Source organism: Mobula hypostoma, chromosome 16 (assembly GCF_963921235.1).
Source record: "Mobula hypostoma chromosome 16, sMobHyp1.1, whole genome shotgun sequence".
NCBI classification, from domain to species: domain Eukaryota; kingdom Metazoa; phylum Chordata; class Chondrichthyes; order Myliobatiformes; family Myliobatidae; genus Mobula; species Mobula hypostoma.
The window spans coordinates 34,425,306-34,569,484 of record NC_086112.1 but is presented as its reverse complement, the minus strand read 5'-3'; the positions used below and the strand labels follow the sequence as shown (position 1 = coordinate 34,569,484).

General features: G+C 41.4%; 2 protein-coding genes across 6 annotated transcripts; both read left to right on the top strand.

The window, feature by feature from the left end:
- Positions 1–30,535: 30,535 nt before the first annotated feature.
- Positions 30,536–46,260, top strand: LOC134357324 (AN1-type zinc finger protein 5-like). 2 transcript variants are annotated; one of them, XM_063068738.1, is made up of 6 exons: positions 30,536–30,851; positions 35,619–35,778; positions 37,740–37,839; positions 40,336–40,433; positions 42,081–42,203; positions 44,662–46,260. In XM_063068738.1, exons 2-6 carry the CDS (start codon positions 35,628–35,630, stop codon positions 44,808–44,810), a joined length of 621 nt encoding a protein of 206 aa, XP_062924808.1. In that variant the 5' UTR covers positions 30,536–30,851; positions 35,619–35,627; the 3' UTR covers positions 44,811–46,260. The 2 variants fall into 2 exon arrangements, with proteins under 2 accessions (XP_062924808.1, XP_062924807.1); XM_063068737.1 differs by having other exon boundaries at positions 44,659–46,260.
- A 13,570-nt stretch (positions 46,261–59,830) lies between these two features.
- LOC134357546 (E3 ubiquitin-protein ligase MARCHF3-like) lies at positions 59,831–141,402 on the top strand. Of its 4 annotated transcripts, none has more exons than XM_063069172.1 (5): positions 59,831–60,045; positions 127,323–127,562; positions 131,455–131,659; positions 137,097–137,306; positions 138,132–141,402. In XM_063069172.1, exons 2-5 carry the CDS (start codon positions 127,375–127,377, stop codon positions 138,288–138,290), a joined length of 762 nt encoding a protein of 253 aa, XP_062925242.1. In that variant the 5' UTR covers positions 59,831–60,045; positions 127,323–127,374; the 3' UTR covers positions 138,291–141,402. The 4 variants fall into 4 exon arrangements, with proteins under 4 accessions (XP_062925242.1, XP_062925244.1, XP_062925243.1 ...); XM_063069174.1 differs by lacking the exon at positions 59,831–60,045 and adding an exon at positions 60,074–60,351; XM_063069173.1 differs by lacking the exon at positions 59,831–60,045 and adding an exon at positions 60,620–60,850.
- Positions 141,403–144,179: the final 2,777 nt, after the last annotated feature.

Below are 144,179 nucleotides of genomic sequence, written 5' to 3'. Positions count from 1 at the left end.
ATTAATATAATGAAAATATAATGAGTGCAGGGTAACAAAAGCAGCACAGCAGCAAAGGGAAAATACCCCAATCAGCTGTTGAACAACATCTAACAACGTCAGCCTCCACCTACGATGCCATGTTTTAATTAAAAGGTTACAATACACTGTATTTGCATTTTACTTTTTTTAGGTTTTATGTAAGGTACAAAAACAGAAGATTAAATTTAATTACAGATAACTGTAATGAAAACTGTGGAAGAAGTTAGTACGTGTTTTATTTTTAACGCAATAATAACGCTGGTCATGTTACACGCCCATGGGAGTGTAAGCAATCTCATTTACAAAACATGGGATTTTAGTTGGAGATGAAATTCAGACTTCATGCAAAACTAATATGTTTTGTAATTACCAAAAAAAGGTGATGATCGCTTCCAAAGGAAGATAAATAGAGCATCAAACACAACAACTGCATCAGGTCTGAAAAAGGTGAAGGAGAGGGTATATCATCATTGACATCATGGTGAGGAGGAACCTCAGAAGCTTTTGTGGGACCTGGAAGCAGGTGCTCTCCGGATGAGAAAACACTGTGCTAGATAACTGAGTAATGCACAAACACCTGGCTATGATGACTGCTGAAAACTAACTGGTGCCAACAAAGCCCTGCTTGGTACGTGAAATCACTTCTTAGGATTGTCTATAGTGTGCAAAGACCTGCCCATTGCTTGGGAACCTTGTGGAATTTCCCAATTGTGGCATCATGTCAGCACTCAAAAACATTTCAGTGTTCAGATGTTTCCGGATTTTGGATTTTCGGATAAGATGTGCTCAACCTGTAACACTACATTTTTCTATGTTAAATTCCTTCCACCACCTATTTGCCTCTTCTGGTAATCTGTTTTTGATTTTGATTATCATTCTATTCACACTACATTACACCTCTAAGTCCTGTCATCTATAAATATTAATTTAGAAAAAAAGCCATGCTGATTCCAGAAGAATTCAACTCTACACTTCCCTCCAGTCCAGAAATCAACAGTTCATTAAACTCTTTGTTTTCCATCCTGTAGCCAATTTTCTATCAATACTGATAGAGCCTCTTTATTCTATTGACCAACTTATATCCTATGTGTTTTGAACAGGAAAATAATATTTGCAATTCTCCGGTCCATAGTCATGTATTTACATATTTGGAAGATAATAATCAAGTTACTCCTATTTCCAGCTTTGGATGCATTCTATCTAATCCAGGTGATTTATTTATCTTAAACATAATTAGATTAAATAGTAATTTCTCTTCATTTTTACACCATCTAAAATTTCAGCCACATCTTCCTTTCCTGACATTCCAGCAGCAATGTGCAATTACAAAAGAAAAGAATAAGAATAGATAAATAATAAATTGAGAACTTGAGATGAAGACTCCTTGAAAGTGAGTCCATAAATTGTGGGAATAGTTCAGTGATGCGATAAGTACAGCTGAATGAAGTTCTCCCTTCTGGTTCAAGACCCTGAAAGACAAAACCAGGATTCATTCACTCATTTTTCTTCCTTTCTCCCTGTTAACAGGTTCAGATATGGCCCAAGTGCAGAGTGAGAGACACTGAAGCAGGTCGATAGTTCACAGGCTTTAATATGAACAGTGTTAAAGGGAAAATAAAACAATAAACGCAAGGCCAAACAGGACTGTTAACTAAAACTCTCAAAAGGAAAACAAAGCCTATACTGTGGCTGAAAAGAACATCTAAACATTAAACGAATACCACCAGTCTTCAGAGTCAGTTGACTTGAAAGTCCAATATCTCAGGGAAGGCCGAATGCAAAACATCAGCAAAGCGTTGCTATGCTCTGTCCAAGTCTCAACAAGCACTACGATGACAAGTATGGAGTTAAATACTATCACGATTAAATAATAATTAGCTGACATCTGCAAATTCACAAGCGCAATTGCCGTATCTACTGCACTGCCGAATCCGTGGTTGTGACATTCCCTCCCCCTCCTCCCCTTTTTTTTGTTTCAAGCTCCCAACAAATTATGTCTGCTCTAATTATAGAACTCTAGCAGTTCATAAGATGATAGAGAAGCTGCCATCCCTTGGTACATCACTTTGCAAAAACATTTTTGTTCATTAGCATGAGTGTCCTGAGCTTCCATTTGTGGTATTATTTTAATTCTCCATCCCAGTCCCAGTCCCACTCCCACTCTGATTTCTCTTACAATGTTCCAACCAAGCTCTAATGTAAGCTTGAAAAACAACATTTAAATTCCGATCAAAGGTTATCAATCTGTGTCATTAACTGTTTTTTTCTCCCCCCAGAAATCCTTTCTCACTTGTTGAACATTTTTAATAGATGTCCTACATCTGCGTTGTTTATATTTCGCTGCTCCGGCACTGTTATTTTTTCATACTCATTCATCTCTTCACAACTCCTCCAGACAGATTAGTTGTGGTTAACTGGTCTTTACCATCCACTCTCAGCTGGTATGTATGACAGTACATTGTGTTCTGACTGAAGGCTTAAAATGATAGATGTAAAAGTTCTTTCATCATCCTGACAAGCAGGCATTCTCTTGGAAATGCTAAGGTATTCTCAGTAGAATCTGACTAGATACTGATGTACTTTTGCACAAACACTCTATCAGTCTCCCCGGAGATAACCAATATTCTTGAGATGAGGATTAATAACAGTTATGATCACATTCAGCTGGTTCAATGAGTATAACTTATGTTCCTGTAATGACTAGAACTACAGAACATACAATGAGTCACCATAACAGTGAGTCATGCAAGCAATGAGTCATATCAATTGACTCAGGCTAAGTCTTTTCCAATTATTCTTCCAACATTTCTGACTTCCTGATCATATGCAAAAGTATCACTGCATTCGTCTTTACATTCCTATCTTTCCTCATCACCTTTTCTGTTTCTTAAAAGTCTATTTATCTCACTCCTACCTGTTCACAAATAGAGATCAGGTTAGGTGTACAGTATAATAACCATTTGATATTTTGATAGCTAGTGGAAATGTTATTCAGTTAGTGATGCTGGGGTCTGGAGTGAAAGAAGGGTAGCATACTTTCCCGTAGTGAAAACATAATCATTCCCCAAGAGAAAGAAGGGACAAACTAGTCTGTGTTTTTCACTCTATGTTCTCTAACAGAGCTGTGTGCACACCTGCTCACTGATGTCTTCATGAACATCTTCAACACTTTATTCATCCAGCCAGTTGTCCCCACATGCTTCTAATCAGCCACCATTATCCCTGCACAAAAGAATGCTACAGCTTCAGAACTAAATGACTACCATGGTGTCTCTGACACCAATCATCATAAAATGCTTTGAATAGCTGTTAATGGTACACATCAAGAACTATATTCCTGCCACACTGGACAATCATCAATATGCTTATTTTACAACAGATGCCATTGCCTCTGTCGTGTACCTGCCCCAACACACCTAGAAAACAAGGACACTTGCATCAGAATGCTGTTTCTGGATTTCAGTTCGGCAGCCAACACTATTGTCCCACAGACCTCAGTGAACAAACTCCTAATCCTTGGTCTAAATACGCCACAGCGCAACTGAGTGTTGGACTTCATAACGAAAAGACCTCAGGGTGCACAACTACCTCTCCCCCCTCAACAGGGATGCCCCTCGGGGCTGTGTGCTGAGCCCATGGCTACACACAACTGCATGACCAAACACCTCAGCAATCATACTGTCCAGTGATGACACAACAGTGGTCGGCTTCATCAGCAAGATTGATGTGCCAGCATACAGACTGCGGCTTGTGGACTGGTGTGAGCACAAAAGTTTGAGTATCAATGTGGACCAGACTAAAGGGATACTTGTGGACTTCTGGAAGCTGTAGGCTGACCTCTCCCATTTGAACATCAAAGACCCCTCCACGGACAGGGTCAGGAGCATCAAGTTTCTCTGAGTGCACACACATCTCGGATGATTTTTCCTGAACCCTTGGCACCACCTCTTTAGTCATAAAAGCACAGCGTTGTTCCATTTTCTGAGGAGATTGAGGTGAGTGAGGCTCCCGACCCCCATTCTAACCACATTCTACTGGAACACCATCGAGAGTGTTCTGACCGGATATATTGCCAGCTGGTATGGGAATTGCAAGGCATCTGACCATATGACCCTGGCAACAGATTGCAAAGACTGCTGAGAGAATCATTAGCGTCTCTCTCCCAACCCACACTCCACACCCCACCCCCCCCATCCAGGACAAATACCAGAAGCGCTGCATTCTCAGAGACTTCAGCATTGACGAGAACCCCTCCCATCTGTTCCACAAGCTCCTTGACCTTCCACCATCAGGCAGAAGGTACCACAGTATAAGAGCAAGGATTGTTAGGCTGGGTAACAGCTTCCTCCCCCGGGCTGTGAGACTTCTGAACACCCTGCTACCACCCATTGCATATTATTCATGACAGCGCCAGCAGCATTGTACTGTTGTATATTTAATTATAGGTTGTATATGCACTTTATGTCAACTTGTACATCGAGAGAACTTTTTTATTATCTGTTAATGTTATTGTGTTAATATTGGGGTGCCACGGTAGTGTGGTGGTTAGTATGACACTGTTAACAGCTCGGGGCGTCTGAGGTTGGAGTTCAATTCCAGCATCATCTGTAAGGAGTTTGTACATTCTCCCAGTGATCGCATGGGTTTCCTCTGGGTCCTCCACTTTCCTCCCACTGTCATAGTCCAGACCGTGAAGTCCATGTTCCGGTTCACGGTCCGGTCCATGCTTCCTTGTTCCGGGGTTTCTGGTTTTCCCCAGTTTCTGTTGTGGGCACTTGTTTCTCGTTATGGGGCTAAGACATAAATACCTCGGCAAACCAGGGATTCCCTGTTGGACTGTTCTTTTCCGCTCCTTGTCTTTCCCCCCCGCCTCGCCTGACTCTCTGCCTGCTCACCTAGCCTGGATACCCTGCCTGTATACCCCGCCTGTACCACTGAAGTGTTACCGCCAGAGCAAGACCGGAGCCTTGCTAGGTCAAGATAAGGAACTGATTTTTGTTGTGTGGAATTGTCTCTCTGTGTCCATGCCTTCGCTAGTTGGGTCTGGCTGTTTGCCACCACCTAGTGTTGGGATCTGTCTTTGTGTCCACGCCTTCACTAGGTGGGTCCGGCCATTTGCCGCCACCTTGTGTTGGGATCTGTCTCTTCATGTTCACCGTTCTGTGTGTGAGTCCCGGCCCTACGTCCTGTTCCCAAGGAGGGGTCCCAGCTCTGTGTTCCGTGCTCCTGTCTCTTCTAGTCCAAGGCTCAGTGTTCCTGAAGGCCCTCGTCCAGCCCGTGCATAGTCCAGTCCTATCCGAGTCCTGTCTATGTGCCTTTACCTGTCCTTGTGTCTCGCCCTACCCGGGAGTTCCTCACCCAAGCCATGTCCAGTCCTGTAGCCTCGTCTTGTCCTCACCTAGTTCTGGAGTCCGAGCCCGAGTCAAGTCCCAGGTTCTGGGTCCTTGCCCAGTCTCTGGATCGGAATCCATACCCAAGCCTCAAAGTACCCTAGACCCAAGATCCCAGACCCCAGCCAGCAGCCAAGCTCAAGATCCCAAGCCAAGCTCCAAGAACCCAAGCCTCGAGGATCTTTCTGCTGACTGGGTGAGGCCTGACCTGCAGAGCAAAGGTTGGAGATTTGCTCAGATTCGGAGGAATTCATGGCTGCCATGAGTAAGGTGTCCTTCACCCCACTGGAACAAACTGAGCCGCGGACCATCTGATAAAGGTGCGTCAGCGTTATTGGTTGGCCGCCGACTACGCTATTGAGCTTCGGACTTTAGCTGAGGAGAGTGGCTGGAACGGGGAGGCTTGGCCACTCTGAGCCACTGCAGACTCCAAGATGAACTAAAGGATGCCCTTTCCTTGGCAGAGTGGGTAGAGGATTTGGAGGCTCTGATCGACCTGTCCATCCATCTTGATAATCGCCTGGAGGAGCGAGAGCGGGACTACCTCAAGAGGTCAAAGAGGGCTGCCCAAGCCTGACCTCAACACATTGCAGTTCGACTTCCCAACCTCGGACAATGACCAGCCCGTCTCCTGCTCAGGATACTATCGAGCCCATGCAAATCAAGGTCCTGGCGTCAGAGTCGAGGTTGCTGCTATTATTGCGGGTAGGCAGACTGCCTGCAGATTGAATGGGAGGACTGTTAAGACCGTACAGTGTTGGGAGGATTGTGATGGTAGCAACCACTATCCGGAACCACACGGATTCTGGTGTCACACTGAAGGTAGAGATCACCTGGAGTAAGGGCTGACGAGATGTGAATGCTCTTCTGGACTCTGTGGTAGCCTGCGATTTCCTGAAGTTGGGGGCTACCCAGCAACACAACTTACTGCTGCAGAAGCTGAGCCTGCCCTCGCCTGCAACAGCAGTGGACAGCCATCCGCTTGGGTCCGTGCAGATCCGGCCACAGACATTGGTTTTGTGGATGAGGAGAGAGGATCATGCAGAGGACATTAGCTTCTATATCATCAAGTCTCCTCACAAACCCCGGTTCCTCGGGCACCTTTGGCTGTCCCAGCATAACCCTTCCATGAACTGGAAGGAAGGAAGGATCATTGCATAGTCCAGTCATTGCAAGACGATATGTTTTTGGCTTGGTGTTCCGACCCCCCAGACTCTCCCAAGACTGTCTGCAGCCAACGAGGGAGAAGACTTTTATTTGGGATAACCTGGAACCTTCAGAAGATCTAGTCCTGCCTTCAAGGGCAGACAAGCCCGCTCCAGCCAATGGGACTATGCAAGTCCCGACCTTGTCCATTCCGGGAGCGCTAAATTAGAGCGGGAGAATCTCTAGTTCAGGAGCAAGCCAAGAAGGTGCCCAAGCAGTCTGGAACTCCAGCAGCTAAGCCTAAGGGATCCAGTCACCAGGTCGCGACTAAGGGAGAAGCTCCTAAACATAGACCTTTGGAGTGTAGTTCCAGGAGGACAAAGACTATTTGTAGCACCATGTTGCTGTTGTCTGAGGATATAAATGAGGATTTGGAGTCTCATTTGGCCTCTGTTTCAACTAACGACTCTAATGAACCTATGGAGGAGATTCTGAGGTCTGCAAAATCACTCCTGCTAACTCAGAAGCTACAGAAGTCATCCTGTGAGGGAGGTTTGGGGGTAGTTGCAACACCCAAACCGGTCAAAATCCCTTCCGTCTTCAAGGATTTGGAAGACGTCCTCAGCAAAGGAAAGGCCTCGACTCTTCCACCGTTCCAACCATATGAGTGTACTATAGATCTACTACCTGGTACTTGACCTCCGCAGGATCAATTGTACGCTCTCTCGGGGCGGGAGAGAAACACTATGGAAGAGTACATAAAGGAAGCTCTTTCCATGGGATTTATTCAGCCCTCCACTTCACCAGCCAATGCAGGCGCTTTTTCGTACAGAAAAAGTATGGGAGTTTGCAGCCATGCATTAATTATAATGGACTGAATTGCATAATGGCCAAAAATCATTACCTCCTTCCACTCATGAACGCTGCCTTAGAGATTCTCCAAGGGACAAGAGTACTCTCAAAGTTAGACCTGTGAAGTGCTTACAATCTGGTCCGCATACAGGAGGGTGACGAGTGGAAGACTGCATTCAACACACCAACAAGGCACTATGAGTACCAGGTCATGCCCTTCGGCCTCACAAATGTTCCAAGAGTTTTCCAGGCCTTCATAAACAACGTGCGCTGGGATGTTCTCCTTCAGTATGTCCTCGACTATTTGGATGATATCTTAATCTTCTTGAAGTCCATGTGAAGGCAAAATGTGAAGTTCACATCAGGGATAACCTAAAGATGCTTCTAGACCAATGACTTTATGATGAGCTGGAGAAGTCTGAATTTCACGTAACTACCATTTCATTTTTGGGTTTTATCACCTCCAATGCAATCTCAGGATGGACCCAACCAAGACCCAGGCAGTCAGAGATTGGCCACAATCATCCAATGTGAAACAAGTCCAACAATTTCTGGGATTTGCCAGCTTTTACAGAAAGTTCATCAGGAACTTCAGCTCAGTGACAGCTCTGCTGATAGTACTAAGAGATCCACAAGCCCCGTTGTTTGGTCTACTGAAGCGGAGGCTAATTTTGCAGAGCTCAGACGGTGGTTCACGACAGCTCCCGTTTTGGCTTCCTTTCATCGTGCAGGGGGAGGCCTTGGATGTCGGAGTGAGTGCAAGGTTCTCTCAACAGACACCTTCGGACAGTACTGCACTCGTATGCATTCTTCTCCAGGTGGCTATCCCCGACAGAGGTGAACTACAACATTGGAAATAGAGAGCTGCTTGCAGTCAAATTGACTCTGGAGGTATGGCATCAATGGCTTAAGTGGGCCAAGCATCCTTTTATCGTATGAACAGACCACAAAAACTTGGCTTATATTCAAGTGTACAAGAGACCTAATTCATCCAAACCTGTTGACCGGGGTCAAAAAAACAGAAACTAGATGCCTTGTCTCGTCAGTTCAGCGAACCCAAAAGAAAGGAGTAGCCTACCACCATTTTGTCCCAAGCCAAGGTAATAGCGCCAATTCGTTGCAGAATTGACGCACTTGTTTGCAAGGCCCAGGCACAAGAGGAGATTTCTAAGAATGGCCCTCCAGGTCATCTGTTCATCCCAAGTTTTGTCAGCTCTCAGGTACTTCAGTGGGGCCACACATTGAGAACACCACTCACCCAGGGATTGCCAGGACTTGTGAGTTCATCAAGAGAAGAAAGTGGTGGCCTGGAATGGTGAGATAGGTCTGGCAATATATGCAGGCATGTGAGATGTACGCCTGGAACAAGGAGCCCTGCAACCAACCTTAAAGGCTCCTTCACCCTCTGCCTGTTCCAGATAGACCATGGGCACACATCTCCGTGGATTTTGTCACGTGGCTTCCACCTTCCAAGGGGAACACTGTCGTCATGGTAATTGTAGATCATTTTCCCAAAGGGATGAAAATTCAGTGCCTTGGACAAGCTACTATATGTGGTGGAGACCACCAAAATTGTCCTGCACCAGGTCTTCAGGACCATGGACTTCTGGTGGACATTGTGTTGATGTTACGATGTGCACTCACCGTGCAACTTCCAGCATTTAGACGCTCTAACTCTCTGGAATATGGATAGCTGTCATGACCCCTTTAAGGATTCAGGATGGGCTTGCTAAATAGCAGTCATGTTTTGGCACTAGGATTCAATATTTAAGCAGTACCTGAACAGAGGTTCGGTGCTCAATCGTCAGCTTGACTTGGATTATATGCTAGTGTCTAATTTAGAACTCTGCTCTCATTTTAGTCTTGCATCGAGTCCTGATTTGAGTCTCAGACAATCCAGTACTTGGATCCAACCATCCTCGCCTAGGTGTCTCATCACAGTTGGATCACGGTCCTCAATTTGCACTGAACTGAATTGACTTTATTTCTTACATCCTTCACATATATGAGGAGTAAAAATCTTTATGTTACATCTCTGTCTGAATGTGCAATGTGCAAATTATACTAATTTGTAATAAATAGTATCTACAGTGAGATATACAACAAAACAGTCAATATAGCTTAGAAATACAATTGTGTCAGCTTGAATTAATCAGTCTGATGGCCTAGTGGAAGAAGCTGTCCCGGAGCCTGTTGGTCCTGGTCTTAATGCTGCGGTACTGTTTTCCCGATGGTGGTAGCTGGAACAGTTTGTGGTCGGGGTGACTCGGGTCCCTAATGATCCTTCAGGCCCTTTTTACGCACCTGTGCTCTGTAGATGTCCAGAATAGTGGGAAGTTCACATCCACAAATGCGCTGGGCTGTCCACATCACTCTCTGCAGAGTCCTGTGATTGAGGGAAGTACAGTTCCCATACCAGGCAGCAATGCAGCCAGTCAGGATGCTCTCAATTGTGCCCCTGTGGAAAGTCCTTAGGACTTCCTTCCTGTAGTCCACAACCAACTCCTTTGTTTTTGCAACATTGAGGGAGAGGTTGTTTCCTTGACACCACTGTGTCAGGGTGATGGCCTCTTCTCTGTAGGCTGCCTTGCCAGCAAATTTAATCAGCAGTTTGGGGCTGTGGTTGACGACACAGTAACGACATGGGTATGCAAAGAGTAAAAGAGGGCACTCCGGTCACAGCAGAGGTGAGGAAGCCCACTCTTACCACCGGCCAGCAATCTGACAGGAAGTCCAGGATCCAGCTGCATAAGGTAGGGTGAAGACCAGGGTCTCTGAGGTTCTTGTCGAGCCTGGAGGGAATGATACTGTTGAATGCTGAACTGTAGTCCAAGAACAGCATTCTCACATAAGCATCCCTCTTCTCCAGGTATGTAAGGACGGTGTGTAGAGCTGTAGCTATTGCATCATCTGTCAATCGGTTGTGTTGGTAGGCGAATTGTAGGGGGTCCAGTGTGGGTGGTAGCAAGCTGCAGATGTAGTCCTTGACCAGCATCTCAAAGCATTTGCTTATTATTGAGGTGAGTGCGACAGGATGCCAATCATTCAGACATGTTACCTTGGTCTTTTTAGGTACAGGGACAATGGTGAATGTTTTGAAGTAGGAGGGCACTCTACACTGGGAGAGGGAGAAATTAAAAATGTCCGCAAACACATCTGCAGTTGCGTTCCGCACATCCTGAGTACAGGCTATGGGATGCCGTCCGGTCCTGTAGCCTTGCGGCTGTCCACTTGTTGCACTATCATGTTTTTGGAGGCCGTTTTGTATGCTGCTTGGGGGCAACAGCTAGTTTTTCCTCGGGGTGTCACCCGCAGTCCAACGACTAGGTGGAGTGGGTGAACCAGGATATGGAATGAACCTTCAGATGCCCGGCCTCAGAAAAATCAGAGAAGTGGTGCGACCATTTGATGTGGGCAGATGTTGCCCACAAGACTTTACAGCATTCGGCGCACTATCCCCATTCAAATGCCAATTTTGGTATTCTCCGCCATTCTTCCCTGAGCAGGAGGCCAAGGTTGGTGTTCCTGTGGCCAAAGATCTTGTCCAACTCTGCAAGGAGAAATGGACTAGGGCAAGGTTGTTGTTTTTTCTTTGTTTTTTTTTGGCCTCTACCTGAAAAGCTGAAATCAAGGCTAATCACAGGAGAAGACAGGGACTGGCTTTGCAGCCTGGGCAACAGGTCTGGCTGTCTACTCAAGATTTGTCTCTCCGGGTGGAATCTAGGAAGTTGACGCCCAATTTCCTTGGAACCTTCAAGGTTCCCAAGGAAGTGAACCCGGAGGCTTACACCTTGCAGCGCCCCAAGACCCTCAAGATCAATCCCACTTTTCACATTTCCAAATTAAAACCTGTAAGCACCAGTTCCTTAGCCCCACCACCAGCAGCCCCAACTCCACGTAGGTTTGTCGATGGGGAACAGATCTTCACCTTAAAAAGAATTCTGGATTCACAAACTGTTCAGGATGTTCAGCGGTTCCTCATGGACTGGGAAGTATTTAGACCCAAGGAACAGTGCTGGGTTCTAGAAAGGGACATCTTGGATCCAGTTCTCATCCATGACTACCATTATCGTCTCTCCGAGCAGCTGGAGCTGGAGTCGGCTGTAGGGGAAGGGTTCCTATTATGTCATGTACCCGACCGTGCCAGCCTCCGGGGTATAGACATTCTAACTCCCCAGGATATGGAGAGCCCATGTGACCCTTTTAAAGGTTCAGGCCCGCCCTGCTAATTAGCAGCCACATTTCGTCACCAGGATTTCAATACCTAAGGAGCACCTGAACTGAGGTTCAGTGCTCAGTCGTCAGCTCCACTTTGGATTCTCATCTAATGCCCAGTTTAGAAATCCTGTCTTAGTTTCAGTCTCAATTCTAGTCTCAGATGCTCCAGCACTTGGGTCCTAACCATCCTTACCTAGGTCTCTCATCTCAGTACCAACTTGAAGGTGAATAGGTCACTGTAAATTGTCCTGTGATTAGGCTGTGTTAAATAGGTGGGTTGCTGGGCTGCACGGCTTGTTGGGCCAGAAGGGCTTGTTCTGTGCTGTATCTCTCAATTAATAAAACTAAAATTATTTTATGTGCTGTATGTGATATATGTACTGTGTCTTGCACCTTGGTCCCAGAGGAATATTGCTTCATTTAGCTATATACATGTGAACGGTTGAATGACAATGAAGTTGAACTTGAACTTTTCAAGTTCACTAATGACACGACAGTGGTGGGACTCATTGCCAACAATAATGAGTCAGCCTTCAGCGAGGAGGTGGAAGAACTCAAGGTCTGGTGCCAGGCAAATAACTCCTTCCTCAATGTCAACAAGACAAAGGAGATGGTTATCAACTTCCAGAAAAGCTAGACCACTCACTCCCCTTTTCATGTTGACACCACAGCAGTGGAAGCTGCGAGCAGTTTCGAACAATTTGGAGTGCTCATGTTGTACAACCTCTTCTGGAACCAGAACACATCCTCCACAATCAGTAAAGCTCACCAGCGCCTCTACTTTATGAACAAGCTGAAGAGAGTCGATCTGTGCACATCAATACTCATAACCTTCCACAGATACACCACTAAGAGCGAGTTAACTTCCTAAGAGTGCGATATGGAAACTGTACTGCAGCAGACAGGTGGGCTCTACAACAGGTAGTCAAATCTGCCCAATGTATCACCAGCAACAGTCTACCCACCATCAAGCACATATATACACAGAAGGGTGCCGGAAGAAGGCCAGTAATACCACGAAGGATTCCACCCCCACCCCCCAGCTCATGACTGTTTACCACACTCCCATCAGGCAAGAGGTTCAGCAGCATCCATACCAGGACCACCAGACTCAGAAATAGTTACATCCCCCAAGCTGTCAAACTGATTAACACCCCGCACTAACCCACCCCACCGCATCCCCAACCACCTCTATTATCTCCCATCAGATTGTCACCTTATGTACAGATGCTCCTGTACCTAGTGTTACTTTATGTATATACAATCAGTCTATGTATTTAAGCCAATCATTTATTGTATTCTTTAAGCTTATTGTGTTTTTTTCAATTCTCCATCAGATCCAAAGTAACAATCATTTCATTCTACTTTTACACTCGTGTACTAAAGAATGACAATAGACGATCATGTTACAAGATAATTGAACAATCTTGGATCTTGAATCTAAAGGTTCTTCTCTTTGATTCTGGTCCCCAGATTATACACTTATTTAGTTATCGATGTTGAACCATTACTAGACTTTGTCAGTGAAGCAAAGCTTTACTCTTTCATTACACCACTTCAGTCCTTTGCCGCCCCTAGATCAGAGTCTTGAGTTTAGTTTTAAGGCTTTCCCTCAATGTTTTAACCAGCAAAGCATTTAACCATGTCGATGGAATCCAGGACAAAGATTTCAGGGATATGGTTATTAGTGAATCATATACCAGCCCCAAATTACACCTTTCTAGTTCAACATTGGTGAAAACTCTTCAACCGTTCAGTAAATTATTAAGAATCTATTTGAAGTACTGATATCTCTCGCTGAATACACAGATTGTAATCTTACTAATGGTGACTGGCATGCATTCAACATTCTATCAAGACTGGTTGAACTAAGAGCCAAAACAGCAACATTTTCAATACCTTATTTATCTTGTTTAAGTGTTTAGAACAATCTCAGTATCTAATTGAGTAAATCAAGCTCAGGGCAAAAACAAATTGAATTCAAGAAAGGCCAGGTTATCCCATACCTATAGAAAATGAATCTCATACAGATCTAATGCATTATTCACAGACAATGTTCAGAAAATTCCATGTTTCATATATCATATCAACCCAGCTATCATACTGGAAGATCAGTGAATTTCCTCTGAGAACTATAGTTTTCCATAGAATAAGCAGCAGGTTTTCTGTACCCTGTTTAAGTGTGCAAGACATTTTTTTAAACAAGTCTTTCCATAAATCAGGTCTATTTTCAAATAGTGGATGAAGTTAATGTTCAAAATCCAATAGTATATTGTCCATTACTCGAGGGTAGTGAAATTGGACTCCCATGCTATCAAGAAAATTGAATCTTTCCCAAGTTCTGGAGAACTACCGCAGAAGTATTACGTCAAGAAAAGGAAGAAGGAGGAGACAAAATACAAGACAACCCTACTTCTAATTCTGGCAATTCTACATAGAACACGATGGCATTTAACTCTTCTTACCACCTGTTGAATAATTTACCAAAGGGACTTTAGACAGTGTGGCAGAGGAGTGTGTATGAATTACTTAGACAGCTCAAGTAACCATTAAATATTGGAATTGAAAGAATAGAAAATCATGTTACTGGTTGGATGGATAACTGACATTATCCTTTGGCTAAAATAGCTAGACAACAGATCTAGCTATTGGAATATACCAAATATCACACGCTTTCCCACTCCTACTGAAGTTTCCTTAGTCTAACGCCTATAATAAGGCATAGTTTAAAAGAGCCCCTGCATTGACTTAGAGATCAAGAGAAAAATACGTCAGAAAACACAGCCAGACATGTAACAAGACATTATCGACAGAAGCTGAGACATTTATTATCACCATTCTTAGATTTAGCAGCAGAATTGATGGCTCAAATTTAGGAGGAAAATCCATAATATTGTTATAGTTTTATCTCATACACCAGATTGTGTTATTATACATTTGTTTGTCCATAAACATTGTAATGCTACACTTAAGTTCTGGTTAAGATGGTGCTACCAAACTCGTGCTCAGTGGTAGTTAAAAAGGCAAGGAATTTGACTAAAAACACCTTTCCTGAGGTAAATTGTGTTAAATTACCACTGCAAACAGTGAGGGGGTGTGTGATAGTTAGGCAAGCTTAGGGGATGAGCCAGGATGGTGTGTTGCAGAATTGATGCAGAAGGAGTGAGCCATTCGGAGAGGAGAAGTCGGGTTGAGGAGTTCTGATGCCCCTTACAACTAGCCTGGGTGTGAGGCTGGATTGCTCTGGGCACCAAGAGGAGAAGTCAGGGCAGAGGAGATTCGATGCCCCTACAACTGGCCTAGGTGCGCGGTTGGATTGCTAAGCTGATTTGAAGAGCTTGAGAGTGACTTCAGGCTGAGCGGCGAAATCTGGGCCAGGAGCAAGTCACTGGGTGGTGTGGTCTAGGCCTGAGCCCTTCCCAGTATCCGGGTTCCAGTGCGAGGTACGATCTGCTGTTTAGGTCTCTTAAACATCGGTCCATATTGGAGGTGAGAGTCGATTTCGCTCATTCCTCTCTCCAGGATGTCAGAGCCTTTCAGTGTTCCATTGTTCGGTCAATCGAAATGCCAGCCCAATTCAGCTGAAAGGACAGGGTGTCAGTATCCAAGGTAAGAGCCAATTTCATTCACTCTCCACATTACTTACTCCTCTCTCCATGGCACTGAGGCTCCCCGGCTGCTGTGCTCCATGCCTGCTAATGTGATGAACTGATAACCAAGGGTTTGGGACTATTCTGGGCTGCTCCAGGGTTCGGATCTGAGAACTCAATTTGGTTCAGAATGTTGTTGTTTGATTCAATTACTTGCATGATTTCCATTTTGATTCTCTTTCTCTTGCGCATCAAGAGTTGGTATTTTATTTATTATTTTCTTTAATTGGGTTTTTTCAGATTTCTTACTTTGAGGCTACCTGTAAGCAAACCAATCTCAAAGTTGTATAATTTATACATTCTTTAATAATAAATGTATTTGAACAAAAATAGTTTGTATTCATTGCAAACACAAGGAAGTCTGCAGATGCTGGAAATTCAAGAAACGCACCCAAAAAATGCTGGTGAATGCAGCAGGCCAAGCAGCATCTATAGGAAGAGGTACAGTTGATGTTTCGGGCAGATACCCTTCGTCAGGACTAACTGAAAGAAGAGATATTAAGTGATTTGAAAGTGGGAGGGGGAGGAAGAGATCCGAAATGATAGGGGAAGACAGGAGGGGCAGGGATGGAGATACGAGCTGGAAAGTTGATTGGCAAAAGGGATACAAGGCTGGAGAAGGGAGAGGATCTTGGGACGGGAGGCCTAGGGAGAAAGAAAGGGAGAGGGGAGCCCAGAGGAAGGGCAAAGAGTTATAGTGAGAGGGACAGAGGACAAAAAAAGAGAGAAAATAATTAATTAATTAATTAATTAATTAATAAGGGATGGGGTACGAAGGGGAGGTGGAGCATTAACGGAAGTTAGAGAAGTCAATGTTCATGCCATCAGGTTGGAGGTTACCAGGACGGAATATAAGGTGTTGTTCCTCCAACCTGAGTGTGGCCTCATCTTGAAAGTAGAGGAGACCGTGGATAGATGTATCAGAATGGGAATGGGACATGGAATTAAAATGTGTGGCCATTGGGAGATCCTGCTTTCTCTGGTGGACAGAGCATAGGTGGTCAGCGAAATGGTCTCCCAGCCTGCATCGGGTCTCGCCAATATATAGAAGGCTGCATCGGGAGCACCGGATACAGTATATCACCCCAGCCATCTCACAGGTGAAGTGTCGCCTCACCTGGAAGGACTGTCTGGGGCCCTGAATGGTGGTGAGGGAGGAAGTGTAAGGGAATGTGTAGCACTTGTGCCGCTTACAAAAATAAGTGCCGGGATCGAGATCGGTGGGAAGGGATGGGGGGGACGAATGGACAAGGGAGTCGCGTAGGGAGCGATCCCTGCGGAAAGCATAAAGAATGGGGGAGCGAAAGATGTGCTTAGTGGTGGGATCCCGTTCCTTATAAGCGGCACAAGTGCTACACATTCCCTTACACTTCCTCCCTCACCACAATTCAGGGCCCCAGACAGTCCTTCCAGGTGAGATGGCACTTCACCTGTGAGTCAGCTGGGGTGATATACTGCGTCTGGTGCTCCCGATGCGACCTTCTATATATTGGTGAGACCCAATGCAGGCTGGGAGACCATTTCATTGAACACCTATGCTCTGTCCACCAGAGAAAGCAGGATCTCCCAGTGGCCACACATTTTAATTCCACGTCCCATTCCCATTCTGATATGTCTATCCACAGCCTCCTCTACTGTCAAGATGAAGCCACACTCAGGTTGGAGGAACAACACCTTGTATTCCGTCTGGGTAGCCTCCAACCTGATGGCATGAACATCGACTTCTCTAACTTCCGTTAATGCCCCACCTCCCCTTCGTACCCAATCCCTTATTTATTTATTTATTTATTTTTCTCCCTCTGTCCCTCTCACTACTTGCCCTTCCTCTGGGCTCCCCTCCCCCTTTCTTTCTCCCTAGGCCTCCCATCCTATGATCCTCTCCCTTCTCCAGCCTCGTATCCTTTTTGCCAATCAACTTTCCAGCTTTTGGCTCCATCCCTCCCCCTCCTGTTTTCTCCTACCATTTCGGATCTCCACCCCCACCCACCCACACTCGAATCTTTTACTATCTCTTCTTTCAGTTAGTCCTGACGAAGGGTGTCTGCCCGAAACGTCGACTGTACCTCTTCCTATAGATGCTGCCTGGCCTGCTGCGTTCACCAGCATCTTGTGTGTGTGTTGCTTGTATTCACTGCGCCAGTCTAAAAACACATCGTTGCCCTGAGGACAATTTCTCTGTTCTTTTTTGTAGCTATTGCTATTGATTCTGTCCATTTCATACTGTTTAGCCATGAATTTCTCAGCCATTTTAATTCTCTGTAGTAGTTATGGATATATTGTATATATTTATCCAGGAATATTTTTCTCTAGTTCTCACCTCTTTTTCATCCCCAAAGGTTATACTAACAGTACTGGCTGCTTCAAATGCCAAGGTCCAGAACTTAGAAGCTCCTTCCCTAAAAGTCTTTGACACTTAAATCTACCTTTTCTACTTTTAGACAGTTCTTAAAACTTACCTTTTTGATCAAGCATCTGATCATCTGCTTCAATATCTCTTAATGCAACTAAGCTTTTTTTTTGCACGATAAGGCTCTTGGGAAGCTTTCCCGACAGTGACTACACTCTACTGTTCGTTGTCTTGAAAAAACATTTCAGCGCCACCTTAACGTTAGTACTCAGTAATTACAGAGTGGCTCCAATTATCAGTCAATCACACTTCCTAGGATTCTAGGCTTTGAAAGCACATATCATTCAACACGGTACTGAAGACATAAAGTATAAATAGTGGTACCAGCATTCGAATAAAATTTTACTGTTGCTCCACAACCCTGAAACAAATGTTCGGATATATTTCTATGGTGATAGAGATCATAGAGGAAGTTTTCCAAGGACCCAATGATGAGTAGCATCTTTAATACACTCAGTGGCCACTTTATCAGAAGCTTCTAATAACCACATGTTGGGCACGTGGCCAAGTATTAAGGCATTCGTCTAGTGATCTGACGGTCGCTAGTTCGAGCTTCAGCTGTGGCAGCGTGTTTGTGTCCTTGAGCAAGACACTTAACCACACATTACTCTAGTGTCTGTGCGAGGAGTGGTGCCCCACACAGACTTCCAATCTGCGCCTTGTAAGGCATGAAAATGCACAACGCAGGCCTCTCATGGTCTGAGTTGACGTTCCCTCCCCTCTAATAACCAATACAGTGGCCACTGAGTGTACATTCATGGTCTTCTGCTGCTGTAGCCCATCCACTTCAAGTTCGACATGTTGTGCATCCAGAGATGCTATTCTGTACACACTGTTGTAATGCATGGTCATTCGAGTTACTGTTGCCTTCCTATCAACTTGCACCAGTCTGGCCATTCTCTTCTGACCTTTCTCATTAACAAGGAATTTTCACCCACAGAACTGCTGCACATTTGATATTTTCTTTTGTTTTTGCACCATTCTCTGGTGCATGAAAATCCCAGGAGATCAGCAGTTTCTGAGATACTTAAACAACATCACCTGGCACTAACAATCATTCCATTTGAGTTGGAATGCAACCAATCATTGAGTGGGAGTACGCAAAGAGGGCTAGCTTTTCAAACAGGTCCACACTCAAGATTAAAAAAGCATAACTTCGCCGCAGCACACACAAAATTCTGGAGGAACTCAGCAGGCCGGGCAGCAGGACTGATGAAGGGTCTTGGCCTGAAACATCGACTGTACTCTTTTCCATAGATGCTGTCGGGCCCACTGAGTTCCTCCAGCATTTCGTTTGTGTTGCTTTGGTTTTCCGGCATCTGCAGATTTTCTTTTGTTTGTAATAATAAAACTTTGCTGCAGTTTTTCAGAGTTGGACTGCTGCTAATCACCGAGCAGTATTCGTCAGAAAGGGCAAATAAAACTAATACAAGTACAAGTGGAGCGGCCACTTTTGTGAGTGGTCCAGTGTTTGGAGCGGCTTCGGGTCATCAGGCTTGGGCGAGTTAAAGCATCTGGTGGGTTTCATTTTTTGATCTTAATTCCTCAGTACTCATCTGTTTGGGCATAGAACGGCTCGAGGGGCCATGTTTTGTACTGTATGTGACATGTGGAAATTCTGGGAGAACTCCGGTTTCCCAGATACATACATCTGCACCAGGAGCACAGAGCTTCAGCTCCTCAGAATGCATTGAGGAGCTGGAGCTGCAACTCGATAACCTTCAGCTCATACAGGAGAATGAGGAGGTGATAGATAGGACCTACAGGGAGGAAGTCACCCCTGTGTTGCAGGAGACAGGTAACTGGGTAACCGTCAGGAGAAGGAAGGGAAATGCACAGCCAGTGCAGGGTACCCCTGTGGCCATGCCCTCAATAATAAATATACCACTTTAGATACTGTTGTGGAGGACAACCTACTGGGGGAGCCACAGTGATTGGGTCTCGGGCACTGAGTCTGGTGCTGTGGCTCTGAAGAGAGGTGAAGAGGACAGCAGTGGTGATAGGAGATTCCATTGTCAGAGGAACAGAGTCAAAATGCTGTAGGCACAATAGAGACACCCGGATGGTATGTTGTCTCCCGGGTTCCAAGGTCAGGGATGTCTCGGAGCAGGTCCATTGAATTCTAAAGGGGGTGGTGAGCAGCCAGAAGTCTTGGTACGTATTGGCACCAATGACATATGTAGAAAAGGTGAGGAGGTCCTGAAGAGAGATTTTAGGGATCTAGGTGGAAAGTTGAAAAACAGGACCTCCAGGGTAGTAATCTCTGGATTGTTGCCCATGTCATATGCCAATAAGGGTAAGAATAGGATGATCTGGCAGATGAACACGTAGCTATGGAACCAGTGCAGAGGGTTATGGTTGAGATTTATGGATCTTTGAGATCTCTTCTGTGGAAGGTATGACCTGTACAAAAGGGACAAGTAACATCTGAAACCGAAGGGGATCAATATCCTTGTGGGCAGGTTTGCTAGAGTTGTTCCAAAGGCTTTAAACTAATTTGGCAGAGCGATGGGAAACGAAATAATAGTGATGAGTGATGAGGGTTACAAACAGAGGCAGTAAATGAGACTGCTAGCAGAGAGAGGCTGTTGATAGAGCAAAGTTATGTCAACAGGAATGAGTGGCAATGTAAAAGGCGGACAAAATCAAAAAGGGTGAATACAGGACTGAAGGTGTTATATTTGAATGTGCACAGTATGTAGAATAAGGTAGATGAACCTGTAGCACCTTTACAGATCGGCACGTATAACATGGTAGGCTTCACTGAATTGTGGCTGAAAGAAGATTATAGCTGGGAGCTTAATGTTCAAGGATACACGTTGTATCGAAATGACAGGCAGGTAAACTGAGGGGGTGGTATGGTGTTGTTGGTAAAAAATGAAAATCAAATCATTAGTAATAGGTGACATCGGGTCAAAAGGTGTTGTATCATTGTGGGTAGACCTAAGGAACTATCAGGGTAAAAAGACTGATGGGAGTTATATACAGACCCCCAAACAGTAGTAAGGATCTGGTCTACAAATTACAAAGGGAGATAGAAAATGCATGCCAAAAGGGCAATGTTACAATAGTCATGGGGATTTCAATATGCAGGTAGATTGGGAAAATCACATTGATGCCGAATCCCAAGACAGGGGATTTCTAGAATGTCTACAAGATGGCTTTTTAGAGAGGTTCATGGTTGACTCCACTAGAACATCAGCTATTCTGGACTGGGTGTTGTGTAATGAACCAAAATTGATTGGAGAGCTTAAGGTAAAGGAGCCAGTGATCATAATACAATAAAATTCACCCTGCAATTTGAGAAGAAGAGGCTAAAGTCAGGTGTATCGCTATCACAGTGGAGTAAAGGGAATTACAGAGGCATCAGAGAGGAGCTGGCCAAAGAAGACTGAACTTTTCAAAAGAACTTGGAAAAGAACACTGGCTAGGATGATAGCAGAGCTGCAATGGCTGGAATTTCTGGAAGCAATTTGGAAGGCACAGGATATATGCATCCCAAGTATTCTAAAGGCAATATGACACAACAATAGCTAACAAGAAAAGTCAAAGGCAACATAAAAGCCAAAGAGAGGGCATATAATAGAGCAAAAATTAGTGGGAAGTTAGAGATTGGGAAGCTTTTAAAAACCAACAGAAGGAAACAAAAAAGTCATTAGGAAAACAAAGGTAAGCTAGCCAAAAATATTAAAGAGGATACCAAAAGCTTCTTCAGATACATAAGGTGTATAAGTGAGACAAGAATGGATATAGAACCACTGGAAAATGATACTGGAGGTAGTAATGGGTGACAAGGAAATGGCGGTCAAAGATTAGACTTCACTGTGTAAGACACAAGCAGTATGTCGAAAGTTCGAGAGTGTCAGCGGGCAGAAGTGTGTGAGGTTGCCATTACCAGGGATGGACATATCAGAATGGGAATGCATGAATGGACATATCAGAACGGGAATGCATCCTCTACTGTCAAGATGAAGCCACACTCAGGTTGGAGGAACATCACCTTATATTCCATCTGGGTAGCCTCCTACCTGATGGCATGAACATTGACTTCTCTGACTTCTGTTAATGCCCCTCCTCCCCTTCTTACCGCATCCTTATTTATGAGGGGAGACATAACAAACAATTCGCTGATCCACAATGTTAAAAGTCCATTACGTCACTTTTTTCTGAGCTCTGTGCCCAAAGAACTCAAATCTCTGGGCACACAGCCAGCAACTAGCTCACTGCTTTCGACCTTTTGTTTCCCACGACACACTGGATTCCTGAAGAGGCACCGACCTTCCAGTTTGTCCATCTCCAGAGCCACGAGATCCCGGAACTCCAAAGGCGAGCTAATCTCCTAGGCCACATATCAAGTAATGGCCAGTTGTGAAACCCCAAGTGTGGGTCCCATTCCTGCAAAGAATCGAAGTCAGTGATAGCTCCAGGTCAGGGTCTTCAAAAAACCCTGAAAGGGGAATATAGAGATATTAAAGATAGAAATAGAGCTGTTTCCAAAGATGCAAGGAAAGGAACCTGCCATTAGGTGCGATTGACTCTCCTAAGTTCCTCCTTTGTGGCAAAGTTAGCAGATGATACAAAGATAGTTAGATGTTACTTTTTGTTTCTAAAGGACTAGACTGTAAAAGCAAGGATGTAATGTTGAAGGGATACGGGGAGAAGGCAGGAGGTTGGGGCTGAGCAGCAAAATGGATCAGCCACGATGAAATGGCGGAGTAGACGCAATGAAACAAATGGCCTAGTTCTGCTCCTATATGTTATGGTCTTATTATTGTCTTTCAAAGTCACTTAGATCACATTTTTCCTATTCTGATGTTTGGTCTGAACAACAACCGTGTCTGTTTGCTGTAATGCATTTGGATTTCTGCCACATGATTGGCCATGTAGATATATTTTCATTAACAAGCAGGTGTACAGGTGTACCTAATAAAGTGGACACTGAGTCTAAGGCAAGTGATCAATCAACTCATTTGTGTTTGTAAGATCTTATTTTACAGCAAATAGTTCAGTTGTTTGCACGGATGGTAAATCTAGCTGCAGTCTGTATGCAAAGAACATCAGCACTAAATCATTTTTAAGCAGTTGGAAAATCTGATTTGTGTAATTGCACAACTGAATTTCTACATTCATCAGTGTCTTGTTCTAATACCAGTAAATATTTGTAATGTGTTATTAGAAAGGATCAAGTTAAGCCAGTAAATTTTGCTCTTACTGTGAGCAAAATGATTTTGCAGTCAGTTTGAAGTGGTAGCATTTAATTTGGAGAACGTTAGATATACATCCTCCATTCCTTTTATTTTTAATTGATGAACACTATCTTCACCCAGAGATCACCCAGAGATCACCCCTCCAGGTTAGCACAAATCAACAGCACATACTGTCCTGCCAGTGATCCTGTCATGGTCACTTGATACATCAGTAAGTCCCTATTGTGTGACATCATTTTGGCCTGTTTGCAATGCGGAGGCTAATTTAGTTGGGGGGCTGAGCTCAGTTAATTTCCACCTAATATTTAGGACAGCAGAACAGAGGTTTATTATTTGTTTTGTGAAAAAACAGAAACATAAATCAAATTCATGGGAAATATTTCTTTATATGCATGTGGCATAATGAAAATCAGGTTCATTTTCATTTATTTACTTCCCTGTTATATTTGTTTTCTTTCATTTATTCTGATGTAATGTGAGGGAAAGGTTTATTTTTTCAACAAAACAAAATTTTGTGCTGGGACTCAGCAATATAAATACAATTTCCAGGACAGAGGAAGTGAGAGCAGATGACTTAAAAGTAGCAGGGTAAGCATCACAATTTACTTCTTTGCTTGTACAATTTTGTGAAAATTAACTTTAAAGCACTCTGCAGTGGATCATGTACTCTCTCTGGAGTTCTGGTAGATCCTAAATACAATAACAGTTGCAGGACACAGGAACTTCAAACAAGGATGTTTCTTCTTAACTCTTTTAGCCAAGAACTAGCAACATGTAATGCTCACAAATTTACATGAGGTACTGACCATGTGATTTATTTATCCGACTATATACAAATACACCATACTTCTTTTCCTTTTGAAGAAAGTATATGTAAATATTTTTCACATTTATATATGCTAACATTACAAACTTACAAACTCAGTATGTTGGCTGCCCTTCTTAGCTAGTCTGATGTCTTCAATTGTATTAAAGTTAAAGTCTGTCCCGAGCCTTGTGACCCATCAGGCCTGTGCTTATGCCAGTTTCTGTGGTGTGAAGTGACTGAGAGTACGCAACTCCCCCCCCCCCCCGCCCCCGGATAGGACGCCAGTCTATCGCGAGGTTAACCCCCAGCATTTGCCGGTACCCATTTTCAGCTGTGTGGTTAAGTGCCTTGCTCAAAGACACAAAACGCTGCCTTGGCCGAGACTCGAACCCACGACCTTCAGATCCTGAGCCCAACATCCTAACCATCTGGCCATGTGCCACAATTGTATAATTGTGCAATGCATCTTCAATTGTATAATTGTGCCATGAGTCCTCAATTGTATACCTGTCTCTAAAACTATATTCACACTGATTCCTTGGAAATGAGGAAACAGTTACCCCTTGATGGCTCACTGTCATTCAATGACTCTTGGAACAGAAGTTAACTCTGCGTAAGCTTCAGGAATAGATTCAACATCATCTACTTCTTTGGCCTCAAGTATGTTTCACACCATGATCTGTTATCTACATAGATATTTCTGATAAGCATATTTCCACCAAGTACCTCTTCACATTGTAGATTTGGGCTCCTTCACCAAGATCCTAATCTAGCAAAACACAAAAAAAAGCCAATGACTCTTTGTGAAGCTGAAGTAACTTTGGAACACCTACATCTTCAAGGCTTCATTTAACACATGCACAGGTCTCTCCACTGCCGAATGGAAGGAACCGTGTAGATTTGGAGGAAATGGTAAGGCATTTGATACCGCACATAAGCTCTCAAATAAATGTGATGGGATTGGTGAACCATTGTCAGACACTAGTTCTGCCAGAGTTTCATGCGCAGCGAAGTTGCATCTCTACTCTTCAATGGTATTTTTGTTGTGATCACAAAAACCTCCATATCTGATTTCAGTTCATTTTAAGATTGCATCAATCTGCACAAGCTAATGACTGTTCCACTTTGTCAAAAACCACCATTAATCCATTGAACTTTCTGTAGTCATTGGGTTGACTTAGGGTAGTATTACTGTGCATTGCTGAGATACAGGCAAATCTTTCTTCGATTATGTCAATTTGCCTGATACACAAAACTCCTAGCAATGTCCTTCATAATGACAAGGCCATGTAACTCATCTCCAGTCCCTAAACTGAGAATACTTCTTAACTTCTAACTTTTAACTGGCTCCCATTTTAAATACTCTTTATTATGTTTATTTATGCTTTTCTTGAAAATGGTACCTATATGACGCAACTCATCATACATGATGATGTTCCTCATGCTGCTGCAAATAGGTTTTTCATTGTACCTGTGCATAGATGTTCTTGTACATACAACAATAAACTCAAGTTTGTCTTTTGACTTTGATCAGTCTAATTATATTTGTAGACCAGATTTAGTACTAAGTCCTCCTGAGCAACGTACTGGGGAATCTTTGTTGACAAGTAGCAATGTGGAAATTGAATCTCCTTTCGATAATCTGAACAGAGCATCTGCTGGAGCCCAGTCAGTTGCTGGCCTTGTTAACTCATCTTTGCCCATCATTGCTGGACATTAATCAAAGTCCATAACAACTACAAGCAAATAAGAGATTGTCTTTTAGCAGATACAGCTGGTGGGGGTGTAGTGTCATCAGCATTGGACTTCGAGGCGGATGGTCCTGAGTTTGAATCTGGACAGGTCCCAATCTGGGCAGCAGCAGTATTTGTGTGGAAGAACGACCTGACAATCTACTATCCATACTACATTATCCATAGGGTCGCCGTCAGTCAACTATGGCTTGATGGCACTCAACAACATGATGGACATAACAAAACATGCTATGAAGAAGATCTTATGATGATCTTGTTCCTTATTCTTAACAAAAAGTAAATATTTGACATTCATGTTTTATGTTTCCTTCTCCCTTCTGGAACAGTCATCCGGCGTGTTAACCTGGGAGCTACCAGCTTTCTGTCAATCAGGATTGCAACCTTGAAGACCACATGATCTCATCTTATAGCTGATTGGAACATAGGTTTTGTAGTGACCAAATTCATTGTCATGTTCTGCGGTTGTAATACTGTACAGATTCCCTTCTGAGAAAGTAGCTCTCTCTCTGTGCTCAGATATTGTACTTGAGACAATAGCCAGTGGTCAAGGTGCAATTTGTCCGTTTGTCTTTCAAAGAACAATTGCTTGGGAAATAACTGTTGTTAAATGTATAACGTGGCATTTATCACTTGCAATCACATGATGCTAATCTCATGATCTAAACCAAAGCTTTGGCAGTTGCCTTCTGATTGTAGACATCATTAACTTTGTGGCTATAAGGTAGTTTTATTCTACCTTGACACCTGCACGGTCATTGTAGTTCTAAACACTAAATCAAATGTAAGGTTTGTTTGTACACAAGACATTCCACTGGATTCTTTCAGAATTTCAAGGAAACAAACTGTGCACATACAAACAAACAAATACTGTAAATACATAGATAGGTAAATAATATTGTGAACATGAGTCTATAGGGGGAGTCCATTTGAAATCAGTTCAGCACCAAGGTAAGTGAAGTTACCTCCACTTCGTATTTGTTTGTACATTTCAACTTTTTCACTAATTGTAGACATATACCTCTCTCCCTCTCCCTTCCCTTTTTGTCTCCGTCTCCTTCCTCTTCTCCCCTCTCTCCTTCACCCCCACTCTCTCTCCCCCTTTATCTCCTTCTCCCCTTCCCCATTTCTCCCCCTCATACCCCCTCTCCCCCCTCACCCCCTCTCTCCTGCTCCCCCTCTCCCCCTCTCCAGACCCACAGTGATGAATTTACAGGCCCAGGTTGTGGAACTGCAACATCCCTAGCCCAGTTTCCTTGCTGTTTCCTGATGTTTCCGTGGAGCTCTCAAAGCCTCATAATGTGTTGTTCAGAGAAAAATTGTTCAAAAGTATGAGGAGGTTTTTTTCACGCAAACAACAGGAATTCTGCAGATGCTGGAAATTCAAGCAATACACATCAAAGTTGCTGGTGGACGCAGCAGGCCAAGCAGCATCTGTAGGAAGAGGTGCAGTCGACGTTTCAGGCCGAGACCCTTCGTCAGGACTAACTGAAGGAAGAGTGAGTAAGGGATTTGAAAGTTGGAGGGGGAGGGGGAGATCCAAAATGATAGGAGAAGACAGGAGGGGGAGGGATAGAGCCGAGAGCTGGACAGGTGATAGGCAAAAGGGGATACGAGAGGATCATGGGACAGGAGGTCCGGGAAGAAAGACAAGGGGGGGGGACCCAGAGGATGGGCAAGAGGTATATTCAGAGGGACAGAGGGAGAAAAAGGAGAGTGAGAGAAAGAATGTGTGCATAAAAATAAGTAACAGATGGGGTACGAGGGGGAGGTGGGGCCTTAGCGGAAGTTAGAGAAGTTGATGTTCATGCCATCAGGTTGGAGGCTACCCAGACGGAATATAAGGTGTTGTTCCTCCAACCTAAGTGTGGCTTCATCTTTACAGTAGAGGAAGCCGTGGATAGACATGTCAGAATGGGAATGGGATGTGGAATTAAAATGTGTGGCCACTGGGAGATTCTGCTTTCTCTGGCGGACAGAGTGTAGGTGTTCAGCAAAGCGGTTTCCCAGTCTGCATCGGGTCTCGCCAATATATAAAAGGCCACATCGGGAGCACCGGATGCAGTATATCACCCCAGCCGACTCACAGGTGAAGTGTTGCCTCACCTGGAAGGACTGTTTGGGGCCCTGAATGGTGGTAAGGGAGGAAGTGTAAGGGCATGTGTAGCACTTGTTCCGCTTACACGGATAAGTGCCAGGAGGGAGATCAGTGGGGAGGGATGGGGGGGACGAATGGACAAGGGAGTTGTGTAGGGAGCGATCCCTGCGGAATGCAGAGGGGGGGGAGGGAAAGATATGCTTAGTGGTGGGATCCCATTGGAGGTGGCGGAAGTTACGGAGAATAATATGTTGGACCCGGAGGCTGGTGGGGTGGTAGGTGAGGACCAGGGGAACCCTATTCCTAGTGGGGTGGCGGGAGGATGGAGGTTTTTTTCTTAACTTTTCCAATCTTCACTGGCAATTCTGATGTTTCCTAAAGCAGGCATTGGATACTGCTGAGCTCCAGCATGTTCCAGTTACAATACCAGTTGTATGTTTATTCTAATTCTAAAAGTGACACATCCATCATATATTTACAATATACTGGGGAATGAACTTGAAGAGAAGGAGTAGCAGCAGTTGTTGAGCAGCCTTAGACTTGGAGAGTGTGCAAGCCAGCAGCTGGAGAGTGGGAAAAATGCTGAGGAAAAGGAGTGAGTGAAAGGGAAAGGGGGCAGAAATGGAGGACAAGATAAGAGAGACACTGGCAGCGAGATAGGGAGGTGAACTGTTGCAGGAATGGGACCAGCATGGATGAGGTTCTGAGCAATTAGTGTGTATGTGTGTGTGTGTGTGTGAATGGGAGGTGAGGGTGGGAAATCAGAATACAACCTTGTGTGTGTATGTCCATGAACTTGGGGATGCTATGTCTGAGCTGCAGAGCCTGACTTTCTTGGATAGCCATATCATTAGGTCAAGATCTGGCTCAGTCAAGTCTGTGCTAGCTGGTGTGTAAGCCATAGGCATTCCTCAGACTTGGTGTTAAAGGACACGACCCACCCAGCCAACACACTTTTCATCCCTCTTCCCTCCGGGAGAAGGCTCAGGAGCTTGAAGATTCGTATGGCCAGATTTGGGAGCAGCTTCTTTCCAACTGTGATAAGAATGCTGAACGGATCCTGACCCAGATCTGGGCTGTACCCTCCAAATATCTGGACCTGCATCTCGGTTTTTTTGTACTACCTTACTTTCCATTTTTCTAATTTTTCTATTTATCATTTATAATTTAAATTTTTAATATTTACTATCGATTTGTAACCCAGGGAGTGGGAAGCACAGAATCAAATATCGCTATGATGATTGTACGTTCTAGTATCAATTGTTTGGTGACAATAAAGTATAAAGTATAAAATAATCCCAAGGGACTGTTTAATCATATTGTATAGAGATGGATTATCTGTGATAGGGTGGAGACCAAAAGAAATTAGGTGACGCAGATTGCTGTTGAGAGAAGAGTCTTGTCAAGTACAATTAATCTGTCTGGAGGGTGCGTAAAAAAAATGGCAACAGAAAGAGAAACAACACGAAGTGCTGGTGCTGTGAGATACAGAACACAACAATAGCATGACACCTAAAATAAAGGAGGCTACTTGCTGAATATTTCCAGCATTTTTAATTATTAATGGACAATTGACCTTCTCTTAAGAAAGCTAGAATAAAAGGGTTACTTCAGTTACAGAAGTCTCTGGACTGATACCATTTGTACCATTGTTCCTGCCACTGCTACAAAACAATTATATCTGTCTTGGGAGGAGCAGAATATCTTTACCAGAATGATACAGGAACATGTGGGGAACTTCCAAGAGTCCCCCCAGAATTTATGAAAATTACCAGGTGTTGGGGACTTCCTTGTAAATGCTGGTTAACCTAAACTCAGGCCTACACATTTTAGGCAACACACACAAAATGCTGGTGGAACTCAGCAAGTCAGGTGACATCTAAGAAGGGAAATAAAAGGTCGGCGTTTCGGGCCAAGACCCTTCAACAGGACTGGAAAGAAAAGGGGCAGAAGCCAGAATAAATTGGGTGGTGGTGGGGTGGGGGGGGGGGAGGAAGATGTGGTACAAGCTGGCAGGTGATAGGTGAGACTTTAGATGGGTGGGGTAGGGATGAAGTAACAAGCTGGGAGAGGATAAGGACAATAGCTAAAAGGCTGAAAAAGAAGGAACTCTATAGGAAAGGACAGTGGGCCACAGAAGAAAGGGGAGGAGGAGGAAAATCATGTGGAGGCATTGAGCAGGTAAGAAGGCAACCAGAATCAGGAGTAGAAAGGGGGGGATTACTAGAAGTTAAAGAATGTAAAAAAAAATTAGAGCAATGGGGTGTTCTTCCTTTGAAAACTGGTGAATCTAGGTCAATTGAATGTTTCAAAACTGATTGTATTTGTCTGGTAGACAAGGTATCAAAAGGCAACACTATTACTATAACCTGTGTGGAGAGCAGATATGTATTGATTAAGCTTATGTTAACTTATGTTTGTATTGAGCTATGCTACTGCTGCAAAAAGTGTTTTTAAAGTATTTATACTTTCTGTGTCAACGGTCATGGCAATGAACTTGAAATTGGTTTTCAACAAAGATTGGGAGAGGCGGCTGCCTGTGTCTCTGATAGATAAAATGAGTTAGTAATTCGAGTGGACAGAAAGGAGAAGTAGCTGGGTGTTTACTGTGGTATAAAGGTCGGAGAGAGCTGGCGTCTGTCAAGAGGGAGTATTGGATGTGTTGGCTGGGCAAGGTTTCGCGGACAAGTTGTGAGTGGTGGGCGCAGGTGGGGATGACAGGATGACTGTTATGTTGTGAAGTCTTCTGATTGTAAACTGAAACTGGCATCCCAGAAGAAAACAGCAGCGGAACCGGCGCCCCTGTTTACCAGCGCCGGCTCCGCCACACGTGCCCCTACCCTGGCAGCTAATCGCGGAGCACCTGCTCTTCCGGGAAAAGGGGCACGAGGGGCGGAGAGCGGAGGACGCGACGACCCTCGCGCTCAGCGGCCAATCGGAGCGCTGCCTGACGTCACCGGCTCGGTAAAAAGAAAGCGGCGAGCACTTCCGCCGGAGTAGTTTGCAGTTGAGTGGGTGAGCTGGTCGGTCGCGGAAGGGAGGAGTGAGGAAGCCAGGTACACAGCGAAGGGCTGCAGCCGGAGCCAGGAGGCCGAGGGGGCAGAAGCGAGGAGTGAGGAGGCCGGTACAGAACGAGGGCCAGAAGTGAAGAGTGAGGAGGCCGGGTACAGGACGAGGGGCAGCAGCCGGAGTGGGGAGGCCGGGCGGAGAACGAGGGAACGGGAAGACAGACGCAGCTCGACTTGCGGTGACGACGACTGAGCGGACAAATTGAGGGGGAGTTCGGGCTCCACGGCGGACGAGGTGAGTCGGGACTTGCGTGAGCGAACAAAGCGCGGCGGCTGGGCCTACTCCCTGTCCCCGCTGTATGCGGGTGGAGTGGAGTCCCTGCTCAGTCCGGCCGGCGCCAGGCACGGTATTCACGCAATGAGGCGCCGGGGTGGGCCGCCGTTTCGGCTGAAGCCCATTAACGGACGACGAATTCGCTGCCCCCCTCCCCCCCTAGCGGCACCCACCCATCCACCCCGTCTGTCCTTGATGAAGACTGGAAGATATTTTTAGGACGTTTTGCTCATCAGCCGATGTGATCGGGTGTTCCTTGTGGAGTAAGACTTGTGGAGTAAGAGTGTAATTTGTCGACTTCCTTTTGGGTGGGGGTTTAAAATCGTGAGCCTGACGTGTTTGTGTGAGAGGACGAAGCCTGTCGGTGATTTGCTGTCCTAGCTGATGTGGGGTGTTTTCCATTAGTTTCTATTTTAAGTAACCCTGTCGTGTGACGTGTTGCGCGAATAGGCTGCTTGTTTGATACCGGAAATAATTTAGTTCTGAGAAGTGTTATTTTGAAACAATTGCTCCTTGCCAGAGAATCGAGGAGGACATTTTCATGTTGATATAATGACGTGATGTGGTCGTTCCTTTGTCTCCTATAAAATAATGAAATGGGTCAATCTTTGCTTCAGCTTACTTTGCTATTTAATGATTGTGGCTCTTCCACCTCCATTTTTCTGCGTTTTCCTCCTTCCCAGTCTGTCTCTGGGCTCGATAGCTGTGGAGTGCTGTCAAGTCATTGGCTGTTTAAATACCTGACTCACTTGCTTTTACATAATGGGTATAATGCATACATGTAGGCAAGATTTTCTTGATTCTGCCAGACTTCTAATTTCAGTATACAGTACTTCCTCCAGCAAAGTTTAACATGCTGGTCTTGTGTGTATAGTTACTTGCATATACAGCTAGTATCATTAAAGGCATACACCCTGACCCCGTAGAGATATTTGGCATGAAGCTTTTTGGGGAATAGTGACACCTGAGTTGTTTAGTGAATGTTGAGCATTTAAAGTTTATTGACCATCTTAAAAACGTAAAGATGTTCTAACTTGGATTAGATGTGAATGGTATGTTCATTAAATCATTAACTTTGCAGCATGTCAGCAAACTTGGCAATTGCAGATCCTTCGTCTTGCATTAATTGATTGTCCTGTACTTTCTCAATCATGTTAATGCTTCTAAATCTGCCAGTTTGGTCTCTGGTTTTAAATAGATTGTCGCTCATCCTTGAACTGTTTGGATGTAGTTCCAGTCTCTTCATATGGCAATCCTTATCATCCCTGGAACCAGTCTTGTGTGCTCCCTCTAATGGCAATTCCTGGCTAAGGCAACCAGAACTGTACAAAGTAGTCAAGGTGTAGTCTTGGCAAGGCCCTACACACACGACCTGTCTTTGTGGTTCATTTTCAGTTAAATAAGTGGCTTCCAGAACTTTCTGGCAACCTCTTCTACCTGGTAAATGGGGTGCCTTAATTTGTCTGTCCCTGCATCACTTCGCCCTCACTGCCTGCCAAAAATCCTAGACTATGGCAGAGAACCCATCGATTCCCAGGCTCATCCAGCCTGGCACCACCTCTAATGCTGACCCCTTTCCAAATGAGCATTCACAATATTTTGGCTGCAAAAAAGACTGGGGTATTCCTTACCACCAGAGTATGGTAAGAATAAACATGTTAACCTAGATGAATGCCCTTGGCAGTCTGGCTGATTACCTTTTGAGAATGAAGGGACAATGCCAGCAGTTACTGTAATCCTGCCTCTTAACCGATGCTGAATCATCTTTTGGTAGGATGTTTAATAAATCCCAGTGTAGTCCTTTAAACAATAAGGAAATAATCCTGGCTAATATTTGTTCAATGTCATTGAGTTTCCTCTGCAACAATAACTACCTTTTTGTAAATACTGTTAAGTCTTGATGACTTAATGCTCTAAAAGTGTTGCTGTTGATTGTATGTTCCTTCTGAATGTTGTGAACTTTCAAGCATTTACTTTTCACATTTTGTTCTTGCTTCTGTTGGGTGTTGATCTGGCAGCAGTTGCCACTGAGGCAGGGGATTGCAAAACACTTGTTTTGCTTGTGTTTTCCATGACTGTTTTTAGTACAGGCTCCTGGTATTGTGCACTGAGTGACTGCTGCCACCACTATGTGGTGATGGGGGGGGGGGAGGGGTGGAAGAGAGATGAGGGAACATAGAAAATAGGTGGAGTAGGTCATTCAGCCCTTCGAGCCTGCACCGCCATTCAGTATGAGCACGGCTGATCATTCAACTCAGAGCCCTGTACCTGCCTTCTCTCCATACCCCCGATCCCTTTAGCCACAAGGGCCATATCTAACTCCCTCTTAAATATAGCCAATGAACTGGCCTCAGCTGTTTCCTGTGGCAGAGAATTCCACAGATTCACCACTCTCTGTGAAGAAGTTTTTCCTCATCTCGGTCCTAAAGGCTTCCCCTTTATCCTCAAACTGTGACCCCTCGTTCTGGACTTCCCCAACATCGGGAACAATCTTCCTATATCTAGCCTGTCCAATCCCTTTAGAATTTTATACGTTTCAATACTGGCCCCCCCCCCCCCAATTTTCTAAATTCCAGAGAGTATAAGCCTGGCTGACCCAGTCTTTCATCATATGAAAGTCCTTCCATCCCAGGAATCAATCTGGTGAACCTTCTTTGTACTCCCTCTATGGCAAGAATGCCTTTCCTCAGTACTGTCATTGCTCTGTACTGTGGTGAGATCCAAGTGTGTTGTATTTGTGATGTCACAGTGCATGAAACATTGACTTTTCCCGAGGAAAGTGAATGCAATAAACCAGCTTCTATTTACAGATTTATTTTGGAGTTAATGGTTGTGTTTTATATGCCTAACTCTGGGAGTTTTCCATATAATGTTTGCTTTAATAATAATTCCCATAATTAAATACAATTAAGGGCTTGTTCTTGGAGAGCTATGTTGAAGCCATGATTTACTATTAATTTTCCAAATAACTTTATTACATCCTTCAGCAAATTCACTTACCGGCCATAGAGGGAAGCTGAATTAGAAATCTAATGTAAAACTTGCTGCAGAAAAAATCATATCTGATTTAAACTGGCATGATTAATTTGTGGTCTGGTTTTTGAATACTCAGTTGTAGATAGTATAATTTGCACGGTTGGAAGTTGATTGTACATAAACATTCTAAGATAGTTGCATATCCATTGATCTGCAAGTAGTAGCAGTTGAAGGCAACAGCAAACTACATTGGTCACCTCATAGTGCTTTAACTTGTTTTTGTGTTATCCATTCAAATTACTATGAGCAACACATTTGGAATTTGCTCTTATGAAATGGAAAATTTAGTTTCAGTTCAGTGTTTGGAATTTTGTACAACCATCTTGTCAATTTAATGTTTTAGTTTGCTGTAGAGAACAATAAATGCCATGCTATTTTAATATTGTAATCCCAACAGTAGTAACAGTTATGGCTTGTGTTACAGCCAGAAGATAATTATAACATTTTTTAATGTTTTCACTTCAACACTGGCTTTTCTTGCTGTGACTACTGTGATCAAACAGCTCTGCACCTACCCTCTTCTTTCTTCTCTTCTCCCCCACTCTCAGCAAAACAGCTGAGATCCTTGCATGGATCTCCAATATCCTGGTGATAGATCTGGGTTACTAAGAGAATGTAGAGTGTATGTGGGTCATCTTATGCCATGTTGAAGGAAATGAAGATGCATGCTGATGCTGCACATAGCAAAACCTTAAGGAGAGGTTAATCTGTGATAAATTTTTTTGCATCTGATGAGGAATTTCTGAAGAGCATAAATACCAATATTTAATGAAAATCAAGATTGGTTTGCAGTCTCATATTTCAAGATGTGAATGCTTATTCTAAATTTGATTTAAATTCCCAAGTGAGGTGGGAAAATAATTATTTTTCAGTTGTACCTCATTTTTTGTAAGCTCGAGGATGAAGTGTGCTTTTGCTGATTTTAGTTGATCATGATAAATGGGTTTTGGAGAATCAAGTCTTGATAAAGATAAGTTAGCAAAAAATGCTACTTAGTCCTGCTTTTTAAAATTTTATTTTGAATTTTATTTTGCATCTCTGGTCTTGGTGACTTTCAAACTAGCAGCTTTCCTTGGATTTCAAATTTCACACTTTTTAAATTTCCTTTCCTCATTTTACCTTTGAATCACAAATATAATTAAGAAATACCTTGAAACATGTGATCTATATGCAAGACATGGAGTTGTATAGGTTCAAAATGGCTGTACCCCATAACATGTATAGATTTACAATTACTGAATTGAACAGATCCAAAACATGTGATTCAGTTGCTTCCTGACTGCACTGAGTTGGTAATATTGTCCTCTGTTGCTTGTACCTTGTGGATATTTGGGTCTCTGAAGCAATTTCTTTGCATGCAGTGAGATGTCTTTGGCATTCCTCATAATGGAGTTATGCAGAAGCTCTATCATTGTTCCAAACTGTCAGGTTTCTGGAAGTTAAGGGAATCTGACTATGGGGGTACTACAGTATTAAAAGCAGATTGGTTATAATCTTGATGAATGATAGAAATGGGTGGTCTACTTTTTGACCACTGAAGAACAAAGCCAAGCAGCAGGGTGCTTTGACTTGGACCTTTTCATACTGGACACGATGTAGATGTTGCAATTTAAAACCACTTTACATTACCAGATGCTTGAGAACCAGTTTTTACAATGTTATGACAAAGTCCATAATTTGCTTTGTTTATAGTATACAAGCATGGCTCAAGAAACTAATCAAACTCAAGTGCCCATGTTGTGCACTACTGGATGTGGCTTTTATGGGAATCCTAGGACAAATGGAATGTGTTCAGTTTGCTACAAGGAACACTTACAAAGGCAACAAAATGGTGGCCGAATGAGTCCTTTAGGTAAGCAAAAATTTTTTGGTGTTGTCAAATAATTTTCATGAGAATTGTTTACATTGTAGCTTGAAATTTAGTGTGGGCACGTGGCCAAGTGGTTAAGGCATTCGACTAGCGATCTGAAGGATGTGAGATCGAGCCCCAGCCGAGGCAGCGTGTTGTGTCCTTGAGTAAGGCACTTAATCACACATTGCTCTGCGACGACACTGGTGCCAAGCTGTATGGGTCCTAATGCCCTTCCCTTGGACAACATCAGTGGCGTGGAGAGGGGAGATTTGCAGCATGGGCAACTGCCAGATTTTCATACAGCCTTGCCCAGGCCTGCGCCCTGGAGACTGAAGACTTTCCAGGCGCAGATCCATAGTCTCACAAGACTAAAGGATGCCTTTAAGCTTGAAATTTGTTTCAAATATAGGACAAGTCGGAAGAAAAAGATTGCTGTGCTAAAGTGTCCTTTAGTTACACTTTCCGTATTTTAAATTCTTGAAGTACCCAATCTGGCGCATTCAGTTTATTTTTTAAAAAAAAACTAGACAATCCTTTAAGGAAAGACACTTCATAATGACTGATTTGTTTATAGCTCTTCCAGTTCAATTCCTAATTTGGTTTCTACAGAGAAATTGGTTGGGTGCCTTTATTAAGTGAATTAAGTTTAATCCCCCTCCCATGTCACAGATGAATTTCTAACTTGTCATTCAAGTTTGGAGGGTATGAAAGAAACATGTTTTAATTTTTGGGCAATATTGACTTAACAGAAGTAATTTTCCCTGAAGACCTTGGGTGCTGCTTTAAACCCAATAGATAGCTGCTGTGGGTGTGGAGGTGGTCATAAAATAAACTAATGTTTAATTCCATGTTTGTTTTCAATTTTGTGGATCAAAATCCCACTTGTGGGTTTAGTTAATTGAAATTGGTGATTATACACAAGTCAGGAGGCATGAGATTCAGAATTGGCTTGGCCACGGGAAGCAAGGGTGACAGTCAATGAAGCATATTCTGCCTGGAAGTTGGTTACCAATGTTGTTCCACAGAAATCTGTTCTGGGACCCTATGCATGATTTTTAAGTGACTTGGACAAGGAATTGGAAAGGTGGGTTGAGCAACGTAGAACTTTTCTCCTTGAAGCAAAGGTGGAAGTGGTGACTTGATAGATCTCTAAGTGATGATCAGTGGGATTGATAGTGGACAGCCAGAAAGTTTTCCCCAGGGTTGAAATTGCTAATATAAGGAATAACTTTTAGGTGATTGGAGGAAACTATGGGGTGGAATGTCAAAGTTAAGCTTTTTTGAGCATGTGTGGGTCAGGGGTAGTGGTTGAGGTAGATACATTAAGGACTTTTATGAAACTCCTAGATGGATGACAAAAGTGGGGGTTTATGCAGGATGGAAGGGTAAGATTGATCTTAAAGTAGGTTAAAAGTTCTTTACTATTTTCTAAACTTGGAATGGTGAATACAACTGAACCTTGATTATAGCCAGGTCAATGCAAGGATTTAATTTTCTGGTTTGTAATGTAAGGTGTTGCATGCTAAATTTTGGGGGGGGGGGGGGAGAAGAGACTAAACACTTTGATCTGCAGCATTTGAAGGTCCAGTGAGAAGACTAAAGGGTATTTAATGGTGCTTGGAGGAAATTGATCATGAACTAGGATATTACAGAATCGATTTCTTGGCATGCTGGAATTGGAAGACTTTGAAGAAAGGGAATGGGAATGAACTTGGTGAATGAGCACAGTGAAGACTATTGTGGTTCTTTATAGTGCAGGCATTTGAAGGCACTTTAGGGTCTTTTTGACTTTTAACAGGCAATGATGTCAAACCTTCAAATGCTGAAGCTATTTAGCTGAAGTAAATAGTGACTTGGGGTTGGGAATGGTTGAAGGGGAGGTGGGTTCTTGCCACTTCTGAATGGCAGCATTCTGGTTCTGAGTAAATATAGGTCACTAATCTTTATTCTTCATCTTTAAGGTGCATCAAGTACTTCTAGCAGCTCAGACTTCACTCAGGTGCAGAGATCAGAAAGCTTTAATTCAGAAGATGCTTCTATTAATACTACTGTCAAATCGAGGTAATTGCTGTATGAGAATAAATCATGGCCTAATTGGCAGTTATAAATTACAAAGAAATGAAATTCTCTCGGGGTAATTGCACTATTTTAATGGTCTGACATGAACACAATTCTTAATGTCAATTTGACTTTACCACTTTACCAAGTGAAATACAATCCAGTATTGCAAATTATCAAGTAATGATCACGTTCATTTTGTGACTTTCGAGTTCAACCTTAAGTATTCATTTGTAAGAATGAATCAGGTTAATTTTTTACATTTAAAATCTATTTATATTTGTCTCCTACTCTCCTGGTGTTCACAGGAAGCTACCTAGATAGCTTATTCTGTGAAGGACCCTGGTCAATCAGTTTTTTAAATGAAGAACAGTAAACTATAATCTGGATTTCTCTATTCTAATTTGGGTCATTGCAACTAAACTGATAACTGTTGTAATATTTGAACTAGATTTTGACCTGTTATGCTTAATTGACCTTTCAGCACCCAAATGGCCTGCAATGTGAAATGTGACTCGGGGTATTAGATCCGGAGACCCTTTGCTAATTTTCTCTTGAACTCTTTGAACTTCTCAATGTCTTTGATTAATATTTTAAAATTAAGTTGTTTTCTAGCATCAAGATTAAATTTGCACTTCTAATACGATTGCACTCCTTTAAAAGCATGACTGTTTTACTAATTACACATCCTAATAGCAGTAGTAAATCTGCCTGAGAAAAGATCAGTGTTTTTATGATAAATAACACTAAAACATAGTATTATTTTGCATCAATGACCAACAGTCCAAGATGTGCTAAGCTTCTGGTGCTGACACAGCATGCCCACAACTCGTATATCTTTGAAATGTGAGTGGAAATGGAACCACCGAGAGGAAACTCACGGTGTCATGGGAAAAACATACAAACTCCTTACAGACAGCGGTGGGAATTGAGCTCTGATCTTGCAGCTGGTGCTGTAAAGCATTACACTAACCACTATGCTACCTTGTAACGCTGGGATATTCTGAACCTGCCAGGATATTTGTTGTCCTCCAAGTCAGGTGTAGCCTGTCCCAATTGTTCAGGTCACCTTTGCCCCAGAAGATGCCAATGGCCCAAAAATATCAATCATTACCCCTTAACTTTACATCCATGATTCATTTTGTATTTCCACTTATATTTTTACCCCTACTCGTACATGGTACTGGAAGTAATCCAGATATTACTCCCCTGAAGTCCTTTTTTAACTTGCATCAATATGCTCACAACTTGGTGTATAGTTTTGATTTCCAGCATCTGCAAATTTTCTCTTGTTTGCACATGACTTCTGGCTCCTTGCCCTCCCCCTAATGTTCTACAATTGAGACAACCTTGACACTGGTACCAGGGAGACAACACCATTCTGTGGTTCCTTTTGTGACCACAATCTCCTGCTTGCCCACCTAACCATTGAATTCCCTATCACTATAGTCCACCTGGCCTTCACCCTTGCCTACCTAGCCTCCGAGCTGATCTTAGTACTATGGTCCTGGGTACTACTGCCTCCTATACAGTCAGCTTCCCAATAGTATTTCCCCTAATAGCCAAACAGTGGGAATAAAGGGTGCCTTTTCTGGTTGGTTGCTGGTGACTAGTGGTGCTTCACATGGGTTGTTGTTGGGTTCACTACTTTTCACGTTATAACTGTTAATTATCTGGCTAACCAAATTGATGGCTTTGTAGCCAAATTTGTGAATGATGCATAGAAGTAGAGGGGCAGGTACTGCTGAGAAGGCAGGGTGTCTGCATTAGAGCTTGGACAGATTAGGAGAATGGGCAAAGTGGCAGACAGAAAGGTGTACAGAAATGTATGGTTGCACACTTTGGAAGGAATAAAGGTATGCAATATTTTCTAAATGGGGGGCAAATTCAGAAATCGGAGGTACAAAGGAACTTGGGAGTCCAGTGCAGGATTTCCTAAAGATTAACTTGCAGTGTTAGCATTTACTTCCAAATGCCTAGAATATAAAGCATGGATGTAATGCTGAGGCTTTAAGGCATTGGTCAGACCATATCTGGATTGTTAGCAATTTTGGGTCTTGTACTCAAGGAAGGATATGCTGACATTGAAGAGGATCCAGAGGAAGATTGAGAATCTTCATAAGAATGAAAGGGTTAACATTTTGGGTGCATTTAAAGTGAAGGGTGGTAGGTTCTTGATTAGTGAAGGTATCAAAGGTTACAAGGTTAAGATGGCAAATCAACCATGATCAAATGGCAGAGTAAATGGCCCAATGGTCTAATTTCTGTTCATATATAGTCTTGGTGTCTTATTCTAACCAATATACTAGTTTTCAAGGGCATTCCAACATTCTGCCTACTCCATTTCCTAGTGGTTACCCAATTATCCTCTGCCTGTACCATAAGTGTGACACCTATCTAGATGCTTTTAACACCTCAACTACAAAGCGTGTTCAATTCCAGCTCTTCAAATTTTACCATTGTTTTCAGTGTCCTGATAAGGCTTTTTGCTCTTAACAGAAGTGTTTCTGGTTCAGCTTTGCCTGTGACGCAGCAAATGACTGAAATGAGTATTTCCCAAGAGAAGAAAGATGCAGAAATTGAGGTAACAGAGCCAGGTATGCAAGTTTTAAGCAATTCTGGGATAATAGATGCAACAAACTTCTTTTGCTATGACTTGGCTTGAACATTAATACTGATTTGTGAATGATTCCAGTGAGTTTTAGTTGACAGCAGTGTTTCCTCTGCTAACCTTTTAGTAATTGGTTTTTCAATATCTAGCTCACAAGATGTCTTATTTCACCAAATTGGAAGAACATTTCCATATGGAAAAGGAGATAATTGTACTCCAGTCCAACTATTGTCAAGGCTAAATTTTCAATGTCTTGTTTTAACTTGACCTTTAAACTTGCATATTAATTTGAGCATGTACTATGATACCCATTCTTGGAATACTAACAATGGTTAAGTACGTAACTAGATTTTTCCATATACTCTGCCCATTCAGGCTTGGCTCTGGGAGGGAAAAAAAACATAGCCCCTGGAGAATTGAGGAACTTTACCATCTAGCTTTCTATCAGCAAAATTAGAAGCATTCTCAGTCACTATCCAAATCATGATCTAGTTTATTAATAGCTAGGATTTCAACATCAAATGAGTTCAATCTGCTAATATAGGTACTTGTTAGTCCTGCTAACTTTGGAGTTTGGAATGTAAGGCAACTTGGTGTTATGTTCTAGTAGCAACCAAGTACTTTGTTAATGACCTTCCTCCCATATCCATGGCATCAAAATCTGAGGGTTAAAGGAAAAGCTCAAACCAATCATAAATGGTGTGCTAATAGGAGAGCTAATTAGTACTATTCTGTTCACCTTCAGGGCACAGTTTGTGTGATGGAATTCTCTCCACTTTTGTTAAATGAAGCTCCAAATAAAAGCTTGACACCAATAACAACAATCCATTTAATATCCCATTCATCATTTTAAACCACTGTTACTGCACATGGGTGCAGTAGGTGCCATCTTCAAAGTACCATGTAGATATTCATCTACTGATCCATGTTCACCTAAAAGGGCAAAAACTTCAGATTCATGGAGCAGTGTTTCCTTCAAGTAATACCATCCTGACCTGGAAGTTTCTACATTCTTGTCACCAGACCTTGTCAACAGTGTTACAGGTGTAGTTCCTTCAGAATTATTGTAGCAGTTCAAAGTCAATTAACTGCCATCATCTGGACAAGTTGGACTAGCCAGTAAATCTGATCCTGTTTGGAGGATGGGGTTCTCAAGAACACATCCTGTTGTTGGATGCTCTACAAATGCAGTTTTGCCATATACATTTAGTGAGTTTGAGCTTCTAGGAGCAATGACTTGTCTTAATTTACTCAGATGTAAAATATTTTGAATTGACATTTGTACACCCAGGAATTTTTTTTGTGTGAAACTGCAAATCAGTTAAATGAGTTAAATTTGATAACACCACTGACTAATTTGGAAGTGTGTGTCCGTGTTCCCGTCCCCATCTCTGTCCTTAACTCCTGGTGGAGTTGTTGGGGCGCCGTCATGACAAACTTTTTTTTCGGTATGCTCATCGTCTTGGGCATCTGAAACCTGGCGGAGCCCATCCCCCTCCAGGTTTTTTTTTACAAGGTCGAATTGTTAGCTCGACACTCAGCCCAGGCACGGGTGGAGAGTACATTCTGTGCCTGGGTTGGAATGTACATGATTTAAGCTGCAAATTCTGCATTAATGTACTTCTTTGTATAGTCGTAGCTGAAGCATCTCCATCTGTGCCTGAAACTATGTCAAGGGAAGAAGAAAAACCTGTGGATGTTCCTCGACCAAAGAAAAACAGGTGTTTTCAATGCAGGAAAAAAGTTGGTCTTGCAGGTGAGCCTGGTGGGTTAAAACTTAAGTGTATATATTGTCAAGTTGGGATTTTGCTACTTGTGGCCTGATTGATTGTTAGAATTAAATTATTTTTTTTTAAATAAATCTGAAAAGAACTTGCAAAAGGATTTTTGGTTGTATTGACTATTTTCTAACAATATTAGTATTCTTCTTGGTTAGCTTGTCTTCCATTCTGTAGGTGGTGATAACCCACTTTCATTTTAATTCTACAAATTATGTAAACCTGAAACCTAACCAGACATGGGTTAGCTTAGTTTTGTATGAATAGTCAGGAAAGAAATTTTAAAGAAATGTCCTCCCTTAATTTCTGAGGTGCAACTCACCCATGTCAACTTCTAGTTGCAAGTTTAAGATCTGCCAGTCTATCTGACTTGCACCTCTCAGAGAAACTGTGCTGTCGTACTCAAGATGTTGCCATTGTCTGAATATCTGTCACTGTCTCTCATTATCTAGAAAAATAAGCTTTTCTGGGCATCCAGTACAGTAAGTTGTTCAAAATCTTGCTCAAACATTTGATGCCTTTCTTTTGAACCATCAGATTCTTTCCTATAAATCTATTAGGACAAGAAGTGCACTGAACTTGTTGCTATTTCCATATTTGCCTACTTGAGCTTTAAAGATGGATATCACTTATGATAAGACAATTCTACAACTTTGTTTCAGCCTGATCAATTAGTTTTCTAACCATTTGTGCTGGAGCTCACTTCCCACTTTTCCTGGTTATAGCATGAAATGTTCCCATTTGTTCTAAAGCCAGATGGAAGTGGATCCAGGACAAAAGTGAAAACTGGCTCAATTCCCAAAAAAAGTGTAGCAGGTCACAAAGTAAAATTAAGCTGGTATTTTCATTTCTTGCTATTTAAATAGTTAAATAGCAACTTCAGTCTTTCTACCTTTGAAGCAACTTTACCATTTAGAACATAGAAATCTACAGCACATTACAGGCCCTTCAGCCCACAATGTCATGCCAACCATGTAAACCTCTCTAGAAACTGCCTAGAATTTCTCTAGGGCATAGCCCTTTTTTTTTCCTAAGCTCCATGTACCTATCTAAGAAGCTCTTAAAAGACCCTATTGTGTCTGCTTCCACTGCTGCTAGCAGTGCATTCCACACACCCAGCACTCTCAGTGTGGAAAAACTTAACCCTGTCATCCCCTCGGTACCCATTTCCAAGCACCTTAAAATTATGCCCTCGTGTGTTAACCATTTCAGCTCTGGGGGCGGGGGAAGTCTCTGGCCATCCACACAATCAGTGCCCCTCATCTTTTACACCTATCAGCTCACCCCTTGTCGTCCATTGCTCCAACAAGAAAGCCAAATTCACTCAACCTGTTCTCATAAAGTATGCCCTCCATTCCAGGTGACATCCTTGTAAATCTCCTCTATGCTCTCTCTAGTATCCACATCCTTCCTGCAGTGAGGTGACCAGAACTGAACGCAGTACTCCAAGTGGGGTCTGACCAAGGTTTTGTATAGTTGTAACATTGCCTCCCAGCTCTTGAAGTCAATTCCATGGTTGATGAATGCCAACACCATATGCCACCTTAGCAACATTGTCATCCTGCGCAACAGCTTTGAGTGTCTATTGACAACAGACCCAAAGATCTCTCAGATCCTCCACACTGCCAAGAGTCTTGCTATTAATATTATATTGTCTTCAAATTTGACCTACCAAAATGAACCATTTCACACTAGGTCAAAATCCATCTGCCACTTCTCAGCTGAGTTCTGCATCCACTGTAACCTCTTGACAACCCTCCAGACTATCCACAGCACCCAACCTTTGTCATCAGCAAATTTACTAACCCACCCCTTTTACTTCATCCAGGTCATTTATAAAAATCAGAGGGGTCCCAGAATAGATCCCTGCAGAACACCACTGGTCCCTGCCCTCCATGCAGAATACAAACCATCTACAACCACCCTTTGCCTTCTGTGGGCAAGCCAATTCTGGATCCATAAAGCAAGGTCTCCTTGGATCCCATGCTTCCTTCCTTTCTGAAGGAACCTTGCATGGGAACCTATCAAATGCCTTGCTGAAATCCATTTACACTACATCCACTGCTCTACCTTCAATGTGTTTTGTTAGTTCCTCAAAGAATTCAATTGGGCTTGTAAAGCACGACCTGCCCTTGACAAAACCATGCTGACTATCCCTAATCAGATTATGTCTCCAAATGCTCATAAATCCTTACCCTCAGAATTTTCAACTTGTCCACCACTGAAGTCAGGCTCACTGGTCTATAATTTCCTGGGTTATCGCTATTCCCTTTCTTTAACAAGGGAATAGCATTTGCAATCCTCCGGTACTTCTCCTGTCCCTATTGATAACACATTTTGTGTGATATTTAAAAGGTAGAGTGCCAAACTTTTGAATATTGGGATACAATGTCACTTACGTTCTGGTAAAGTTGCCATCTTTTTTTCCTATAGCAGGTTTTGACTGTCGATGTGGGAACTTGTTTTGTGGAATTCACCGATATTCAGATAAACACAATTGTCCTTATGACTACAAAGCAGAAGCAGCAATGAAGATCAGGAAAGAGAATCCTGTTATTGTAGCTGAGAAAATTCAGAGGATTTAAATGGCCAAATGAAGAGGCCAACAACATGCTATCAAAGACTGCATTATTTCTTTTTTTGGAATCTTTCATAGAGCAGGTGCATGGGCTAAATCCTTGTCTGTTCAAATTTACGCTTTAACCTTAGTTTCTCCTAATTAAGTGACCTGATTTGCTCACAGATACATTTGAGCACACAGCATTACATTAATCAAGGGAAACCCATTGGTCAACAGAATGGATATGCCTAACAGTAGTTTGTGCCAAGTGAACTTGATGACCTGCTGTAATGCTTTTAATTCAGTAAAGTGACCAACCAAAAGCCTGTCAACCTAATTCTAGTGCCTAAGCAGTTTTTTTTTGTCTTGGCTTTCTTGATGCTCTCAAATTAAATGGAGGATGTAAAGAAATCATAGAATATTAAATACTTAAGGTTGTGACTTTTTTTTCAAACAATTCTAGGAACATAGACCCAATTTTATAGGTTAATTTTGTCTCTTGCTGGGGATATTCAGGGAAAATTTGAGCAAACAGGGAAGGCTTTTTAGTTGAATATTACAAGTAACTTTTCCTTGCCTCTAAATTCAACCTGTATGTGTTTGGAAAGCTCAATTATGGTCGGAATGGTGTAGAGATCAGTCTGTTTGTATTTCAAAAGCAGTCTTGAGCCTAGCTTCATTTATGAAAGCTTTGTAATTCTAATGATGCAGGCTTTGTTTACAAAAGTTGTGAATGACTTACTAATGCCTGTTATAAGCAAGTCATTTTCAAGCTGTGTCCACGCAACTAATGTCCCAGTTATACTGCATGTTGGTGACTGTATCCTTCCACCACATGGATGCCAGAAATGCAATAAAGTGCTGGTATCAATAACCTGGTATTGAAGTGCCTGCATGACCATACTATTGCATGTGGCACCCAATTTGGTTTTCTAAACTATTTTTAAGTATTCAAGCAGACATGTTAACTCAAAGCCGAGTACTGTCTGCTGGTACGATAAATGTATCATTGATTCCACATACACAGTACCACAGTGCATTATAACTGGGTTGTATATTGTATCACAGTGAAAATGTAGCATTGGCTTATTGCATGGACTGCAGATCTTGGCAGTGTATACATGTTGAACAGTAGAAATCGCAATATACTTAAGCTGATGTATTTTTTAAATCTTATTGGGAGATGTGATGTACAAAGTATTTGTATTTTTTAAATCCAGTACTACTTACATGTGTAGTGTGATCAGAATCTTGACAATTTTATCCAAGCTGTGATCTCAATTACTGTCCAAATTTGCAATAACTCTTCACATTTAACCACAGTACACAGGAGCTTGTTTTTGACAAACTACAGTATTTATGCTTTTTTAATCTTGGGTATGTAATTTGTACAGAATTATATTTATGTAATGCATATTATCATGCTAGTTGGCATTTATGCAAAAGGATGTAAATAAAGTATAGGTTTATTGGCACTTGCTTACCTTTTGTCTGCCACCCCCGAATACTCAACTATAGTGGGGTTTACGGTCCAACATTGTTATCATGATGTTTATGGAATATGATGAACTGGTTGGAGCATATTCCTGGATATTCAGAAAACATCTAGACCTGCATTTCAAAGATGATGCAAATATGTTGGTCACAAGATATCCCTCAGTGTTTAGTGGTGTATAACTGCATTTTTGGAAGTATCTGTAAATCTTCCTCCCCTAATATGAAATAGGGTAACCCAAAGCTTAACCCTGCATTTTTAATAATGGATTCTAGTTAATTGGGGGCAAATCAGAACCAGTACGCTTTGGCCCTATTAAGTAGCTGTCCCAAATGTCCAAAGCTTCATAGAAATAGATAAAAGTATTAAAGGCATCCGTTAGTCTTGCGAGACCATGGATCTCCCCTCTCCACGACACCAATGTTGTCCAAGGGAAGGGCATTAAGACCCATACAGCTTGGCACCAGTGTTGTCGCAGAGCAATGTGTGATTCAGTGCCTTGCTCAGGGACATAGATACGTTCCCTCGGCTGGGGTTCGAACTCACGACCTTCAGGTAGCTAGTCCAATGCCTTAACCACTTGGCCATGTGTCCACAATGAAGTATTAAAATTCAAGCTATTTAATGAATTATGTACTTGAATAAAATGCAGAACAAATTACAATGCTCAATACTACAGTACTACAAACCCTGATACAAAACTAATTATCAATGGAGGAATTTGTTTTTTGACTGTAAGTGAACAAGATCAACACAGGCACTGTAGATAATAGACTGCCTTCACATGATCCTATTGATTGTGTACTCCAAATCTTTGTTTTCATAATATTCAAGATGATTGTTGATATCTTAATTCCTTGTAGTTCCTTACTTGAGTGAGCAAAACAGTTCTGAATTGTCTAACTATTGGTGGCAATCACTGCTTTTTGAATACAAGTGCACACAACAGACACTTTTTAAAAACTACACTGAGCATGTGATATCTAATGGTTGCACAAATGATGCTAGTTAGAAACTTTGGTAACAGTCTCCTCAAGTCAAGTCACTTTTTATTGTCATTTCAACCATAACTGCTGGTACAGAACATAGTAAAAATGAGACTGTTTTCCAGGACCATGCTGCTACATGAAATAATACAAAAACTACAGTGAACTATGGAAGAAAAAACATAAAAACTACACTAGACTACAGCCCTATCCAGGACTGCATATCATGTCCCTGTTAAGCAGCATAGTATCCCAAATAAATGAAAGAAATCCTGGCTATTTTCTCAATTAGGTTTTATTCTTTGAATTATCCTAAATAAGCAGCTGCCCTGAAACTGACAGCCAAATAACTGGAATTGCCTCTTTTTGTTTGCCTTATTTAGATATACAGAACAGGCCCTTCTGGCCCAGCAATCTACCTATTTAACCTTAGCCTAATCATGAGGATTTGTAATGACCAACTAACCTAACTAGTGTGTCTGGACAGGGAGGAAACTAGAGCACCTGGAGAAACACTCACAATTCACAGGGAGGATGTACAAATCCTTACAGATAGCACTGAAATTGGACTCTGACCACCTGAGCTGTAATAGTTGTGCTTATGTGTTTAATTTTTAGAACTTGGTTTGTCTTTAAATAATCTAATACTTGCTGTATATTCTGTAATTTCCAAGTAATAGAAAGAAATCAATCACCAAATGTACTTGCATTATCTGAAGTTTGCAATTTGTATGCTCATCCTGCAATATCAAAGGGGCATATCTGGTTTATTCAGAAAATGAATATCCATTATAACTGAGCAATATGCATTTCAGTAAGTTTTTCAAGATGGAGCATTATTTTAATAGAAATTTAATAATTGAAGCCATTTTGAAGTTCAAAGTAAATTTATCAAAGTTCATGTATATCATGTACAACCCTGAGATTAAGTATCCTTGCAGACTCAATAAATCCATAATAGAATAATAATCAATAAAGACTGCACCAACTTGGGCATTCAACCAGTGTACAAAAGACAACAAACTATGCAAATACTGAAAGAAATAATAAATAAACAAACATTGAGAACATAAGATGAAGGCTGTGGGAATATTTCAATAAAGGGGCAAATCAAGTTATTCCCTTTGGTTCAAGAGCACAATGATTGAAAGGTAAGCCTGGTGGCAAGGCCTGAGGCTCCTGATTCTCCTTCTAGATTGCAGCAGCAAGCAGAAAGTGTATCCTGGGTGGTAAGGGTCCCTGATGAGGGATGGATCCCATTTATGGGAAGACTTGATATTAACGTGTAGTTTTCAGTTGTGCATTCCCTTGTCTGTAAAATACATTTCAACTTGGAGAAATTATAAATCATTGTACGGAGAATTTCTAGAGTTTTCTGTGGTAGCTAATTCTCTAAATTGGTCTGCTATTCGTATTACTTTTAATTACCTAAGTACCAGTTACAAACTCCTAAAATTTGTAAGCTAATCAGCCTTTCCCGTTTATAACTTTTCCACCCATCCTCCTCTGCCAAATGTTAAGTCTGGAGTTTCCTGACAGTAGCAAGCCAGCTACTGTGGCTCCCCTGTCTGCAAACCAAATACTTGTTTAGCTTGATATTTGTACGTCTGAATAGTTAATTATAATAAAGCTTGCTTGACCCCTTAGCAGTTATTTTCAGAGCCCGCGCCTAAAGTAACTTCGCCCATTTTTTTAAAAAAACCTGTGTTGTTAAATGATGGTGTACAAGGAAAATTTGAAATGAAAAGCTCACATTATTTCAAGTTCAGAGAAGAACCAATGACTCCACAGTGCTTTCATCTCAAGAAATTAACTATAAAGTGCCACAAACTATATACATATAAATGTATATGTTTTGCTTCAAGATCATTTGGTGGGTTCTCTTTTGAACTAGGAGTTTGGCAGGTGTGTTCAGGAAGGTTTCCTGACACAATATATAGATATGCCTACGAGAGGAGAGGCTGTACTTGATCTGGTATGGGGAAATGAACCTGGTCAGGTGTCAGGTCTCTCAGTGGGAGAGCATTTTGGAGATAGTGATCACAATTCTATCTCCTTTACCATAGCATTGAAGAGGGATAGGAACAGACAAGTTAGGAAAGTGTTTAATCGGAGTAAGGGGAAATATGAAGCTGTCAGGCAGAAACTTGGAAGCATAAATTGGAAACAGATGTTCTCAGGGAAATGTATGGCAGAAATGTGGCAAATGTTTCAGGGAATATTTGCCTGGCGTTCTGCATAAGTACGTTTCTATGAGACAGGGAAAGGATGGTAGGGTACAGGAACCTTGGTGTACAACGGCTGTTAAAAATCTAGTCAAGAAGAAAACAAAAGTTTACGAAAGGTTCAAAAAACTAGGTAAAGATAGAGATCTAGAAAATGATAAGGCTATCAGGAAGGAGCTTAAGAAAGAAATTCTTAAATTAAGGAAGAGCCAGAAGGGGACACGAGAAGGCCTTGGTGAGCGGGATTAAGGAAAACCCCAAGGCATTCTACAAGTATGTGAAGAGCAAGGGGATAAAACGTGAGAGAACAGGACCAAACAAGTGTGACAGTGGAAAAATGTGTATGGAACTGGAGGAGATAACGGAGGTACTTAATGAATACTCTGCTTCAGTATTCACTACGGAAAAGGACCTTGGTGATTGTGGGGATGACGTACAGTGGACTAAAAAGCTTGAGCATATAGACATTAAGAAAGAGGATGTGCTGGAGCTTTTGGAAAGCATCAAGTTGGATAAGTCACCGGGACTGGACATGAGATACCCCACGCTATTGTGGGAGGCAAAGGAGGAGATTGCTCTGGCAATGATCTTTGCATCATCAATGGGAATGGGAGAGGTACCGGAGGACTGGTGGGTTGCAGATGTTGTTCCTTATTCAAGAAAGGGAATAGAGATAGCCCAGGAAATTATAGACCAGTGAGTCTTTCTTCAGTGGTTGGTAAGTTGATGGAGAAGATCCTGAGAGCCAGGATTTCTGAACATTTGGAAAGGCATAATATGATTAGGAATAGTCAGCATAGCTTTGTCAAAGGCAGGTCATGCCTTACAAGCCTGATTGAATGTATTGAGGATGTGACTAAACAGATTGATGAAGGTACAGCAGTAGATGTAGCGTATATGGATTTCAGCATTGATAAGGTACCCCATGCAAGACTTATTTAGAAAGTAAGGAGGCATGGGATCCAAGCGGACCTTGCTATGTGGATTCAGGATTGGCTTACCCACAGAAGCCAAAGAGTGGTTGTAGACGGGTCATGGAGGTTGGTGACCAGTCGTGTGCCTCGGGGATCTGTTCTGGGACCTCTTCTCTTCGTGATCTTTATAAATGACCTGGATGAGTAAGTGGAGGGATGGGTTAGTAAATTTGTTGATGACACTTGTTTGTTGGGGTTGTTGTGGATAGTGTGGAGGGTTGTCAGAGGGTACAGCAGGACATCGATAGGATGCAAAACTGGGCTGAGAAGTGGCAGATGGAGTTCAACCCAAATAAGTGTGAGGTGGTTCATTTTGGTAGGTCAAATATGATGGCAGAATATAGTATTAATGGTAAGACTCTTGGCAGTGTGGAGGATCAAAGGTATCTTGGGGTCTGAGTCCATAGGACACTCAAAGCTGCTATGCAGGTTGACTGTGTGGTTAAGAAGATGTATAGTGCATTGGCCTTCATCAACCATAGGATTGAGTTCAAGAGCCAAGAGGTAATGTTACAGCTGTATAGGACCCTAGTCAGGCCCCACTTGGAGTACTGTGCTCAGTTCTGGTCACCTCACTACAGGAAGGATGTGGAAACCATAGAAAGGGTGCAGAAGAAATTTACAAGGATGTTGCTTGGATTGGGGAGCATGCCTTATTAGAATAGGTTGAGTGAACTCGGCCTTTTCTCCTTTGAGTGAAGGAGGATGAGAGGTGATTTGATAGAGGTGTATAAGATGAGAGGCATTAATCGTGTGGATAGTCAGAGGCTTTTTCCCAGGGCTGAAATGGCTAACACAAGAGGGTACAGTTTTAAGGTGCTTGGAAATAGGTACAGAGGAGATGTCAGGAGTACATTTTTCACACAGAGAGTGGTGAATGTATGAAATGGGCTGCTGGTAATGGTGGTGGAGGCAGATACAATAGGGTCTTTTAAGAGACTCCTGGATAGATACATGGAGCTTAGAAAAACAGAGGGCTATAGGTAACCCTAGGTAATTTTTAAAGTACATGGTCGGCACAGCATTGTGGGCCGAAGGGCATGTATTGTGCTGCAGGTTTTCTATGTTTCTAACTAAGAATATCATGTAAAATTACCTTGGAACTACAAATGAATTACTAATTTGAACTACAGTAGGTTGATAATTTCTAATTAGTATAGTATCCTCAGACACATAAATATGTGGTGATGCTACCTTCCAATATTTGCGCTTTGTCTTGTTTTACTCGCACTGTTTCTATTTTGGCTGTTGTGTTTCCAAATTCAGCAACTTGTTATTTGCATTGAGGGAAGGAGAAAAATGTGCCATCGAATGCAGGAATTGTTATTTCTACCATGGGTATTACCAAACACAATGACTTTTCTAATATGCAAAATAGATGTGGAGCTTTGTGAATGTAGGATCATTTTTAATTGATCTAAATGATTTGGAGACTGTTCATTTATTTTAATACCAAACGTACACTCAAAGCAGGCTACAATAATCCTTCATAACTGCATTTAATGGGCTTAATGGTAAAATTAAAATTTTTGTGCACTACATGGGCAACAAAATAGAATTCTCCAGTTTATTTTCTGCTGCTGCTGACTCCGTGAATCTTCATATTAATGCCATAAGAGAACGCCACCAGCACATTACCTGCAGCAATGAATACTTCCAAGCACTTGTGCACAAATGGATTGGGAAATACATTCTTGGTCAAAAACTTATGTTTTTTCTATGAACTAACTGGAAGGAGTGAAGCCCTTGCTCAACTGTACGTGTGAGCCTAAGGCCACATTGTGGTATTCGACCATAAGACATAGAAGCAGAATTTGGCCATTCGGCCCGTGGAATCTGCTCTGCCATTCCATCATGGTAGATTTGTTAACCCTCTCAACCCCATTTTCCTGCTCTCTCCCTGTAATCTTTGATGCCATGATTAATCAACTTCCACTTTTAATATACCCAGTGACTTGGCCTGCACAGCCGTTCATGGCAAAGAATTCCACAGACTCACTACCCTCTGGCTAAAGAAATTTTTCCTCATCTCTGTTCTAAATGGATGCCCCTCAATTCTAGACTCTCCCACTATAGGAAACGCCCTCTCCAGAAGAATCAGGATCAGGTTTACTATCACCGGCATGTGTCGTGAAATTTATTAACTTAACAGCAGCAGTTCAATGCAATACATAATATAGAAGAAAAAAATAAGTAAATCAAATACAGTATATGTATATTGGACATTAAAATTCATGCAAAAACAGGAATAATATATATTGAAAAATTGAGGTAGTGCTCACTGGTTCAATGTTCATTTAGAAATCAGATGTCAGAGGGGAAGAAGCTGTTCCTAAATCGCTGAGTATGTGCCTTCAGGCTTCCGTACCTCCTTCCTGATGGTAACAATGAGAAAAGGGCATGCCCTGGGTGCTGGGGCCCTTAATAATAATTACAGCCACTCTATCTAGGCCTTTCAATATTCAATAGCTTGCAGTAAGATTCCCCCTCGTTCTTCCAAACTCCAGTGACTACAGGCCTGGAGTCATCAAACGCTGCTTATATGTTAACCCTTTCATACCTATGATAATTTTTGTGAACCTCCTCTGGAGCCTCTCCAAAACCAGCACATCTTTTCTTAGAAAAGTGGTCCAAAACTACTCACAATACTTCAAGTGTGGTCAGACCAATGCCATATAAAGCCTCAGCATTCCATCCCTGCATTTATATTCCAGTCCTCTCAAAATGAAAGCTAACATTTCATTTGCTTTCCTTACCATCAACTCAACCTGCAAGTTAACCTTTAGGTAATCATGCACAAGGACTCCCAAGTTCCTATGCACCTCTGAATTTTGAATTTTGAAAATATTCAATGCCTTTATTCCTTCTGCCAAAGTGCACGAACATGCACTTCCCTACACTATATTCCATCTGCCACCTCTTTGTCCATTCCCCCAATCTGCTTAAGTCCTGAAAATGCCCTGCTTCCTCAACACTACCTGCTCCTCCACCTATCTTCATATCATCTACAAACCTGACCACAAAGTCATCAAATCCTTCATCCAAATCATTGACAAATAATGTGAAAAGAAGCAGTCCCAACATCGACACCTGCAGCTCACCACTAGTCACAGTCAGACAACCAGGAACGGCCCCCTTTATTCACAGTCAGCCAATCTTCTGTCTCTGCTGATACCTTTCATGTAATACCTTGGGCTCTTGTGTGGCACCTTGTCAAAAGTATTCTGAAAATCCAAATAAACAACATCCACTGACAGTCCTTTGTCTATCCTGCCTGTTATTTCCTCAAAGAATCCCAACAGATTTGACAGGCAAGATTTCCCCTTTAGTAAACTATGCTGGCTTTGGCCTATTTTATCATGTGCCTCCAGGTACTCCAAAACCTCATCAATAATAATACACTTCAATATCTTGGCAAAGAGGCCAGATTAGGGGAGCAACACCTCATATTCTGTGTTGGTAGTCTCCAACTTGACAGCATAAACATTGTCTTCTCTAACTTCCAGTAAACACTCTCCTTTGTTCCTTACACCCTCTTTCTTTCCAGCATTCTAGTGGCCCTCTCACCCCTTCTCTCCTCCTCCCCAATAACCTGTCCTTTGCCTCCAGTTTCTCCACCTCCTTCCCTTTAGTTCACAGCAAGATTGTAATGCCAAGGCTTCATAAGGCATTGGTCAGACCTCACGGAGTATTGGGAGCAGTTTTGGGCGCCTTATCTAGGAAAGGATATACTGGCATTGGAAAGGGTCCAGATGAGGTTCAGAAGAATGATCCTGGGAATGAAAGGGTTGATGTATGAGGAGCATCTGATGGATGCGGCCATCTTCTCACTGGAGAATGAGGGAGGATCTCATTGCAACCTATTGAGTATTGAAAGGCCTGGATAGAGTGGACATAGGGATGATGCTTCCTATAAGGGGGGAGTCTAGGGCCAGAGGACACAGCCTCAGAATACAAGAACTTCCCTTTAGAATACAGATGAAGAGGAATTTCTTTAGCCAGAGGGTGGTGAATCCGTGGAGTTCACTGCCACAGGCTGCTGTGGAGGCCAAGTTATTGAATATATTTAAAGCAAGGGCTGGTATGTTCTTAACTAGTAAGGGTGTCAAAGGTTATGGGGAGAAGGCAGGAGAATAGTTTTGAGAAGGATAATAAATCAGCCGTGGTGCAGCAGACTCAATAGGCTGAAAGGCCTAATTCTGCTCTCATGTGATAATGTCTACTATCCGCTCCTACAAGATTCCTTCTTCAGTCCTTTACCTCTTCCACATCATCTCCTAGCTTCTCACATCATTCCCTTTCATCCCCCCTTCCCTCACCCACCTACCTTCTACCTCTCCTGGACTCATCAAAAACCTGCCAGTTTGTATTCCTCCTCTCCCAACCCCCCCCCCCCCACGAAAACTTAAAGACCACAAGTTCACACCCAGTTCTCAATATAGCAAATTATGAAACTCGGGGCATTTGGGAATCAAGGACTGCATTTTTCCAGTTGATTTCATGGTTAAGGTGGTACAGCAGCATAGTGATTAACACAATACTTTACAGTATAGAAGAATGAGGTCAATTCTCACCACTCCCTGTTTGTACGGAGAGTTTGTATGTTCTGCCCATGACCACGGGGGTTTCCTCTGGGTGCTCCAGTTTCCTCCCACAGTCCAAAGATGTACCAGTTGGTGAGTTAATTGGTCATTGTAAATTGTCCCATGATTAGGCTAGTATTAAATCAGGGCATTGCTGGGCCGCAAAGAGCCAGAAGTACCTATTCTGTCCTGTGTCTCAATTTAAGAAAAGGATACTTCTCTTTAACGTAGTTAGCATATGGTTTGGGAACAATTGGGATCTGACAACTGATTTTTGCCTTTCCTCCTTTGGAAGAGGAAGTTAAGGGTACTTATTGGAAATGGTAATGAGAGCAAGATAGTAAACAAACTGCAAACCAGAAATATGTTAAGAATCCTTTCTATGAAAGAGGGAGGAAAATCAGGAAATAGCAGTTACTTAACAAGTACAGTATGTACTGAATGGTTCCTTAAAGTTGTCATAGCCCATAGCTTGGAGGGGTGGGGTGGTGAGGAAAAGCTCCCACTACCTATTAATTGCTCCCAATAGCATGCATCTCAAATAACCTCTGACAACTAAGTCCAGCTCCTGGCCTTAATGTGCAGCTTAGCTATTAAGCCCAATGGAAACATTTATATTGACAGGAGAAGGGGCAAAAGCAGGTTAAGGATGCCTTAAAACCAGTTGCTTCGGGCAGATGGGACTCATGAGCTGCAGCTGACAGCTCATCTACGAGAACGAAAATCTGCTCTCAAACCTCTGCTACCTTGCAGCTATACCCACTCATGCAGAATGCTTCAGGAGTAAACACCAAGGAAAAAAAACACATCTAGGATCTCTAAGGCAGTCCTACGTTGAGTTTAATGTTGACTGGCAACCCTTTCGACACAGCTGGTACCAAATTGTATCAGTCTTGCTGCGTGGAGAGGGGGAGACTGCTGCATGGGCAACAGCTTGCTCACCATTTCATACTGCCCTGGCTTGCATATTGACTTTGGCACCAAGGACACAACATCCATGGTTGGCCCAACCAACACAAGCCATCAGGGTGGTGAATATCTTCCACTACTGGCTTACTACAATCTGCATACTTCATCTATAATAATTGTCGAACGAACAGATCAAAATAGATTAAATTCAAAGTTTGTTTTATGCAAATACGCAACAAAAACCTACCAGCAGCATTACAGGCACATATCAAGTCTTTTCATTACCGATGTGGTTAGGATAAACAAACCCCTCGGTCTGTTATGTTAGTTGACAAAGTATTGACAAATTGAATTACTGCAGCTTATATTAAATGACTTAGAATAAAATTTATTAACTCGCAATGTATGCATTAGAACACAGATCACAAGATCACAAGACAAAGGAGCAGAAGTAGGCCATTCGGCCCATCGAGTCTGCTCCACCACTCCACCATGAACTAAACTATTCTCCCATCTAGTTCCAATTTCTGGTGTTTTCCCCATATCCCTTGATACCCTGACTGATTAGATACCTATCAATCTCCTCCTTAAACACCCACAATGATCGGGCCTCCATGGCTGTATGTGGCAACGAATTTCATAAATCCACAATTATTAGTAAAGCATTCGTTTGGAGATCATGTCTAATTATATGCAACTCTGATGCTACTTAGAATGCTGGGTTTTGTTTATTGAGATTAAAGTGTGAAAAGTTGGAGATTGGCAGGTATGATGTTGTGGGCATCTCTGAGTCGTGACTGAAAGATAGTCATAGTTGGGAGTTTAACATCCAGGGATACACATTGTATTGAAAGGAGAGGCAGGTAGGCAGAGCAGTTGGTGTGGTTGTGTTGGTAAAAAATGAAATCAAATCCTTAGAAAAAGGTGACATAGGATAAGAAGATGTAGAATCCTTGTGGGTAGAGTTAAGAAACTCTAGGGGTAAAAATACCCTGATAGGCGTTATATACAGGACTCCGAACAGTCAACAGAATGTTGGCTACAAATTACAACGGGAGATAGAAAAGGCATGTAAAAAGGGCAATATTGCAATAATCATGGGGGATTCCAATATACAGGTAGATTGGGAAAATTGGGTTGGTGCTGGATCCCAAAAACAGGAATTTGTAGAATGGCTATGAGATGGTTTTTTAGGGCAGTTTGTGGTTGAGCCCACTAAGGGAGTGACAATTCTGGGTTGGGTCTTATGTAATGACTCAGGTTTTATGAGGGAGCTTATGGTAATGGAATCCTGAGGAGGCAGTGATCATAATATGATAGCCCATGTCATTTCAATGAGTTCAGATAACTAAAAGCTAAATGGATGTTTTAACTTAAATAGAGGACTAGGGCTTTATGGATGTACAAAACTAACAACTTGGCTGGTACCAAAAATTACAGGCAGATCTTGATCAGTCAGGTAAGTAATCATGGAATGGTAAATAGTGCTCAATTCCAGGGCTGCACTTTCATGGTGAACAGTGAGAGCGTGCACAGCGTCGTAGAACAGAGGGACCAAGGAGTACAAGTCTATTCCCTGAAACTTGTAAAACTGGTCGACAGAGTGGTGAAAAAGGTGTCTTATTCACAGGTCTTCATCAGTCGGGTCAATAAGTATGGGGGTTGGGAGGTTATGATGCAAACGTCAAGATATTGGTGAGGCTGAATCTGGGGTATTATGTACAGTTTTGGTTATCCTGTTATTAGAAAAATGCCACTGTTGGAAGGAGTGCAAAGAACATGAGAATGTTGCCAGGACTTGAGGGCCTCAGTTGGAGGCAAGAACTTTATTTGCTGGAGTACGGAAACTGAGTAGTGACCTTCTAGAAGGCCATAAGGGGCATAGCTAGAGTGAATACACACAGTCTTTTTTTCTAGGGAAAGTGAATCAGCAACAAGGTTGAGGTGAGAGAAAAAAAAACTTAAAAGGTACCTGAGGGACAACTTCATGGTGTGCATATGGAATAAGCTGCTAGATAAAAAGCTTGAAGCAGGTAAAATTAAAATAAAAACATTTGCATAGGTACATGGATGGAAAAGGTTCAGAGAAGGGGCTCCCAACCCTATTTTATTGCATGGACACCTACCACTTGCCAAGGGGTCCATGGGCCCCAGGTTGGGAGCACCTGGTTTAGAGGGATATGTGCTGAATGGAAACACATTGGCCTGGTTTCAATGGGCATCTTTGTGGGCATGGAAAAATTGGGCCAAAGGGCCTCAATTAACTCCCATCAAAGACAAGGTTGGAGAAACTTTGCAGTGAAGCTTCTGCAGACGCTGGAAATCTTGAGCAGTACACACAGGACGCTGGGTGTGTTTTGCCAAAGGGTCTACTTCTGTGCTGTATTACTCTGACTCTAAGTTGTTGAATTGGCTTATTACTGTCACGTGTTGAGGTACAGTAGGAAAATCTTGTCTTGTATACAGTACCATCTTCACCAACAGCACTAATTCCTCAGGAGGATAAAATAAGTTGGTATGTCCCCCATCGACCCGTACCAATTTTCATCATGCACCATTGAAAGCATCCGATCTGGATGCGGAACGGCTCGTCGCTTGACATGGTACAGCCCAGCACATCATGGAAAACAGCATCCCCTCTGTGGACTCTATTTCTCGCTGCCAACCAGCTAATGAAAGTCTCCACCCTCCCAGAACATTCTCTCTTCTCCCGGGCTTCCTCTGGTTCACTTCAAACTTACTCGGATATATCTAAAAACCTGTCCATTCTCAGTCGATTTCCTTTTTATCCCTATTTGTTTCACAGAGAGAATTCATTAAAATACACATTGAAAATACTGCGCATTTTTTGCCGCTTTAAGATCCACCCTAACTTGTTTATCGATCCCGTGCAGCTTATATCGCCAAGTTAATTCTAAATTTGTGTTTAATAAACGTTTTTCTCCATCGTGAATGTTGCACCCTCTAAAATCATGGGTAGAAAATGGCAAAAATAAAGAAATATTTTACAAGCTAGGACATCTTGGCACAATCAGCACGTTTCGATCGCAAAATTGAAATGTAACTCCAGATTTAAAACATCATGACGCAACTAAAGTGGAGAGAATAGGGTTTTAATCATTTTATTTTTAATGCCAAGTTTTGTTTAAGCTGTAATTTTAGATAGGAGACAATTACTAAGTGAAGTGAAAGTGTGAAGATCAATCGGTCAATCTAGAGTGAAAAATCAAACGATTTAAAACGTAGCAGTAAGGCATTAATATTGAAAATATGTAGTAGCACAAACACGAAAAAATCTGCAGATGCTGGAAATCCAAACAACGCACGAAAATCGCTGGCGGGATTTTGTGAGTGCGTTTTTAAAATATGTATGACAGACAACACTCGTAGTATAAATTCGATTAAATTCAAACCCTCTAATTCTAATAATCAGAAAGCTGTCGAGACACTATCATTGTCGTCTATTTATTACAATGCAAGCCAAGAGGCAGGAAATAGCGTTTGCATGAAATATAGTTAAGATGCGAGGTGCATTTTCCTTCTGTGTGCTTGCCAGTTTAAAGACAGCCAAAATTTGATACATTTAGCAAGAGATTTTCAGCAAGTCATATCACATCTACGCATGTTCATGTGACAGAAATATTAAGGTACCCCTAGGCTGGTAATAATTGTCCATAAAGCAATCATTACCTTTGCTCGCTTCTTTGGAACACTGACACTGGGAGGCGCGGTCTGCTTTGTGTCTGAGGTGTTTCAGTGCGAGGTTGCCTTCATAGGAACGTCGTTACAGCTCACCATCCCGCTGCTGCGAGTGGCTGAGCCGGCGGTCAATCACGCCGAGGGGCGGGGGTTTTGCGGACGTTTCAGCTGGAGTTTGAGGCTACCGGAGGGTTGGTTCAGGGAGCGGCGCTGGGCACGTTGGTTTCGCGGGCGGAACCGTTGGTTTTATTTCTTTCTGACCTCCGCCAATGCAAGCTATTTGTTATAAGCTCGTTATTACGAACGTTTCCTCTCTCAGCCTCACAACTGGAAACGACGGATAGAGAAATCCGCTGGTGCAACCGAAGTAAAAAAGTGCGAGTGTGTCGGTGAGTTCTCATTTTCTTGTGACGTTTGCGGTTTTGAGTGATTTACCCGAGTCCAGCTGCTGCATTTATTGAGGGCTGTGTGACAGGAACACTGGAAGTTGGGATTAGAAAATCCTGGTGGATGGAAACTTGGTTGTCATGGTTCAAAAATAGAATTCGGCGTGTGTCACGATGAAGGGGTAATGATGGTAGTGATCTTGAACTTCTTCCTGTGTGTGTCGGGCCGTGAACTTTACGAGCCGTGCGTTTACGAAGAGGGATGCTCCCCGTCCTTCAAAAGGACACAGTGAAAAGAACCCAAATCTCGTGTGTTGTCTCTTTTTCTCACACATTCTAGTGCAGTTTACATCTAACCGTGCTCCAGCCAGCTGCGTTAGGGTTAATCGCGAGTAATTCGGGCGGAATTTCTGCAGATGGCAACAGATTGGTGGATTTTTAAATATAATTTTACAAACAATTCCCAACAAATGTTTTAATTTACAATCTCGCTGGGGGGGGGGGTCGGTAAATGCACGCATACGGCATATTCATAATTGCTATATTGTGTCTCTTTACAAACATTCTTAACAAATGCTTTAATTTATCTAACTGGTTAAATGCACGCACACTACATGTTCTTAACAGTTTATGTTACTTTATAAACATTTTTTGACAAATATATTAATTTATAATCTCGAAGGTTTAATAGCACGCAAGCTGCATTTTGGCAATTGATGATAGGGACGAAAAATGCTGCTTTTAAAATCCTCGGTTGTACTGGCCAATAACTCGAGAGTTCAGAAACATTTTTCAGGATGAAACTATTGTGAGTATTCAATTTTTTAAAAATTGGATAAAACCAGAACGCTGTCTCAGCATGTCAGAGAGCATCTGTGAAGAGGGGTAGAGTTAACTTTTCCAGTCAATGACATTTCATCACAACACTAAGTAGAACATAGGCTAGTACAGTACTGGTCCTTCGGCCCACAATGTTGTGCCGACCCTTAAACCCTACCTCCCGTATAACCCCCCACCTTAAATTCCTCCATATACCTGTCTAGCAGCCTCTTAAATTTCACTAGTGTACCTGCCTCCACCACTGACTCAGGCAGTGCATTCCAAGTACCAACCACTCTCTGAGTAAAAAACCTTCCTCTAATATCCCCCTTGAACTTCCCACCCCTTACCTTAAAGCCATGTCCTCTTGTACTGAGCAGTGGTGCCCTGGGGAAGAGGTGCTGGCTGACCACTCTATCTGTTCCTCTTAATATCTTGTATACCTCTATCATGTCTCCTCTCATCCTCCTTCTCTCCAAAGAGTAAAGCCCTAGCTCCCTTAATCTCTGATCATAATGCATACTCTCTAAACCAGATGGCATCCTGGTAAATCGCCTCTGTACCCTTTCCAATGCTTCCACATCCTTCCTATAGTGAGGCGACCAGAACTGGACACAGTACTCCAAGTGTGGCCTAACCAGAGTTTTATAGAGCTGCATCATTACCTCGCGAGTCTTAAACTCTATCCCTCGACTTATGAAAGCTAACACCCCATAAGCTTTCTTAACTACCTTATCCACCTGTGAGGCAACTTTCAGGGATCTGTGGACATGTACCCCCAGATCCCTCTGCTCCTCCACACTACCAAGTATCCTGCCATTTACTTTGTACTCTGCCTTGGAGTTTGTCCTTCCAAAGTGTACCACCTCACACTTCTCCGGGTTGAACTCCCTCTGCCACTTCTCAACCCACTTTTGCAACCTATCAATGTCTCTCTGCAATCTTGGACAATCTTCTACACTATCCACAACACTACCAACCTTTGTGTCATCTGCAAGCTTGCCAACCCACCCTTCTACCCCCACATCCAGGTCGTTAATAAAAATCACAAAAAGTAGAGGTTCCAGAACAGATCCTTGTGGGACACCACTAGTCGCAACTCTCCAATCCGAATGTACTCCCTCCACCACAACCCTCCGCTTTCTGCAGGCAAGCCAATTCTGAATCCATTTGGCCAAGCTTCCCTGGATCCCATGCCTTCCGACTTTCTGAATAAGCCTACCATGTGGAACCTTGTCAAATGCCTTACTAAAATCCATGTAGATCACATCCACTGCACCACCCTCATCTACATGTCTGGTCACCTCCTCAAAGAACTCTATCAGGCTCGTTAGACGCGATCTGCCCTTCACGAATTCTGTTTCTTTTTCTACTCTTTCTCCCTACCAATGCTGCCTTACCTTCTGATTATTTTCTTTCTGTACCACCTGCAGTATTTTCCTCTTCAATGGGAACCTTGTTTGGAGTATTGAGAAGTAAGTTTAGGAAGACTGACATTTAACATGCAGAATTAACAGTGGGCGGAAAACTATAAATATTTTAGTACTGACATTTTGCAGAATTTATCAGTGCCATGATATTTTTTTCCATTTAGCAGTTTCATAGGTGGGGATTGGTTCTATCATGCTGACAACCTTCAACTACCTTGGTAGTGTATGCAGTCCTCTGTGCATCATTTTGACTGTTGATGTTATTGCAGCCTTCCTGATGCTATTTTCACCTAAACTCTATATTTCAACCCCTCCCCTCTTTCCCCCAATACTCATTCCAGCCTAAAAGTATTGAGAACCTGGCTGAGACAAGCTAACTCTTATAATGGTTTGTTAATGTTTTATTTGTTAAGCCATAATTATAACACAAGAGCAAATTTTGACTTTACAATAACTAAGGATCATATTCAACATTTGATTGATGTGGGACTTGGAAAGGAATTTGCAGGATGGGATTCTCTCAGCAGGCTTGACATTTGAGGTGGTAGCAGTTACATATTTCTGTAGAATGTCAGAAAGATGATGTGCATATGGTTTACTTTGTATATGGTACCCACTTAAACCATTATAATTGTTCAGAATAATGAATCGGATGCCTGTCAAGTGGCCGTCTTTGGCCTGGATAATGCAAAACTTCTACATAGCGGTTCTGCACTTTGCAGACAAATGAACAGTTTCTTGATGTGCTTCTGATCTGACTGTTGTAGAATGTGGAAAGGTTTTAACAAGTCAGAAAGTGAATATGCTTCTGACACCATGGTCAAGTTTCTGGTTGATGTTGGGGTCTCAATGATGTTAATACGGTTGACTATCAATGGGAAGTTGATAGGTTCTTGATTTGTAAGGATTACAGGGAGAAGGCAGGAGAATGTGGTTGAGAGAGAAAATAAATCGGTCATGGTCAAATGGCAGAGCAAAATGGATGGGCTGAATTGGCCTCATTCTGCTCCTATGCCTTATGGGAGGAGGTAAATTTCTGTTTGTTTTTTTAAAAGATGATCGTTTTCGTAATATTTTCGTTTTCGTGGCTGAGCTCTGCTGTTCGCATTAGTGCATATCTAGGTGTTATGAATGGCTTGCAGCGTGTAAACATGAACTCATTGTTTGTAGCCTGTCAGATAATCAGAGCTGAACACTTTCATCTATAATTAATCCTATTCAGATGTTATGATGAAGGGAAAGGCTTTTATGACGTGGCTAAGAATGTTTGCATCTGGGGCACTGCTTGAGCGATGTTTCTGTAATGAATGTCATTCAGTTTTGCTGTTGAAAATACTATTTTTGTTCTGCCCCCACAACTTTATTACATGTAAAAATATTTTCACATTTCAGATGTGATCCGAAAGTAACTCATCTATTATACTGAAATAGCTGTTATGCAGATTAATATTAATTAATTACTGAAAATCCAGTAATTTGAGCTATTTATCACACTGTATCATTTATTGCTTGCTTTTTTTAAAATTGCAGTTTAGAAGCTTGCCATTAACCATAAAATGAAGGAAATTGTGTTCATTGTTTATCAAGTGAAAATATTGCAGACCGTGGCTCAGTTTATAAAAATACCAAGAAATATGCAAACAGATTAAAAATAAAATACTTAATAGAAAAATAAAATAGATTACTTGAAAGATTCATGAACATTCATATTTTAAATGATCCTATTAGCACAGTAGCGTGGTGGTTAGCACAATGCTTTGCAGTACAGGTGACCAGATTCAATCCCTGCCTCTGCCTGCAGAGAGTTTGTACGTTCTCCCCATGACCACGTGGGTTTCCTCTGGGTGTTCCTGTTTCCTCCCATAGTCCAGAGACGTGCTAGTTAGATCAATTGGTCATTGTAAATTGTCCTGTGAATAGGATAGAATTAAATTTGGAGATTGCTGGGTGTCATGGCTTGAAGAGCTGGAAGGACCTATTCTGCATCGAATGTCCATAAATAAATAAGTTAGTGTATTGCATTTAGGATGTTAATGATAAAATAACTTAAGAAAGAACTTGGACTATATGCTACTTATGGAATATAGCTCAAAGTTTTAGGAATTTGCCCTTATCATTTTTCAAATGACTTGTCTTTCTGCCTTGACCAAATGATAAAATAGTATTAATATACTAAGCAAGAAGCAGTTGAATTTGTGATTATATTTTGCTACCAGTTCCAGGAATGAGATGTCTGTAATCTGCATCTGATTCAATGTGCTTAGATTAACTGGTGTATGTCGACGGGAAAAGCACATTGTACTGAAAGTTTTGGCACTGAGGGCCCAGGCTTCAAGCAGATACACCATTGTATATTGTTCTTCTTCATTCCCATAATTCACTGCCATTCAAGATCTGTAAGTGATTTGGTAGAGACTTAAAAAATATTTGTGTTGCACAATGAAATCATTGGGTAGAATTTTTAACATCACAACAATGAAGAAAGATTTTCTCTATATGTCCTGCAATATCTTTCATGTAAAAATAATTATTGAAATTAGTAATTGACATAAATGAGTTAACATGGAACCAAAAATGTGAATTTGTTCCTCCCTCAGGCTGTTTTTAAAAAAAAAACACAAATACTTTTCCCATGATTCAGCAGGCGAGAACATAGAGCTAATCTAATATCAGATATTAGATCCCGAGAAAATCTGTTTCTGGCGTTATCCATTGGAATTCAAGTTTCACAGCACCATGTTGGAGAGGAAAACATTACAGTTCCCCAGTCCTCTGAGTTACATTGTGTAAGTTACTTAGCTGGCCCTTCAAATAGCAAGACATTGATTTCTGCTCTTTCTTCCTGAAGAAAGCACAGGGAGAATGAAAACTATATGAAGTAATACATAAACACAAGACATTCGGCAGATGCTGAAAATCCAAACCAACACACACAAAATGTTGGAGGAACTCAACAGGTCAGGCAGCACTATGGAAAGGAATAAATAGTTGACATCTCAGACTGAGACACTTCAGGGCTGGAAAGGAAGGAGAAAGATGTCAGAATAAGAAGGTGGGGATGGAGGACTTACTAGAAGGTGATAGGTGAAACCTGGTGGGAGGGAGGGGTAATGGGTTGGAGAAGAAGGAATCTGATAGGAGAGGAGAGTGGACCATAGGAGAAAGGAAAGAAGAGGGGCACAGGGGGAGTTGATGGGCGGGGGAGGAGAAGAAATAAGAGGCCAGAGAGGGTAATAGAATAGTAGGGAAAGGGGAGAGAACCAAAAAATTACAGGAAGGTGAAATTGATGTTGATGCCATCAGGTTGAAGGCTACCTAGATAAATATGAGGTGTTGCTCCTCCACCCTGAGAACAGCCTCATTGTGGCATAAGGGAGGCCATGAGTTAACATGTTGGAATGGGGATAGGAATTTAAATGGTGGCCACTGGGAATTCCAGTTTGGGCGGATGGAGCAGAGATGCTCAACGAAGTAGTCCACCAACTTATGTCAGGTCTCACCAATTTAGAAAGAGGCCGCATTGAGAACACTGGATACAAAAGACGACACCGAGAGATTTTCAGGTGAAGTATTGCCTCACTTAAAAGGACTGTTTTGGGCCCTGAAAGGGAGGAGATGAGTGGACAGATGCAGCATGTTCATTGTTTGCAGGGATTAATGCCAGATGGGAGATTAATGGGGAGGGATGGATGGATGAGGGAATCACGGAGGGAGTGATCCTTGCAGAAAGCTGGGAATAGTGGGTGGTAAAGATGCGTTTGATGGTACAATCCCATTGAAGATGGCAGAAGTTTTGGAGAATGATATGATGGACGCAGAGGCTCGTGGGATGGTAGGTGTGGACAAGTAGAAGCCTATCCCTGTTTAGATGGCAGGAAGATGGGGTGAGAAGAAATTTCCAGGAAATAGAGGAAATGCAGGTGGTGGCAGTATCAACAGTGGAGGAAGGGAAACCCTGTTCTTTAAAGGAGCAGTACATCTCCGATGTCCTAGAAAGAAAAACCTCATCCTGGGAACAGATGCAGCAGAGACAAAGGAACTGGGAAAAGAGAATAGCATTTTTACAGGAGATGGGGTGGGAAGAGATATAGTCAAGATAGCCATGGGAATCAGTTGGTTTATAAAAGATGTAGGTAGACAGTTTATCTCCAGAAATGGTGACAGAGAGTTTGAGAAAGGGAAGAGAGGTGTCAGAAATGGACCAAGTGAATTTAAAGTCGGGGTGGAAGTAGAAGTCGAAGTTGATTAAATTGACAAGCTCAGCTTGGGTGCATGAAGCTGCACCAATGCAGACATCAATGAAGCACAGGAAGAGTTGGGGAGCATTACAAGGGAAGGGTTGGAACATGGACTGTTCTACATAGCCCATGAAAATGCCAGCATAGCTGTTTCCCATGCTGGTGCTCATTGCTATCCCTTGAATTTGGAGAAAGTGGGAGAAGCCGAAAGAGATATTATTGAGGGGTGAAAATCAATTCAGCCGGACAGAGAAGAGGTGGCGTTGGAGGTGCACAGATTGGATCTTTTGTTGAGAAAGAAGTGGAGAGCTCTTGATAAAGGGTTGAAGTAAATAGGCACTAACCATCCGTGGTGAAAATAAGACGGTCAGGTCCAGGGAATTGGAAGTTGCTGAGGAGATCGAGAGCATGTGAAGTGTCACAGATGTAGTTGGGAAGGGACTGAACTAAGTGGGATAGAATGGAGTTGAGGTGTGCAGACTCAAGTTTAGTGGGGGCAGCAGCAGGCAAAGACAATGAGGTTGGTGGCAGTTGCTGGTAGTTCTCCAGAGTTGATGAGATTAGTGTTTGTGTCGGAGACAATTTTCTGATGTTATTAAATGGTGTCCTTTTAAGACCATAAGATATTGGAGCAGAATTAGGCCATTTGGCCCATTGAGTCTGCTCTGCTATTTCATCATGGCTGATCCAATTTTCCTCTCAGCTCCAATCTCCTGTCTTCTCCCCGTATCCCTTCATGCTCTGACCAATCAAGAATCCATCAACCTCTACCTTAAATATACATAAAGACTTGGCCTCCAAAGCTGACTGTAGCAAAGAATTCCACAGATTCACCATGATCTGGCTAAAGAAATTCCTCCTCATCTCCATTCTAAAAGGAAGCCCCTCTATTCTGATGCTGATTCTAGGTTTTGACTTTCCATCATAGGAAACATCCTGTCCACATCCTCTAGCATGCCTCTCTATCAAGGCAATTCACCGTTCATTGGGTTTCAATGAGGTCATCCCTCACTTTTCTGAATTCTAGTAAGTACGGCTTAGAGCCATCAAAAATTCTTCATATAACAAGTCATTCAATCCTGGAATCATTTTCATGAACCTCCTTTGAACTCTCTCCAGTTTTAGCACATCCTTTCTAAGATAAGAGGCCCAAAACTGCTCAATACTCCAAGTGAAGCCTTAGTGGTGCTTTTTAAAGTCTCAACATTACATCCTTTTATATTCTAGTCCATTTGAAATGAATGTTAACATTGCATTTGCCTTCCACACCACAGACTCAACCTGCAAATTAACCTTCAGGAAATCCTGCACAAGGACACTCAAGTCCCTTTTGTAGCTCAGCTTTTTGTATTTTCTCTCCATTTAGATAATAGTCAACTCTTTTATTTCTTCTAGGAAAGTGCATGACCATACTCTTCTAGCCACTCTATTCCATCTGCCATTTCTTTACCAATTCTCTTAATCTGTCTAAGTCCTTTTGTGGCCTCTCTACTTCCTCAAAACTATCTGTCCCTCAATCTATCTTCACATTGTCTGCAAACTTTGTAACAAAATCATCAATTACATTATACAAGTCATCGAACTATAATGTAAAAAGAAATGGTCCCAACACAGACCCCTGTGGAACACCACTAGTCACCAACAGCCAACCAGAAAAGTCTCCCTTTATTCCCATTTTTTGCCTCCTGCCAATCAGCCATTGTGTTCTCCATGCTAGAATCTTTCCTTTAATATTATGAGCTTGTTTAGCAGCCTCATGTGTGGCACCTTGTCAAAGGCTTTCTGGCAATCCAAGTAAGCAACAAGAATCAATTTCTCCTTTGTCTATTCTGCTTGTTACTTCTTCAAAGAATTCTGTCAGGCAATATTTTCCTTGAGGAAACCCCGCTGACTATGACAATGTGCCTCCAAGTACTCTAAAACCTCATCCTTAATAATCAACTCCAACATCCTCCCACCACTGAAGTCAGACTGACTATGACTAGCCTATACTTTCCTTTCTTCTGCCTCTCTCCCTTCTTGAAGAGTGGAGTGACATTTGCAATTTTCCAGTCTTCTCGAAACATTTCAGAATTTAGTGATTCTTGAACGATCATTACAAATGCCCCCACAGTCTCTTTTAGAATTCCAGGGTGTACATAATCTGGTCCAGATAACTTGTATATCTTCAGGCCTTTCAGTTTCCCAAGAATCATCTCTCTAATAATGGTAACTTCACAGACTTCATGACCCCTGAAACTTGGAACTTCCACCATACTGCTCAATGAAGACTGATGCAGTGAAGACTAATTCAAAATAGTTACTCAGTTTGTCCGCCATTTCCTTGTTCCCACCACCCCTTCCCCTGCCATTATTACCTCTACAGCATTGTTTTCCAGCAGTCCAACATTCATTTACGCCTCTCTTTTACACTTGTATATTTGAAGTAACTTTTGGTATCCTCTTTTATATTACTGGCTAGCTTTGGTAAAGATGGAATACAATAATGACTTTTTAAGTTGTCTTCTGTTGGCCTTTAAATCTTACCAATCCTCTAACTTCCCACAAATCCTTGCTCTGTTATATGCCCTCTTTTTGGCTTTTATGTTGGTTTTGACTTCCCTTATTAGTAACAGTTGTGTCATATTTTCTTTAGAATACTTTTTTCTCTTTGGGATATAAACTGTGACTTCTGAATTACTTCCAGAGATTCCAGCCATTGCTACTCATCCCTGCCACTGTATTTTTTTCCCAATCAATTCTGGCCAGTTCCTCTCTGATGCCTCAGTAATTCTCCTTATTCCACTGTAATACTGATACATCTGACTTTAGCTTCTCAAATTTCGGGGTGAGTTCATCATATTATGATCTCTGGTCACTCAGGGTTCTTTTACCTTCAGCTCTCTAAATCAATTCTGGTTCAGTACACAACACCAAATCAAGAATAGCTGATACTCTAGTGGGCTCAACCACAAGCTGCTCCAAAAGACATCTCATGGGCACACTAGAAACTCCTCCTCCTGGAATCCAGCACCATCCTGATCTTCCGAATCTACCTGCATGTTGAAATCCCCCATGACTATTGTAATATTGCCCTTTTGTCATGCATTTCCTATCTCCCTTTGTAATTTGTAGACCATATCCTTCCTATTGTTTGAGGGCCTGTATACAACTCCCATCAGGATCTTTTTACCCTTGCAGTTCCTTTTTTCTCCCCCTTGCTTTTCAAGGTGTAAGCAGGAGGTGTCGTAAGAGTTGTAGCCTGGCCTCAGCAAGGTAGAGGTCACTCCACCACACTGCAACAACACCCCCTTTGCCTGCTGGTTTGATGGTAAGATGCCTAGTGTAGAAAGAGTAGTGCAATGGGCTTAGCCCGCATTCCTGATTGTCAGCAAAGAGACAGTGTTACTACTGATCTGCATTGACTGGTGTGACACCTTCACATTTCAACCTGGATGGACATAATCCTAGATGCGCTGTGATCTGTTACAATGATGTTGAGATCACTTAACCCTGAATATCACGGGTCCCCAACCTTTTTTGCACCGCAGAACGGTTTAATATTGACAGTATTCTTGCAGACTGGCCGGCCGGTGGTGGGGGGGGGGGGGCGGTGGGGGTGTTCAAGTATGGTTAAACTCACCTCAACATGTCTTTTACAGTTAGGGTTGCCAACTTTCTCACTCCCAAATAAGGGACAAAAGTAGCAGTCAAATACGGGACACTTGGGTTTACCCCGAGAAAGACTACCATGACCGTGAAGCCTTGCGCAGGCACCTCTGTGCGCATGCGAATATGTGACGTGCACATGCGCGTGCCTGCTGACCCCCCCCCCCCCCACAGATCGGTTTTGGCTTAATCTTCCCGACTACTGTACATACATTATTATTTGGTATGATTTGGTAGGTTATTTTTTGGGTCTGGGAACACTCAAAAATTTTTCCCATATAAATTAATGGTAATTTCTTCTTCGCTTTACACCATTTTGGCACAAAAGGTTTCATAGGAACGTGCTACCTTAGTGGGGGAAATACGGGACAAGGGCAGTCTCGTATGGAACAAACCAATTTAGCCCAATATACGGGATGTCCCAGCTAATACAGGACAATTGGCAACCCTATGTTCAAGTTCAACAGTGTGTGACAGGGAATGAGGAAAGGCGCGGCTGACTTGTATCGTTTTCTTGCAGCCCAGTAGGACATGCTTTGCGGCCCGGTGGTTGGGGACCGCTGCTGTATACAGCTTGTTCTATTTTAGGTTTAACATGTTGTTACTTGGTTCTTGGGTATGCTTGGTGCTCCAGCTGGCATACCCTTCCTCACTTATCATTTTACAAGGGATAAGCCACTGACTTGAACTTAATGGCTAAGTATGGGTCAGAAGGTTCCAGAATCTGACAGTGACAGTCTACATTTGTGTGGCTGGCCTCCTGTACTCATGGATGTTCAGATTTGAGCTGCCAAATCTGTCCTGAGTCTATCCAGTTAGCACAATTGTAGACCAGCACAGTAAAAGATGGGGTAATCTTGGTTTGAAGATGGTCTGCACAATGACTGTATAACTGTTGTGGACAGATGGTTCTGCCAGAGGTGGACTAGTGAGAACATCAAGTGGATTTATTCCTCCCGTTGGTTCACACAGGACTCAAGAACCTCAATCAGTGGCCGTGCCACCATATTAAAGACCAGTGTGCATTCTCTGACTTGCTGCTTTTAGTACACCATCATCCATGCATTAACATGAGGGAGAAAACACCAATTCATCAGCTGAGGGCTTGTACAGATGGTAAGAGGCTATTTCCCAGCCTAGGTCTGACATGTTTTCAAGAAACTTTATAGGATTTGGAATCAATGTTTAAGACTCCCCAGGCTGTATCCTTCTGGCTATTTATCACCGCAATAACTGTCCCAGTGGGTGTGTACAATGATAGAGATGAATGAGCCTAGCACTAGGGAATCATTAGGGCATGGTTCTGTAAGAATTGCTGTATCAGGCTTTTGCTGGAGAAATCTGCATTCTCTCAATTTAGACATTAGTTCCTAGATGCTCTTGAGGAGGATAAGTCAACCAAAGTATAATTCGATGTTTCAATTCAGTGACCAGTTAGATGCCAGGAGGTCTATATTACTTAATACTTTCATTATTTCAACATACACTCAGTGACCACTTTATTAGGTACACCTTGTTAATGCAAATATCTAATTAACCAGTCATGGGGCAGTCTCTGAATGCACAAAAGCATGCAGACATGGTCTAGAGGTTCAGTTGTTGTTAAGACCAAACGTCAAAGTGGGGAAGAAATGTGATCTAAGTGATTTTGACGATAGAATGAGTGCCAGATGGGGTGAATTAGGTGTCTCAGAGAAGGGATTTTCACACACAGCAGTCTCTAGCATTTACAGAGAATGGTGCAAAAAAAAAAAGCAAATCCAGTGAGCGGCAGTTCTGAGGGTGAAAATGCCTTGTTAGTGAGAGAGTTTAGAGGAGAATGGCCACATTGGTCAATGTGACAGGAAGGCAAAAGCAAATCAAATAACCACGCGTTACAATAGCAGTGTACAGAACATACGGTACATCAAACCTTGAAGTGGATGGGCTATAGCAGCAGAAGACCACAAACATACACTCAATGGTCACTTTAATAGGTACAGGAGATAACTAATAAAGTGGCCACTGAGTGTAGTTGTTATGGTAGAATTGAGCTTGTTGAGTCTATCCAGGGCACCTAATAATCAACCACAAATGAGACAGGAGAGTCATGCTAGAATGGCTGTCTAAGGATAGCAGAGTTCCTGCTCTCTAAAGGATATTAATAAACAAATGTGGTTTTCACTATGTTCCATGGCTTTGTGATCAACATTATTAATGGCCAGATTTCTGTTGTAACCTTTAGATTTTTACTGAGTTTAAATTCCACACTTAACTATGTCTCTGGACAGTAAGTCCAGAACTCTGGATCATTGGCTCAATACAGCCACTACACTACCACTTTATCCTGACGCATTATTTCTAAAAATCCTCCTATAAGGCTGCCAGCAAAGTAATTCATGAATGGAAGAACTAATTTTTTTTAAACAACAGAAGTTTCTGTATTGCAAGCGGCAGACTGTATTTGACACACTGATTAAGCCATAGTATTAGTCATGACAGATGGCAACAGTTTTATGAGATGCTATGACAAGGGAACAGCTAGCTGCCACTGGGATCTTTTCACTTGTGCTCTATAATACAAAAATAGCCCCCTTTATATTGCAGCTGGAAACTAATTTTGCAGACACAGCAATAACAACTGTACACATTTCGTCCAACATAGCTCTATTGTATTCTTTCTCCTGCCAACATGTTAGTTAGCTTTAAATTCTGAGGACAAGAAACTTGGAAATGCATGAAAAAAAAGGAACTAGTCATATTGACCATTTCATGGAAAAAAAAAGTAATTTGCAAATGTTAATTCTTTCCAATTGTGTGACAAGATGTATAAATTCAGAACTAGTCCTATTAAAAGGAAATAATGCAGGCATATGTGTTCCCTCAATCACACAATTAGTGGAATAAAACAGAGTACAATTTGAAACAGTTGGCAATCAATTCTGTAGTGTACAAATCTAAGAAAAATTACATCTAAAACAGATGGAGTTGACTTTGTGATTAATGCAACACATCCTGTAGAACAAATTTAAAATACTTTTTATTATTCCAAAAGCAGCTGTCTTTAAACTACTAAAGCAGCTTTCATTACACTCTGAACTGTTGAGAAAACACATACCATATCTGCGCTGACGAGTTGTGATTTGCTCACATTACTGAAGAACTATTCCAGCAATGTAACTGTCTCTGATAGCTTCACATCTTGTAAGTCTTTGACTCAATGGTATTTTATGTAGTCTTTCTTTCTAACAGCTGAAGAAAACAGCTTCATGATCATAAATCAATTCTGCAATGGGTCGTAAAGAACATCTATTGTTTAAAGTCACCCATTTTAATTGGCTGTACTCCATATTCCTGTTTAACTAAGAAATTTTATTTATTTCTGCAAAAATACAGAATAATTGAACACAAAAAAACAGACTCTATAAGAACTGAAGAATGGAAATCCATCAGGGATATAGAGCCCCACCAGAAAATACGATATCATGAATATTCTCCAAGTCTATAGTATGGTCAAGAAGTGCCTTGTTGAATGTGTGACTTAGTTCATGACATGCTTTAGCCGTTAGAATTAATAGTGAATCTACTACCGTATATGGAAGAAATGGCTGTTGAGTCATTCCTGAAGTTTGGTTGCCTTTCAGGAAATAATCTATAAAATCTTAACTCTGTTCTGAACCAATTAAATTAGTAATCAAGTTGCCAACTAAACTAATCCCCTCTGCCTACACGGTATCCATAACTTTCCATTGTCCTTACATTTATGTGCCTATCTAGACTTCCCTTAAAAGAGGAGAATGGCATTTGTAAGAGAGACTACTGTGTCACCAACAGTCGCTCTGCGTGAGCTGCAGAAGTCAGTGGCTGTAACTGGAAATGAAGTTCATGGCTCCACAATCTTTAAGGCCTTGCACAAAAAGGGTATTTATGGAAGAGTGGCAAGGAAGAAATAAATTGGACAGATACATGGATGGGAGGTGTATGGAGGGATATGGTCTGTGTGCAGGTCAGTGGGACTAGGCAGGAAATGGTTCGGCACAGCCAAGAAGGGCCAAAAGGCCTGTTTCTGTGCTGTAGTTTCTATGGTTTCTATGAAGAAGCCCTGGCTAAACAAAAGCATATTCTTGCCCATAAAGACTTTGCAAAAAGTGTCGCTTAGGGATACTGTAAAGATGTGGAAGAAGGTCTTGAGGTCAGATGAGACTAAAGTGGAACTTTTTGGCCTTAAAACTAAATGGTACATATGGCATATATCTAATACTTCACATCGGCCAGTTAACACCATCACTACTATAATGAGTGGTGGAGTTAGCATCATGTTGTGGAGGTGCTTTTCAGCAGCAGGAACTGGAAGTCTGGTCAGGATTGATAGGAAAATGAATGCTGCTAAACACAGTGAGATCCTGGATAAAAACCTGCTGGCCTCTGCTGGGAAACTTAAACTGGGGGGGGGGGGGACTTAAACTGGGGGAAGGACAGCAATCCAAAGTACCCTGCCAGAGTAACCATGGAGCGGCTTCAAATGAAGAAAATTGATGTCGTTGAGTGGCCCAGTCAGTCTTGACCTTAACTTGGTCGAACATCTCTGGCAAGACCTCAAGACTGCAGTCCAGCACTGCTCCCCAATCAACCTGGCATAACTTGAACAATTTTGCAAGGAGGAATAGGCAAATCTTACTCCATCACGTTGTGCAAAACCATTAGAAATTTACTGAAAGACTACCTCTGTAATAGCTGCGAGAGGTGGTTGCACTAAATACTGAGCAAAGCAGGGTGAATACTTTTGAACTGCTGACATTTCAGTTTTTGAGTTCATAGTTTGTCATGCTCCACAATTTCCTCTGTTTGTTCGGCTTTGCTGTGGGGGATGGGGGAGGAACATGAGATTCACAAATAAAAATTCTCAGTTAAACCCATCAGAACCCCTGGTTGCAATAGTCATTTATGAAAACAAAGAGCTAAGAGCTGAGTACTTTTATAAGGCACTGTAGCTCAGAAGTGAGAGAGTATGGAGAAGGGTATACAAGTGAATTATAGACCACAGGGACTACAAAAACACTATGATTTAAAACATTACAGATAGATTAAAACAAACTGAGGTTTAAGATATTGCAAAAAGAATTTACAGAATGCTAACCATGCCAGGAGCAAGAGTTTAAAAATATAATGGCAAGATTGTGTGATATAGCAGAATGGCCTCAAAGACAAAGAACAATGTTTTTATAACAAAGGCTAAATTATATTAATAATCTAACATCTGTTGTAAGCATAGGTGCAAAATTTAATTCACTTTACTATTCTCGCTGTTCGCCAGCCAGCATTTCAGTAGCTGCAGTATGTGGGTTAGTTCATTTCCATTTGCAGCATGGAAAAACAGATACTAGAAGCTGAATCCCAGCCTGGTGCTTGATTATGCATTGCCACAATGGATTAGTCTATGTGAGCTGAAGGTCCTGATACACATTCTACCTGAACTTCAATTTAATGCCAGCCATGCAGGGTCACATTTTTCAAGACCATTCATTAGAAAAAGATGGCCAATCTTGACTGAAAATGTAAGTGAACTTTAACCTTAATATTTAAAAATTATTTTCTATATCAATCCATTTCATGTAAGTGTTTTGAAATCATTTTAATGCCTTAAGTTTTAAAGTCAGTTGCAGTTTTAAAATGTCTGATCATTCAGGACAATCCAAAAGATGGAGCCTCCGAATCTGCTCATCGTACAGCCACACGGTGAGAGCTGGTGCTCAGCTGGACCTCTGAGGGTGCAAAAGAATAAATATTTCTGCGGTAACAGCACGAGTGGAGATTGCGAGGAGCAGGCCAAATCAAGCAGAATCCAACCCATTACGTTTTCCTTTCTATTTTTGGAACTACATTTGCCAACTAGAAGCATGCTCTGTATTTCACTTACTCTAATTGTCAGAAACTTTCTGGGAAACGCTTCAATTTTATGCATAAAAATAAGATTCTAAATCACAATGAGAAATATATAAGTGGATAATCCTTGTCAAATATAGCAGTTAATTTGAGGACACGAAATGTCAATCTTTTTGCTGGTGTTTGTTGAAGTGTGTTGCGTGAATGAAGTCACCGGAGAAAAGTACTGGTAGATATGAAGGAGTTTCTTTATTTGACAAAACAAGATACAGCAGGCATCATGTGGAGATGCTTTCAGTCAAAGGGTCTGGCTGACCTAAAGTGAGGCTTGATAGTTTGTGCTAAACATCAAAAGACAATTCCATATTTACAATGCATCTACAATACTTTCTTTGAAACTACACACAAACTTCACACCTCCTGATTTGCACCCACAACACAAACATCCAAATGAATTTTAATCAGCATTGTCTGGTCTGGGATTCGTGGCTTTTAGGAACCCATTGTTCAGAGCTGTACTCCAAATGAAATCCACACTGGTGGCCAAAGTCATCTGCTAAATGTATATGTGCTAAACTCAGATATCACCCTGGCAAGTGTAAATGTTGGTGAGAGTTCTCAGTTCTTTGTTGAATAGTCCCATCTGATTTTATTATCTAAAACACAATAATTTCACAATGGGATATTCATAACACTGCACTAAAGTGCCAAACTTAAACTGTGTCTTGGGTACGCACTCTGTTATTTGAATCTACATTTATTGACTGCACAAAGCAGTGAACTGAGCCAAGATAAGACGGTTGCATAACGCCCACATTTTCAAAAAAAGAGATTACCTTCTGTAAGAAATTGGTATCAACAGGATTGGTTGAATGAGCTTCCTTACAATAAATGTTTATGCTTATATTGACATAGCCATTAGGGTGAATTCCTACAGTTGAATTGCCAATGGCACACAGCTCCTTGGCCAAACTTCCTCCTTATGTGTTCCATATTATAATGATTTCTATCGCCCAAAGTGAAATACAAGATATTTAAAATTACAGATTTCACAATAACTGACCTCTGCTGCATTGGATCAGATCATCCAGTCTGCTTCAGTTTGCTAGCACTCTAATCTCCTATGTCTACTATTATACCTATTGGTTGTCCACTCAATCCAAGCTTAAACTTGCATGCATCTGCAACCGATGCATCTTTAATCTCTCATTGCAGCAGATGGAGGCTCCCACCTGCTTCTAAAGTGTGATAATCATACCAGTGTTCCAGAAGAACGGGGTGAGCTGTCGCAACAGCTATCGCACAGTGGCACTCTGATATACTGTGATGAAATGCTTCGAGAGTTTGGTCACGGCTAGAATCAATTCCTGCCTAAGCAATGATTTGGACCCACTTTAATTTGCCTACCTCCACAATAGATCTAGAGTGGGTGTAATCTCCCTGGCTCTCCACTCGGCATTGGATCACCCAGACAAAAGTAATACCTGTATCAGACTGCTGTTTATTGATTACAGCTCAGTGTTCAACACAATCGTACTCTCAGTTCTAATCAACAAGCTCCGAAACTCGGGCCTCTACAAGTGGATCCTGACTTCATCAGGAGACCAAAGTCTCTGCAAATTGGAAATAACATCTCCTCACCAACAAACACTGGCGCAGCTCAAGAACGTGTACTTAGCCCACTGCTGTATTCCCTTCACTCACAACTGTGTGGCTAAGGACAGCTGAAATGCCATCTATAAATTTGCTGATGACACAACTATTGTTGGCAAAATTTCATGGGAGGAGGCATACAGGAGTGAGATAGATCAGCTGGGTGAGTGGTGTTGCAACAATAACCTTGTACTCAGTGTTGGTAAGACCAAGGAATTGATGGCAGATTTCAGGAAGTGGAAGTCAAGAGAACGCATGCCAGGTCTCATCAAGAGATCAACAGTGGAAAGGGTGAGCAGTTTTACATTCCTGGGTGCCAACATCTCTGAAGGTCCCTCCATCAGATTTCTGACTGAACAATAAATTCATGAACACTATCTCACTTTGCCTCTTTTTGCAGTACTTATTTAAATTCTGTTTTTTACATTAACGGGGCTATATTACAGCCCACCCAACAGTCCTAGGGATTTAGAGGAACAAATTTGTAAAGAGATTGCAGACTGTTGCAAGAAACATAGGGTTGCTATAGTAGGTGATTTTAACTTTCCACATTGATGGGGTATCCCATACTGTAAAAGGACCAGATGGGATAGAGTTTGTCAAGTGTGTTCAGGAATGTTTCCTTCATCAGTACATAGAAGTCCCAGTGAGAGAGCCTGCAATACCATATCTGCTATTAGGGAATGAAACAAGCCAGGTGACAAAAGTTTGTGTAGTGAAACACTTTGCATCCAGTGACCATAATGCCATGAGTTTCAAAGTTAATATGCAAAAAGATAGGTCTGGTCTGTGGGTTGAGATTCTAAATTGGAGAAAGGCCAATTTTGATGGTATCAGAAATGACCTGGTGAGTGTAGATTGGGACAGTCTGTTTTCTGGCAAAGGTGTGCTTGGAAAGTGGGAGACCTTCAATAACAAAACCTTGAGAATACAAAGCCTATACATGCCTGTAAGAATAAAAGGTAAAGATAACAAGTGCAGGGAACCTTGGTCTTCAAGAGATATTGAGGCCCTGATTAAGAGGAAAAAGGAGGTGCATAGCAGGTATAGGCAAGTAGGAACAAATGAGGTGCTTGTGGATTGCTCCATAAGAAAGGCAAGAGAGTACTTCGGAAAGAAATCAAGAAGGCTTAAAAAAGGGATGAATTTGCCCTAGCAGACGAGGTGAAGGAGAATTCAAAGGGAATTCAAAGAGCAAAATTATTTCAAGGGATGCATGGGACAACATTGGTCCTCTAAAAGACCAGAATGGTAATCAATTTATGGGGCTAAAACAGATGGTTGAAGTCAAAGTACATTCTTTGCATCAGTACCTTCTCAGGACATGGATGCAGAGTCTATAGAAGTGAGGCAAAGTGGCATCAACTTCATGGACCCTGTACAGATTACAGAGGAGGAGGTGTTTGCTACCCTGAGGTAAATCAGGGTGGATAAATCCCCAGGGCCTGATAAGGAGTTCCCTCGGACCCTGCAGGAGGCAAGTGCAGCAATTGCTGGGGTCCTAGCAGAGATATTTAAACCATCCTTGGCAACAGGAGGGGTACCACCGGAATGGAGGATGGTCAAGAAGACTCAGTCGCTTGATGTTCAGGGCGAGATAGTAAATTGGATTAGACATTAGCCTTGTGGGAGAAGCCAGAGAGTGGTAGTAGAGGGTTGCCTCTCTGATTGGAGGCCTGTGACTAGTGGTATGCTGCAGGGATCAGTGCTGGGTCTCTTGTTGTTTGTCATCTATATCAATGATCTGGATGATAATGTGGTTAACTTGATCAGCAAATTTGCAGATGACACCAAGATTAGGAGCTGTCAGTACAAGTGGTGCACGTGAGCTCGGGGGTGGGGGGGGGGGGCGGGATGCAGGCTATGGTCCTGGTGCAGGTGGATGGGAGTAGGCAGTTTAAATCGTTTCGGCATGGACCAGATGAGTGAAGGGCCTGTTTCTGTGCTGTATTTATATGACTACATTACTTATTGAAATTTGGTTTTTCATTTTTATGTATTGCAATGCACTGCTGCTGCAAAACAGCAAATTTCATGGCATGTGCCAGCGATATTTAGCCTGATTCTGATTCGGACCCCATGAATCAAACCAGTCGCCATTCTCTCTGATCAGACAGGAGAACTACAATATGTACAGGAACTTGAGAAAACAGTCTTACCAAGCAAAACATTCTGGAAACATGATCTAATGGCAAAAATAGTTTTTTAAGTACAGAATGTTTATGTAACATAGCTGTGTTATCTCACTCCAAAACAATATACTGTACAAAGTGAATCTTGCAAAATTACTGCTGAAAGTAAATGTTACACTTTTTTCCCCAATTTTGCCTATCTTGTCCTCATTTTTTTTCAATATAGGTAGGTCCTACTAATTCAGTAGTGGATCCTCTCACCTGAAGATTATCTCTGACATTATATAGATACAGGTATGGATAGAGATATCTAATAACAAATGAAAAGTCAAATATTTTTCTCTGTAAGCTTTTAAGCAAAAAAACCGCGTTGAGCTGGTTCCAGGACTAAAAGAGTATGAACATATGTAAATTTTTGCACATTAATTCTTAGATTAATTGCCTATACATGCCTTATAAGTTATCATTATCAGCTTGTGGCTTAGTTTAATAAACATATTTTTGTGATGAATAGAAGGAAGTATGTTATAGTGAAGAGCTTCTCCAGCTGCCCTTCCAGAATTGTCCAGGGCCTCCCATTTATCAGGGGGTTAAGTTGTTGAATGAACTTTTCAGCTAATGGAAACTCTAGCTTCACAACACTACAATACTCTTTCCTTTCACAGAGACCCACTAAATGATCTACTTATTTCACAAGGGATCAATTAATGCTTAGCATGCAGAATATTACCAGGAAGCATGAATGGGAAATGGATTTATGACTTACTCTAGTTTACTTCACTGCCACCACATTAAACTAATCTATTTTCCAAAAAAAGCTGCATTGGCATCTTTAAAATAGCACTTATTACTCATTCTAATGCATACTTTCATGTAAAGCAGAATCGTAACTATTATGCAAATCCAGGCCATTTTAAAGTATGGTGTTTTTCCTGATAATATACCACAAGTGGTATGTTACACCACAAACTTAAGATACATTTTGTTTTACATAAATGTGAAGAGTTTCCAAAGTACAAAAAAATCGCTAGAAATTCTACCGTGCTTGAAAACACATGTGAAAAGAGTCAAGATTTTTAAATGTCATTTCCAGCACACATGTAAAGGAGAATGAAATAGTTACTACAGATCTAATGCAGCTCAAAAAAAACATAGTAAATTAAACAACACAATAATAAAAGTACAATAAAATAAATGCATAATATGGCTTGTATCCAAAGTGACGCTAAGTACAGGAGTGTTTGTACATAAGGTGACTGATAAGAAATGATAAACTCGTGGTGGCGTCTGGAGATGTTGATCAGCCTTGCTGCTTGGGGAAAGTAATGTTTTTCGAGGCTGGTGTTCCTGGCATGGGTGCTATGTAGAATCCTCCCTGATGGGAGTGTGATAAACAGTCCATGGGCAGGGTGTGAAGGTAGGGGCTGTCCCTGTAACATTCGAGCAGACACTATCAACACTCAGTCGGTCATCATGCAGAGCTGAAGAGAATTGTCCTTACGGGACCACAATACAATTTACCTCTGTGCACCCTGCAATCATAGAACAGCCCAATAGCTTTGGGAACTCAATTTCATAACTTCAAAGCACTGGATAGCACAAAAATCTTGTGTTTCACAATATAATTTCTAGGCCAAAATCTTTATAAGTGGATCAAACATGACCAAGTTCCCAGCTCAAAATGTATACCACGCAAGTACTTGGAACTTCCTACTACACAGGAATATTCACTAAGAGACTATATTTCAACTCTAAAGACATGCACGTGCATAAACAGAAAATACCGGAAACACAAACTCGACCCTACTGATTCAATTTAATGGAAGCAATATGATGTACAGACAAATGTAAAAGCAGAAAATCCCCACATCCAAGGTCAATGTGAATGCAAAATTGAGTTGTTTTTAAATTAACAATGTACTAAATTAATTTGAGTTGGAATTGAAATGTCAGTTTGAATTCAATTTGGACTTCATTGTGCACTGAAATCACCATAAATGTAATCTAAACAGATCACAATTTCCACATAATCACTTTTACAAATTACGTACATACATTATAATCTCCTCTGATCAGGTTATGTATTGTTAATTGATAAACCCACAAAATGAGTGCAGAGTAAATTTAGATTTAAAAACAATTCCCCCTTCAATTCCCCATTTTCATCAACTTCTGCAGAAAGCACTTTAGTTTGAACTGTAAATACACTTTGCCTTTGCATCTGTCTGTGCAGCAGCAAAATTTAGTCTCCCTTAATCACATGCTCCTCAACTGCTTATTATATATTCTGCTGTTTTCTACACGCTGGCGATTAGCTGTTTGGACAGTTCATTCTGTGTAGTCCTCTGCTTCTGTGGTTGAAAACTTCAATATGAACTATACACATTCCCTTTGCTGCCAGTCCAGTGGGAGGGCCTTGCTGAAATTGTTCTTAGTACTACTGCAGATTTCAGAGAAAGATCCCTAGCACAAAGTAACCCTGCTAAAATAGAAATTCCATCATGGGTGGGAAGGAAGTTCAGAGCATGCAAGACTAATTCTGGAGAGGCCCAGGAAGCACTACAAATTTGGCCCCATTCACAGCACGTATGTACTAGTACAGAAGCTGACATTGCTCTAAGGTTTCTCTGTCAAGTTAAATTGCAGCTTTTGCCCTGATGACTTCAATGTAGGCTAATCCAGAATTTTAAATAGGACCCCATTAGCTTGTGGTGAATATAGTTGCCAAATGGCTCTACTCAGTTAACACAGGGATAAACAGGAAGTTCCCTTGTGTAAAATAGGTAGGACAATGAATAAATGTAGAATTTGGGGTGGGGAGGGGCGGCGGAAGGATCATGGATACTTCAATTCTAGAACTTATGACATTTCAAGTAAATTACCAAGACTTAAAACTGAAGAAGATAGCTAAATTTTCTCCCTTACATATGTGACTCCATTGTTCTAGGCAAATCATTTCTCCTTCACTAAAATGCCCATCACAGCTAGTTATGGCAACAAATAGAGTAGCATATACCTTTGCAGAAATCATCACTATTGCATTATTCCAACCTCTCATTACCATCTGTGCTCTCACAATCCAGTAATATGTCAATTATCTGGTCTGCATATTTTACTACTATTAGATATTTTGCAGTTGATAGTAAATAGTAGAGCTACTAGGACTTGATGTTTCAATCCCTATGGTAAGTTGGCTCTCTCGATGTTGGCAGTGGGTTTGGAGTGGTGACAAGGAGGGAGGGTAGGTACGTCATCAGGGTCATCAGGTGGGCACCCTCCTTTGACGTTGAATAGCACTTATTTTTGTTTTATTGCCAATGATCTAATTTATATTCCTGTTTATTTCCCTTCTTTCAATCATCTTAAACCTCATCCAATATTGATGAACTGATCTTTGTATTTCATTTTAAGCTTTTTCATTGAAATAGTCACACCCCTTTTTATACGAGTTTAAATTCAGATTTAGAATACTGGTTCTATCGCTAGCTTCAAATGACTTGAACAGTATTTTGTAAGTCACAACGCCATGTCACATTAATAAAACTACCTTTGCAATTATTCTTTTAAAGTTAAATAAAGAAAGAAGCCTTCAAAACTTCAGAATGAATCCAAAGTATATTGTAGCCAATTAAATATATATTAATATGAGAGATGTGGCAGTCTTGGGGAAACACCCCTCTCCCGCAGAGTCACATCTGTCAGAAGTGCATACTGCTGGGCGATCTGGAAGACCGTGTAAGGAATCTGGAGCAGCACCTGGATGACCTTCGACTCATAAGGGAGAATGAGGCAGTCATAGATGAGAGCTACAGGGAGGTAGTCACACCTAGGCTGTCGGAAGCAGGTCGTTGGGTGACAGTCAGAGGAGGGAAAGCGAAGGTGAGCAGACAGGTAGTGCAGAGCACCCCTGAAGCCATTCCCCTGAATAATAAGTTTACCATCCTGGGTACTGTTGGCGGGGACGACCGACCAGGTGTGAGCCACGATGGCAGGGCCTCCGTCACTGAGTCTGACCCAGTGGTGCAGAAGCGTGGGCTGGAGAAGAGGAAAGCTGTCGTCATTGGACACTCTATAGTCAGGGGAGCAGACAGGAGATTTTGTGGATGTGAGAAGGACACCCGCATGGTTTGTTGCCTCCCGGGTGCCAAGGTCCGGGATGTCTCTGACCAGGTGCACGACATTCTGGTACGAGAAGGAAAGCAACCAGAAGTCGTGATACATGTTGGGACCAACAACATAGGCAGGAAGAGGGATGAGGTCCTGAAGTGTGAGTTTTGGGAACTAGGCAGAAGGCTGAAGAACAGGACCTCAAGGGTGGCGTTCTCAGGATTGCTGCCAGTGCTACGTGACAGTGGATGGTAAGAATTGGAGGAGATGGCAGTTGAATGCGTGGCTGAGGAGTTGGTGCAGGGAGCAGAGTTTTGGATTTTTGGATCATCGGGATCTCTTCTGGGGAAGGTGGGACCTGTACAGATTGGATGGATTGCACCTGAACTCGAGGGGGAGCAATATCCTTGCAGGTAGGTTTGCTAGCATGGATCGGGAGGGTTTAAACTAATTTGCAAGGGGGATGGGACCCAGAGTGATAGAGCAGTGAAAGAAGTGCATGGAGTAAAGCCAGATCTAACACATAGAGGGGCTTTGAGGAAAGAGAAGCAGAATAAACGGTGTAAGGACAGTAAGGTAGAAGGGCTGAAATGTGTGTATCTCAATGCAAGAAGCATCAGGAACAAAGGTGATGAACTGAGAGCTTGGATACATACATGGAATTATGACGTAGTGGCCATTACAGAGATTTCGCTAGCACCAGGGCAGGAATGGATTCTCAACATTCCTGGATTTCAGTGCTTTAAAAGGGATAGAGAGGGTGGAAAAAGGGGAGGAGGGGTGGCATTACTGGTCAGGGTACTATTGCAGCTACAGAAAGCGTGGGTAATGTAGCAGAATCCTCTTTTGAGTCAGTATAGGTGGAAGTCAGGAACAGGAAGGGAGCAGTTACTCTATTGGGGGTATTCTATAGGCCCCCTGGTAGCAGCAGAGATACAGAGGAGCAGATTGGGAAGCAGATTTTGGAAAGGTGCAAAAATAACAGGGTTGTTATCATGGGTGACTTTAACTTCCCTAATATTGATTAGCGCCTGATTAGTTCCAAGGGTTTAGATGGGGCAGAATTTGTTAAGTGTGTCCAGGACTGATTCCTGTTACAGTATGCAGACACGCCGACTAGGGGGAATGCCATAATAGATCTAGTACTAGGTAATGAACTGGGTCAGGTCACAGATCTCTCAGTGGGTGAGCATCTGGGGGACAGTGACCACCGCTCCCTGGCCTTTAGCATTATCATGGAAAAGGATAGAATCAGAGAGGACAGGAAAATTTTTAATTGGGGAAGGGCAAATTATGAGGCTACAAGGCTAGAACTTGCAGGTGTGAATTGGGATGATGTTTTTGCAGGGAAATGTACTATGGACATGTGGTCGATGTTTAGAGATCTCTTGCAGGATGTTAGGGATAAATTTGTCCCGATGAGGAAGATAAAGAATGGTAGGATGAAGGAACCATGGGTGACAAGTGAGGTGGAAAATCTAGGCAGGTGGAAGAAGGCAGCATACATGAGGTTTAGGAAGCAGGGATCAGATGGGTCTATTGAGGAATATAGGGAAGCAAGGAAGGAGCTTAAGAAGGGGCTGAGGAGAGCAAGAAGGAGGCGTGAGAAGGCCTTGGCGAGTAGGCTAAAGGAAAACCCCAGGGCATTCTTCAATTATGTGAAGAAAAAAGGATGACAGGAGTGAAGGTAGGACCAATTAGAGATAAAGGTGGGAAGATGTGCCTGGAGGCTGTGGAAGTGAGCGAGGTCCTCAATGAATACTTCTCTTCGGTATTCACCAATGAGAGGGAACTTGATGAGGACAATATGAGTGAGGTTGATGTTCTGGAGCATGTTGATATTAAGGGAGAGGAGGTGTTGAAGTTGTTAAAATACATTAGGACAGATAAGTCCCTGGGGCCTGAGGGAATATTCCCCGGGCTGCTCCACAAGGCGAGGGAAGAGATTGCTGAGCCTCTGGCTAGGATCTTTATGTCCTCGTTGTCCACTGGAATGGTACTGGAGGATTGGAGGGAGGCGAATGTTGTCCCCTTGTTCAAAAAAGGTAGTAGGGATAGTCTGGGTAATTATAGACCAGTGAGCCTTACATCTGTGGTGGGAAGCTGTTGGAAAAGATTCTTAGAGATAGGATCTCTGGGCATTTAGAGAATCATGGTCTGATCAGGGACAGGCAGCATGGCTTTGTGAAGGGCAGATCGTGTCTAACAAGCCTGATAGAGTTCTTTGAGGAGGTGACCAGGCATATAGATGAGGGTAGTGCAGTGGATGTGATCTATATGGATTTTAGTAAGGCATTTGACAAGGTTCCCCTCGGTAGGCTTATTCAAAAAGTCAGAAGGCATGGGATCCAGGGAAGTTTGGCCAGGTGGATTCAGAATTGGCTTGCCTGCAGAAGGCAGAGGGTTGTGGTGGAGGGAGTACATTCAGATTGGAGGATTGTGACTAGTGGTGTCCCACAAGGATCTGTTCTGGGACCGCAAACAACAGGAATTCTGCAGATGCTGGAAATTCAAGCAACACACATCAAAGTTGCTGGTGAACGCAGCAGGCCAGGCAGCATCTCTAGGAAGAGGTACAGTCGATGTTTCAGGCCGAGACCCTTCGTCAGGACTAACTGATGAAGTTCGTCAGGAAGTTAGTCCTGACGAAGGGTCTCGGCCTGAAACGTCGACTGTACCTCTTCCTAGAGATGCTGCCTGGCCTGCTGCGTTCACCAGCAACTTTGATGTGTGTTGTCTGTTCTGGGACCTCTACTTTTCGTGATTTTTATTAACAACCTGGATGTGGGGGTAGAAGGGTGGGTTGGCAAGTTTGCAGACGACACAAAGGTTGGTGGTGGTGTAGATAGTGTAGAGGATTGTCAAAGATTGCAGAGAGACATTGATAGGATGCAGAAGTGAGCTGAGAAGTGGCAGATGGAGTTCAACCCAGAGAAGTGTGAGGTGGTACACTTTGGAAGGACAAACTCCAAGGCAGAGTACAAAGTAAATGGCAGGATACTTGGTAGTGTGGAGGAGCAGAGGGATCTCGGGGTACATCTCCACAGATCCCTGAAAGTTGCCTCACAGGTGGATAGGATCGTTAAGAAAGCTTATAGGGTGTTAGCTTTCATAAGTCGAGGGATAGAGTTTAAGAGTCGCGAGGTAATGATGCAGCTCTATAAAACTCTGGTTAGGCCACACTTGGAGTACTGTGTCCAGTTCTGGTCGCCTCACTATAGGAAGGATGTGGAAGCATTGGAAAGGGTACAGAGGAGATTTACCAGGATGCTGCCTGGTTTAGAGAGTATGCATTATGATCAGAGATTAAGGGAGCTAGGGCTTTACTCTTTGGAGAGAAGGAGGATGAGAGGAGACATGATAGAGGTATACAAGATATTAAGAGGAATAGATAGAGTGGTCAGCCAGCACCTCTTCCCCAGGGCACCACTGCTCAGTACAAGAGGACATGGCTTTAAGGTAAGGGGTGGGAAGTTCAAGGGGGATATTAGAGGAAGGTTTTTTACTCAGAGAGTGGTTGGTACTTGGAATGCACTGCCTGAGTCAGTGGTGGAGGCAGATACACTAGTGAAGTTTAAGAGACTACTAGACAGGTATATGGGGGAATTTAAGGTGGGGGATTATATGGGAGGCAGGGTTTGAGGGTCGGCAGAACATTGTGGGCTGAAGGGCCTGTACTATTCTATTCTATTCTCTTCTATTCTATTCTGAAAATATAGCTATCAGTCTAATTGAGGGCACCGCCAGTTTTAAATCTACTTTATAAGCTTCCCTCTATCCTACTTATTGAAATCTAACACATCTAAAATATAAATAGATTTACAAAGTTCTTTTACCAAAAAATGGGAAATTATTTTTTTTAAACCGCAAGAGGCATTATTGATTGCTCATTGTAATGGTCTTGGGACATAATTAAAATGCCCATATAACTCAATTATAAGTATTAAAACTACAAATGTAAAAGCTCATCATTTAAATGAGAAAAATCTGACAAACTAAATACCCATCTCAACCTGTCACTGCCGACAACAGGTATGCAAATACAGTATAGACTTGTTCTCTGTAATATATAAAAGAAATTCCAAGAATACCCACTCATTGTGATATGCATTTTACAATAGCTGAAAATGTTTTTGCTTTGCAACAACAAATTAGGTTCAGAACCTTAAATCCAGGGAGATAATCTCATATAGTTTAGTGGGGAGGAGGAAATCATAATCTATGGAATACAACTTCATTGATATGCCAGCCCTTCAAAATAAATTTCCTGCACTTTTTAAAACTAAGCTGTAAAAACATTTAAAATTTTATGAGAGAGGTGAGCAATATGCATGCTTGTATGGAAGGGCAGACCTCCCTGCTGAATAGGACATTTCTAATTGGAGCCAAGCAATATAAATGAGGCATTGCCGGCTGGAAGCAATGCTATAGCTTCTGGCTTGAGACATAGGAAATGGCAAACAGACTCAATATTTGCAAATAATCTTCAAAGGTTTATAACTTTGTATGATTTACATTATTTTATTTAGGAAACTTCAGATCATTGTGGAAAAAATATGACATATAATGAATTAGATCATAAATAAAAACTTTCTTCAAACCCATTTATTTATATTGATGCTTTTTCGATCTACAAAATATAGTACTCTGGCCAAACGTCTAAACCTCTGCCTGGATCTACACCATTTATATCGGCCAGCTTAGCTAATTCCGTAGCAATCAGGTACGTTACTTCAGGAAAGCGATCCGCTGGTTGAGTGATGTTGCAGCAGCTTCACTCTCAACATCAGCGAGACCGAGGAATTGATTGTGGTCTTCAAGGAGGGGAAGTTAGGAGAATACAATCCAGCCCTCACTGAGGGGTGAGCAGTTTCAGAATCCAGGACCCAGCACATTGATACAATCATGAAGAAAGCATGCCAGTGGCTCTACTTCACTAAACTGGCAGAGATTAAGTTTGTCACCCATGACAAATGTCTACAGATTTAAGTTGAAAAGCAGTCTGACTGGTTGCATCGCAGTAGTGTGGAGCTTCAAATGCACAGGGGTACAAGAGGCTGCAGAGGGTTATAGACTCCCCCAGTTCTATCATGGGCACAACCCTCCCCGCTATAGAAGGCATCTCCAGGAGCAATACCTCAAGAAGGTGGTATCCGTCATTAAAGGCCGTCACCATCCGGGACATGCCCTTTTCTATTACTGCCATTGGGGAGGAGGTACAAGAGTCTGAAGACTCCCTCAACATTTTACAAACAGCTTCTTCACTTCTGCCGTCAGATTTCTTAATGGTCCATGAGCACTACCTTGTTATTCAAATCAAATCAAGTTTAATTATCATTCAAACTATGCATGGATACAGCTGAATGAGATCGTGTTCCTCTGGGGCCAAGGTGCAAAACATTTAAAATAGCAAGAAAACATTCAAAAATAGTAATATAATTCAAAACAGCAATCGGAGAAGCTTATTCACTAGGGGGGAGAAAACCATATGCATGGTCCAAGACCCTGAACGACATTGTCCTGCGACTGATGGTACAGTCTCCTAGCAACATACGGATACATGCAATCCACCCAGTCATTCCACTGCTGAAACACGGGAAGGCAGCACCAATGGGAGAGGCCATTCACCTTTTGCACTAATCATTTATTTGGTAACTTCATTTGTTTTTTTTTTGGTTTTACATTGTACTGCTGCTGCAAAACAACGAAGTCCATGACTTATGTCAGTGCTAATAAACCTGATTCTGATGGTGGGCAGTTAAGCAGCGAACAGGAAGGGGAAGTTTCTGAATCATCTCTGGCCTCCAAGTTGGTCACGGTCAGCTCATGAGTGCCAAAGGCAGACCTGAAGTATTTGCAATCATGTTAATCAAGAAGCAGAATAAGAAGAAGGGTGATCTACCTTGGCTTTTTCTTGAGAAATCTACTATCATGGAAGGTAGTCTTCAACCATTTTGATTCATTCCACATGATGTTACAAAATGGTTGAAAGTATTGGAGTATTCAAGTGACTAAGCAACAGATTGCCTGTAGAACTGAATGCTCCTGCTGATCCTCCAGCATAGTTCATGCACAACTTAAAGCACTGATGTCTACTAGCAAAGTGTAAAATTGCCTAGATATGGAATTGCCCTGCTTTCTGAGATCAGGGCAACCTGTCCAATTGCAACTAAATCAACCAACTCTCAATCTTCAGCAAGTTGATGGAATCTGTTGTCAGCATGGCTACCAAGTGGCAATTACTCTGCAATAAGCTGTGCATCTATGGCCAGTTTGACCTTGTCACAGTCTGGGTCCAAATAGAAACAAGCTGAATTTCAGAGCCAGGGTAAGATGGATAGCCTTTGATGTCAGAGTAGCATTTCCCCAAGTATAGAAGGATACAGAAGAAATTGCAGATGCTGAAACATTATCCAGTGCTGGAAGAGCTCAATGGGACAAGCAGCATTTGTGGAGGAGATGTTATTTCTCTTAACATTTTGAGTTGAGGTCCTGCATCCAGTGCAATTTAAATTTACTTGCTTAAGCCTATTCGCTCCTACTGGGGCAGAGGCTGCCAACAGTAGCTCGCCAGAGTCCTCTGTCCTGGTCCAGTCTTTTACATTGTCTTCAGGTTTATCCCATCTTGGTTAATCCTCCCTTTCCCGAGGATGAGGTCTTTAGAGCTTCTGTAGCACTGAGATTTTACAGGGTGGGGTTGTTACCCTATGCCCCACCTTCCTCCTTTTTCAGTTGGGCTTGGAATCGTCCATGGCAGAATTAGTGCAACTGAGGAGCCCTGGCAAATTGAAAGGCCTGGAAAGAGTGGATGTGGAGAGCCTAGGACCAGAGGGTCCAGCCTCAGAATTGCAGGATATCCCTTTTAGAATGGAAATGAGGTGGAATTCCTCTAGCTGGAGGGTGGTGAATCTGGAATTCATTGTCAGGCTGGCAGCAGAGGCCAAGTCATTGGGTATATTGAGGGTGAGTGTCAAAGGTTATGCATTAGAGGAAGATAAATCACTCATGAACAGATGGTGGAGCAGATTTGATGGGCTGATTTGCCTAAGTCTACTCTTATGTTTTATGGTCCAAAACTTCAAGTTCTGACACTCCTATTCCAAACTTTATATTGAGGAATGCAAGTTGCCTGTGCTTTGTGGTGTGGCTATTGTACAGCAGTTACCACATGGACCTAGCACAGTTAATCCTTAATACAATGACAGCGAGGCGCAAAATGGCACCTTCCTGACTCTGCTGCATGAAACTTGTGCCTATTGAAAGCCATTCAGCCTGTGTCAAAGCACACATACATGCGCGCACACACAAGCATGTGATCAGGTAATTTGAGGATTATGGGGAAATGGCCCAGAGGTGAAGGTGATAGAAACATAGAAACATAGAAAATAGGTGCAGGAGTAGGCCATTCGGCCCTTCGAGCCTGCACCGCCATTTATTATGATCATGGCTGATCATCCAACTCAGAACCCTGCCCCAGCCTTCCCTCCATACCCCCTGATCCCCGTAGCCACAAGGGCCATATCTAACTCCCTCTTAAATATAGCCAATGAACTGGCCTCAACTGTTTCCTGTGGCAGAGAATTCCACAGATTCACCACTCTCTGTGTGAAGAAGTTTTTCCTAAGCTCGGTCCTAAAAGGCTTCCCCTTTATCCTCAAAATGTGACCCCTCGTTCTGGACTTCCCCAACATCGGGAACAATCTTCCTGCATCTAGCCTGTCCAATCCCTTTAGGATTTTATACGTTTCAATCAGATCCCCCCTCAATCTTCTAAATTCCAACGAGTACAAGCCCAGTTCATCCAGTCTTTCTTCATATGAAAGTCCTGCCATCCCAGGAATCAATCTGGTGAACCTTCTTTGTACTCCCTCTATGGCAAGGATGTCTTTCCTCAGATTAGGGGACCAAAACTGCACACAATACTCCAGGTGTGGTCTCACCAAGGCCTTGTACAACTGCAGTAGTACCTCCCTGCTCCTGTACTCGAATCCTCTTGCTGTGAATGCCAGCATACCATTCGCCTTTTTCACCGCCTGCCTGTACCTGCATGCCCACTTTCAATGACTGGTGTATAGTGACACCCAGGTCTCGCTGCACCTCCCCTTTTCCTACTTGGCCACCATTCAGATAATAATCTGTTTTCCTATTTTTGCCACCAAAGTGGATAACTTCACATTTATCCACATTAAATTGCATCTGCCATGAATTTGCCCACTCACCCAACCTATCCAAGTCACTCTGCATCCTCTTAGCATCCTCCTCACAGCTAACACTGCCACCCAGCTTCGTGTCATCCGCAAACTTGGAGATGCTGCATTTAATTCCCTCATCCAAGTCATTAATATATATTGTAAACAACTGGGGTCCCAGCACTGAGCCTTGCGGTACCCCACTAGTCACCGCCTGCCATTCTGAAAAGGTCCCGTTTATTCCCACTCTTTGCTTCCTGTCTGCTAACCAATTCTCTATCCACATCAATACCTTACCCCCAATACCATGTGCTTTAAGCTTGCACACTAATCTCCTGTGTGGGACCTTGTCAAAAGCCTTTTGAAAATCCAAATATACCACATCCACTGGTTCTCCCCTATCCACTCTACCAGTTACATCCTCAAAAAATTCTGTGAGATTCGTCGGACATGATTTTCCTTTCACAAATCCATGCTGACTTTGTCCGATGATTTCACCGCTTTCCAAGTGTGCTGTTATCACATCATTGATAACTGACCCCAGCAGTTTCCCCACCACCGAAGTTAGGCTAACCGGTCTATAATTCCCCGGTTTCTCTCTCCCTCCTTTTTTAAAAAGTGGGGTTACATTAGCCACCCTCCAATCCTCAGGAACTAGTCCAGAATCTAACGAGTTTTGAAAAATTATCACTAATGCATCCACTATTTCTTGGGCTACTTCCTTAAGCACTCTGGGATGCAGACCATCTGGCCCTGGGGATTTATCTGCCTTCAATCCCTTCAATTTACCTAACACCACTTCCCTACTAACATGTATTTCGCTCAGTTCCTCCATCTCACTGGACCCTCTGTCCCCTACTATTTCTGGAAGATTATTTATGTCCTCCTTAGTGAAGACAGAACCAAAGTAATTATTCAATTGGTCTGCCTTGTCCTTGCTCCCCATAATCAATTCACCTGTTTCTGTCTGTAGGGGACCTACATTTGTCTTTACCAGTCTTTTCCTTTTTATATATCTATAAAAGCTTTTACAGTCCGTTTTTATGTTCCCTGCCAGTTTTCTCTCATAATCTTTTTTCCCCTTCCTAATTAAGCCCATTGTCCTCCTCTGCTGAACTCTGAATTTCTCCCAGTCCTCAGGTGAGCCACTTTTTCTGGCTAATTTGTATGCTTCTTCTTTGGAATTGATACTATCCCTAATTTCTCTTGTCAGCCACGGGTGTACTACTTTCCTTGATTTATTCTTTTGCCAAACTGGGATGAACAATTGTTGTAGTTCATCCATGCAACCTTTAAATGCTTGCCATTGCATATCCACCGTCAATCCTTTAAGTGTCATTTGCCAGTCTATCTTAGCTAATTCACGTCTCATACCTTCAAAGTTACCCCTCTTTAAGTTCAGAACCTTTGTTTCTGAATTAACTATGTCACTCTCCATCTTAATGAAGAATTCCACCATATTATGGTCACTCTTACCCAAGGGGCCTCTCACGACAAGATTGCTAATTAACCCTTCCTCATTGCTCAAAACCCAGTCCAGAATAGCCTGCTCTCTAGTTGGTTCCTCGACACGTTGGTTCAAAAAACCATCCCGCATACATTCCAAGAAATCCTCTTCCTCAGCACCTTTACCAAATTGGTTCACCCAATTTACATGTAGATTGAAGTCACCCATTATAACTGCTGTTCCTTTATTGCACACATTTCTAATTTCCTGTTTAATACCATCTCCGACCTCACTACTACTGTTAGGTGGCCTGTACACAACTCCCACCAGCGTTTCTGCCCCTTAGTGATGCCTGGTGTAGGGTAGCCTTGATCAAATACAGACATCCCACCTCTCGCGGAAGTTCCGGGAGTCTCCCGCATATGAATGGTGGCTCCCTAATGCCCGCAAATTATATACAATATCATGGAAATCAATTTTTTTGAGAGCGAGCGAGAGAAAGCAAGAGAGAGAGCGAAAGCGTGAGAGAGCAAGAGCGCGAGAGAGAAAGCAAGCAAGAGTGCGTGCGAGTGAGAGAGCGCGCGCGCGCTATGGCAGAGTGTTCCAAAAAAATATATAAAGCGTACGTCACTCCAGACTACACTACAATGTACCCCTGCCTAATACGGTCAAAAATAACGACAGTGTTGCTCACTGCGCTGTTTGCAACAGTGACTTTTCTATTGCCCATGGTGGGTTAAGACAGTAAAAGACATGTTGAGGTGAGTTTAACAGGTGTCATTCATTCATCAGCATAGCTAACGTTATTTAAACTAGCTGGCTGGCTGCTAAGGAGCTACTCGATTGCAGACATCCCACCTCTCCCGGAAGTTCCGGGAGTCTCCCGCAAATTGATGGTGCTACCTTCCTGAAATGAGTTTTTGCAGGGTGGGGTGTCTGCAAATAAATGATTAGGACAGGCTTGAGGGGCCATCTGACCTAATACTGCTCCTGCTTTCTTGTGTTTACTGTACTTTTTATTATTCACTAAACAGACTATCATAAATGCATATTAAGAAATGCGAGTGGTCTAAACACATTCATTTTTCATCCATGGGAAATAACAAAAACTTCAGATGTATGTGTAGTTTGTCACCAAATCAGTTGTTCCTTTATAACTTGCTCAGATTTGTTTTATTTTTTGAATTACTGATGTTTGATTTCTCCATTAGCTTGAATTGTAACGATAGTGAGAACAAATGACAATTTCACTCTACTATGAATCTGGCACCCAACTTCTGGACTATATGAATATGCAATTGAACATGGAAGTACAAAAGCTGTTGTCAGCAATTCTTCGCTTTTCCAAAGGGTGCACTGATTACACCTGCCTCTTTCTAATTTTAATAGATGCAAGCTACACAATACTGAGAACATAACAATTTTTGAAAGTGGCATTATTCTAAATGGCATGCTAAGTTATTATTGGTAATAAATCTTTTGTAATGGTCGTTATGTGTGTGAGTCGTAACTACATAGTGAACAATGCTCGTCGTAGCTACAAGTATATACTGCTCCCTCACAATCCAGCCTTTCATTTGAATTTTCATGCATTAAATACAAAGTGGAATCAAAGTGTCAGAGGGATGCAGATAAATGTGTTACAGAACTAAGCAAATCTGTCAAGCAGTTTTCCCTATGTAACTAAAAGGTAATTTGTCATTCCTTTAAATAAAAGGTTATGATTTCAGTTTGTGCATTAGAATTTAGTTAGAAGTAAAATGCATTTAGTTATTTTTGGTATTCGCAAACCCATTGACTTGTCTGTTTTTAGAGAAATGTGTAAGTAAGAATATATTTTACAATGGACCAAATATTCCAATTTTTCAGAATTCATATTTAAAATGATTTGATTTAATTAGCAGTGTAAAACAGAATGGTTCAACAGTTGAACATGCCAGGACAGTATAAACCACTCCCAAACACGGGCACGTTCTTGATAATTCGCAACTTTAGGCCTGGTTGATTATGACTCCAAAATTTTAAACTAGAAGCAGTATGTAGTTTATGATTTCTTGCATCAGTATATTTGGCCTGACGTGCGCATGAAGGGCTGGACAGGGACGAAGAGTGGGAGACCGTTCCTGCCCCAGGAGTGAAAGCCATGTGCTAGTTTTCAGTCACAGTGAAGGCAAGGGCAAGGGCAGAATTGAGTGGTAGACCATACAGGTTGACTGTGTGGTTAAGAAGGCATACGGTGCATTGGCCTTCATCAACTGCGGGATTGAGATTAAGGGCTGAGAGGTAATGCTACAGCTGTATAGGACCCTGGTCAGGCCCCACTTGGAGAACTGTGCTCAGTTCTGGTCATCTCACTACAGGAAAGATGTGGAAACTATAGAAAGGGTGCAGAGGAGATTTACAAGGATGTTGCCTGGACTGGGGAGCATGCCTTATGAGAATAGGTTGAGTGAATTAGGCCTTTTCTCCTTGGAGCAACAGAGGCTGAGAGGTGATCTGATAGAGGTGTATAAGATGATGAGAGGCATTGATCGTGTGGATAGTCAGAGGCTTTTTCCCAGGGCTGAAATGGCTAACACGAGAGGGCGCAGTTTTAAGGTACTTGGAAGTAGGTACAGAGGAGATGTCGGGTAAGTTTTTTAAACACGGTGCTGAGTGCGTAGAATGAGCTGCTGGCGATGGAGGTGGAATCGATGGGGTCTTTTAAGAGACTCCTGGATAGGTGCATGGAGCTATGAATATGGGTAACCCTAGGTAATTTCTAAAGTACATGTTCGGCACAGCATTGTGGGCTGAAGGGCCTGTTTTGTGCTGCAGGTTTTCTATGTTCTGTTATAAGACCATAACATATAGGAGCAGAATTAGGCCATTTGGCCCTTGACTCTGCTCCACCATTACATTGCTGATCCATTTTCTCTCACAGCCCAAATCCCCTGCCTTCTCCCCATATCCCTTCATGCCCTGACTAATCAAGTATCTACCAACCTTTGTCGATTATACATCACAAGTAAACTTGGGCTACTATGAACCGGGAAATCTGTACTACATCCTTCACAAAATGACAGTCTACATTGACTAGTTTTTCAGTGCAGCAATGTAAATATCATTTGCACTCGGTGGCTACTTTATTAAGTGCCTCCTGTACCTAATAAAGTGGCCACTGAGTATATTTATGATCTTCTGTTGCTGTAGCCCATCCACTTTAAGATACGGCATGTTATGTGTTCAGAGATGCTCTTTTGCACACCACTGTTGTAACGCCTCTCATCTTCTCTGTAAACTCTAGAGATTCTTGTGTGTTAGAAATTTCAGGAGATCAGTTTCTGAGATACTCAAACCATCCTATCTGCATCAACAATCAGTCCATGGTCAAAGTCACTTAGCTCACATTTCCGGTATTTGGTCTGAACAACAGCTTAACCTCTTGACCATGTCTATATGCTTTTATTCATTGAGTTGCTGCCACATGATTGGCAGATTAGATATTTGCATTAATGAGAAAGTGTGCAAAATAAATTGACCATGTAGTATACATTGCAGAGAGTTCAAATTTAATACTCCTGGTAAATTGTTGCCTTTCTCCATCATTTGTCTGAAGAAACTGATGGAGGGTTTTGACTCTAAATGTTGACAATTCCTTTCCCGCACGCAGATGCTGCTCAATCTGTTGAGTCCCTCCAGCAGATTGTTTATTGCTCTAGAATTCCAGCAGCTGCAGTCTCTTTTGTGTGTGTGTGTGACCAATCTGCTTTCCGTCATTCTTTCAGCTACATTTTTAGGCCTGTAAATTCTCTGTTAATGTGTATGACTCAAAGGAATTTAACCAGAAAACAGATTGTGGGACTTGCTTCATCAGTCTTGAAGTTTACAGTTCTGCTTCCACGTCTTTATTTATTTTATTTGGAGATACAGTGCAGAACAGGCCCCTCTGGCCCAACGAGCCACCCCACCCAACAAGCCATCTAGTTAACCCCGGCCTGGTCACAGGACAGTTTGCAGTGACCAATTAACTGGTACATATTTGGAATGTGGGAGGAAGCTGCAGCAACCAGAGGAAATCCACACATTCATGGGAGGGCGTATTCAGGCTGTGTAAAGCTGCCAGTCCTTGCACAGTGGTAGGCAGTTTATTTGTGTGCAGCATTTTGTGTGATTCACTCACAGAAGTTTGACCATTGGGAAAACTCCAGCAGAAACAGGCCTTCACAACAAGTGCAATATTTATTTCACCAACATGCAAAGGAAGTCAGAGCAAATAAGTTCCTTACTCTGCAGTTCAAGCTGGGTACAGTGCACAGGCAAATGCCTTTAAGTTTTAATCTTGCGCAATGCCAGTGATTTTCTGCTTCTGTTCCCCTACCATTATCACATCATCGATACTGATACAGTGTCTCTTTCTCCTTTCCGCTCAACAGTTCATCATGATCCCAGTCTTCCCCCAGTGTCAATCCAGTCCTCTTCAGAAACTATTATAATTCCAGCATAATGTCTCGCTTCTACAGAAGCTGACCCACTAGCCCGAAACTTCTTCCTTCCTGGCCTGGTCCTGGGAAGACCCAATTTTCTAAGTTCTTTTTCTCCCTGTGTACATATCGCCTTTGTTCTCCCTAGCTCCGTCTTTCCATTCCCCGGCATTTTCTCTATTCCATGGCATTCTCTTAGTACCATATCCTAATTGCAGTGCAGATAGAGGAAAGGCCCCTGGGCATAATAATCATGTCTATTGCAATGGAACTCTTGCAGAAAGCATGTTGACTCTCTTTGCACGATTTCATTTGCTTTGGCTGACACCAAAGAATTTCTCAGGTCATGTCTTTAGAAAAGTATAAGAGCTAGAAAACTAACATAAAGACAGAACGTGCTGAAAAAACAGCAAGCTGTATCTGAGTGGACACAAACAGAGTTAGCATTTCAAGTCATTGCTTTATCAACAAAGGGAAAAAAAGTGTGTGTAATTTTTTTTTTCTTGAGAGTACTGAACCTGTAAAAGAAAGGATGGAAGGAAAGAAGTCCATAAAAAGGCTCAAATAATTGATGGAAGCATTCTGCATAATCTGAAATAAGAGAATTTGGTGCAAGGCCAGAAAGCTGTAAAGAAATTAATTGAATGGAGTAGGCAGGCAAATAAGAAAGGCAAGTAGGTGACTTGACACTTTGATTCATATACTGGTAAACTGAATACGATCAGCTAATTGAATCCACATCCATAGTTGGCAAAGGTTTTCAGTTGGATGTTGGTACCCTTGAGAGTGACAACAATTTTCTTAATATTGATTGCCCTGCTGAGCAAGTTGCATACATCCACAGATCTTTTTCACTTGATTTGTTATTTATCTGGGGAACTAGGTAAATGTAATGCCATTTGTAAAGTGGCAGACTTGTGTAACACAGCAGAAATTTCATCAGTGGTTTCATCCCCACTGTGCTGTTTTGCACAAGATTTAAATCAAAAGGAAGTTCAGTTATTATCGTGTGGTTTGGTGTCAAAAGATATGCAGGAAACCTTGTGTGGTGTTTACATTGCAAATCGTAGTTTTTATGTTTGGCAAATATGTCGATGAAATTCTAACATATGGATAAAAACATTGGATGGGCTGTAATCATCACAAGAGGTCATTCGTTGGTGAAGCTGCACGATGTTTATAGAGAGCTCAGGACCTTTCAGAACTCTGCAGCAAGCTGCAATCATCGCAAACTTTTGAGCACTTGGCAGGAGCCGATGAAAAGAAGTGAACTGTAAGCAAGGCGGCCTGGTTTAGGCAAGAAAAGGCGCAGGCTAGAATTTAAGCTCAAGAGGTTAGAGGTATAACAAGTGCAGACACAGTGGTAGTTCAGGCAGTGGAATGCTCCACCTGTGAGATACGGGATTTCAGGGCACCTAATGGTCTGTCTCCCTGATGACTACGTCTACAGGACGTGCACCCAACTTCAGATCCTGACTGACAAGGGCAAGGAGCTGGGTACACTCAAGACCAGACTGGTGGCTGAAAACCTCATGGATGAGACGTTTACTGGGGTGCTAACAGCCAGAGTGCAGGTGTCAGATAGTTGATGGGTTACCACCAGGAGAAGTGAGAGGAGTGAACAGTCACCCCTCAGCAGCAAGTATACAGTATCCCTTTGCATACTGCTGGGAGAGATTAGCTATCAGAGCTCAGCAGCAGCAGCCAGGCCGAGACACTGTAGGCTCAGTCAGACAGAGCGATAGTGATCGGACACTCGGTAGTCAGTGGGACTGACAGCAGATTCTGTGGCTGCAAAAGAGAAGCCAGGATGGTGTGTTGCCTCCAAGGTGCAAGGGTCCAGGATGTCTCAGAGCAGCTGCAGAAGATTCTGGAGAGGGAGGATGAGCAGCCAGAAGTCATGGTGCACATTTTGCACCAATGACAAGGGTAGCGAGGGGAAGAGGAACGCTGCAGTGTGGGTAGGGAGTTGGGGAAGAGGGTGAAGAGCAGAAATCAGGTGGTAGTCTCTGGTTACTCTCAGTACCACATGCCAGTCAGGGCAGGAATAGGATGATAATACAGATGAATGAGTGGCAGAGGAAGTGGTGCAGGAGGGCAGCGTCTCAGATTTCTGGATCATTGGCATCTCTTCTGGGATGACCTTATGACCTGCACAAAATGGACAAGTTACACCTGAACACAAGGGGGAACCAATATCCTTGTGGGCAGGTTTGCTTAGAGTTGTTGGGGAGGGTTTGAACTAAATCTTCCCCAACCACTCTGGCAAGGGGAATGGGAATTAAAGTGCTTGGACGAAGGATGGGGCAATTGGTATGTAAGTTGATGGATTGTGTAGCGAGACTGTGAGGAAGGACAGGTAGATGAAAGGGCAAAGCTGCAATCAGTGGATGAGTTGAAGTGTATCGCATGAGCAAAATTGAAAAAGGTGGTGAACAGAGGACTAAAAGTGTTAATAGAACGCATAGGGTATGCGGAACAAGGCAGATGATCTTGTAACGCATCTAGAAATTAGCAGGTGTGACATTGTGGGCATCACTGGGTTGTGGCTGAAAGAAGATCATAATTGGGAGCTTAACACCCAAGGATACACATTGTATCGGAAGGACAGACAGGTGGGCTGAGGGGGTGGGGTGGCTGTTTTGGTTAAAAAAAATGCATTCAAATCATTAGAAAGAGGTGGCATAGGTTCAGAAGGTGTAGAATCCTTGTGGGTAGAGTTAAAAAACTGAAAGGGTAAAAAGACACTGATGGGAGTCATATGCAGGCATCTAAACAGTAGCCAGGATGTGGGATATAAATTACAACTGTAGATAGAAAAGGCATGTAAAAAAGGCAATGTTATGATGGTCGTGGGGGATTTCAATATGGCAGGTAGTTTGAGGAAAATCAGTTTGGTGCTGGATCCCAAGAGCAGGAATTTGTAGAATGCCTATGAGATGGCTTTTTAGAGCAGCTTGTGGTTGAGCCCACTTGGGGAAAGGCAATTTTGAATTGGGTGTTGTGTAATGAACCAGATTTGATGAAGAAGCTGAAAGTAAAATAACCCTTAGGAGACGGTGATTATAATATGATAGAATTCACCCTGCAGTTTGAGAGGGAGAAGATAAAGTCAGATATATCAGGATTACAGTGGAGTAAAGGTAATTACAGAGGCATGAGGTGGAGCTGGCCAAAGTTGATTTTGGACTGGGAAACTAGAGGGGTTGACGGCAGAACAGTAATGGCTGGAGTTTCTGAGGGGAATATGGAAGGCACGTAGAATCATACCAAAGAGGAAGAAGTATTCTAATGGAAAGATGAGGCAATCATGGCAAACAAGGGAAGTCAAAAACAGCATAGAAGCAAAAGCAAGGGCATATAATATGACAGAAATTAGTGGGAAGTTAGAGGATTGGAAAGCTTTTAAAAAGCAACAGAAGACAACTAAAAAAGCCAGAAGGAGGCAAGATGAAATATGAAGGTAAGCTTGCCAATAATGTAAGAGGATACTAAAAGTGTTTTTCCAGATATACAAAGAGGGAACGAGAAGCAAAAGTGAATATTGAACTGCAGGAAAATTAATGGGGAACAAAGAAATGGTAGACGAACTTAAGTATTTTGTGTCGATCTTCACTGTGGAAGACACTAGCAGTATCAGTATGCCAGAAATTCAGGAATGTCAGAGGGAAGAAGTGAGTGTAGTGGCTATTACTAAGGGGAAAGTGCTTAGGATGATGAAAGATCTGAAGGTAGATAAGTCACCTGGACCAGATGGACTACACCCCAGGGTTCTGAAAGAGATAGCTGAAGAGATTGTGGAAGCATCTTTCAAGAATCACTAGATTCTGGAATGGTTCCAGAGGACTAGAAAATTGCAAATGAAGGGAGATAGGCAGAAGAAAGGAAGTTGCAAGTCAGGCTAGCTGGCCTAAGTAGCTGGGAAAATGTTGGAGTCCATTATTAAGGATGAGGTTTGGGGTACAGTATGTGGAGGGGCATGATAAAATAAGCCAAAGTCATCATGGTTTCCTTAAGGGAAAATCTTGCCTGACAAGCCCGTTGTAATTCTTTGAGAAGATAACAGGCTGGAGAGATGCAGATGTTGTTTACTTGGATTTTCCGAAGGTCTATGACAAGATGTCACAAGTGCGGCTGCTTACAAGATGAGAACCCATTAGTATTACAGGAAAGACATTGGCATGGATAGAGGATTTGCTGGCTGCAGGAGACAAAGAGTAGGAATAAAGGAGGCTTATTCTGTTTGGCTGTAGGTGGCTAGTGGTATTCTGCAGGGGTTAGTATTGGGACTGCTTTTCACGTCATATGTCAACAATTTAGATGAGGGAATTGATGATTTTGTGGCCAAGTTTGCTGACGGATGGATGGACAGGTAGTGCTGAGGAAGCAGGGAGTCTGCAGAAAGACTTAGATGGTTCGGGTAAATGGCAAAAAAGTGGCAGATGGAATATAGTGTGAGAAAATGTATGGTCATGCACTTTTGTAGTAGGAATAAAGGTGCAGATTATTTTCTAAATGGGGAGAAAATTCAAAAATCAGACATATAAAGTGACTTGGGAGTCCTTGCACAAATTCTCTAAAGGTTAACTTGCAGGTTGAGTCAGTGGCAAATGTGATATTAGCATTCATTTCAAGAGGACTAGAATATAAGAGTAAGGATGTAATGCTGAGGCTTTAGACAGCATTGATCATACTGTACTTGGAATATTGTGAGCAGTTTTGGGCCCCTTATCTAAGAGATGTGCTGGCATTAGAGAGGGTCCAGAGGTGGTTCATGAGAACGATTTCAGCGATGAAAGGGTTAATGTATGAGGAGCAATTGATGGCTCTGGGCCTGTACTCACTGGAGTTTAGAAGAATGAGGAAGGATCTCATCGAAACCTATCGAATATTGAAAGGCTTAGATGGAGTGGATGTTTCCTTTAGTGGGTGAGACCAGGATCGGGTGCATAGCCTCTGAATAGTGTGACGTCCATTCAGAACACAGCAAAGGATGAATTTCTTTAGCCAGAGCATAGTGAATCTTTGAAACTCATTGACACAGACAGCTGTAGAGGCTAAATCATTTATATTCAAAAATCAGACATATGCATCTTTAAAATATGTATATTTAAAGTGGAGGTTGATAGGTTCCTGATTGATCAAGTCACCAAAGGTTATGGGAGAAAGCAGGAGGAAGCAGAGAGGGATAATGAAGGAATGGTGGAGCAAACTCCATGGGCTGAATGGACTAATTCTGCTTCTATGTCTTACAGTCTAAATGGTTGGAGCAGGCACAATGATATTGTCACTGCAATTGTGCAAAGCTCCAATTGCATATGATCTTACCCTTTCCAAAAATTTAAAATTTGATATGCATTAAAAAATTTAATTTCAGTACATTTGGGTGATAGAACAACATTCTAGTAATTCAGTGCACTGAAGGAAACTTGTGTTTCTTTGCATAGGTTTGTATGACAAGGACATTAAGTTGAGGTTACATACATGCACTTGCAAGATGCCTGGAACCTTGCAGTCATGTCTACTGCAAATGCTCAGTTTTGTTTCTTGATTAAAAGTTATTGATTGTTAAAATTTACATGTAGCATAGTATTTTTTTAAAGAAATATATTTTCATTGCATTTGCCATGGCCTCCATATCTGCTGCAGATTTTTACAGTTAAAGCATACCTAAAATATGATCACTCATATAAAATTGCAAAGCACCAAACAAATTGAACACAACAAAGGTGTGACAAATAGTGAATTAAATTATACAGCATAAACACGAGAAATTCTGAAGATGCTGGAAATCCAAAGCCACATACAAAATGCTGAACAATCTCAGCAGGTCAGGCTGCCTTACCTTTACCTCTCTACCCACCTGGCTTCACCTATCATGAACTATCATTTCCCTCTCCTCAACATTTTTATTTGGTATCTTTCCTCCCCTCCGCCCCCCCCAACTATTTCCAGGCCTGAAGAAGGTTCTCGGCCTGAAACAACTGTTTATTCATTTTCATAGATGCTGCCTGACTATCTGAGTTCATCCAGCATTTTGCATGTGTTGCTGAATGATATGGCATCTGCTTTAAGAGTGTGCTGAGCGATACATTTTGTCCATGTGTTTGAAATGCCTCTTTAACCATCTTTTGAATGGGGCCTTGGGAGTTATGTACATCTAGGTGGAGAACCTGGCATCTCTTGCAAGCAACTTCAGCGGTACGTCCTTTCCTCAGTACTGCACTAAAATTCCAGTAAGTGCCACAACTGCCTTGACTATGTTTTCAGGTCTCTGTGGAGGTATGCTTCTACCAGACTCCAAAGGGATGAGTACTACCACTGAGCTAGGGTCAGCAAGAGACTCCCTCTGCTATAGTTGCTCTGTTTCTATTCAAAAATCTTTTGAGTGCAAGCTTATTAACTTCGGCATACTAAATCTTTGGAGAGGAGTCATTTCAACAGGGGTTGCAGGTTGCATTGATCTGGAGGAGAAGGATTAGGAGAGGGAATTGGAGTTCAGTGCCTGCAGAGCTAAGAAGTCAGCAGTCCTCGTTAGTGCAATTAATATTAAAGAGTCTCAGCAAACCAGAATTATGGAATGGCAGAGAGAGTTACTGTATTGAGGTTGCAGAAATGAAAGTGTTTCAAAATAAGGAAGAACTGTTGCCCAACTAGGATACATCGTATTGTATTGCACAGCACTGCTGCCGCAGAGAAAAAACAAAATTCATGACATGTGAGTGATGATGAACCTGATGCTGATATGGGTCTTTATTGTGGACTGAGAGTGGGAAGGGGGCAGGGAGAGGGGAATTATGGCTGGGAAAAGGGGAGGGAAGTGGGAAGCACCAGAGAGACAGTCTGTAATGATCAATAAACCAATTGTTTGGAATCAAAAAAAAACTTTGCCTGGTATCTCAGTGCCCCGTCCCAGCACTCCTTCTCTGCCACCCATCCCACAACCTCCCACAGCACTCCACCCTCGCCATTCCCAACGTCCTTTGTTCCCACCAGATTTACAAACTCACTCTACACACTGTGTTGACAAATATAATGTGTGTGTGTAAACTTTTGCACGGTACTGTATGTGTGACAAACAAGTGGAAGACAAAGATTGCTTGCTGGTAGAACATAAATTCAGATTCAGAAATGATAGTGATCCCAAGCTATCTCACTATACATTCCAAAATCTGAAACACTTCCCACCACAAGCATGTTGGATAAATAAAAAGTTGTTTTACAAATGTAAAAACAGGCACTTTTATTAAAGGCACAAATGCGAAAACACACTTTTCGATGGGGCACAGATACATCATCAAAAGCTTATCAACATGATATAAAATCTGTTAAGTACAATTAATTTCATTATTATTGATGTCGATTTGGCCAGTACAGACATAATATCTTCTCTGACATTGGTTACCAAGGACGTGTCAAAATGTAGAATTCTGCACTGACTTCAAAAGGCTTCTGTCAAAATTTTAAAACATGTACAGTTATAAGAAGAATGAAATTTTCTTTCAGCAGCACTCATTGCTGTTATACCATAATATGGTAAAAAAAAGACAATTTCATAAAACCATATGCCTACCCTGTAGAACTTGTCGCGCAAGAGTTTTTGAAGTATCCCTTTGCCATGAGATTTCTGAACTGTCCATGAACACTCATTACTCCTTTTGCTTTTGTACTACTTATTTTGTAATTTATAGTATTTTTATTTCTTTGCACTGTGCTGCAAAACACATTTCATTTCATAGAAGACAATGATAACCTGATCTTACATTCAGTCAAATTTCCAGTGCAATTTTATACTTCAGGACATGGGCCCTCTGATTGTCCTGGTGCATATAGTCAGTTTGAGAATTAATATTGGTGATTGTTTCTAACCTTTATAAGTATTTATTACTGCACAATGTAAATTTAAAGATGACTATTTAAATTGCATGCAGTAATTGATCCTTATTTTTCCAACACTTGTCACTTTTCCCCTTTCACCCTTTCACTCTCAGCACTTCCCTTTCTCCACAATTACCCCGACTAATGCCTAGACAAAGTTAATTATACAGGCACCCATTGACTGTCAGGCCTGAGTCGACATCACCATCATCACCCATTGGTTCATGGCCCCAAAAATGAAAGTAGGGAGCATAAGTTGGCTGTAGAAATGTATCTGCATTCGAAACCTCTTCTGCATTTGGAAGGGAGCTAACTGAAAGAAGAAGTGTAAGATAATGTATGATGTGCGGAAATAATACTATCCGAATATATAACTGACTAAATGGTGTCTTTCCCATGATGAAAGCAAAGCTATAGTATTCTAGCTTAGTCGTTGTTAATCATGCAGAATATTAAATTCGTCCCACATGCACCTGGTATCCTTTTGTGCACTTTGCTAGTTGAAAGAAGAAGGTAATTGGCATTTTCCTCGAAGTTACTTGCTATAATATTGAGATTCATTGATTGCTTTCTTTAATCAGCAGATTTTGTCCAACTAGAGAAATCTGTGTACAAAGTCTTGGCTGATCATCCAGTGCAGTACTGTGAGGATATTTATCTGAGATTCTTTTTTTTTTATTAGAAAGATAGACAAGTAGAGCCACAGAGACATAGAAAATTACAGCACAGAAATGGGCCCTTTGGCCCATCTAGTTCCTGCTAAGCTATTTAGACACCCTACTCCTATGGACCTGCACCAGGACCATAGCCCTCCATACCCCGACCATCCAGTGTACTTATCCAAACTTCCCTTAAGAGTTGAAAGCTAGCTCACATGCAGCACTTGTGCAAGCAGCTCGTTTGACACTCTCACGACCCTCTGGGTGAAAAATTTTCCCTTCAGGTCCCCTTTAAACTTTTCACATTTTTCCACCCTTAACCCGTGACTTCTGGTTGTAGTTCCACCCAACCTCAATGGAAAAAGCCTGCTTGAATTTCTCCTATCTGTACCTTCATAATTTTGTGCATCTCTATTAAATCTCCCTTCAGTCTTCTATGCTCCATGGAATAAAGCCTTAACCTATTCAATCTTTCCTTATAACTCAGAACCTTCAGTCCTGGCAATATCCTTGTAAATTTTTCCTGTACTCTTTCAACCTTATTTACATAGGAATAGGCCCTTTGGCCTACATGTGCTGAACAAGATGCCAAATTAAACTAATCCCATCTGTTGGTACAAGGCCTGTATCCCTCTACTTTTAACCTCTTCATGTGTGTATCTCAATGCCTCTTAAGCATGCTGTTATATTTGCTTTTACCACCTCCCCAAGCCCCACGATCCATGCACCTACTACTCGGTCCGTCATGTAGATAAAATCAGTTTCCTACATTACAGTAAATCCATTCAAAATTAGCTCTTTGTGTTTTGGGCATTGAGAAGCTCTAAAGGGTGTTACATAATTCTACTTTTTATCATTAAAAACAACTCAACATTTTTTGAGTGTTAAAGAAATGGATGTGTATTCAGTAGAGGAATGTACTGCTGATGAGATCACTTTGGGACTTAGTGAATGGTAGATCAGGTGCAAAGGTCTAGTACCTGCTAGATTTAGCACCACTGCATATAAAGGCTGTACAGATAGAACAATATTTCAATCAAACATCTAAGTATTGACATTCTTCACTTAGACCTGCATATCCCAGATAATCATTTTTGTTTATGAGACTAATGATATAATAGCGAAACTATTTGTTATGGGTAGTCTCCTGTACCTTGCAGAAAAATGTGTAGAATCAGTAGGATCTTAATTCAACTGTGGGAGATGATTTATCCTTTTTCATTAACCAACAGACAAATTATAGGAGACCCATGTGTTTAATACCACCACTTCTTTAAGGATGTAGCCATGTTGCAGTTCTTGTTTGATGGTATTACAATTTCCCTAAAAATATTTGTCATTTTTAATGGGAATACAGTGCTAAAGTCAAAATATTGTAGACATTTTGCCTTTGCAACTGGACTCCCATTAAATGTATTAAAACAAGCTGAGACAGTTCCCTGTTGACATTAATAACTAAACTTTGACTGGAGCTCCACACTTTCTGTGTCCTTTCATGGGTATGTGGCATATATCGGACTGCCCTTTCAGACATCACATACAATATATATGAATTTGTAGAGACTGTTGGGATAGATGGAGATGGATTTGCTCACTGGCTATTAAGCTGCAGGCATCTACTTGTAAGTGGGAATGGAACAGTCCACATGCCTCCTCTCCCCACTCCCTCATCCCCCAGAGCTGGAAAATTCTGGGTGGATTGATAATGAAGGTGAAGTTTGCCTTCAGTAGGTTTCAATAAATACATTTAATGTCAGAGAAATGTATACATCCTGTAATTCTTTTTCTTTGCAAGCATTCATGAAAACAGAGGAGTTCCCCAAAGAATGAATGAGAGTTAAATGTTAGAACCCCAAAGCCCCCCCAACTCCCCCTCCCACACATAAGCAGCAGCAAAGCAACAGCCCCCCTCCCCCACCAGCAAAAAAGCATCTGCACCCTCCACCAAGCACTCAAGCATGCAGCAAAGCATCAATAAAGACACAGACTTGCAATACCCCAAAGACTACTCGTTCAGCCGGTAATTTGACATACCACAGTCTCCCTCTCTCCCTCTCCCTCTCCCTCTCCCTCTCCCTCTCCCTCTCCCTCTCCCTCTCCCTCTCCCTCTCCCTCTCCCTCTCCCTCTCCCTCCCCCTCTCCCCCCCTCCCCCTCCCCCTCCCCCTCCCCCCCCCTCCCCCCTCCCCCCTCTCCCCCCTCCCCCTCTCCCCCTCTCCCCCTCTCCCCCTCTCCCCCCTCCCCCTCTCCCCCTCTCCCTCTCCCTCCCTCTAATAAGGGAAAAAGAGGTGTCCCATCTTCACTTACATCTTTTTGAAATATTGGTGGCATTACTCATTTGAATGGGGGTCTACTTATACACAGGCACTGATAAGTACATTCAGTGGCCACTTTATTAGGTTCTTTCTATAGCTAATAAAGTGGCCACTGAGTACATGTTTGTAGTCTTCTGCTGTTGTAGCCATTCCTCTTCAAGTTTTGATGTGTTGTGCATTCAGAGATACTCTTCTGCATACCACTGTTGTAATGCATGGTTATTTGAGTTACTGTCACCTTCCAGACAGCCTAAAACAGTCTGGCCATTCTCATCTGACCTCTCTCATTAACAAGGCATTTTCACCGACAGAACTGCCGCTGACTGGATAGTTTTCTTTCTCGTACCATTCTCTGTACGCTCTAGAGTCTTGTGCATCAAAATCCCAGGAGATTCTCAAATCAGAATGTAAGGCATCAACAATCGTTCCGTGGTCAAAGTTACTTCAATCACATTTCTCCCTCATTCTGATGTTTGATCTGAACAACAATCGAATCTCTTGGTGGTATCTGCATGCTTTTTAATACATTGAGTTACTGCCACATGACTGGCTGATTAGATATTTGTATTAACAAGCAGATATAAAGATGTATCTAATAACATGGGCAACAAATATACAGCAGATTGATGTGCTAAGCAACAAGCCACTATTTCTGTATAGAACCAGCAGCAGAACAGTCTGATCAAATTGGTTTTGCAAACACCGTGTTTTGTGAACAGTATGTTGTTCTGATTCTGAATCCAAGATTTAAAGATGCACAGTTATCAACCAACTGGTTTATTTGGCTTTAATTTCAACATTATTTTAATGCTTCTATACATCGGGCAAAACGATCAGGAAGTTGCAAGTGTTTTTATTATAAACAGCTTTGAGGGGTAAAGCTGGCTAAGGCATTGGCCTTTCAACATGTTTCAAAATGACTATTATAACTAGATGTTAGAATTTTATAATTCGTTATAACTTGAGATTATGCTACTTCAAGAAATATATTGCTGAAGTGGAAAATGTCACTAGTTAGTAAAATAATACCATACCAAGTATTTTGAGAGATTCTGTGCAGCATTCTTATTTTCAAAGAAGATGGCCCTTGAGAATTGTAGGTAAAGCATTATTCACTTCAACCAAATATAAATCTTTATCTATAATCGCTGAATAATGAATGGTGTTCAAAGGTTAAAAAGAACTTCAGTGAGAAAGGACAAAACCCTATACATGATTGCAAGTTAGTCATTCAATCTCATGCTATCATAAGTTAAAGCAAAAGAACTTTTGATATGCAAGTCTGGTTAGTCTGTTTTATTTTTAAGAAGTAAGATTATTTGAAATGTTTATTGAAGATTAGTCAAGATAGTAGCATTTGGTTGAGACAACACCAATGCAAAGTTATATGATGTTATATGACATTAACTGATTAATGTGAACATAATTTGTATTTATAATACTAATGGTCACTTAAGTCAGCCTTCTCATTTCGTTTGTATTTCCTTTGTTTTCTATTTATTTCATCTCCAAGGCAACATTCACCGTACTATATTGCATTTTCACAAAGGTTGACGCAGGTGGAGATTCAGATTTAGCAAGTTTAACCTCTTTTGTCACTACCAGTTGTCCTGTAATATAATTATTTTTTGAGGAATTGTTGCAAGGTAACACATCCAACCTATGATTTGAGCTCACTGTAATGTCTTCTATGTGGTGATAACACAATCAATATCATAACATAATGGTTTATTAACAAAGCTGAGCAGTTATAATCTATCACTGATCTCCCTTTATAGAAGTCAATTTATATTTTGCTTTCTAAATAAAAGCACTTTATGAAGCAATAATATATATTTTCACAATGAACAAACATTGCATCATTCTTGCTGTAGGTTTAACAAAGCCTGGGAAATCTTCTCAGAGTTTAATCTCTTCACCCCACTCACTGTTTTCAAAAGAAATAATTCTTCCAAACATCTGAATAACTATGGCCAGGAAGCTTATTTATTTAAGACAGTTATTTTCTGCAGCTTGAATGAATATTGCTGTGGGTTTTTGCATTGTAAATGAATCGGCTGTTGTCACTGAACATTAATCATGTGACATCAAGGAACCCCTTACAGACACTAGAGCACAGTATGACTCAGAATCTAAGTGCAACTGCATAAGTCATCCCTCAGTATCCACGGGGGATTGGTTCCAGGACCCCCTGCGATACCAAAATCTGTGGATGCTCAAGTCCCTTATATAAGATGGCGTAGGTGCATATAACCTACGCACATCCTCCTGTATACTTTAAATCATCCCTGGATTACTTATAATACCTAATACAATGTAAATGCTATGTAAATAGTTGTTTTACTGTATTGTTTAGGGAATAATGACAAGAAAAAAAAGTCTGTACATGTTCAGTACAGACGCAGCCATCGTAGCTCTTCTGGGAACGCTGATGCTGCCAATGCCGATTCTTCCGTGCTGTAGCGCTTTACACAGCCAGCCAGTCATCCCTTACTAGCCTTAGACTCCTTCCTCTTGCTCACAACACAAGTAGCGAATGAACGAGACATGAGGCAAACAATGCTCAAACAACGAGTGCTGGAGAGAGACTGAGGATCTGCGAAATGGCGGGAGGCTACAGCAGGGTATGCCTACACATCACTTCATTCGCGTGGATTCAGCGTAGTGCTCGGTGCACGGAAAATTCCAGTTTTGCTTTTTGGAACTTTCTGGAACTTTTTTTCAAATATTTTTGATCCGCAGTTGAATCGGTGGATGCAGAACCCGCGGATACGGAGGGCTGACTGTATTGACGTATTCATATACATTTCTCAATGGCATAATGTGATCCACATGCAATCTCCTGATCTTGCTGCTGTCTGAACAAGTTTCCATTTAGAAATACAAAGAGGAGCAATGATTCTAACTTCCTACAACCACTGTTGGAAGGATTCAAAATCTTGAACAGAAATCTTCTCTTTCGAACCTGACCTGAAATAGTATTTCGGACAACTTAGTTTCTATACTTATCTCCCAGTAAGATTCAATTCCACTGAGATTATTCCTATTCACCGTTGCCTTTTTGTGTTGTGGTCACGTTCTATGGAGAGTAGTTCTACATTGTTATAGAAAACTTGCTAAATATCATCATGTGATGAAGCAAGATGGGAGATATTAAGATCTGTTTGAAACCATTCTCACAAAATCTTCCACTGCTGCTAGTTGCTACCGCATGCTTGGCTGATTAGATATTTGCATTAATGAGCTGGTTTACCTAATAAAGTAGCCACTGATTGTATAATTGACAGTTTGTGTGTAGCATTTTAAAATCAAGAGAACCTGTTTGTATTCAAACTTTTCATGACCTCATTGGGCTAATTTATTCCATCATTTGTTAAATTAATTTGAAAATGTAATTATAATTTAGGAACCTTTGCAATGTGCAAGCTGCCTGCCATGTCTTACAAACACAATGAGCTACAAACGCTAACGCACCCAGGAACTGGGCATTGCAGTGGGGTACAACCCCTAAACCTGAGAAATTTCAGCTGGATGCCACTTTGCAATTTAACAGGTGTCACATATTTGGGGACAAGAATGTGTGTCCTGGTGGTTTTATTCTTGGGTGGACTTGGTTCTGTTGGATAATGATCCTAACCCCACTGGGCCCAAGCTGTAGTTGTGATTGTTGGGAGTGGGGTGGGAAAGAAAGAAAGGGATCAGAGTCTTTGCTTTGGGTGAGAGACCAAGAGATTATGGAGTCTGTGCCTTGGTATGCTATGTGTAAGGTACAATTATAGAATAAGGGAAGAACCAGAGTCTGTTCCCTGGGCCAGATAACTGGGTGAAGGAAGAATCAGTGAGGAGAGGAACAAACACACACACACACACACACACACACACAGAATGTCGTGTGTCTGTAGTTGGGAACAGGAGAGTGAAGGATTGGAGACATTGCTCTTGATTAGTGACAGAAGGAGTTATGTTGAAGTGATCATATTTACTCCTCACATCTTTTGTGTTAGGATATACCCACAATCATGTTCAAACGTTTTATCCTGAAATGACAGAAATGTGTCCACAAGTTGGTCAGAGATGGAATATCCTAAAGTTCACATGGTAGTACGTGTTTCTGGGTTGGAGCTTCACTTGAATATAATGGCATTGGCCATGTGACATGAAATTAAAACTGTATAAAATTATATAGAACGTGCAGCAATTTGGCTCACTTTTTGCAGTGTTTTAATGCTCTCTTACACCTCTATTGTCATTTTTTTCTAACTCCTACCAATATAACTTCTGTTCCATTCTCCTTCATACTTAGTTTTCACTTAAGAGCAACAGTACTGTTCTTCTCTACCACTCCTTAGCAAGGAACTGTGACCCCACCTCTAGTCCCATTTAGGTAAAGCTGTTACTAATGAATCCCCAATTTCCTGTTTTGGTGAGCATTATTCACTGATGTCTCCAATTTTCTGTTTGTTACAAGTGTAAATATTTTCTCTCTTTCTACTTTATTGAAACCTCTAGTAATTTTAAAGATCTCTTGAGTTACTCTTGGTTGGAGATGTGTACATAATTTCTAATAGGGTAACTTGCCTTTGATTACACCTAAGCAAACCACTTTGTGTCCCTTCCAGTGCTTCAATATGTTTTTGCAATTCAGTGAGTAGATTGTATACAATAGTCAGAGATCTTGGCTTGGATGAATACTTAATGATTGTACTTTTCAATTATCTTTATCCAGAACTGGCCTTATTAGCCAGATTTGCTGTTTATGATTTGTTTCTCTGAGAACCCTTTGTTTCTCTCAAGTTACAAGTAATAAGTGATATTTTTCTTAACTAAAATTGCTACACGTTTGTCTGTGTTGAAATGAATTTGTCATTTAGCCATTGTGCAAGATGATTAATGTCTTGTAATTTACTGCAATTCTCCTCTGGGTTGACTGACCTGCCCCTTCCCACAAGTTTATAAAATTTATTCTGATTAATTAATTCACATCAATTAAAAATTTGTACATTGGAGTTTCCAAAAAAAAGTCTTCTGTTTCTATGAATAATAACTCTTCACCTATACTCTTGATGTTCTGTGCACTGCCCATCCATTCTGCTACATGTCCCTCATTTTGAATACTCATAATATTCCCATTTTCTTATGTGGTACCTTAATATCAAAGCAGTTCTTCGAAACTAAACAAAAATCTGTACTTCTAACTGATCTTGCTCAAGCAAGGTATGTGATACCACCTCTGACAAGTAATTATTTAATTTTTGATAACGTTGAATGCTACTAGGTTGTAAAATTAGTCAGCTCCATCTTGGGTACTAGCCTCTGTAATATCTAAGACATCTTCGAGGAGCGATGCCTCAAAAAGATGGTATCCATCACTAAGGACCCCCACCACCCTGGACATGCCCTCTTCTCATTGTTACCATCAGGAAGGAGGTATAAAAGCACACGTTCTTTCCTTCTGCCATCCTGTTTTTGAATGGACATTGAAACCATGAACATTACCTCACTTTTTTTATTTCTGTTTTTGCACAACTTGTTTAATTTAACTGTTTGATATACATATATATTCTTTAAGTTTTTAAATATATTAACATGTGTTGCATTGTACTGCTGCCACAAAGATAACAAATTTCACGACACATGCCAGTGATATTAATTCTGATTCTGTTTTTACCTTTGAGGGGATTCCATTATTGTTGTTAACGTAAATTGACAGTTCTGTGGTTCTCAGGGCATTCTCTGTTTTAAATATAGACCTTGATGTTAACCCTCAAGCATTTAGATAGCGGGAAGTTTACAATTAGGCTTATGAATAGGGCATTTCATAATGTTTTTTCATAATCTAATGATTGCTTCATGTGATATTTTACATCCAGCATAAGTTTCAATTCCTGGTATAACACGACTAATCGACTTTAAGGGGACCACTGACAAGCCTTGGGCATTATTAGAGGGTGTGGCTTATGATTGAAAGTTGTAGTGATGTTAGAATTTTTAAGGCTAAACGAAACTGGGAGAAAGAAATGTTGCTTTCCAATGCTAGCTAAAGCTGGTTTCAGGTTGGGCCAAAATTGTTCTGGTTTAAGTTGAGCTTCAGATGTGTCCGAAATTTGGAAAGATCTCCTGAGGAACTGAGTTTGCTGTTAAGCATATCAGACATTTGTCTTGCTGGCAGCATCTGAAAGTTGAGTATACAAGGGAGAACATTCACTTTATTCAAGAAAGTGTTATGGGGATGTATTTGTGAATGGTTTGGTTACACATTATTATTGAAGTTCAAGCATACATTAAAATTATTTCTGAAGTGACCTAGTGTTACGTGGTATCAATGTTTGCAATTCAATGATTTAGCTGAAAACATTTGCAAACAAGTATTTTTGTTCTGAAGGAAATAAAATTGGAAGCAATGAATCTGAAGTGCTGCAAGAATCATAGTCGTAGAAAAGTACAGCACAGAAAAAGGCTCTTTGGCCCATCTAGTCCATGCTGAAACCATTTAAACTACCTACTCCCATTGATCTGTACCGGGACCATAGCCCTCCATACCCCTACCATCTATGACTGAAGTTCTGCACATTAGTCTGTGATCAATCAATGCATCGGAAGTGACTACAGTTATTTCAAAAGCCTTTCAAACTAGATCTGAGAATTTATGAAACATTTCTTGTCAGCTAGTACTGTGGTCTGGCTTCCAATTAAAGAGGATGAAGGGAGGTCAGTTCCCTTTCAACTGGAAGCTTATAACCACAGCATCAGCTGACCATGATTTTTTTTTAAGTTATTGCTCTGAAAGTACAGTATCTTTTGAATTAACAGCTCAAAAATGTACTTTCAATATTTTAACTGTTTACCGTCTGCCTTTGATTAACTATACTGTGTATCAAGTTAAATGTTGAGAATAATTGTATCACACCTACAACTCCATTTATTTATAGTTTGTACTACAAGTTATGCTCTAATCAAGGGCATTGATATCGTTCCTGATCTTACATTTTTGTTTGAATATTCTACATACATTCAGGTTTTTGTTTCTCCCAGCGCAATTCATTGTTGAGTACTTGTGCAAGGGAATAAATTTGTATAGGCAATCATAAGTTGTCATTTGGTTTTAATTGCAGAATATCCTTTGATCATCCCTTGGCTGGTATGTTAAATATTAAAACATTTCCTCCTGAACTCTTTACTTCCATTCTGTGAATTTTTTTTTTGTGTAGCTGCTTTATATTATTATGTATTGGAAAAATACACATTTTTTTGTTTAACTTAGTTCCATTAAGCGACTTAACTCTGGAGTGAATTTATACATTCTATTTTCCTCAATATTGTAAGTTAATATTTATCTAATGTGTCATCAAAAATACCTCAGAATGGAAAAGGTCCTGAACTAGTGCATCTAAATTAAATATCTCCTCAAGTAGCAGGGTGTCTCCTCATTATATCTGCATCCCTTAACCCAGTTTTATCCCCTTGGTTCATCCCTTCCCTACCTAAATCTGTGACACTTGACAAGCTCGTGAACTTTTCAATGATTTCAAGTTCCCTGGCCCCAATCATCTTATTTCACTATGGATGTCCAGTCCCTATACACCTCCATCCCCCATCAGGAAGGCCTCAAAGCCCTCCATTTCTTTCTGTATACCAGACCCAATCTGTTCCCTATCACCACCACTCTCCTCCATCTGGCAGAACTGGTCCTCACTCTCAATAATTTCTCCTTCAGCTCTTCCCACTTCCTTCAAACAGAAGGTGCAGCTATGGACACTTGCATGGATCCCAGTTATGCCTGCCTTTTTGTCTGCCACATGGAACAGTCTACGCTTCAAGCCGACACTGGTATCCCTCCCCAGTTTTTCCTACATTTTCCTACATCCGGTGCTGCTTCCTGCCCTTTTGCAGAGCTCGTCGACTTAATCAACATTGCCTCCATCTTCCACCCTGCCCTCAAATTTACCTGGTCCTTTTCTGACACCTCCCTCCCCTTTCTTGATAACTCTTTCTCTATCTCTGGAGACAACTTATCTACTGATGTCTATTGTAAACCCACTGATTTTCACAACTACCTGGACTATACCTCTTCCCACCCTGTTACTTGTGAAAAATGTCATCCCCTTCTTTCAATTCCTCCGTCTCTGCCATATCTGCGCTAAGGATCAGAACTAAGGAGGTGTCCTCCTCCTTCAAAGGAAAGGGCTTCCCTTCCTCCACCATTAATGCTGCCCTTATCCCCATCTCTTGCATTTTGCGCACGTCTGCCCTCAGCCCATACTGCTTTCACCCCACTAGGAAGAGGGATTCTCTTGTCCTCACCTACTATCACACCAGCATCCACATATAGCACATAATTCTTCATAACTTCCGCCATCTCCAAGATGATTTCACCTCCGAACACATCTTTCCCTCCCCCCCCCATTTCTGCAGGGTCGGCCCCTATGCAACTCCCTTGTCCATTTGTCCCTCCCCGCTGATCTCCCTCCCGGCACTTATCCTTGCAAGCAAAATAAGTGCTACATCTGCCTCTACACCTCCTCCCTCACTACCATTCAGGGGCCCAAACAGTCCTTCTGGGTGAGGCGACTCTTCACTTGTGTGTCTGTTGGGGTCACCTACTGTATCCGGTGCTCCCAGTGGGGCCCCCTATATATTGGTGAGACCCAACATAGATTGGGAGATTGCTTCATTGAGCATCTACACTGCGTCCACCAGAAAAAGCAGAATCTCCCAGTGGCCACCCATTTTAATTCTACTTCCATTTCCCATTCTGACATGAGAGTCCATGGCCTTCTCCACTGCTGCAATGAGGCCACACACAGGTCGGAGGAGAAACACCTTGTATTTTATCTGGGTAGCCTCCAACTTGATAGCATGAACATTGATTTCTTTAGCTTCCAGTAATTGACCCCTCCTCTCTCCTTCACCATTTCTCATTCCCACTTCCCTCTCTTATCTCCTTACCTGCCCATCACCTCCTTCTGGTGCTCCTCCCCCTTCCCTTTCTTCCATGGTCTTCTGTCCTCTCCTACCAGATTCCCCCTTCTTCAGCCCTTATTGCTTTCACCAAACGACTTCCCAGCTTTTTACTTCACCACCCCCCCCCCACCTTTCCCGGTTTGATCTATCACCTACTACCTTTCTTTCTGCCCCTTCCCTACCTTACTCCAACTTCTCATCTTTTTTTTCTCCAGTCCTGATGAAAGGTCTTGGCCCAAAACTTCAACTGTTAACTCTTTTCCATTGATGCCACCTGGCCTGCTGAGTTCCTCCAGTATCTTGTGCGTGTATCTTCATTGGCATAGTTATTGTTAAATTTTAAAGAGATCTATATGTTTTGTTTTGCTTAGTGTATCCATGAACATATCTTCAGACAGGAAAATTATTTTTCCTCTGTTTTTAATTGCTATTACCTACCTTTTTAAGCCACGTGTGCCCTAAATATTATATATATTCAAATGTAATTAGTAAAAGTTTCAATTTATGCACACAGTCCTCAAAGCAAAACTTTAATCATTTGCTTTCTGTGATTTTCAAGTAATAAGAATGTGATTACAGCTGTGAAATCTGATTTGTATCTCGTATATCAATAAATTTGTGTTTGAGAAAGCCATTATTTTAATGCAAGCTTCTCTCAGAAAATTCTGACAATAACTTCACTAAATTTCACAGCAGTATTCTTTGATACTATACATTAGTGTAAGTTGAATTAGATATAATTTAATGTAGTTTTACTTGCACTCCTTTGTTTTAGCAACCGTACAGACTTTAACATAAAATTAAAAATAGCACAAAGCAGCTGGATTTCCTTTTTTTAAAGTGAGCAATGCCAGATCCGGGACTTGAAGCTGTGTATCTTCCTCTCCACCCTTCTGCAGATTAACCTCATTTCCCTGAAGATAAATGTTAATCAGTTAATCTTTCGGGTTTCAAATGAACAAGACTTTTTTTTTTAATTGGCAACAAAATCCTTTTACACCTTAAACCAGTGTGATAATTTTTTAAATAAAATATGAAAAAAATTAAACCAGCCAGAAAATCCCAATACCTCTAATCTATTTAATCTAATTTTATTCTTTGATCTTTATTCCAAGAAATACTGACTTCATCTACATAGACAAGTCTTTTGTAGAATAAAAAGATATTAAATTAATATCTAGTCCTTGAGTAACAAATGTTTTGTTTCAAATATATTAGATAAATATGATTATGTAGTGAATTTATCATAGTTTTGGTCCTTAATTCTCAGCCAGTCATTTGTTTTTTGACAAGATAACTAAACATATACAATGTAGCAGCATTTTATTAAGAAAGCTTGTAATGAAGAATTAGCATTCAGTCATGTCCTTATAAGACCAAGATATTGAAATTATGAGCTTACAAATGTGTTTTGATAAATTAAAATGCTAATCAACTTGATTATTAATTAAACTGAGGTTATTAAATGGGAGTAACAGCTATACCCATTCCAATCTGCAGAACATATATGATTTCCAGGTTCAGCTTTACTGCACAATGGCTTCCACTTTGCTGTAGAGTAGATCTTGCAATGTAAGTCTCGAATCCATACGACAGTGGATGTATAACGTGACTGCAGTTCAGATGTAGTAAACGGTAGAAACTGATTTAAAAGCATTTTGGCTGGTGATTCAGTGGGCACATTGTATATCTTGTGTGTTTAAAGTTCTTTGAGAGTGGGGAACTTCCATGTAGTATTCACCACATCAACGTTTCAGTAAATAAGAAAGACCTCAGAATTTTTGTCATTACCTTATGTGCTGAACTCTTTCATACCAAAGATCACTGGAGATTTTGCAGAAGAAACCAAGTGGGTTTTAACAAAACTGGATAGTCCCTGTCTGTAACAATACCATCTGTTGGAATATTGGTGGCCTTTATTACCTGTAAAATTACTAACAGAATAGCACAAGCACCCCTAGCTAGATCAGTAATAAGTGTTATTCCATTCTCCTTTCCTTGTGCCTAACCTGTTTCCTCCATGTGTATAAATATATATATATATGTAATCCCCTAACTATAGCTAGAAGCTTTAAATTTTAGTACTTACTGCAAAGCTCCAAACATAGATAGCAATGAATAGCAGAATTGGGTAGAGAGGAATAAACTGTTTCTTGGCAATTTTTGAGCAAATTGAATGGAGAGTTGAGCATTTTAAGTTTGATTACATTTTAGCATGTTAACATAAAATTTCTACCACTGACCACAATGCTTTACAATATTGAACTCCGTATATTCCTTTGACAACAGAAGATAGTGTTCTCAATTATAAAGTAAGGGATTCCTTCATAATTGGAACTTCTATTTTTGAAATGAGGCATTAACTCACATCTTCTTGTGGCTTTGAACAGTGCCCAGCAATCATCTTTTTTCACATGAATAGAAGGAAGTTGAGTTCATTTGGCTCCTTTCATGAGCTCTGGATATCCGAGAACACTGTTTAATTTATGAAACACATCGCTGAAGTGTATTTTCAGTTATAAACTGGGTAAATGGAGCAGTCACTTTTTGACAGTCAGGTTCCACAGAAGGAAGGAATAAGGCCACTAAATCTTTTTTGTCACATTGTTGAAGTTATCCTAACATATGGAACAACCATTCTTTAAGAATCTCGATCATATCTTTATAAACATCTGTAGAGATAAAGAAGCGTTTCACTTTAAAGTTGCAGTCAAACATCAGCAGTTCTTACAAAATAGCACTTACTCAAAGCTCTGTTGTAGGGTTGACCTAGTTTATCTACTCAAGTTCTTGGAATAGGATTGAGTCATTTGAAATCATACATTTGTTACTGAAGGAAAGTACTGTGTTCCTGCAGTACCTTGACCAGTATTTGTTCCGTGAATAAAAGAAGTCATAAATTTCAGTACAGTTCATAGGGTCTCTCCACACAACGGTTGCCACGTGTCAAAATAATTTGGAATATGGGAAGAGATTGGTGATATTGAAGACTGAATGAAGTTTTGCAAATCTTAGTTCTGTTAACCTGTTTTAGTGCTGTACAGCTGTTTTTTTTTCTAGTGAAGGCTGGATTGAATCTGAAACGCGTCTAAAGGCTGATTTATACTTCTGCGTCAACTCAACGCCGTCGCCATGAACCCTACGCAGAACCGACGCGGATCCCTACGCTGTAGCCTGACGCGTACCTCTCCCAAAATGTAAACTACGCGTCGCGGCAACACAGACCAAACAACTGTGATTGGTCCGCTTGGTAGCATCGCATTTCCTCTTACGCTGAAATAGCTTCCCATTAGGCGACTGAAGGGCAGGGAAGGAACTCTAGCTCAATGCTTTCCATAAAGCTTTACAAGCCTCCGAAATCATGGAGGACACATTTCGCTTTTACAAAAAAAGATACTCGTTTTAAACTTGTTTAACCCAAGATAGACTGCCATGATCATGAAGCCTTGCACGGGCAGGTGTCTGTGCATGCGTGATGAGCCCGAAGGCAGAGCGATGCAGACACACCAACGCACAAGTATAAATCAGCCTTAAAGGTCATGCACAAAACATTATTTTGACCATGTATAACATAATATTTACATTTTTCCTCATACAGTATATATGAAGAAACAAATGCTGGCGTATATTAACAAGCTTTGTTTCTGTTAAGATTGCTACCAAACAATGAGGCAATAATAGATTTACTTAAAAAAAAACATGAATCGTGACTGGACTTTTATGAGTTTACCAATACTCCTTGCTTGAAGTCATTTTAAAGCCTGTAACAGCCAACATCTCATTATTCATTTTAAGATATTAACACCTTTCCAAATTAAGCATTTCTTTGCAAAGCATGTTTATGGCCACATTTATGATTATAAATTGGGAAGACTGATGTTCTCTAATGCCTGTAAATCTTTAACAACTTGTGAATAATTTGCTTTCATTATTTTATATCCAATATCCTATATGCAAGTCGTGTTGTTCAAGAATCATCTGTTAAGAAAATGTTTGCTTTTGTATATAAATTATAAAAGTCCGTTATAAAACTTTGCATTCAAACCACTCGATTCTCATTTGCATCTGTTTATGTAAAGTAACACAGTTTCTCACAGGACGAGTTTATTTCTGCTTCTGTACTTGGAATACCCCAGTATTCCACAATGCCCCCAACCCTGCAACCAACCCTTATCCCACAGCTTTCAGTATTTGTTCTCCAGTTAATAAAGCATGTGATTCAGTAAACAATAATAAACTATTATTCAAACTTCAGAGAAGTTTTTGTAGCTCCAGCAGGGTCGACAAATTCTATGTCACTATTTTCTGTTGATTATACTCACTAATGTACCGAGGGAAAACTCCAATTATTCATCTTTGCTTGAACCTTGTCATTGGTGTTGTTAGAGTGATTTTTGGGTTTAGGACATATACATTTAGCAAATGGTGACCAGTCTTCACATCTGAATATGTATTGTGGAGTTAATTTTGAGTGTAGCTCTGAACAATGGATTCCTAAAAGCTGTGATCCCAGTCCAGACAATGTTGATTAAAATTCATTTGGATGTCTGTGGTGTGGATGTGAATCAGGAGGTGTAAATGTTACATGTAGTTTCAAAGAAAGCATTGTCCATATATTGTAAAGAGTTGTCCTTTGATGTTTGGCACATAAAATATCGACCCCTATGTTGGGCCAGTGAAACTTTTAGACTGAAAGCATCTCCATTTGATGCCTGCTGTACCTTGTTTTGTCGAATAAAGAAGCTGCCTTGTATCTACTAGTCATATTCTCCAGTGACTTCATTCACACAACAACAGGTGTGGCAGAGTTGAACATAATCTTTAATGAGGAGTTGGTGAGCTGTGGACATCTGACAAAGAGAAGCAGAGAAAACTTGCATCTGTAAGGTATCAACTTAGAAAAAAGATCAGCTTGACATAGTCAAGTGGTTCAGTTGTTGTTAAGACCAAACATCAGAATGGGGAAGAAGTGTGATCTAAGTGACTTTGAACGTGGATCTCAGAAACTGCCGAGCTCCTGAGATTTTCATGCACAACAGCTTCTAGCAGAGGTTCCCATCACGGGGTCTTCAGACACATTATGGTATTGATCCATTTTTTTAAAAAATTGGGAACCCCTGCTCTAGAGTTTACAGGAAATAGTACAAATACCAAATAGCCATGTGTTACAACTGTGATGTGCAGAACACAGAGCACGTCGAACGTTGACGTGGATGGACTACAGCAGCAGGCACTATACTGGCTTCCACTCCTAAAGAGGCCACTGAGTGCAAGTTGAAGGATTATGATTTTTTTTCAATCTGCATGTGAAAACCTTGTGAGAATGGAGCCAGGAAGGATAATGAAATTTGGGTGCAAGGGAGTGAGTTCAATTTCAAGCTCTTTCTAGGTATGCAGTTTAAATGTACTCCTCTTTGGGAATCATCATTTTTGGTAATTTCTTTTCAAATGAAATGTTGCCAGTTGTATTTTTGCCTTTCCCTTTTTCATTGCTATAATCAATTTCAGCCACAACTTGGAAGCTCTGGGAGAAATAGGTGTCAACTACTAGCAATTGATGGCCGTATTATAAGTTCTGCAGCAGGCCAGACTGAAGTATTGCTGTCCTAAGGTGGTATATATTGTACAATAAAAATCATTTTAATTCTACATTCCAATTCTACTTTCACTACATGGTGGAGTGAAAAAACATGTCAACTCTGGCTTTATTTACCCATTAGTCAAATCAAATTCTGAGACTATTAACATATAATATTTAAGAATGAGTGTGTATACTTAGTGGTTGAATTATTTGGTAACACATCTTCAAAATGGTCGTGGTAAAAGAAGATAATTTGATGCTATATACCATCAAAGTTTAATACAATATCAGGCTTCACAATTATCTTTTAATTAATAAAATTAGGAGTAGTTTGATCAATAAGGAAGCTATTAACTTGGAAGTACATTTTATTAGGACAGAGATTTGGCAGTAATTAAATTATATAGATCTTAATGGGAGTGAGAGAAAATCTTATGGAATTAGGGTTAACTGTTCTGTCTATTGTAGTGAAATCTTTTTGGACTGTGGGATCAAGGTTATGGCTGAATCTTCACTTCATCATTTATCACCAGCTTCCACATAACCCTTGATTTCCATAAAAGCCCATAAATCTCTGGATCTCTGCTTTGAATGAGCATAACAACTGAGCTTCTATGTCCATGCGGTAAGGGGAGGCCCTCCACTGTCGGGATCAACCATGGATGTCTCTTCCATGTAGCCGACATCCATATGCAAGCCAGCCAAGGCAGTAGAGTATGGAGAGCAAGATGTTGCCCACGTAGTGGGCTTCCCCTCTCCTCCCAGCTGATGAGTCCAAAGGAATAGCAGAAACCAAAACAGTTTGGCACCAGTAGTGTTGCAGGAATCGTCAGTCAATGTTGAACTCAGTGGAGGACTGCCTTAGGGACTCCAGCTCAGGGTTTACTTCCGAAGCGTTCCCCGTGAGTGGGCAAGGCAGCAGAGGTTTGAGATCAGAGTTTTCCTTTTCCTAGATAAGCTGCAAATCATGGCTGATGAGCCCCATCTGCCCGAAGCGACTGGTTTTAAGGTGCGAGTTTCCTACCTGTGCCCCTTCTGTGTCAATAGAAATGGTTCTTTCTGGCTTAGTTGCTAAGCCACACATGGAGCTGGATTTGGTTGTCAGAGGCCATTGGGAGCTATCCACACTATCCCTCTGACTATGACAAACTTGAGGAATCCTGGTGTGGGGAATTCTAAAGATTCACCCATTCCTGAATGAATTTTTTCTCCCTTAGCTCAGTCAGTTCACTAGGCTTTAGTCAGGGAAACATTCTCCCTGGATCTTGTCTGCCAATCATTTAAGAATTCAATAAGCTTCCATGAGATTCATCTAAGCTGATTTTTTTTTTTAAAAACAATGAATTCCCAGTTTACTCTATCTCCCTTGTATGGCAAATCCACAAACCATGGAACCATTTCAGAGAATCTTCATTGCATTACCTTCAAGTACATCCCTTCTTAGATAAGGAGATTGAAACTATACAACAATATCTCAGTTTGGGCACCCTGCATGGTCAGTAACACCCCCTCTGGCAAGTATCACAGTTTGTAAATGCTTTTTGTAGCCAGCTAAGAGTCTCTCAATTCTTGTTTGGGGGATTTTCAAAAAGTTCTATTCAAAAGGTTCAAAAGAACATCTAAAAAAAGCCTGATGCATTTTGGAAACAAGTCCTGTGGACTGATGAAGTTAAAATAGAACTTTTTGGCTGCAATGAGCAAAGGTATGTTTGGAGAAAAAAGGCTGCAGAATTTCATGAAAAGAACACCTCCCCAGCTGTTAAGCACGGGGGTGGATCGATCATGCTTTGGGCTTGTGTTGCAGCCAGTGGCACAGGGAACATTTACTGGTAGAGGGAAGAATGAATTCAATTAAATACCAGCAAATTCTGGAAGCAAACATCACACTGTCTGTAAAAAAGCTGAAGATGAAAAGAGGATGGCTTCTACAACAGGATAATGATCCTAAACACACCTCAAAATCCACAATGGACTACCTCATGAGGTGCAAGCTGAAGGTTTTGCCATGGGCCTCACGGTCCCCTGACCTAAACATCATCGAGAATCTGTGAGTAGACCTCAAAAGAGCAGTGCATGCAAGACGGCCCAAGAATCTCTCAGAACTGGAAGCCTTTTGCAAGGAAGAATGAGCGAAAATCCCCCAAACAAAAATGAAAGACACTTAGCTGGCTACTAAAAGCATTTACAAGCTGTGATACTTGCCAAAGGGGGTGTTACTAAGTAGTGCTGTGCAGGGTGCCCAAACTTTTGCTTTGGGCCCTTTTACTTGTTTGTTATTTTGAAACTGTAAAAGATGGAAATAAAAAGTAATCTTGCTTAAAATATTAAAGAAAAATTGGATTAGACATTGGCTCAATGGAAGAAGCCAAAGAGTGGTAGTAGAGAATTGCTTCTCTGAGTGGAGGCCTGTGACTAGCGGTGTGCCACAGGGATCAGTGCTGGGTCCATTGTTATTTGTCTTCTATATCAATGATCTGGATGATAATGTGGTAAATTGGATCAGCAAATTTGCTGATGATACAAAGATTGGAGGTGTAGTAGACAGTGAGGAAGGTTTTCAGAGCCTGCAGAGGGACTTGGACCAGCTGGAAAAATGGGCTGAAAAATGGCAAATGGAGTTTAATACAGACAAGTGTGAGGTATTGCATGTTGGAAGGACAAACCAAGATAGAACATACAGCGTTAATGGTAAGGCACTGAGGAGTGCAGTGGAACAGAGGGATCTGGGAATATAGATACAAAATTCCCTAAAAGTGGCATCACAGGTAGATAGGGTCGTAAAGAGAGCTTTTGGTACATTGGCCTTTATTAATCAAAGTATTGTGTATAGGAGCTGGAATGTTATGATGAGGTTGTATTAGGCATTGGTGAGGCCGAATCTGGAGTATTGTGTTCAGTTTTGGTCACCAAATTACAGGAAGGATATAAATAAGGTTGAAAGAGTGCAGACAACAGGAATTCTGCAGATGCTGGAAATTCAAGCAACACACATCAAAGTTGCTGGTGAACGCAGCAGGCCAGGCAGCATCTGTAGGAAGAGGTGCAGTCGACGTTTCAGGCGACTGCACCTCTTCCTACAGATGCTGCCTGGCCTGTTGCGTTCACCAGCAACTTTGATGTGTGTTGCTTGAAAGAGTGCAGAGAAGGTTTACAAGGATGTTGCCAGGACTTGAGAAACTCAGTTACAGAGGAAGGTTGAATAGGTTAGGACTTTATTCCCTGGAGCGTAGAAGAATGAGGGGGATTTGATAGAGGTGTATAAAATTATGATGGGTACAGATAGAGTGAATGCAAGCAGGCTTTTTCCACTGAGGCAAGGGGAGAAAAAAACCAGAGGACATGGGTTAAGGGTGAGGGGGGAAAAGTTTAAAGGGAACATTGGGGGGGTTTCTTCACACAGAGAGTGGTGGGAGTATGGAATGAGCTGCCAGACGAGGTGGTAAATGCGGGTTCCTTTTTAACATTTAAGAATAAATTGGACAGATACATGGATGGGAGGTGTATGGAGGGATATGGTCCGTGTGCAGGTCAGTGGGACTAGGCAGAAAATGGTTCGGCACAGCCAAGAAGGGCCAAAAGGCCTGTTTCTGTGCTGTAGATTCTATGGTTCTATGGTAAATGTGTCACCTTTAACTTTATGCCTTTTGGAAATCAGTTCATCTTTTACTTGCTTAGTTATTCACAGTAACAGAAATTTTGACCGGGGTGCCCAAACTTTTGCATGCCACTGTATCTGTTTATGTTTCAACCTGATACATTATCTCTTTTTCTTTGTCGGCAGATACTGCATTTCTTGTTGAGTAGTTTCAGAATTTAGTTCTTAATTTAAGGTTTCATTTCCATGAAACAGTATGTCCTAGAGTTTAATAATTAAAATATATATTTCCCCCTTTTTTCCAGATGGAAATATGAATGCTTTTCACACTATCTGAGGGATTAATTACCTGTTACCATGACAACCAACCATCATACTCATCTGCCTGATGTCCTTCCAGACTGCACTGGCTTAGTTCCTTTGGTAAAAACGGTGGATGATTCTGCTGCTGCAGTGAATGGGCAACCACAGTACGTGATGCAGGTTTCGGCGAAAGACAGGCAGCTGCTGTCAGCAACTGTGGTCAAAACGCTAAATACACACGGGTACAAACATGTTTTCAATTATTTTCAGCATTGCTAAGGAAGTAAAAATACATTTTGACATTGAATAGTCTATTTCAGTCTGTATTCCTTAGTTGTGTTATCTGATTAAACAGACTATGTCATTAACTTGTGGTGTAATTTATACAGTGCCTTGAAAAAGCATTCAGCCCTCACAGCTATTTTCATATTTTACTGACCCACTTTCTAAACTTAAAAATATATATTGAAGTAGAATTTGTTGAGCTAATCTACAAAACATTGTGCAATATAGCAAATCAAAAGAAAAATTCCAAAACCTGTCAATAATTAATTAAAATTATAAACCAAAATTGTGAGTCTGAAGAAGTATTCATCCCCTTTGTAATTACTATGTGAACTTTCTTCAGGTGTAATATACTGTATTATCTTACCGACACATCCAATTTGTTGATGCAGAATATTGGAGGATCATCTGTTTTCAATGAATTCATAAGAATAAATACATCATATTTCTGTAAGGGCCAACAGTATGGTAGATTTTCAACAGACCAAAGCAAAATGAAGACAAAAGAGCATTCAAGACAAGTCAGGGAAATTATAACAGAGAAGCACAAGTCTGGGGAAGAGTATAAGACCATCTGAAAAGCACTAAACTTACCTCGGAGCTCAGTGCGGTCCATCATGAAACCACAACCACGTTGGTCAAGCCGCCACTCTAAACTTAGTTGCCAGAGAAGAATGGTACTTGTTAGACTACTGTGATGCCAACAGTCACTCTGAGTGAGCTGTAAGAGTCAGTGGTTGTAACTGGAGATGAAGTTCATGGCTCCACAATCTCTAAGGCCTTGCACAAGAAAAGGGATCACTCCCAGTCCCATTCTCCTGCCTTCTCCCAAAAACCTTTGATGTCCTAAATAATCAAGAATTTATCAACCTCTGCTTTAAATGTCCTCAGTGACTTGCAATGAATTCCACAGATTCACCATCATCTGGCTAATCATTTCTGTTCTAATTCTACAGCCATCTATTCTGAGGCTGTGCCCTTTGATCCTAGATTCACCCAGTATAACAAACATCCTCTCTATCTGGGCCTTTAGGTTTCAGTGAGGTCCCACCCCCCATCATCCTTCTAAATTCCAGTGAGTACAGGCACAGAGCCATCAAACACTCCTTATTACCCTTTCATTTCTGGAATCATTTTCGTGAACCTCCTCTGGACCCTTTCCAATGCCAGCACATCTTCTTTTGGTTAAGAGGCCCAAAATGGCTCTCAGTACGCCAAGTAAGGTATGAGGGATGCTTTATAAAGCCTCAGCATTACATCCTTGCTTTTGTACTCTAGTCCTTTTGAAATGCGTGCTAACATTTCATTTGCCGTCCTTACCACTGACTCAAGCTACAAGTTAACCTTTAAGGGGATCTTGCACAAGGACTTCCAAGTCATTTTGCACTTCTGATGTTTGAATTTTCTCCCTGTTTAGAAATAGTCTACACCTTAATTCCTTCTACCAATGTGCATGACCATACATTTCCCTACTCTATATTCTATCTGCCACTTTTTTTGCTCATTCTCCCAATCTGTCCAAGTCTTTCTGCAAACACCCTGCTTCCTCGACACTACCCGCCCCACCACTTATCTTCATTCCAGCAGCAAACTTGGCCACAAACCCATCAATTCCAAGTTATTGACGTATAATGATAATGAACAGGAGTGGTCTCAATACTAACCCCTACAGCACAACTGTAGTCACCAACTAGAAAAGCCCCCTTTATTCCTACTCTTTTCCTCCTGCCAGTTAGCCAATCTTCTAACCATGCCAGTATCCTTCCTGTAATACCATGGGCTCTTATTTTGCTAAGCAGCCTCATGCGTGGCACCTTGTCAAAGGCCTTCTGAAAATCCAAATAAGCAACATCCACTAACTCCTTTGTCTACCTTGCTTGTTATTTCCCCAAAGAATTCCAACAGATTTATCAGGCAAGATTTTCCCATAGGAAACTATGTTGACTTGGGCCTATTTTATCATGTGCCTCCAAGTACCCCAAAACACCATCCTTAATGGACTGCAACATCTTCAAACCACTGAAGTCAAGCTAACTGGCCCATAATTTCCTTTCTTCTGCTTTCCTCCCTCTTAAAGAATGGAGTGATATTTGCAACTTTCCAGTCCTCTGGAACCATTCCAAGATCTGGTGATTATGGAAGGATCATTATTAGTGCCTCCACAATATCTTTAGCTCCTCCTTTCAGAACCCTGGGGTGTAGTCCATCTGGTCCAGGTGATGTATCTACCTTCAAACCTTTCAGCTTACCAAACATCTCTTCATTATTAATAGTGACCACTTCTGCCCCCTGAAACACTCAAATTTCTGTCACATGGCGAGTGACTTCCACAATGAAGACTGATGCAAAATACTTAAGCTCACTTTCCATTTCTTTATCCCCCATTACTACCTCTCCAGCTTCATTTTCCAGCAGCCTGTTATCCACTCTCACCTTTCTTTTACTCTATATATCTGGAAAAACTTTTGGTATCCTCTTTTATATTATTGGGTAGCTTACTTTCATAGAACGTAGAACAGAATAGCACAGGAGCAGGCCATTCAGCCCACAATGTTGTGCTAAACCAAAAATACCCAAACTCTAATCCTTCCTACCTACACCATGTCCATATCCCTCCATCTTCCTTGCATCCATGTGCCTAGCCAAACATCTCTTAAAAGCTTCTAATGTATTTGCCTCTGCCACCATAACAGCTGGCACATTCCAGGCATCCACAACTCTGAGTAGGAAAAAAAAACTTGCCCCTCACATCTCCCTTGAACCTACCCCTCTCACCTTCAATGCATACCCTCTAATATTAGATATTTCAACCCTGGGAACCAGATACTGTATTCTCTGTCCACTCTATCTATGGCATTCATAGTCTTGTAAACCTCTGTCAGATCTCCCCTCAGCCTCTGACGCCCCAGAGAAAACCCAGGTTTATCTTGTGATAGTGCATGCCCTGTAAGCTGGGCAGCATCCTGGTAAACCTCTTCTGTGCCCTCTCAAAAGCTTCAAGATCCTCCCTATAGTGGGGCAACCAGAAATGTATGCAATACTCCAGAATTTTATAAAGTTGCAACATGACATTCTGACTTTGGAATTCAGTGCCTCGACTAATAAAAGCAAGCATTCCATAAGCCTCCTTAAGCACCTTATCGACCTGTGTAGCCACTTTCAAGGAACTATGAACTTGCATCCCAAGAGATCTCTGCTCAGCAGCACTGTTAAGGATCTTGCCTTTAACAGTGTACTGTCTCCTTGCATTTTCCCCACTGAGGTGCAGCACCTCACATTTATCTGGGCTAAACTCCATCTGTCATTTCTCTGCCCATATCTGCCACTGATCTATGTTGTGCTATATTCTTTGCCAGTCTTCTAGACTATCTATAGCTCCATCAATCTTGATATCATCCACAAATTCACTAACCCACCGAAATGCATTTTCATCCAGGTCATTTGTATACATCACAAAACAGATCCGAGGGGGACTTCACTAATTACAGACTTCCAGCTCGAACATGTTTTAACCACTATATCTATTGCTTATGCGAGCTTGTCCTATAGCAGTGCTATATTGTGCAGTGCCTATACTCCAATCCATTCCCTCTGCAACTTTGCCATGCTGCAAGCTGGATTTGGAAGCAACATTATAGAGTGTGATTTCAGACCCCATAATCTCTGCTATTTATTTCTTAATTTATTTAATTAACAAATCTTTGAAGATGTGGTGAGAACTGCTGTATATTCTTAATGTGTCTGTGAAGGCTTATTCAACCAATCCTGTTGTTAATGTAGCTCCCATGAATAACATTTTACATTATATTTTAGCTTCAGAAATTGACAATGAACCAATTTCCTTTGCAGTGCATTCAATGACCGGCCTATGTGTAGGATCTGTCATGAAGGCAGCAATCAGGAAGATCTACTCTCTCCTTGTGAGTGTACTGGGACCCTAGGAACTATTCATCGGAGTTGCTTAGAATACTGGCTTTCTTCTTCAAACACCAATTACTGTGAACTCTGCCACTTCAAGTTTTCAGTAGAACAAAAACCTCGACCATTAATAGAGGTTAGTATTTCATTTATGTTCAAAGGAATCAGTTTAAAATATGCTCACATCATGCAACAGTTGGTTTACAAAATTTTCTTTTTAAAACAAAAACTGTGGTGGAGGGTAACTGAGGGAACTTTTAGTTCCAACTGCATGAACTGCTATCTACAGAGTCATTTGTAAAGAAAAGCTTTTCATCTTGAGCTGAGGTCCGTCTTTGAAAAGCTGTGTTTATTGGTTAACCTGTGCTTTATTTGAAATGGAGCATGCTTCTGTTGAGTATTAACATCCTTTGAAAATATTACACATTACACTTATTTATATTGATGTTAAGATGCTTTCTCATCTAAAGTAACTCACCTTATATTCCGTCTGGGTAGCCTCCAACCTGATGGCATGAACATTGACTTCTCTAACTTCCGCTAGGCCCCACCTCCCCCTCGTACCCCATCTGTTACTCATTTTTATGCACACATTCTTTCTCTCACTCTCCTTTTTCTCCCTCTGTCCCTCTGAATATACCTCTTGCCCATCCTCTGGGTCACCCCCCCCCCGTCTTTCTTCCCGGACCTCCTGTCCCATGATCCTCTCGTATCCCCTTTTGCCTATCACCTGTCCAGCTCTCGGCTCTATCCCTCCCCCTCCTGTCTTCCCCTATCATTTTGCATCTCCCCCTCCCCCTCCAGCTTTCAAATCCCTTACTCACTCTTCCTTCAGTTAGTCCTGACGAAGGGTCTCGGCCTGAAACGTCGACTGCGCCTCTTCCTATAGATGCTGCTTGGCCTGCTGCGTTCACCAGCAACTTTGATGTGTGTTGCTTAAAGTAACTTCTTTCTTGTTTCCCCAAAATTTAACGCTCACTATCTATGATTTTACAGATATGTATTCTCTAGTTCCATATTTTTAACTGAATCATTTCTGCCTGTTCTTGCCATTTTTTTCAGGTATGGTTCTCTGCCCATATCAATTATGCTATGGGATTGTGCTAAGTGTTAAGGAGAATCCTCTGGCCTATATTTTGCATTATAGTCTTAAACCTCTCTCCTTTTTACACAATTTTTGTGTAAATTTATGCAAATTTACAATCATAAGATACTTTATTTATAAACAGGTCTTGGTTTTCCTGGTTGGAAATGGGTAAAGCGTGCACATCATTTCAATAATGTGAAGAAGAAAATCACTTTGTTAATCATCTTGGTGAAATACTTTGAAATCAGTTTGGAAGGTCTTGATCGAAATGTACACAATTCTTGTCTGGGTTGTCCTGTGACCCAATCCAATTGCCTTCAGAGAGCTTTCGGGCAACGTTCAGGGCTAACGGGAATAGTGTTCTACAGTCTTACACAACAGAGTCTTTTCATTACATAATAATGTATCACTTTATTACTTCATCCCCATAATCTTCTACTAACTGCTCTGGATTGTTTATGGGATATCCATGTGATTATTATTTTGCCGCATGGCAGCACTGCCACCTCACATCTTCAAAGATGCTGGTTCAATACTGATTTGAGCTGCCATCTGTGTGACACTTTGACATCTTCTCTGTGACTGCAGTGGATTTCTTCTTAAATTTCAAATATGTGCTTGGAGTGAATTGATTCTGTAAATTGCCCTGAGAGTAGGGAATGACAAAAAGGATCTATGAGGAATTGAGGGGAGTATTTATGAAAGAGAATAAGAGTGCAGAAAATTATGAGAGGGACAATGGTTCTAATGGGATTATCCACTGGAAGCTGGCATGGTCATAAATGGGTGAAAGGCTCCTGTGTGTCATAGGGAATATCAATTTTAAGAGTGGCAATGCTCAATTTTTCCTCTTTATTTTGCCTTTTTCATTTTTCTAAATTAGCTTAAAGCATTAGGGAAGCTACAAATTCTAATCACAGAAAAGTAACTGTATTAGCACTTCGGGTTAAAATGAAAACTATATGTAAAACATAATATGTAAACTTACACTATATGTATATAAAGTGTACTTTGCTTAATGTCTGTATTCCAAAAGAATATTCTGGTTTCACTAGTGTAAATGCCCAGCTGTTCCGTTTGGTGTTGCTTAATGTTGCCTGGTGTGAAATGATGAACTATTTCTAAAATCAGGGAAAAATACAATAGAAGCAGATACGAGATTAGAAGTAGTTTATATCTAATTTTTACAGATGCATGATAGCAAGTTCTCTTTTAAATGAGTCTCAACTTGCAAATGAATTGAAGGAAGGAATTGATCACAAGATAATACTAATAAACTATGAAAGTGTTATGGATACTTTGGGCAGATTTCTGCAGGTTTCATGTTAAGAAGCTTGTAAGTGGACTGACAACATTTGCAGTGAATACAAGTTGAGGTGAATATGGAGCTCTGCTTAAACCTTTATTTAAAGATGAACTTTGCAGTAAATTGTGCAGAATACAACATGGACTAAATGCATTTCTATGTTCTGTAGGAGATTTAAGTCTATTGCTTAAAGACCACACAGGAAAATTTAAGCTTGGATTGTTGTAGCCTTGCTTAATAACATGTCATAGCTAAATGCTGCTCATTATTGATGGATTGGATTTTTTTGGTTTCCCACTACCAACTAAATCTCTCTCTTATATGGAAATTTTTACCTTTATAACTGATATCCCTTACTGATAGCATTAAATTTTTGAACTAATTATCTGCAACTAATTGGCTGAATAGTTAATTCTTCATTATAGCTCTACCTGGTAATGACTGTGCTCATTTAGACCTTTGAAGCACTGCGTTACATGCCACAGATATCAGACGCAGAAGCAAAACCAGGTTTATTATCACTGATATGTGCTGCGAAATGTGTTGGTTTTGTAGCAGCAGCATAGTACCAGACATAAGTAAATAGTTCAGACGAGGATTAGTGAGCTAGTATTCATGGGTAGTGGAGGGGAAGAAGCTGTTCCTAAAATGTGGGTCTTCAGGCTTTTGTACTTTGATTTAGTCACAACAAAACAAAAATGCAAAGAGAAGGTGGGAACTAGTCTTAGACAATGAGAGGTTTGAGGGAACGGGTGATATCTGTGGAAAGGGCACAGAGACATAAGGTTGTTGTAATTGGATCTGTCTCTGTACTCTCTGATTTATAACAAAAGGTCACATGACCCAGCATTTTCATGCCAATTGAAAACATTACCCAGCATAATCCCATTTTGCATCATTAGGTCTATATCCAGCAGATTATGCTTATCCAAGTTCTTTTTAAATTGCGGTTCAGATTTATTTATCACATGTGCATACATGGCAACAAACAGTGCATTGATTGCATTAACCACCAGCACATCCAAGGAAGTGTTGGAACCAACCTGCAAGTGTCACCACATATTCTGGTGCCAACATATCATGCCCACAGTTTTCCACAGAACACCACTAGCGGCTACTAAAACAAAAACAAAACAGTAAAATGAAAAAAAAATTCTTCAAATGCTGGAAATCCAGGGTAACACGCACAAAATGCTGGAGGAACTCGTCACAGCAGGCTGCATCTATGGAGAGGAATAAAGAGCTGGAGCTTTGGGTCAAGACCCTTTGTGAGGTCCTGATGAAGGATCTTGGCCCAAAATGTTGGCTCTTTATTCTTCCCCATTGATGCTGCCTATCTGCTGAAGTCATCCAGCAATTTGTCTCTGTAACAACAAAACAAGTCCCTTTCCTGTCCCACCCACCCACCCACTCACACAACCAGACAGGCCTCCACCAAACCCAGGACAGGCTTCTTCCAGGCCTACAGTCCTTGTTCCCGGATTCTCAGACTTGCTGACGTTGGGCCTCCAACTTTGACTTCATCCCAGAATGCTGATCAAGGGTTTGACCTTCTGGACTCTCAAAGATCTCCAACACCAATGACCCTGGTCTTCATGACTCTTTCAGGCCCTTACGACTCCTTCATGGCTCTACCTGTGGCCTTCAACCTTCAGGGTTACCCCTGGACTCATTCTCTAGGGTTCAACCTTCTGCTTTGCCCACCAGACTTCACTGGGTTTGACCTTTGGGCCTCTACTTCTGGACGTATGTACTCTGCCATTCTAACTCGCACAGACTTCCAACCACGGTGGCCTGGGGGGGGGGTCCCAAATTTTGTGACTCCCATATGTGCTTGGGACCTGGACATCCAATCTGAATTCAACCCCATTTTCCTGCTTTTCTGCCCAGCTGACCAGTGCATCACATTCCTCCTTACTGTCTAGCACAGCCAATTTTCTGTATCATCTGCAAACTTCTTAATTTTTTCCCCTGTATTTAAGTCCAAATATTTACTATAATAACAAGGGGCGCATACTGAAACCCATGCAACCCAACGGGAAACTGTTTTTCAGTTGCAAAGGTACCTGTCAGATGTTCCATTTACCTTCAAAAGGCACAATAGATAAATGTTCTCACCAAAATGTTAGTGTAGAAAACAGTGGTAATCCCAGTGCTCCTGTATGCATCAGAAACCTGGACAACATACCAACGACATCTGAAGGCACTTGAAAAGTTCCATCAAGGCTGTCTTCGAAACATCTTAAATATCAGCTGGGAAGATAGAAGAACCAACGTCAGTGTGCTAAATGAAGCAAAACCAACAAGCATTGAAGCCTACGTCATCAAGAACCAACTAAGATGGAGCGGTCATGTGGTTCGGATGAAAGACGAACATCTGCCGAAACAAATCTTCTACTCCCAGCTTAAAGAAGGCAAACGTAAAAGAGGCAGACAACAGAAGAGATTCAAAGACGTCTTAAAAGCCAACATGAAGAAATGTAACATCGATATCAACAATCGAGAAACCAATGCCAAGGACAGGAAACTCTGGCAAGCCATCATCCAAGAAGGAACAGCAACTTTCGAAGTGAACAGATGTGCAGAATTAGAAGGAAAGAGAAGAAAATGGAAAGAGAGGCAGCAACAACCAAAGCCCGATCTGCCATTTGGAACTACCTGTCCTGAAAGCGGAAGAACTTTCAAAGCCAAGATTGGACTCATAAGCCACTTGAGAGCCCATAAGTAGATCAGAATGAAGACCATCATCCTCGACCTCGAGGGATAGCCACGACGACTATAGATAAATGTTCTCTCAGTAATGTAAAGATTAAAAGTAGTGCTTTTGTTGATTAGGGTGAAAATTCAGCAGTTACCAGTATGGTTTTGGTAAGGCTTTAGAATTTTTTAAAAATGTACTTGGGAAAGACTTAGCCTGAATTCTTCTGTATAGAAAATGTTACAAATATGTCAATTTTCCATGTGAAATCCATTTAAATGAAATCACAGACAGCGAGCTAAATATTTGCTTAAAATCAAGTATGAAAATAAGCCGACGTTACATATTTACAAAAAAAATTGTACAGTTAAAATCAAGACATTGCGCAGTGGGAATTCGACTTTGACCATTTTTGTTTGAAGGAATATGAAGAAGTTCACTAAGTCACAACATGTTTGTGTTTCTTTTTTTGTCCAATGCAGTGGTTGAGAAATCCAGGCCCACAACACGAAAAGCGGACCTTGTTCGGAGACATGGTGTGCTTTCTGTTTATAACTCCTCTGGCCACAATCTCAGGCTGGTTGTGTTTACGAGGTGCAGTTGACCACCTACACTTCAGCAGCCGCTTAGAAGCAATTGGACTCATTGCCTTAACTGTTGCACTCTTTACTATTTATCTCTTTTGGACACTAGTGAGTATAATTTATCTCTTACTCGTAATATACTAATCATAATTTCACTCTGATGTGGCAGAGATATTGTCAGCTATTATATTCATTAATTAAACATATAGAGCAGCTCTAATAAATGGAATGACTTATCCACATATTTTCCTTGAGTCAATATGTGCTCCTATCTATCCCTAACTTGTTGCACTTAGTGCATGTAAACAAGTAGCTCTTGTTCAGTAGCAATTTTAATCATTGTTCATATCTACTTATTAACCACTTGTATTTGTCTCTGATACTTAAGTTGGGTTGACAAGAGCTAGAAGTCATAGGTTAAGAGTGAAAGGTGAAATGTTTAAGGGGAACTTCACTGAGGTGGGTGGTGAGAGTGTGGAACAAGCTGCCAGCAGAAGTGGTAGACTCAGGTTCAATTTCTACACTTAAGAGAAGTTTAGATAAGTACATGGATAGGAGGTGTGTGGAGGGCTATGGTTCAGATGGGACTGGGCAGAATAATGGTTCGGCATGGACTAAATGGGCAATGGAGCCTTTTTCTATGCCGTAGTAGTCTATGACTCTACAAGATATTTTGCACTTTCTCTCTGAGTTCCATCCATGTCTCAATCCAGTGATTTCACCATTACAAATGGAAACTTTTGAGTGTTTATTTAACAACATAAATTTTCCAACTATCCTAATGGGATCTGAACTCATGCCCATGGAGGACTAGTTACATAATGTGGCGTGGCAGCAGAGCAGTCCTGTGCTCTGGGTTAGCAGTGGTTTCCCTGCTGTTGAGCTGTGGAAATATGGGGACAGTTTGCTAACTTGAGTTTTCTTTTGAATCAGGTTTCATTCCGTTACCACTGCCGGTTGTATAATGAGTGGCGTCGAACTAATCAAAGAGTAATGTTGCTTATCCCAAAGACATCCGATGCATCGTCTACTCAACAATTGCTTCTTGGTCGGCACCCGGTGAAAAGGAACTCAAAAGAGACAATTGTGTAACCTTAGCCAATTTCACAGTTCTGGATTTAAAACTGAGCTTTTAACCATATAGTCATTTAGTATGTAACCTTTCTTCAGAATATAGCCGAACTTCCGTGTTTTATCATTTATCATTGTACATATGAAAGATAATTTTGTTCATGTGAAGTGGAACACAAGTGCAACAATTACTAGGCCAAATCACATAATTGCAGTTATTTTACAGGTATAGACAGCCATGCATTAGGCTTGTGCTATGGAAGCATTTCTGTGCTGGGGGATGTTATTTCATATTTCTGAAACACACCAGTTCTTGAGCACCCTCAGCCTCAACTAAGTTTTAATAATGGGTAGCCATTTAATACTAAAATGAGAAAATTAAGCCATATAACCATATAACAATTGCAGCGCGGAAACAGGCCATCTCGGCCCTTCTAGTCCATGCCGAACTCTTACTCTCACCTAGTCCCACCGACCTGCACTCAGCCCATAACCCTCCATTCCTTTCCTGTCCATATAGCTATCCAATTTAACTTTAAACAACAACATCAAACCTGCCTCAACCAGTGTTGGCAAATCTGAAATTCTTTTCTCTCAAGGGTTGTCGAGGCTGTTATTTTCATTTAAAATAGCTGTCAATATCTTTCTGAATGTTAAGGGAATTGAGTGACATGGATCCAGTGCAAGAAAATGCTATTAAGGTAAATGATCAGCCACAATCTTCATGATTCTTCGATTGCAGGGGGGGGGGGATCCCTCCTTACTACCTCCCCCCCCCACCCCCAAACTGAGACCAGCTGTTGTAACTTCACAGGTGACCTTCACACCCAGCCCAGTACTTAGCCATGCATAATGCATAGTGTACTGCCGTTGTGCAGCTCCGAAGCCATGGTCTCACACTACAGAACTTAAACTGTGGGCCCACAACCAAAACGTTCACTGCCGTATTGCACAGTGATGATTTAATGCTGAAACTTTTTAATAACTTATGAAATACAGGTGACTTACCAAAAAAAAAGTGTAATCTTTGTCACAACTGTGAACATAAATTTCACCAAGAATGAATTGGTGGTAAATATTAAATATTTATTTGCTACATGAAAACGAATGTTCTTAATTGGATTCTTTTTATCCTCATTGATCTTTATACTTGATGTTGCTGTGAATTTGATGTCATATTCCAGAAGTTGTAACTTTACTCTAATTTTTTTCTATAAAAGATTTGGAAATGTCTTCTGAACATAGAATCTTGCTGTCCATAATTTATCACCTGATCAGGTGACAAATTTAAATTGAGTAAAATTGTTTAAACGTGTTGTTCACAGTATCACCATGAATTAGACATTTAAGTAATTTCTTTAACCCTTACCTTCAGTTAGCAACTCCATTCCCTTTTAGTTTGCTTACTAAATGTTTAGCTGATGTAACATTTTTAATGTGGGAAATTTATTTTATATTCATACACACCAATGGTGAAGATCTGAGAACTGATGTTCCTAACTAGATCAAAATTTTTGATAAACCTTGTGTTGGTTCCTATTATATGTGTAATTATAGTGAAATGCAAGTTTTTTTTTAGTATTTATTCTACTACTAGAAATTAAACCAAATGTATTTGGTTTAGCATAAGCTACCCTGTTATGCCTTTGTGCTTATACATCATTCATTATTTTATCCATGTAACTGATTTAGTGTTCAGTTTTTTCCCCACTAGAGGTATATCATTTTCAAAAGAGCATAATAGCCTGAACTGAAAACAGATTTTCATAATTTAAGATAAAAATTGGAAGATATTGGTACTCAATTTCCAAATTTGTGAACTTCACAATCACTTTTTGAAATGATGAATTGTCCGTAATCAAAGTAATAAAAAGGTGGAACAAACATTCAGGACAAGTAGTTCAGATACATTGATTTCACATTATATCTAATTAATTATTCACCTGCAAGTAGCTAATTTGATACCTACCTAATACAGAGATTAAAAGTTAAATTTGCAAAACAAGGGTTAATAGTAAGAAGGAAAGGAGTTAAGTTCCCTTGTAAGTACAAGTGTTGACTCTCTCAACACTGAACTACTACCTCCAGGAAAGTATGTGTAAAAAAAGTGATACTACTAAATCAGGTAAGAGTTTAATAATATTTCCACTTTAATATTTTAAAGAAAACACTGTTTTTGGGTGCTAAGGCAGATGAGGTGAAGAGGAAGAACAGAATTTTCATGGTAATTTTCCAAAAGTGTGGATCAAACATATGGTCACAACTTAAGTACCTGTATACCTTGAATGAAGTTGCTGTGGAGAAAAATAGTTTTGTGCAAGTATTTTCTCCTTCCTTATGGTTTACTTGTACTTGTAATATCATATCTTTTTATTAACCAGAAATTAAAATTAAGTATAATTTGTATTAATCATTAATAGTCATCAGAAAACAGGAAGCAATTTATTGTTTGAAACAATATTTGTTGGACCATTGAATGAGAAGATCATGAGATATTATAATATTTACAAAATAAAGAGCATGAGGAATTGTTTACTCTTGCTCATTTTGATGAACTGTATCAGCCCTGAAATATTAACTGTCTCTTTCCACAAGTGTTTCCAGTATTGTTTTTGCTCTCATGTTTAACCCTTTTGTTTTCTTTTAAATGATATTGCCCCATCCATGCCAGTATTATCACACAGCCATTGGCCTCGTGATAAGGTGTTGGAAGTTTCCTGCACAACTTCTGGAAGTTCAAATCCACTGTGTCTATTAGTACCTTTTCATCTATCACCTTATTGAATCCTCAAAAAAAAACTAAGATATTTGTCAAGATTTCCTTTTCGTAAGACCATGTTGACTAAGATTGACTGCCTTAATTATCTAAATGTCTCCTTGTTTAGTTTCTTAACACAGATTCCAGCATTTTCCCAATGATATGTTTGACTTACAGTTCTAAATACAAGTTTTCCAACAAATACCCAGACTTAAAGGTGGCCCAGAATTTAAAAATTCAGTCACGTTAATTTATTCTTTTAATGTTAAACCTTCAGTTGGAGGAATCAAATGCAATTTAAATCCTGAAGTCAATTGCTGCAAAATTTGCATATGAAATAAATTGCAATGAGTATCTTTATACGAAATGCATTTTAGTTTTATAAAACTATTTCCAGAGCTCCCACCGACTTTCCTTGTCTTTAGATGAATGTTCATGACGCTCTTTCAAATAAATGGCCCTGTTCCATTTATGGCTAACTTGAAGTTGAGGGGCCAGTAACAAAGTGTTACCAGCAGTTAAGTGACCATGGCCCTGTATTCTACCCCTTCAGATGCTGGTATGCCCCGTACTTCCGCTTTGTAGTGCAGGGGCAGTATATTGTAACATGACGTGTGCTTTTATTGAACCTGCATCTATTACGTCAACAATGCATTGTTGGTTATTTCTGGTTGCCCTATCTTGCTAATGGAAGATTTGTATTTAAATGATTTTAGATGTATTTTCCCCTTTCCATCCCTGGATTCATGGAACAAATGCAGCTTCTCACTAGATACTTTCTACTGCCGCACCTGCCACCTTCAATTACTGCAGTAATTTTTAGACTGTAACTATGGAAGTGTTCCTGTGATTTCTAGGGGGAGAAGGTTTTACCAATGTTCTTTTTGTCTCTTCTCCCTTTACCAAACAGTTCACCCTGCATTCTTCATTCTCTCCTATCTTCCACCCTTCCTGACCTTCTCTTTGATCTTGCCATTTCTCATCTCCATTTGTGCCAGAATGTTAGCTCAGGTAACTTTTCCAATTCTGACAAAAAGTCAGTCTGAAAAATAGTTTTCTTTATATACTTTTTTTTCTCAGTAATTCTGCTGTAGCTTCTCTCAGACTATTTTTGCCTCTCACGGACTATTCATTACCACCTTAAGAATTGCTTTTAGATCTACCTCTGAACTCCCTCCCTCATCCACTTGCTGCCTTTCTTTGATGCAATTAGAAAATAATCAGGTTCGATGTACCAGCTCTACCTCACCAGCATGTTCTTTAGGTATCACCAGTTGCCACTTATTTTGTATTAAATACCCCCATCAGTTTTCTATATTTGTTAGAGCTGACAACCTACCATTCTACTATGTCAAGTTGTCAAAAATGGACCATATTCCCTTTGGCACCCTAATTTTTATAGATGCACGATTAAGCATTCAATCTGGATGCATTATAGCTTGGAATAGTATCTGCCCTGCCCATGGACACCGTTAGCACGGAGAAACCAGCCTCCACTTCCCAGGCTCTGTCTACACTTGCTGCCTCAGCAAAGCTGCTAGCATAATTAAAGACCCAACCCACAGCAGACATTCTCCCTTCTCCCCTTTCTACCAGGCAGAAGATGCGAAAGCTTGAACACATGTACCACCAGGCTCAAGGAAAGCTTTTATCCTGCTGATATAAGAATTAACTAGCCTGCTAGCACGATAAGTTGGACTCTTGAATTTACAATCTACCTCATTATGATGTCGCACCTTACTGTTTGTATGCACAGCGCTTTCTGTAACATTGTTTTCCCTTGTGCACTGGTGTATTGGAAAGAGCTGTATGGATGCACATCAGTACATGAAACAATAGTAGTCCAATTTCTATATTGGGAACAATCTCCACGCCCAGAGGAATTGAACAGGTTTGCGGTTCTATAAAAAGGCTAAGAGTGCGGCCGTGACGCGGGCAGGGATCTGAACTTGATATGGGAGCGTTACAGAAGTAGCCCAGTTAACAGAAGGCCAGCAACTAAAACCCACAGAGCTGAATGAGATGTGATCTTTGGAGAAGAGGGCCTATCACTCCATTCTTCCCAGTTGCAATGAAGGCATTGTCAGAGATGCAAAGATTTTAAAAATATATAGTCAAAGATACCGGAAAAATAGCTAAAATTCAAGACAGAAACAGGTCCCACAGTGCCATCTAGTGGCTACTGAAATAAATTGATTTTAAACTCGAATGAATGGATGTTATCAAAATCAATACGAACTTTAAATTCTTCATCTGTTGAATAGATTGTAATTTTCTATTACATTTACAGCCCAACAATCAACAGGATTGTATTACCTGTTGGAGCTCCAAACCATGACAATGGCAAAAAAGTCAAAAGCTGCTAAAATGAATATGGTTGTACACTTGACACTAAGACATGCTGTATTCTGAAAGGAACCTGCAACATTCATGTTTTCTGCAGCCAGTAGATAGAGAATGGAAAGTTGCATTCAATTCCCCAGATCAGGAGTGGGGAAAATCTGCATAGGTTTTCCATGGATGCAAGAGCAAAAACATCAGCTGCCTGTTACCCATGTGCACCCATGACAGCTATCGGCAGAAAGCAAAAGCAATTGCACAGGCCATTTTCTCAGGCACAAAGAGCTAGCCAATGAAGAGACCACTAAGCCTCAACAAATTCACAACATAATCGGCACTACTAGGAGGTATGTAGTCATCTCCAAAACTATAAGCAGCCCAGTGATTAAGTCTAAGAAATGCAGAAATGGCAATTCGCCAGACCTGCCGTTCACATTCCAAACCTTCCAGCTATCTGCATTCCTATGAACAGTCCTGTTCTAAACATGATTAATAACTGTCAACACCAGAAATTCTGCAGATGCTAGAAATCCAAAGCAGCACACATAAAATGCTGGAGTAACTCAGCAAGTCAGGCAACATCCATGGAAATGAACAAAGTTGACATTTCGGGCCGAGACCCTTACATATTACTCCACAATGCAATGCACTAGTTTTTCACTACAGCCAAACTGCCATCCTGACAAATGGTGTGTGTGGCCATACAAATGGATCCTCAATGTTTGCAGCTAAGAAGATCAAAAAGTATTAAATATTCATCGAAGATTCTTCAAGTGGCAACAAAGGATAACAAACCACTCTAAAAGAGGTAA

Excerpts from the sequence above, each read along its gene's own strand:
- LOC134357324 (XM_063068737.1), top strand. The coding sequence starts at position 35,628 with ATGGCTCAAGAAACTAATCAAACTCAAGTGCCCATGTTGTGCACTACT. Across the intron at positions 35,779-37,739 it reads TGGCCGAATGAGTCCTTTAG|GTGCATCAAGTACTTCTAGC; the intron begins GTAAGCAAAAAT and ends TTCATCTTTAAG. Across the intron at positions 37,840-40,335 it reads AATACTACTGTCAAATCGAG|AAGTGTTTCTGGTTCAGCTT; the intron begins GTAATTGCTGTA and ends TGCTCTTAACAG.
- LOC134357546 (XM_063069172.1), top strand. The coding sequence starts at position 127,375 with ATGACAACCAACCATCATACTCATCTGCCTGATGTCCTTCCAGACTGC. Across the intron at positions 131,660-137,096 it reads AACCTCGACCATTAATAGAG|TGGTTGAGAAATCCAGGCCC; the intron begins GTTAGTATTTCA and ends TGTCCAATGCAG. Across the intron at positions 137,307-138,131 it reads TTTATCTCTTTTGGACACTA|GTTTCATTCCGTTACCACTG; the intron begins GTGAGTATAATT and ends CTTTTGAATCAG.